The sequence below is a fragment of the Puccinia triticina genome, chromosome 12A (assembly GCF_026914185.1).
Source record: "Puccinia triticina chromosome 12A, complete sequence".
NCBI classification, from domain to species: Eukaryota; Fungi; Basidiomycota; class Pucciniomycetes; order Pucciniales; family Pucciniaceae; genus Puccinia; species Puccinia triticina.
Window position 1 is genome coordinate 5,060,084 of NC_070569.1, and position 141,565 is coordinate 5,201,648.

At 47.7% G+C, this 141,565-nt stretch overlaps 14 protein-coding genes across 14 annotated transcripts; 5 read left to right on the forward strand and 9 right to left on the reverse strand.

Moving 5' to 3' along the window:
* Nucleotides 1-9,378: 9,378 nt before the first annotated feature.
* PtA15_12A492 (uncharacterized protein) lies at nucleotides 9,379-11,236 on the forward strand (the record flags this gene model as incomplete). Its single annotated transcript, XM_053162106.1, has 4 exons — nucleotides 9,379-10,266; nucleotides 10,389-10,529; nucleotides 10,633-11,048; nucleotides 11,158-11,236. The coding sequence occupies 4 exons, from the start codon at nucleotides 9,379-9,381 to the stop codon at nucleotides 11,234-11,236; spliced, it is 1,524 nt and encodes a 507-aa protein (XP_053026057.1).
* Nucleotides 11,237-15,730: 4,494 nt separating this feature from the next.
* PtA15_12A493 (uncharacterized protein) lies at nucleotides 15,731-18,635 on the reverse strand (the record flags this gene model as incomplete). The annotated part of the gene is made up of 9 exons (XM_053162107.1): nucleotides 15,731-15,752; nucleotides 15,891-16,095; nucleotides 16,150-16,258; nucleotides 16,352-16,461; nucleotides 16,549-16,602; nucleotides 16,672-16,795; nucleotides 17,012-17,447; nucleotides 17,568-18,502; nucleotides 18,582-18,635. The coding sequence occupies 9 exons, from the start codon at nucleotides 18,633-18,635 to the stop codon at nucleotides 15,731-15,733; spliced, it is 2,049 nt and encodes a 682-aa protein (XP_053026058.1).
* Nucleotides 18,636-26,317: 7,682 nt separating this feature from the next.
* On the reverse strand, nucleotides 26,318-29,588 carry PtA15_12A494 (uncharacterized protein; the record flags this gene model as incomplete). Its single annotated transcript, XM_053162108.1, has 7 exons — nucleotides 26,318-27,280; nucleotides 27,355-27,799; nucleotides 27,913-28,210; nucleotides 28,284-28,449; nucleotides 28,573-28,603; nucleotides 28,815-28,896; nucleotides 28,997-29,588. 7 exons carry the CDS (start codon nucleotides 29,586-29,588, stop codon nucleotides 26,318-26,320), a joined length of 2,577 nt encoding a protein of 858 aa, XP_053026059.1.
* A 14,675-nt stretch (nucleotides 29,589-44,263) lies between these two features.
* PtA15_12A495 (uncharacterized protein) lies at nucleotides 44,264-47,824 on the forward strand (the record flags this gene model as incomplete). The annotated part of the gene is made up of 18 exons (XM_053162109.1): nucleotides 44,264-44,443; nucleotides 44,530-44,834; nucleotides 44,952-44,975; nucleotides 45,095-45,256; nucleotides 45,366-45,398; nucleotides 45,491-45,595; nucleotides 45,690-45,730; nucleotides 45,864-45,986; nucleotides 46,079-46,105; nucleotides 46,184-46,293; nucleotides 46,406-46,411; nucleotides 46,504-46,671; nucleotides 46,783-46,816; nucleotides 46,881-46,956; nucleotides 47,041-47,197; nucleotides 47,297-47,333; nucleotides 47,463-47,642; nucleotides 47,703-47,824. 18 exons carry the CDS (start codon nucleotides 44,264-44,266, stop codon nucleotides 47,822-47,824), a joined length of 1,890 nt encoding a protein of 629 aa, XP_053026060.1.
* Nucleotides 47,825-48,841: 1,017 nt separating this feature from the next.
* PtA15_12A496 (uncharacterized protein) lies at nucleotides 48,842-49,846 on the forward strand (the record flags this gene model as incomplete). The annotated part of the gene is made up of 2 exons (XM_053162110.1): nucleotides 48,842-49,708; nucleotides 49,784-49,846. 2 exons carry the CDS (start codon nucleotides 48,842-48,844, stop codon nucleotides 49,844-49,846), a joined length of 930 nt encoding a protein of 309 aa, XP_053026061.1.
* A 29,406-nt stretch (nucleotides 49,847-79,252) lies between these two features.
* Nucleotides 79,253-80,440, forward strand: PtA15_12A497 (uncharacterized protein; the record flags this gene model as incomplete). The annotated part of the gene is made up of 8 exons (XM_053162111.1): nucleotides 79,253-79,269; nucleotides 79,361-79,409; nucleotides 79,531-79,614; nucleotides 79,711-79,759; nucleotides 79,894-79,917; nucleotides 80,034-80,143; nucleotides 80,214-80,314; nucleotides 80,401-80,440. 8 exons carry the CDS (start codon nucleotides 79,253-79,255, stop codon nucleotides 80,438-80,440), a joined length of 474 nt encoding a protein of 157 aa, XP_053026062.1.
* Nucleotides 80,441-80,939: 499 nt separating this feature from the next.
* Nucleotides 80,940-81,571, reverse strand: PtA15_12A498 (uncharacterized protein; the record flags this gene model as incomplete). Its single annotated transcript, XM_053162112.1, has 3 exons — nucleotides 80,940-81,045; nucleotides 81,138-81,450; nucleotides 81,553-81,571. 3 exons carry the CDS (start codon nucleotides 81,569-81,571, stop codon nucleotides 80,940-80,942), a joined length of 438 nt encoding a protein of 145 aa, XP_053026063.1.
* A 2,059-nt stretch (nucleotides 81,572-83,630) lies between these two features.
* PtA15_12A499 (uncharacterized protein) lies at nucleotides 83,631-84,755 on the forward strand (the record flags this gene model as incomplete). Its single annotated transcript, XM_053162113.1, has 5 exons — nucleotides 83,631-83,783; nucleotides 83,864-84,013; nucleotides 84,085-84,380; nucleotides 84,475-84,574; nucleotides 84,678-84,755. 5 exons carry the CDS (start codon nucleotides 83,631-83,633, stop codon nucleotides 84,753-84,755), a joined length of 777 nt encoding a protein of 258 aa, XP_053026064.1.
* Nucleotides 84,756-86,114: 1,359 nt separating this feature from the next.
* PtA15_12A500 (uncharacterized protein) lies at nucleotides 86,115-88,431 on the reverse strand (the record flags this gene model as incomplete). Its single annotated transcript, XM_053162116.1, has 6 exons — nucleotides 86,115-86,423; nucleotides 86,504-86,635; nucleotides 86,733-87,039; nucleotides 87,123-87,652; nucleotides 87,742-87,903; nucleotides 87,988-88,431. The coding sequence occupies 6 exons, from the start codon at nucleotides 88,429-88,431 to the stop codon at nucleotides 86,115-86,117; spliced, it is 1,884 nt and encodes a 627-aa protein (XP_053026065.1).
* A 1,165-nt stretch (nucleotides 88,432-89,596) lies between these two features.
* Nucleotides 89,597-92,531, reverse strand: PtA15_12A501 (uncharacterized protein; the record flags this gene model as incomplete). Its single annotated transcript, XM_053162117.1, has 14 exons — nucleotides 89,597-89,779; nucleotides 89,895-90,054; nucleotides 90,162-90,237; nucleotides 90,323-90,365; nucleotides 90,463-90,639; nucleotides 90,736-90,813; nucleotides 90,896-90,925; nucleotides 91,026-91,035; nucleotides 91,122-91,257; nucleotides 91,338-91,483; nucleotides 91,553-91,585; nucleotides 91,658-91,843; nucleotides 91,925-92,241; nucleotides 92,313-92,531. 14 exons carry the CDS (start codon nucleotides 92,529-92,531, stop codon nucleotides 89,597-89,599), a joined length of 1,794 nt encoding a protein of 597 aa, XP_053026066.1.
* Nucleotides 92,532-93,658: 1,127 nt separating this feature from the next.
* PtA15_12A502 (uncharacterized protein) lies at nucleotides 93,659-94,672 on the reverse strand (the record flags this gene model as incomplete). The annotated part of the gene is made up of 6 exons (XM_053162118.1): nucleotides 93,659-93,820; nucleotides 93,901-93,925; nucleotides 94,191-94,234; nucleotides 94,324-94,366; nucleotides 94,447-94,452; nucleotides 94,527-94,672. 6 exons carry the CDS (start codon nucleotides 94,670-94,672, stop codon nucleotides 93,659-93,661), a joined length of 426 nt encoding a protein of 141 aa, XP_053026067.1.
* A 6,444-nt stretch (nucleotides 94,673-101,116) lies between these two features.
* Nucleotides 101,117-104,255, reverse strand: PtA15_12A503 (uncharacterized protein; the record flags this gene model as incomplete). The annotated part of the gene is made up of 7 exons (XM_053162119.1): nucleotides 101,117-101,188; nucleotides 101,291-101,997; nucleotides 102,076-102,459; nucleotides 102,550-102,928; nucleotides 102,989-103,193; nucleotides 103,275-103,413; nucleotides 103,472-104,255. The coding sequence occupies 7 exons, from the start codon at nucleotides 104,253-104,255 to the stop codon at nucleotides 101,117-101,119; spliced, it is 2,670 nt and encodes an 889-aa protein (XP_053026068.1).
* Nucleotides 104,256-104,757: 502 nt separating this feature from the next.
* Nucleotides 104,758-107,757, reverse strand: PtA15_12A504 (uncharacterized protein; the record flags this gene model as incomplete). Its single annotated transcript, XM_053162120.1, has 19 exons — nucleotides 104,758-104,900; nucleotides 104,972-105,010; nucleotides 105,087-105,144; nucleotides 105,206-105,224; nucleotides 105,325-105,510; nucleotides 105,577-105,635; nucleotides 105,724-105,813; nucleotides 105,889-105,977; nucleotides 106,044-106,181; nucleotides 106,242-106,309; nucleotides 106,371-106,380; nucleotides 106,462-106,548; nucleotides 106,615-106,711; nucleotides 106,792-106,962; nucleotides 107,043-107,090; nucleotides 107,162-107,227; nucleotides 107,307-107,358; nucleotides 107,444-107,486; nucleotides 107,559-107,757. The coding sequence occupies 19 exons, from the start codon at nucleotides 107,755-107,757 to the stop codon at nucleotides 104,758-104,760; spliced, it is 1,662 nt and encodes a 553-aa protein (XP_053026069.1).
* Nucleotides 107,758-111,026: 3,269 nt separating this feature from the next.
* Nucleotides 111,027-111,960, reverse strand: PtA15_12A505 (uncharacterized protein; the record flags this gene model as incomplete). Its single annotated transcript, XM_053162121.1, has 2 exons — nucleotides 111,027-111,502; nucleotides 111,591-111,960. The coding sequence occupies 2 exons, from the start codon at nucleotides 111,958-111,960 to the stop codon at nucleotides 111,027-111,029; spliced, it is 846 nt and encodes a 281-aa protein (XP_053026070.1).
* Nucleotides 111,961-141,565: the final 29,605 nt, after the last annotated feature.

The following is a 141,565-nucleotide window of genomic DNA, read 5'->3' on the forward strand; positions in this document are numbered from 1 at the left end:
ACGATGTTCCTCTGGTCAATGCCGCCAATGATGACTTTAGGCAGTTGAGGTTGGATGTCAGCCTCCGGCGAGGACGGTGGCGCGTCTGCGCGCTCAGGGGAATGTGTTGCCCGCAGTTTTTTGGACTATCTCGCTCATTTGTTGCTCTTCCAGGGTGTCATTGGCTTGAGGTTTGCTTGCAGGAGGTTCTGGCTCAATGTCTTCTTCCTCAAATGGCAAAACTGCTTCAGCGGTGAAGTTAGGCAGTTTTTCCGCGCTGCTTAGAAGGTTGCCTCCTCAAACAGAGCCGCACGCTGGGAATGTAGCTTCATCGAAATGCGCCTGCTTGACGGTAAAGACCTGTTTGTCTTCTATTCTACATATTTTGTAGGAGGAGTAATCATTCTCATAGCCGACCAAGACCCCTTCCCATGAGATTGAGCTAAATTTTTCCGTTCGTTGTTGTTTAGGTTTCACCACCCACACCCTGCATCCAAAGGGCCTGAAAAAATTCATGTTAGGAGTCGTTCTGAAGAGAAGCTCGACCGGGCTTTTCTTGCTCTTTGACAGGGAGGATAAGCAGTTCGTTGTTGCTGTCGCCGTGCGCACGGCCTCTCCCCACCATTGTGGCGCCAAGTTTGCCTGCATAAGCAAGCATTGGGTCATCTCAATCACTGTACGATTCGCTCTCTCCGCCAGGCCGTTGTTTTGCGGAGTGTAGGGCGGCGCCACGTTATGCTGGATGCCGTTGTCTTTGAGGAGTTCGCCTAAAGTTCTGTTGCAGAACTCTCCGCCGCCGTCGGTGACCAGCTTTTTCATTAGATGGCCGGTCTGTTTCTCAAAGAGTCGCCGGAAGTTGTCAATGGCTTCCACGGCTTGATTCTTTTCCTTGAGTATCGCGGTATGTTTGTAACCGGTGTGTTGATCCACTAGGGTCAGAAAATACCTAGCGTTTCCGTTGGTGGGGGGTGAGATTGGTCCGACAAGGTCGCCGTGGATAATTTCCAGCGGGGCACTTGAGGGCTTGAAGTGGCTGGTGCACGGGATTCGGACCGCCTTGCCTTGCATGCAAGCGTTGCAAGCATGGGTTTTCTCCAGGTTGAGCTGCAAGGGAACTGCTGCTGCGATCCTTGCTGAACTGGCGTGTCCAAGTCGGTTGTGCCACCTCACAAAGTCGGACAGTGGTGTGGCCGCCTCGGTCAAGAGTCCGACTACCAAGTTTTCAGGGTCGAGAACACCCTTTATCTCAAGCAAGTCGTTGCTAATGTCGACACCAAATGGCTCGCCGTTGTTGATCTTGACTGCGAAGCCGTCCGCACCTTGCTGAATGATGGCTTTGGTTTTCATCAGCTGGACGAATGACACTAGGTTACGTGTTAACTTTGGGACATAAAGAGCGTCTTTCAGCGTGAGGGTTCCACTGTTGGCTAGCGGAAGAGTTGCATCGCCACAAGCCGTTGCTACAAGGTCACCAGGACCGCTTCCTGTTGCAATGTCAATGTTAACTGAGCTCGTCTGTTTGAAGTAACCGAGCGCAGTTAGCATATGATTGCTAGCGCCGGAATCAAGAATCGTCGTGAGGTGTTGTTTAGGAATTGAGTTTGACAGGTAGCTGAACGAGGGTCTTATGTTGGATTCCGGCGGTGATTCTTGGTGAGAGGCAGTAGTGTGGTAGGTTGATCCCTTTTCCTTCTCTTTCTGATCCTTTTTCTTCTCCATCGCTTCCTGGAACTTCGAGGGGTGGAGTGTCCAGCAGTCTTTCTCTGAATGCTTTGCCGCAGGATTGTGCTTATGGTCGTGGCATCTGATTGGATTGTAAGCTTTCTTCCGTTTGTTGGACGCGTCCGTGGCCAGTGCTGTTGTGGTGCCACTCCCTGAGTTGGTTTCCTGAGCTTTTCGTTTGTTTGACTTTTCGAAACGACCCACCTCGCGCAGACGGTTAATGACGAACTTAGGCTTGCCCAACAAGTTTAAATCACCAAACAGACTCTGCATCAGAAAAGGCCGTTTCTTGGTTATTCTGCTTCTTATGCTACAGCAGATGACAAAATCCGGGACGACCATGGATAAAGATTTGAACTTTGCTAGGCATTCTTCTATGCCAATGATGTAGGCCGCCATATCGTCGTTAAACTGGGTATCTTCCCACTTCGCCCAGACTTTGTAACTCGCTAGGATCGAGTCAGAGGCATACACTGACTTGAACATCTGCCACAACTCGTAGGGGTTCTTCGAGTTGTTTTTCTTGACTATAGTATTGAAAACTCCGTCGGTGAGGTTGGAGCATAGCAGATTGGCGGCCTTTTGCGCCTTGGTCTTGTTCCTTTGAGTCATGTCGGGTAATGGTGGCTCATCAATGAAGTGCTCCAGATTCAATTCTGCAAGAACCATGCGGATCTTCTTTTCCCAGATCTCGAAGTTCTCGCCGGTGAACTTTGGAACCTTCATGGTGGGTTTGCCCCGATGCTGGATTCGCTAGATTCATTATTGGAATCGGCCATTTTGTTGACCTGCTCCTAGTCGATCGAAATAGAGGTGCTGTTCGAGCTTCAAGACTGTAAATCTGAAGTAATTCAGACAACTAAGAGAATTTTATTCCTTAGTAACAGTTTCTAATTACAACTTGATCATAATTAGGTAGAATAAATGAGGGTGAAGATTTACCTAAGAGCAGGCAATTAGGCCGCTCTCTTAGCGTGAAGCTGATAAGGATGGGATGAGTAGATGGACGGCTGTTCTAATGTTTAACCTGCGTCGGTCTAGGCAGCGAGTACCGTTAGTTCATCTATTCTTCTCTCATCATTCCTCAAGACTTAATTGTCCTTACCCAATTCGGGTTTCTGGCCCTTAGGGTCCACTTGGTTGTTCTAGGCGAAACGGCGGAGTAGCGATGCTGTCTTGTCTGAGCGGAGCATTACTCATTAGCTTCTTTGTTTCTTTTTGCCAGCTTGGGACACGACCACTCACCGTTTCTCTCTACTTCTCTTTGGTAGTAGGCGGTGCGGTCGGTCTTGTCCTCCTCGACAATGTCTAGGGGATTTGAGATTTTCATGGAAGAGGCATTAGCTTACCATGTCGCTTTCAGAGTTTCGAGATGTCAGTCGCTCACTTTTGGTGTCGACTGATATTCTAGCTCTTAGTTGCTGAGAGCCGGGATTAACCACGAGCCTGATTTTGTTGCTCGCTGGTGTCGGACCTGCATACATCAAATTTGATGTGTCAGTTTTACGACGCCTCGCGGCTGTTTTGGACTGCGGAAGATGGTTCGCTTTGCTTACCAAGTTCCGCAGCTGATTCAGCTTCGGGCCGCTCTCTCAATTTATGAGCGCTAAGCCTTTTGCCTTGGTGAGAAATCTCACACATTTCACTGAAAATTAAGAGTTTGGGTGTGTAAATTGAGATCTGGGAGGCTCCAAGACTTGAAGGGAAGTCATCCAATTAAGGTTTTCACTTACAAGCCTCAGTCTGTCAGCCAATTTTGCTGGAGAGTTAAGTAATTTCCAAAACCAGCAAGCAGTTCAGTGCAAGCAACCAGCAGCTCTCACCCTCAAATGTGAACCATCCCAGCATAAGAGGTATATTATCATACTATTGAGACTTAGTAAGACAAATGTAGATGTCTGAATTACTGAATCCTGATTGCATGCATTGCAGCTACTTTAGGTACGCAGACCCAAAAGCAATAGATATGGCAACAATCCGCTGCGCCACTTGCCAAAAGTAAGAGAATCAAATTGCCGCTATGTCCCACGGGCAATTAGCGGTAGCGCGGCGACAATAATGCCCACCTTTGCTCAAAACATGTTCAGCGATGGCGAACATCCGCTGCATAAGTGGTGGATAGCAGACGTGTAGCGGGTGTGTGCGACGGCTGCACTTTGCATGGCAGTGGTTGGTGAGCAGAGTTGGTTCTCAGACCTCCTTTCATCTCAGTTAGAATCTTCCGGTGATGGCCCGCAACAGTAGCGAAGAGTTGATGCATTACCGCTATGTCATGTGCGCCATCACCTGAACCCGCGGATAGCGGACATTTATTCCTCTTTCCCTTCTCCTTCCCATCTGCATCTTTTATTATCCTGCTTGATTTCTATCATAGACTCCTCCTCTTCTGTTTCTTTTTTTCCCCCGTGGAATGTGGAAAAGCGGTTTTGGACCGCCGAGCTACCAGCCGATTAGGCTAAATTCCCCTGCGCTACCGCTGAAAAGCACCGATTCACGAATGCTACGCGCTTGCTGATTTTTCAGGGAACCCAAAAACCGAGTAGCCCTGCGAACTGGAGGATACATCATCCAGTACAGCGGTCGTAAGATTCAAAAATCTCTGCGCTGCGCTAAAGGCAGCTTAGCGGCTTATACATTGTTGCTCTAATAATCTCACTCAAGGCGCTTGTCTCATAATTAGTGCCAAATTTATTTCTGTTCTTTGTCGTCATAATGTCAGTTCCCAAAAATCTGATACCCCTTAACCGGTTCATGGCCAGAGCCACGTGTTAAAGACCAACACATGGAGATCTAGGTCTGGCAGCTTCTTGACCAAAATGATATATTTATTTATGTGCAAGCGACATTGTATCTAATCTAATCAAGTCAGCATTTCCCATCTTGCCGGTGGATTGAGTTGCCTTGAATTAATGCTGTGATTAGTTTCAGGGTTTATAATCATCACTGCCGCCGGATTGTTTAATTTTTGAATTGGATGCCATCTACACCTAACCGGAATTGATGTTAATCCTTTTCTTTGTTTGTGAATAATCACAAGGGCAAGCTCTTGAGGGTGAGCCCTTTGGCATCTTCCGAGGCCCATGACTACCCATCGGGTCCCTCGCTCCCCGTTTCCTCTGCTCGGCGCTCATCGCTCGTACGCGATCTTCCTACCGACCTGTGAGTTTCTGTGAGCAATGTTTCTGAAGCACCGCGTCAAAGACCCATTTTCAAAAGCGGATACCATGTCACATGTCATATGGAGGCAGTTGTTTTGTTAAGAATCGTGCTGTGTTTTGAAGCTTTTATAGGAGGTGCAAGTCGTGAGGGGCCAGGGGCACCATAGTTTCCTCTCCACCTCTACAGCTTTTGTTGGTTTGAATGAGAAAATCGGTAAAATGAAAGTGGTGTTAGACTCACTAACTCCAAACCTCTTCTCAGTCTCTCGTGCCATTGCCATCGACCAAATCACTGTGACAGGTGGTTCTGACAACTTGATCTGTACAAGTCGTTTATGGCAGGTTTACGGTACAAAGTAAAGTGCTGGCCTCGGTAAGAGTCTCTCAGGTATCAGACTTTGTTCAATTCAGAGCGCAGTGGATATCTCTATGTCCATCATCTATCATTTGATTGGATGACATTTCCAGGTCATCAGGGCTGCCCAGGGCAGGGAGTCTTGAGTTACATTATGGACGGATACGTGTTTTAAATCCCTCGAATAGCATCGCACCCTATGCTTATCTTGACACAGGGCAACCAGCCCGGTTCGGGGGGCTGACTGCGACTTGTCTCTTCAATCCCGCATGTATGCCAGGTCTCAACGAGTCCCGACAACATAACCAGGCGTAAGGAGACCTACATAAATATAAAATCGAGCTCCGGCTCCTCAAACCGGTATGTGTTTGTATATTTACCTAAATCGATATCTCAACGCCCTGGCTCTTGCTGAAGTGGTTTCAAACGCAGTCAGACCCCCAGATACAATACATACTGTGGTGGAGAGTCCGAAAGATAATGATTTAAGAACGTGCTTCAAACTTCTTTGTATTTTTGTTCAATGACGTTCAAGAGGAAACGCAAGGCTAGAGATATGTCACATGAGAAGTTCATCGACATCAATCCCAGGCGCAGGCGCATTGCTCCTGCAACTTTTATCAGGGAGTGGAACACTCGGCAGTACAAGGCCAGCTAAAAGGTGACAATACATGCTGGAGATAAAGCGATTGTATGGGCCGATCGGCCAATAAAATTGCTATTCTCTTCCGAAACTGGTGTATTTGATTCCTGTTGCATCTTGCCAAGCGGATGGATAATTCTTTTGGCCTGGATGGCTCTGGATCACGTTCATAACCTCATCGAGGGGTTGATTAGCAGGGGAGGCTTGGCTGTGCTGCTTACAATTTACATAAACATGACAAATTTGCGTGTGTGGGACAAGTGTGACATCGATCTACAATCCTGGGGCTTGTTGTAACACGACGTATCCAAGGAGAAATGGAAAGGGCCATATGCCTGTGAGAAGACCCTAAGGCAAGCACTGCTAGGACGCTTATAGACAGAGGGGAAAGAAGGTGGACTGAAATTCAAATGAGAAACACGATTCCAAAGCAAAACAATCAAAACAAGCAACAGTCCATCCCTTAGCTTGTATCGATTCCCATCAGCGCTCACCAGCAGCAGCAGTACTACGTCACTCCTTCGCAGTTGCTCTTATTCATTTTTATATCCGGCTTGCCGCTTCTCTTCCTCTGCATAGGCAATCGACCTACACCTTACATATCTAGATACCAACATCACTGCTGGTCTATAAATCCTTCTCATTGCAGTAGAGCATGCTCAACTCCACCGTGATCAATCCTTTCTGATCAAATTGTTCACATCAATTCCTTTGGAACTCGTCACATCCTTTGCGGTCGACTTCACGTGGTCAAGGGTAAGTTTATGGCCGTGCTCGGTTTTCCTATTCATTTAATACCACTGCTCTCCCAGCTCTTCATCCTTTCCAATATTTCCGGTTCAAGCATCCCAGTTGATGATACTCACAATCGGAAAAAGGCAGAGAAAGTCTCTGCTGGACGAGCTCGTGTTGAAAACTCCCCCTGCCTTGCGGTCGACGAGTTAAATGAACCTCGCTACTTGATGACCTCCTTTCCTCCAGTTCTCTCTTGTGGTGTACGTGGATTGATACCCAACCGAGGAGAGGGCGTGCCCGTCGACGTGTTTTGATTCTCATTCACACCATTTGGAAAAATGATAATGAACTGTCTCCGGCGGTTCAACAAGCCGAGCCAAATTCACTTGACCTTTTCAGTTCTAAGATCTATTTATCTCTCATTGTGCACTGCCCCAGTCGGAGTAGATGGACACTTCTCACTGCCAGTTTGACCTCGGAAGGATAATATGAAGCTTTATTTAAATATTATCTGCTCAAACGATTGTCAAGCTCCGAGCTGAGGCGTCCGTTTAATATTTACCTCCCACACTCCACCAATTCACACTGGATAGAAACATGAGGAGAAGGGGAGAGAGAATACAAGTCAGGTCAGATCTCGTATCCTCTCTCCCCCTCCTCTTCCTTTGGGTCTGGAGTCGAAAGATACGTGTATAAATAAACTGCCCTTCAACCTGAAACATCTCTCAGCTTCAGAAACGGCGCACTAGTGATCATTACTTCTCCTGCTACTTGAAGGTTAACTCAGACCATTCGTATTAAAATGAGTCGCCATCTTGCCTGTTCCTCGAAATCGATCTAATCCACCCTTCCTTCTGGTTACGTCACACAACCGGCTATAGTGTCTCATTTATCCCTCTTCTCAGAATTTGTCTCTCCTCCGCCAAGCCAGTCCTCCGTTACCTGCAGCGCTCCACATACTGTGCTTGAAATGTCTGTAAAACAACCCCAAACTCCGCCCATGGCATTTCCATTCCAGACACGCTATTTATTTGATACTGACTTCTTCATTGCGACTTGCTCCTGCTTCTTTTTATCTGGATCCTAGTTGTATTGGACCCAGCCCAACGGGACGTGTCCTTGCCGAACCACCTATTATTTGTTCTTTCTTCTGGTTGAGAGTTCAATACGTCAGCTCTGGTAAGCTGGTAAGTGTGGGATGATCTTTGCATTTTTCTACTCCTTCGTCTCTTCTTTGAATTCTCCAACCTCTTGTCCATCCTTCAGCTTCCACAGTTTTTTTTAACTCCTCTTGAGCTGTTTTATGTATTCAATGGGCTACGAACTCACGCTGAGTTCGAACCGGCTTACATGCGAGTTGAGCCACACTTGATACAATTACCATCTGCACTCACATCGCGTTGTTTTACCAAGTCATATACTCTGGTGACGAACAAACCCATGATGAGCCGGGCAAAGCAGATCGATTCCGCCCAGCACCCCGCAAACAAGATATATGCATACCCCGACTCCGATAGCAGTGATCACGCATCTTGTACTTGATTGCTGTTCAAATTCTGCACTTCAACTTTTGACTGACAGATCGATCCTGCCAGATCCTGCTCGTTGTCTTGACCTCTCTGCCGGTTTCCTCAAAAGCACTGATTGCTCTCCATGCCCATCCATTCTTGGCATCCCTCAGCATACCCACATTTTGAGCCTCTGCTTTCGCGCCTTGTCTCTCGACTCGGCTCTTCTCATCCCATACCTGGAGAATATCTGCTCAGGAGTCAGGAGTCATACTTTTCATTTCATTCCGGCCAGTGATATTTTAGAGTGTAGGTGCACCAGCTTCTCATCAGTCGTCTGCTTGTGATCACATCGGCACCCATATTACTCTCTGTTTTCACGTGGTCTATCCATATTATGTAATCCGCCAACACCACATAAATTTGCCTTGATGGTGCATTCTGGTGCATTTTGTTATCAGCGACTTGGATTGACAGTTGAACTTTCTTCTCGGTCAAACCACCGTCCAGGTGACGTCCGCATCATCTACCGTACCCATCACCCCAACCAAAACGAACCCGCACAGTTCGCAACGCCCGTTGACGCTTATGCCACGTTCAACCCTCCCCCCAGCTCACGCGGTGGCAAAGCCCCATCTGTTTTGTGTCTCATTCCCCAGTCTCAACTGTCCATGATGCGGATTTGTTGCTTCTATGGGTTTTAAACCCCGCTTTACTCACCCAAACACGAAAGTCAGCATATTGACGGTGCCTACAGCAACTGGTCAGATCTGGCCGCAAGAGTACTTTTATATATCAAGATCCTCTTGCGTTTGGGATTTCGCGGTGCTGACAACGGAGCAGTTCAGCCCCAATTCATTCACCGCGTTGACATCACATCCGATTTCTTTACCCAAGTAATCCTCCTTGGGATTTCACCATCCCGCTCTTCGTCATTCCATCTTGTTGAGGCCGTCCTTACCTGTGATATTAAAACGCAACCGAAACGCCGATTAATTGGAGTCCGTCATTGCGTTGTTCAGCAATCAAATCAATCTCGGCGCCATCTATTTATGTATATTCACTCCGGCTAGCAAGATGTATACTACGCATCTCTTTCTGTATCATCTCACAAGAGTTTTCTTTTTTTTTTTCGCCTCATCGAAGACTTCATCCTTTTCCCTTTTCTTTATGGCGAAATCCAGTGCACCGACATCCAGCTGACTCCGTCCTTTGCTTCCCTTTTATTGCATTTTCCGACGTGATTGACTGATGTCCGATAGCACTTGACATTCCGAGATGGTTGCTGAAGTTTCGACTGCTAGCATTCAACCGCATCAATACCATCATCTCAATCCTTCGCTTCTCTCGACGAATAGATTATTGCCACAAATTTTAACCAACACTGAACGTTCCTCTTGTGCTTCGTCATCGTCATCCTCCTCGTGTGGATCTAGCCCAGCCACGACTCATACCAGTGCCGATTCATGGAATTTGAAACCTCAAACTATAACTTGCAAGCCCAATCCACCCCCGGCGCGAAGAAAAAAAGCAAGCCGAGCATGTGGGCATTGCCAGAAGGCACATTTGACGTGTGATGATGGCCGGCCATGTCTGAGGTGCACAAAGCGTGGACTATCGAAAACCTGTGCGGATGGGGTTCGAAAGAAAGCCAAGTATCTCAGTGACTATGATGACGCATTGCTAGTTCGACCGCACCCGCCCATCAAACGAACTTCTGAGGAGCCCTTGGAAGTCGAAGGTTGCAAAAAGGTTAAGGTCGCAACAGATGATCATGACTGCCGCCTGAGTATCTCCTGGGCCGACCTAGACTTGCTCGAAAATGTCGGCATTTCCCAATATCCTAGTGCCGAAACCCCGGTCTTAGCTGGGTGCGAGGCAATTGGTTCAGTCAGTACTTCCGCACAAACTTGGGCGCTTGGCGGCCTTGAAGAATGGCTGGCTCGATTCGAAAGTGGGGTCAGCTCAAGCAGTTCTACCGCTCTTGATAGCTTAATTAACCTCCAAGAAAATGTCACACAAATCGACCAACCGAGTGCAAGTAGACAAAGGATGCAGGAATGGGTTACTCGAATCAATCGACTTGTGGAAATCCGGAAGCTCACCATGAACATCACTGCTGACGATGAATGGATGCTCAAGAGAAATCTCGACCGATCATTGATGGTATGTTTGCTTTGCTCTGACGGAAGCAAATAACACAAATTAGAAGCCTAGAGCTGACCTGCTTTGTTTGTGCGTCCTACCTACGATTCATCTTTTGGCCATCCATCGGCTGCCTGGATCAGGAGTTAGAGCGAGTGATATCTCTCAGCGGGACTCCAACTATGATTTGGAGTACTTCTGGTGAAATTTTAAAAGTTGGGGATGAATTTTGCATGTTGACCGAATGGAGCCGAGAGGATTTGGTTGGAAAACACATCGAAACTGTAAGCAATTCCTGTTTCCATCCGGGAGTTATTCCACGATGACTGCGCATCCCTCTCGAGCTGAAGTTGTGGAAAAAAACCTGCTTTTGCGTACTTTTGACAGGTGTTTGAACCAGAAAGCCTGGAGGAATACCTAGAATTGGTCGAGTCCAGCATATTTCCTGATCAGGAATCACATCGTCATCCACTGCGCCCTCGGTCTCAAGGCTCAAAGACTTCATCCCGAAATTTGCCCCAACGATCTGCCTCGTCAGCCTCTTCCTCCTCAATGTCATCATCCCCGTCTCTATCTGCGATTCCCCTCATCTCGTTATCACAAGCCTCCGATCAACATTCGAACCGAGGCTCTTTTCCCAATGATCGCCCGGACTTGACTGCGTCGTTTTCCCAAAGCAAGACTAGTGATCAAAGTCAAACTGAAAGCGAATGTAAGGAAACTATCAAGTGGTTTGGAATCCGCAAAGCGTGTGGTCAAGAATCCATTGGTTGTAGTTTTTGTTTCAAAGTGCGAAAAGATCTGTGAGTAATTCATGTCTTCACCACAAGAGAGCCAATGCGTTTAACTTCAAGACTTGATCATTAATTCAAACCTGTCATTGTTTTCTGCTTGCAAACACCGGTTTTCAAGATTTGATTGCCCTTCAACGATTATAGGAAACTTTTTGCCAATCCTAACCCGAGCGTCTTATTCCGACAATTCTTTGTGATCATTTTGTTATGGCATTCGAACTAAATCCACATGATCAACTCGTTATCTGCATTTTTCTCGTTTCCTGTCATTCGCAGTATTATGATCATTATTATTGTTCGCCGTCGATGTATGACGCTTAGAGAAATAGTGCTTTGGGCACACGGTAAAAACAACCATAGCTTAAAGCTTACTCGTAGTTATTTCTTGGCCGTTTTGTTTTCCAAACTTACCCAAAGGTCGATTCCTATGTTCTTCCATCATTTGTCTTTTCTTATATTAGTTTCCCATTGAATATTTCTTAGCTTTTTGCCCACAAAACTGCAAAACAAAAAACACTCATTTTTCTTCTTTTTGGGTTTGATGAGTTCATGGCACATGGCTATATCTTCATTCATATTGATCAACGTTTATTTCGAGATTACTCAATCTTTTGTTCTACTTATTACTACCTAGAAGATGTGTAATTGTCTATGCACACCATTACAGTTTATAACCAAGTATTCTCCACATTGTAGGAAATGTGTGGTGTGGGTGATCCAACATTCATTTGTCATTGTGCAAATTTGTTTATTTCTGCTGTTTCCTTGTTCAGCTTGGGGAACCACTTGCTTTGTCCATACCTCTTTTCTCTTTCAACATCCATGTAAATATGTATCTTTTTGGAACCAATTTTACCCTTGGGAAAATTTTTGCAGGATTCATTGAGGGTTACAAGTCATGATCTTGCATTTGCATAGCCTATTGATTGACCAAAACAAGAGCAGAACTTTAAATGCCTCTCTGTTATGTTTGATGGCTCTACTTTGCTGTAGCACTGCTAAAGGAGTGGGCCATGAAAGTCTGGCCCACAGGACCTGGAATCTGGCTATGCCACAACCAATGCTGGAACCATTAAAATATTATATTTAATGTAAAGGCTGTTACACTGATTGGACACCACTACATGCTTTTCCAAAAAGTGTGTAGCACATTGTTGTGCCAATGCACTACCAATTCAAAGTATTGGTGTTGCAGTTACATCATTTCCAGGATCACAGTGGACATCAGAAGTTGATACACCACTGCTACAGGTTATTTTGTATTGAGCCTTGGTGCATCAGCCACAAGAAATACACTGCAACATAGCAGCCGGCTGATGCACTAACACTGCAATGTAACACCACTTTTTGAAGATATGCTACTGGCAGTAGCTGCTACAAATATGTTTAGCATAATGTTTTCATTGTGGCCACAAGTTCAACTGAATGCCAGCCAGTGTTGGATGTTACAAACTTGTTGATTGTGGACACGTTTGAATGGCCAGGAAACAAAACTTAACAAATTCACTTAATTCTGTGGAGCATGTGATGTTGCAAAGCAAGCCTTCACTAGTGGTGATTGGCTTTCAGCAGAGTTTGGAAGTTTGGAGTTCAAAATTTGAATTTCCAGAGGCAAACATGTCACAGACATGTTAATCATCTCTAACTACAAGAAAACTCTACATCAAGAATCTTGAGGGTTTGTGTCAAATTTTGCTTGGTTGATGCAGGCACTTCAGAAAAAAGAATGGAGGACAAATGAATTTCAAAAGTAAGAATTAACAGGACAAGCTGGGCTGCAACTATCTTCCTCTTTGAAGAAGGAAGCATTTTTCAAGTGGGAATCAATGTATGTAAGAACCCTAGAAAGGGTTTTCAAATTGCAATGATAAGGCTCAAGAAGCTGGCAAATTCCAAGGTACTGAAAGCTAAAATATGTTTTCTTCATGAGGAAGATTGGAAATAAAGGAACATATGTAAGTGCAACAGTAGTTGTTGGAATTCTGTGATCATGCCCAAATGGGATGTTGTGAGATTACATGCCTAGGTGACCAGCATACTTCTCATGAATTGAGAAGGATGCTGCAAACTAAACAAGCTGTGGTGAATGGCAAGCAGAAGCAAATGATTTCTGCAGGACAAGTGCAGCGCAGTGTGAGTTGTAAAACTGATCACGCCTGGATGGTGCATGCAGGCCCAACAAACGCAAGAAGAGGAATTAGGTTCAAGGATAATCCCAGCCAAAGATCACTTTCCAAGTGGATCACTGCAAGCACCAAAGGTAAGTGATATGGAACTCCTGATGATTATATAGGTACCAACTCCCTACACCACTTCTTTAGAGGAAATTGCTGAAGAACAGACCAGTCACACAGATTCTACTCAAATGGTTAGAGCTAATTGGTACATGAGTGCCTGAATTACAAGCAAGGCTAAAATATAAGACAAGAGGCTGATGAAGTTTCTTCTTTTCCATTTTTGCCAACACAGAATGAAAAGATAGATAATTATACTGAAAAGCCAAGGCCCTGTTTGTGTGAGGACCAAAAGAGTCTCAGATCATAAAAGTGCTGTATGACTCATTATACACTTTTCAACTCAGATCAGATCCCATCAATCGTAGAACACTAATGGTTCTTTTCTTATCTTGTCTTCAGTTTATCTAGTACTGCTCTTAGTTAAACGATAAATTTGGAAGGACCAGCATGTTTTAAAAATGGTGGGTTTTTTCAAACCAGTCAATTACATAATGGTGGATTTGGTCATGTTGGATACCCCCTATTGTAACTCCTGTGGAGCTTTAGTCTCATACAAGGAATAAGTATTAGTCCTTTGAATAATTTCAGATTTCAAACTCTTGTTCCCTTTTTCTTCATTCACCCTCACAGAGATTCCATTCCGTTATCTTGGCCCTGTTGTACACAGTCTATTCAAGATCATCAGCTATGTTGAACACAAACTATTGGTTGTGATCCTCTGTCCCTTCTGCGGGCCTTTTTGCGCGCTCAAATGTCAGGCCAGGGGCTGCACAATTGGCCCCTGTTCTTTGAGCCCGGGAGCAACACAAGTGTGTGGGGAGGAAAACCGCTCCAAGCCATGCAAGGATGGACTACAGGAAAGCAGCCTTGCACCAAGCCTCACAATCCAGCAGGGGTCCAGCAGGGGAGAAAAGCTCCAACTGATGGGGCTGTGCTGTGCAGATCCACCCTTCTTACAGCATCTGAAGATCCCCTGAGCTTAACTAAGCTTCTCCAAGGAGGCACAAAGCGTCTTTGAAGGAGAGACTTGCCTCCAATGTCACACCATTGGCCCTTATACATGTTGAAATTCCAGTGTCCCAGTCTCTCTTCCCTCATCTGTCCCTTCCCTGTCACTCATTTCCGCTCCCTGTCACTCTCTCATTCCCTCCAGATGCATATCCATTGTTCCCCGTCTGTCCCACAAATCAGTCCCTTGTTGTGATAGCTTTAAGTCCCTCAGCTGATTTAGATAGAAACCAACACATCTGCTTCTGCGCGCATTTCCCTGAGGTCTCTACAGGATACAACCTCTTGTAGCGTGTGCCCTTTTCCGCCACGCAAGCTAGCAGCTTTTTGCCCTCCTAGAGGGCTCCCTTGGCCCCTTTTTTTTGTCTCACTCAGAGTCAGAGTTTCTCTGAGCTTGTTGTTCCTCGGGCCCTTCCTCCCTTCGTCTCAGCCTCGACCTCCAGTCATAGCCTCAACAATACAGACTCAGGATTTTCTTGTAAAAAAACCCCCCCAGTTTTCTTTTCAAAATGTTTCTACATCTGTACTATTTCCTTAAAAAAACCACTTGTAGCCTGCAATCGCCGCTTCCATGTCATGGTGTTTCCCCTTCCTGGCGCTTCCGATTGCGGGTGTGATCCATCTACTGTGGAGCGGTTCTGGTGCTGAGGCGTCTTCACTGAGCTGGAAACAAGAAATGTTCAGGGCTTGGACGGCCTCGCAAAGGGGGCGGATTGGCTGCAGAGCTCCAGTGCAGGATGGTTCCTGCCAGGGGGGGGAGGGACGTGGAGGGCGTCGACGTGGGGGAAACCATCAAGCTGAGAAGTAGCTTGAGATTGCAATGGTGTCCAAGGCCCAGCACAAACCAGAAGGCTGCCATTTTGCGCGGTCTCCCCGGAGGACTTGCTCGAAGCTGTGTGATGGATGTGTGTGGATGCAACCAACAAAACAATGTCTGTACTCGAAAACTAAACAAAAGAGACAGAAACAGGAACGGGAAAAGGGAACAGGGAGCTATATACGTCTCTAGCGTACATCATCAAACAGACCATGGCAGAAAGAAGGAAGCCTGGGGCCGGACGGCGGCGGCCAGACGAAGGCCCCGAAAGGCACACGCCAACGCGCCCCTGGTTGTGCGCGGCCATCCGCCAAGCGTTCTGTTCGGGGTTTTTTTCTTGGGTTGGGTGGGTGGGGGGAGGGGACGAATACATGGACAGAAGAACAGACGGATACGCAGGAGGCCTCGAGATATCTTCGGAGTTTTTTTTTGGGGGATATGTATAGGAGTGTGTGAGAGTGAGGGATGACGGAGAAGGGCGAGAGTGGATATAGCACAGAGCGTGATAGCCAGACACATAACTATATATACGGAAGCGGAAAAAGCAAAAAAAAAAAAAAGAAAGCATATGTACATGTGTATGTGAGCAGGGTAGACCATGTGTATGTATGCGTGTGTGAAAGAGAGATCTATTGGCCGGACGCCAAGCAACTGAAGAAGTCGGCCCCAGAGTCGAGTTCCGAAAGATTGGGATCCCGTTGGTCGCCGAGTGGATTTTGATGGTGATTTGGTTGATGATTTTGTTGATGATGATGTTGGAGATGATGGTGGTCGAGGTGTTGGCCGAGCTGGATGTGCTGTTGCTGGTGTTGGTGATCCCGCGAATGGTCCCGCTGGGGATCGAGCGCGTGTTGTTGGTGAGCAAGATGTTGTTGCTGTTGCTGATGGAAGCCGAAGGGGTCGCCAAACGATGCGCTTCCAGGAGTCTCGTCGAGGTCTCCGGGAGGGCCATGAGCGCCGTCGAACGCGCCGGTGTTCTCGAACTCCGAGGCCTCTTCGCCCCCCGTCGTCGTCGATGTGGTGTCGGCGCCGGTGTTGGTGGACGAGCTTTCCAGCCCACAAATCCCTGCTATCGTTGTTCCCGAGGAAGAAGCGAGCTGCTGAAGTTCCTGGAAACAAGCCTGACCGGCATCCGACTTGTGATGTCTTTGTAACGCCTACACACATCCCAAAAAAACCACAGTAGTTTTTGTGTCAGCCTGTGTCTGTCTCTGGGGCGGTCAAGCACATATATAACAAGAAACGCATACGTCGAGTCGGATGAACGTCTTTTGACACACCGGACAGCTGTAATCTTTGACGCCCAGATGGAGCTTGTAATGGCGTTTCTGGTCGTGTGCCCTTGCAAATCGAGAGGTACCTGTTGTTTAATAATAAATAAATAAAAACACCTACGGTCTCAGGGGCTCAATCAGAAGCATATAATTGAGAACAGGAAGGTGCTGACATCCTGGGTATCCACATGCGAATGGTTTCTCGCCCTTATGCGCCCGTTGATGACCTAAAAAAAGAAAAAGAAACAAATGAGTCTATATGTGAAGTAAGGGAATGGTGTAATATAGACAGGTACCTCTAAGGTTGTAGCGCCTAGTGAACGATTCGCCGCACATCTCGCAGATGTACCTAGCGGCGACGCCGACCTTCCGTCGCCGGATAGCGGCGGCCTTGGTGGCGGCGGTAGTTTTGGAGCGGAACTCGAAGGGGAGGAAGGATTGGTTAGGGACTGAGCCCGCGGTATCTTCGGACTCGAAGGAGGATGAGTGGGAGTAGGAGCGGGGGCGGGAGGAGGAGTACTGGGAGAAGCAGGCTTCGGAGGCGGCGGGCGAGGCGGCGCCGGGGTGGGAGGAGGACGAGGGGCCGGGGGGGAAGGGGGACGGGTAAGGGCTGGGTCTCTCCAGCGGGAAGCCGGCCGACCAGCCCGAGTCGGGTAAGAGTAGCCCCTGTTGGGCGGCGAGCGAGGGGGCGGTGTGGTGTGGGCTGAGTGCGTTGGCGGCGTAGGCTTGTTGGGAGGAGGATGCGGGGGAGAAGAGCTGGGGGATGAAGGCGTCGAAGGGGGTGGCCATCGGGCCGGCGTCCGAGCGGCCCCGGCGATGGCCGGCCGGATGACTGACCGAGTGTGAGCGGCGATGGTGGAGCGGGTTGGCTGGGCGGAGCATGGACTGGAAGCTGGGGCCGGCGAGGTCGGCCGGCTGCTTCTTGGCGGTGAACTCCTCGAGCAGCTCTTGGAGGTAGGAGGAGTCGGTGAGCTGCTGGATGATCTGGCCCTGGCTCTCGAGTGCACGCGAGGGTGGGGTATCGGAGGGGCTGGAGGCTTGGAGGAGCTGGGCGCCCAGGGTGGTCTGGCGACTGGTCTGGAGGGCCGTCCAGAGCTCGGAGGATGCGGCTGAGGAGGAGGAGGACGTTGTTGTTGTTGTTGTTGGCTGTTGGTGTTGGAGGGGGTTGGAGGGGGGAGTGATGGGGAAGAACTGGGTGATCGGTGGGGGTGGGTTGGCAGAGGAGAAGAATGACTTGAGAGGGTCGGTTCCGATCGGCATGGATTGTTGGTTGCCCATGGATTCGGACTTGGACCGTTGACGGGCTCGGACGGGACGAGGGCTGAGGAATGGGTTATGTTGATGCTGGCTGTTCTGGGAGGTAGTTCTGGGATGGGAGACGAGTGATTGAAAGAGATCGTTGTTATTACTGTTGTTGTTGTTGATCAGTGATTGGAGGAGGGTGTCGGTGGTATTCGACTGAGAGGAGGAGCCAGCCAGAGCATGGTCGTTGAACAGGTTGGGGATCTGTTGGCTTGGCTTGGCAGTCAGTGGGGTGGCCGAGGTGAGGGAGATGCTGGGTCCGGTGGGCATCGCAGGGTGGTTCATGTTGAGACGCAGCAGGGGCGAGGTGGGGTTGGAGGGTATGGTGTGGGTGGTGATGGTGGGGATCTGAGGGGTGTTGTTCTCGTCGAGGGCCGCTTGCTGCTGTGGGTTGAGGTAGGCTGAGGCCGGTCGATCAGGGGAGCTGTTGGTGTTCTGCTGGTATGAGTGCAAGGCCTGCTGGTCGTGCGGGTTGAGAGGGTCGAGGATGGAGGCGAGGCTGTTCTGTTTGGGGTAGATGCCTGCGGTTGCGAGGATGGTGTCCTGTGGGTCTGGGAAGGGCGGGTGTTCCTTTGCCCAGGTGAGGGTATCGTACCGGAAGGGGTGGTTCTCGGCGGGGGGTGCGGGCAGATAGCTGCTGAGCTGGCTGGGGGAGGAGTGGAGGTCCATGGTTGCGAAGTGGCCCTCCATGGGCAGGGGCTCGTCGACGAAGCTGGCTGGCCGGGTGCAGCTCTCCTGCTGGCCGTTTTCTAGGGGGAGCGAGTTGGCGGAGGACTCTGAGGCATTCGAGGGGTGTCTGTGGTGGCGGAAGGGGGTGCTGCTGGGCTGCTGGTGGTGGTGGTGGTGGTGGTGGTGGTCAGTTCCGTGCTGGTGGGTTTGGGTTGTCTGGTGGTGTTCTGCTTACCTCGTCGGTCGGCCGGAGTGCCATCGTGGGTGGACAGTGGCTGGGGTGGGTCATGTGGGGGGAAGAGGGAAGAGGGAAGAAGCCCCGGCCGCCCGCCAAGCCCCAGCCCCTCCCCAGCCCCTCCCCAGCCCGGCCAAACCTCAAATCCGGAGTGATCTGATCCCTCCGTTGCCCTGCCAACAAACCTTAGATCTCCACACTACATACATACATACATACATACAAGCACACACTGCTCATCAGCTGCGGAGGAAATAAAACCAGCAGCCCATGAAAAAAAACCCAGCTTGTTCAGGATCTGCACCCCAGCCAGCAGCTGCACATCCAGTCCAGAGCCAAACAAACTCACCGCGGATCGGATATGGTGGGTACTTAACAAAATTCAAACAAATGGTACTGACCCCCTTGCAGAGATCTGAGCACCTCCCTGAACTGATCTGGAGCCCCTATTTCCCCTGGAAAAATACAGTCTTTCTGGGAATACATATATTAAGGGTCCCAGATGTGATCACAGGAAGTCATCCAGTGTTCACTTTAGTCCAGCTCAGGGTTAAACTTAGCACAGCTCAGTTTCAAATCCGGCCTGCAACTCAGCCAAGAATTTTCAGCAGAAGGAAGGGGGGGGGGAACAGTCTCCACTCAGCTACATACCTAGCAAAGCTGAGCAGCTGGGCTACACTGATTGGTGCACAAGGCAGAATGGGCTGTGATCATCAGGTTCAGCTACTGCGTCCAGTAGAAAAGACTAAACAATTGTGCTATACATCAACTAAAGTTGACTGAAGTATGCAGGTTCATGGGGGACATCTTTATGCAGTGCACAAAGAGTTTTTGCACTGTGCAAGGAAGTCCGAATATTCTTTACATTATTTTCATATTCAAGCTAAGGTAATACAATCATTTAAATACTAATAAAGTGTACAAAAACATAACAGTCTTTTTTGATTTCTAATATACACTGACGTATCTTGTTCAATGTCTACACACAAAAACAATTCAAGAAATGGATCAGGATCTGAGGTCAAGGTTTCAAAACTACAAGCACTTCAGCTCTCATCACAGATGAAAAAAGGATTGGAAAAATGAGCACAGAAGGCTTTTTTTTTGTTGGTCTTCAGGCTCATCGGGTTTTGATTTCAGTCAAAAGAGACCCATATGTGCCTTTGTTCAACTCCTTTATCTGTTGTGGGAATGATGTTAGTTCGGTATTCACTGAAACGCTTTGGAGTCAGATACACACCTTGTCGGTAGTCAACATCACATCACGTGCGCCACAAGTCATGGTTGTGGTCAAGGCTTGAACGTACGCCCCTGTAGACTTCCCGACGCAACTGAAAAGTCCCGGACTATTGGGAAAGTTTATGGCTTGAACTACTGCGATTTTTCAGAACCAACACTGTACATCAGTTATCGGTTACCGATGGGCAAGCAATTCACTCCTTGATGACCAGTCTCATAAAAAATATCAAAATTCACATAATACTTACCAAAGAACTTCGTAGTACGAAGCCTATCCCTTTCCAATCCGTCATTGGCATTGAGATCGTTGTCAGTGACTGGTCTGCTGCAATAACCCACGACTCTTGCTTGTATTAAGGGATCCGGATTAGCGACGTCGCTAGGCAGGGGACAATTAAACGTTTTGGGCATTTTGGTTGTGCGGCAATCGACATGACTAACAATCGAGAATACTGTGAGTAATGTTATCAAAGTTAAGAGCTGCATGGTGTGATTTAAAATCTTGCAAAGTTTATGAATATCTAATATAGCGCGAAAGGGAAAGGGAAAGGGGCGTCTAATGGCCAGAGTTCTCTGGCCTTTTATGCGTGCAGAATTCATTTCCCTTAGCGACCTCACCCGGCCGGTTAACTTCTAGGACCGGTATCTAGCAATCGAGTCGAATCTTGGTCTGTCTTCCAGTGGATCGAGCAACTGGAATCCGTTCCTCGAATAATGCATCACCGAGGGCTGGCTGTCATTCGAACAACACGCCTATAGGTGCTGACTCCGGTTGCAACATCGAGTTGACGCGCGGAGTCGCGCAAGAGACAAACCTCACTGGAAAGAGAACATGACCGAGCGGGTTGCATGGAGTCTCGATCACGACGTGCTCGAGGCAAGAGCATCGCCGACAGCCTGCAGGGGCGATGCAACATGTGGTTTAATTTCGCCAGTGGTTGAGCAACACAAAAAGTTATAGCCAAAACTGACATGTTTACCCGCACTGCAGAATTCTAAGGGCCTGTACCATGGGCCTCAATTTTGAAAAATTTCAACTTTTTTTGCCCTGTACACCAAAATTGAAAACTAGTGGAGGGTTCAAATGTTGAAATTCTTCACATTTGGGCTCCAGCCTACATTTTGGCCAGGCTCAGTTTTTGTCCCAAGAAATTTTGAGGCAAATAAATTTGGAAAATTTCAATTTTTGTGCCCTATGGTACAGGCCCTAAAACTGCTCGGACAGCCTGATCTGAGAAGTGGAGGACTTCCCGTCAAGTCTGGGAGCCTCCCAGATCTCAATTTACACACCCAAATTCTTAATTTTTGACCAAAAGGGAAATGTTTTCCTAGCCCTACAGTTCATTACTTTCATCTGCACTGGTTGAGTTTTTGATAGGTGTCTTAATTTAGGATTTAGAGAGGCATCTAGAGCTCTCTAAATGATGACGGGAAGTCATCCAGTTGTAATTGGGCAGACTTTGTCCAACAAGTTCTAATCTATATTAATGTGGAGACACCGGACCCAAATTACTTAACTTCATTAATAGATTCCATGAGGCATGTGGCAGCGGGTCCCCATGGGAGGCACCCAAGAACCAGTGGATACTGCAGCTACCTGTAGCAGTAGCCGTGGGCAGCAAATGCGACTATCAGTATATTAGCGGTTTAACATTAAGCGGACCAACAGGCCCACTGGAAAAAAAAAACTGCCAGCATTTCCCCAGCTGTACAATTATTTCACAGGTGCAAAAAACCCTGGAACGCTTGATTCTTTGAGCAATTGGCGCCAAGCAAGAGCCAAGCGGTGACCTCCCATACTCCACACACCCTCCCTTTTTATACCTTTCCCCCATCCTCAACTGACCACAATATCTCCCTACCCTTTTTCTTTTTCCAATCCCACCACACTTCTCAACCACTTCCCCCTCCATTGTCTGTGTGTGCACGATCATCAAACTTCCATTTTCATATTGTAGCTGAGGTCATTCTCCTAATGCAGGAAGCTGAGACTATTTCCCGGCAAACTGTTGAAGTGTCAATCTAGCACTGCTTAATTACACATTGTTGCTTATACATCCAATCACCATTGGAGGCAACTCCAAACGGTGGGCCAGCTACGCTAACTGTAGCGTTAGCGTGGCGTAGCGTAGCAGAATTCCGCTAAATTTTAGCGTAGCATTAGCGGATTGCGCCTTCTCTGCGCTAACGCTACGCGCAAAGGGTGCGCAGCTAATTTAGCTGTTAGCGTAGCGTTAGCGCAGATGCGCGCAATTGCGCTAACGCTACACACGCAGGGCGCAAAAGAGCGCGCGCTACGGTGCACCACAGTGCTTTTAGCTGAAAAAAGGCCCTTTTTCCCGCTAAAAGCGCTGTAGCGCAGCGTAGCGTAGCGTAGTGACTGTAGCGGAGCGCTAACACTAACAAAGAATTGGCGCCCTGTTAGCGCCGCTGAAACGTAGCGCAGCGTAGCAGCGCTAACACTACTCAAAATGGGCGGGCGCTTTTTGCCACTACGCTAACGCTAAGTGGCACTGTAGCGTAGTGTAGCGTAGTGTAGCGTAGCGGCCCACCGTTGCAACTCCACACATCATCATAAGCATACATCTACTGTATTCAACTGCAACATAGTAATGTGTACTTAGCTCAATGGTTAGAGCATCACTCATGAATGCTGAGTATGTGAGTTCAACCCTCACAGTACATGAGGTTGTGGGTTCAACACCCACTTCACTTGGACCTTTCTTTTCACTTGTTCAATACAAATGACTGAGTCCCAAGATATCATGTCTCTGCAGCCCATGCCACCATCCAGAAAAAATGATTTTTGCCAATGCCAGGAAGCTGAGACCGGGTGCCAGAAATGGAGTCCCAAATATTTACAAAGAGTCTGTTTGTCATTTCTGGGACATTGGACCATTTCCAGGGATACAATGTTTGCCTTGGCCTCACCAATTCCTTGGAAGAGGATGTTCACCAATTCCCCAGGATATCATGTTTCTGCGGCCCATGCCACCATCCCGGAAGAGGATATTTGCCAATTTGGGGAAGCTGAGACCAGGTCCCAGAAACGGAGTCCCAATTATTTACAAAGAGTCTGTTTGTCATTTCCGGGACACTGGACTGTGTCCAGGGATACAATGTTTGCCTGGGCCTTGCCAATTCCTTGGAAGAGGATGTTCACCAATTCTGGCAATCTCAGACCGCGTACCGCAATAGGCCTATAAATCTTTCCTCCCATCTATCCAATCCACTCTATAAAATTTGCCTGCACTGGTCCAATGAGGATCCTATTTTTGGGAACTCATGGCTCTCATTCAATGGCATTCTGAATCTTGATTCTGTCTCTGAATTAGGGCCGCGTGTTGATCCCTCCATTACACATGAACTCCTTATCAAAAATGTTGTCCTCTTTTCCTGATACATTGCTGGACAAATTGAGCGCACCATCCATGTTGTTGTGAGATATTTTCATACCATAAATCTGTGACCGCGCATTGAGCCCGCCATTACACATGAAGTCCTTATCAACAATGTTGTCCTGTTTTCCGGATACATTGCTGGAGAAATTGGGCACACCATCCATGTTGTTGTGAGATATTTCCATACCATAAATCTGTGAAACACAAGGTTGAGATGCCAAGCAAAACATTGTCACGTTTCTCTGAGGATGCATTTGTGTTATACAAGGTTATTTGCCGTGTCTCAGCATGATGCCGATCTCTTTGGTTGTCTTGCCATAAAATAAAGAAAAAGTGACATTTTTTGGTTAAGGCCCCGTTTGGAGCCAATGTAATTTGGGCGGTATATGAGTTTTTTTGTGTGACATCCTATGTGACATCTGATCAGGTCTGCCAAAACTTGATCAGATGTCACAAAATTCCAGATTATATCACACAATTATATCGGCTCCAAACGGGGCCTAATTTTATAATTACATGATATAGCAAGAATGGTCACAGGGTGGCAGAGCCACCCTTAAATCCTAGTGTATTTTGTGCCCGCTGTGAGTGCTGATGCCAACTGTGTGCACCACAAACCCTGGCTGCTACGCTCACTGACAATCTTCTTTTAAATTTACCATTTTAAACAAGGGTCAACGGAACCTTTATGCACACCAAAGAAATACCACACACCATTTTTGGTGGGCACACCCATGCACTCCAACAAATTGGAGTGCCCACCCATGCACACCAAAATATTGGAGTGCACACCAAAAAAAATTGGAGTGCACACTCATGCACTCCAAAAGGTTGAAGGGCACACTCACACTCAATCAAAAACCTTAATTTTGATTCCATGTGTTTGCAATCCGAAAACCATGGTCTGTGCACCCACACACTGGATGACTTCCCGTCGTCATTTAGAGAGCTCTAGATGCCCCTCTAAATCCTGAATTAAGACACCTATCAAAAACTCAATCAGTGCACATGAAATTAATGAACTGTAGGGTTAGGAAAACATTCCCTTTTTTGTCAAAAATTAAGAATTTGGGTGTGTAAATTGAGATCTGGGAGGCTCCCAGGACCCAGACTCGATGGGAAGTCCTCCACTATCTGATTGGTTATTGCATTTCTTGTTATTCATTTCCCATCACTGCAATTTTCTAGCAGAATTGGAGTGCACATTCTTTGACTCCAACCTTTTAGGAGTGCACCATATATAAAAGCAAGCAGAACCAAATTGCATACATATCAAGAAAAATAGAAAGTGTTTTGATTGCTTATAAAGGAAAAGAAAACAAAAACAGCATTATTTCACATCCAAATATGATTGTTTGTTGACTATGTTATTGTGTAAAGACAAATGAATACGCTACCTGATCTAGAGATGGCCATTGGCACCCGCTGGCGGGTACCTGCCACTCTTTAGCAGGTAGCTATCTGCCCCTACAGGCAACCATTGCAGGTGCAAAGCTATATTCTTGACTTTTTACCAAAATTGAACACCCCAAGCCTGCTGGCTGGCACTTCCCAAGGCATGAAGTACCTGCTGAAGAGTTGCAGGTACCCGCCCGCGGGTGCCAATGGCCACCTCTAACCTGATCAGGTAGTGCATCAGTGTGCACACCATGGTTTTTGGAATACATGAACACTAATGCACACCAAAAAGTATTTCTTTGGTGTGCATACAGGTTGACCCTTAAACAATGTTTTGAGAATCCAGCAAGCTGTCCCAAATTGTGTGCTTCTGAGCAAGCAAAACAACTCCCTCATACCTTAAAATGGCCTCTCAAGTTTTGTGGATTTCTGTTTTGAACCCTACTTTTGGAAATTTGCCAATGTTTATGGTGTTTGAAATTGCATAAGATTTTTTTACATAAAATCATAAACTGAAATTTTGGCTGGAAGATGTCACTTTAAGTTTTGTGCACACTGACATCTCCCAGCCAAAATTGGCTTTATGATTTTATGTAAACTGTGACATATGCAATTTTGAACACCATAGTTAAAGGGTTGGGCTTTAGGCACACCAAAAAAGGTGTGAACTGCGGACCACTCCAAGATTGCTGGTTTTGGCGTGGCAGGGTGTTCACTCCATACCAGCCTGGAGTGCCGCATTGGGCACTCCAAATGGGGGCTGGTTTTGGAGTGAACAATCCTCCACTCCAAAAATCTTGGGGTGGTCCGCAGTTCACACCTTTTTTGGTGTGCATCCGGCATTTTTTTGGCGTGCCTAAAGCCCAACCCTAGTTAAACCTGTTTTTTTTTTTCTAGTTATCAATGCCTACAGTTATGGTGTTCAAAGTGGAAATTATAAAATTTTCAATACATAAAATCATTAAGGCCCCGTTTGGCTGCCGCGTTATACGTCATAAATGGTTGAATTTATGACACGCAACCCCCGGGGGCTTCAAAGTTTTGGTGGCAATGGGGGGCAAACTTTGGGTCGCGGCATCATAAATTCAACAATTGATGACATATAACGCGGCAGCCAAACGGGGCCTAAACTTTCAAGTGATGATTTCATATGTACCATTCTAGAAATATTGCTCTAATTTGAGTGCTTGGGTGGAACATATTTTTTTCAGCTTAGAATTTTATGATTTTATGGTGTTATGATTTTATGCAAGACAACTTTGAACACCCTAAGTGTAGACCTCAACTGTGAAGGGCTTGAGGAATCAACAAGCTTGGATTACTAAAACACACAAACTTAGATCAACCACAGATACAAATGGACAGGCAGATATGAATACAATACATACACACGTCAACATTATATGAAGAGGGATAAAGAAAGAAATAATTTGGGAAGGGAAGAGAAAGTGATGCCTATCTGCATAATGTATCAGGTTGAAAACGGCCGACCAACCATGCCAATACTGTAAATCTACATATAAACTGAAGAGGGCCTTGACACCCAAAAAAGAAAGCCCACATTTGTTTCTCTATAATTATTCAGATGAATATAAAAGCACACGAGATAGATGGGATTTTGATTCCTGAATGGTTGTTATAAAAATTCAGTATTTATCGGAGCAAGCAGGTGCCGAGGTTTTTTTTTATTGGAGCTGATCAACAATTCTTGAAGAACGGTTGGGCGATCACGAATTCAAGTTTCTCGACGATGCCGATGGTGACAAGCCGGTCGTCGTCGGCATCATCATCAGCGTCGGTGTCCTCGGGATCCTCGTCCTCCTCGTCGCCGTCGGGCTCGGGATCGCTGAACACTTCTTCTTCGACCGAAACGCTCGGCCCAGCTTTTGCTTTATTGTTCATATCCGCGCCCAATCGGGTTGCACGTGGATTGGTTCGGATGGAGATCAGGCCCAGTTTGCTGCGCTCGATTTGGCTTGGGATCTTTGCACGATGAGCCTGAAAGGGAGGGCGAGACTCATTGATAGCCATGGTGTTGTTGATGCTCTTGGACTTCTGTGAGACTAGCAAACCATCTGGTGCGCTTGTCTCTTCATCTCCACTGAGTTCCCGACCCTCCAGTTCCGGCTCCTGGGGGTCTTGGCGATAAGAGCGTTGGTTTCTGGGCTGATGAAAAGAGTGTGCTTTGAGCTTCGAGCGACGATGAGAAGGTTGATGACTTCGGAAACGGAGGACCTCAGTTTCAGATTCGGTATGCCAGGCTTCCAAGGCGTCCATTTGTTTCATGACATCCAATCCTCTTGCGCCGTCGAGTGCCAGATGCTGAGAAGCCGACCCGACTGGCCGGGGAGGAATCTTATGACTCGCCGACGTGTGTGACGACCATCCACGCCGGATGGCCGGTCGCTTACTGGGTGAGACGATTTTCATGGGGGGTGCTGGGAAGTATGACTGGAGGGCAGGTGCGCTGGTAGATTGGAGCTCTCCGGATCCTTCGGGTTGCTCGATCTCTCCTAGATTGTCGTAATCGATTTGTTCCAACTCATCCCAGAGCACCTGTACAGGTTCATCCCACACAAGTGCTTTTTGCCTTCGACATAATTCTAATGGCCCCTCCTCCTCATGCTTGAGACATTCAACAATGTTCCAAGCCTGTCCTTTCTGTTTGTTCGGATTTATATCATAATGAGTGCTTTTCTTTTTGTGATAGGATTCAGACTTCAAGTATGACGTACCATCACAGCCATCTGCCTTTCAAACATCCGTATGTTGAAATCGGGATCAATTGCAAACAATTTCCGCAACTCATGTACAGTTTCTGCCCACCACTGTTGAGACGTTAGTAGTGGAAGGAAGTAATCCCGCGTAGTACGTGAGAATGGCTGCCCTATTAAAGAGGCTGGTAAAAATAGCCATCCATATGCGTATTCCCGCCAACCATTGGGGTGATGGTGAGGAAAGGCCAGAGAGTTGTCGATCGCCGCAACATGACAATGAGGACGGTGTCGATAGTCATCACTTGTTTGCTCTTGGTTCGTATCAGCATCTTGCGGTATCGTGCTGGTCGAGGGCGACGTGTTAGATGTTTTCCTATGTCGACGATTTGTGCAACTTGGCGCATTACACACTTTAATCATGAAATTATCTAGACCTCTGTCGGTGTTTCGCATCAGATAATCCCTAAAAGTTGTGATTTGACATACGAGTTTTAATTTTTCAGGCATTAATTTGCAAGTCATAATGTTGGTGTGGTAATAATTGTGAAATGGTACGAAAATGAAAAAAGTACAGACAGGATAACTAGTTTTTCCATTTCGATCCGAAAGTCTTCCATTAATTCGAGCGTCCAAACCCAGTCTTTATGTTGATCTCGACAGTTACCTATAGGGGAGCCCACCCTGGGAGGAGTATCAGGACAATCCTCAACGGATTCCGAGTCTTCATCGTCTGAATCTATATCTCGATTTCTTCTATGGCCACAGAGCATCCGGAAGAAACTGAATCTCCTAGGCTTTTTTCTGATGTTGTCGGACTGATCCTGAGTGACGGGAAGCCCTGGCCAAGGATGATTTTTCAAAAAGATTGAGGCATCTAGAAAAAAAGGTGCATCAGATGACATGATTTTCGGTCAAGAAAGAAAGACAACAAGAGTAGAAAATCACACCTTGAAAGCCCTGACAGAACAACTGGAAGCTCCCTGGTTTTGCAGGTAGTTCTGGTTTACGTAGGTCCAACCATGAGTAAAAAAATGTAGGTGAACTGATTGAGATGACTTCAGTTCTCGGTACTACGAAAGTCTTCAATCTTCTATCTAACAATGATGCTGCTGCCTAGAAAGCCAGAAAAAAGGTATCATCAATTATCAACTTCAACCACTCGTATTTTCTGGATGGAATACATCTAAGGAACACGTGCTGTTATTATTTGATCTTCAAAAAGTGATTTCTCGTTACCTCGCTCAGATACGAAAGATTTGGTATTAAACTTTAGACGAAAAGGGGGCAAAGGAAAAAAAAAAAACAAGATGAGATAATATTCGGCAAATTGAGAATGAATTCAACCAATCAGCATGGTTCACAGTGGGCTATATTTTGGCACCGGTGTTTGAGCATTTGCTAAGAGTCCGCTGACTCACGAACACCCCATGAGAGCCACTTATTTTGATGAATTTCTTTTATGACAACATTCCACTCACCAACCTCGACCAAAGCCGCCGATGAGTGGGGCCAAGAAGACGCGGTGGGCCCACTTGGTCCATTTGGGGTTCATCGCTCCATCTAAAATGGAAGATAATCAGAAAGACGCACAGGTAATCAATAAGCAGCAATGTACCACGTTGTTTTTTTAGAATTTGATACGGGGGTGATTTGACTCAACAAGGTTCTTCATCCTTTGGTTTGAATATTCCCACGATCTCTGTCTTCTCGGAACTGTTGTCTGGAGGGGTTTGTTTGGGGTAACCAGAGGAGGATTGATTGGTATAATCTCGGCAGAAGTAGCTCCCCGAGCTACCAGAGTGGTTCAATTTTGGAAGAAGAGGTTTTTCTGGATTGCTGATCGAGCGCTTAAGGCTATTGACGATCGATAAGAATTCCTGATGGGTGGTAGGGGCTAGATGGTCGAGCGTTCGTGACTGGGATGGGTTGACTTTGGCTTGGTGGCTGGTGTTGGTTGGTTGAGCTTCATGAGGGACGAAGACTGTTTCGATGACTGGGATGGGTCTTTGGACGATTTCTGCTCGTATCCTTTTTTTGAGCTTTCTGTTCGAGAGTCGGGCCGATGGTTTGATCGAGCTGATAGTATGAGTATTAGGAGATTTGTGGGCTGGAGTGTGCCGGTCGGTGTTGCTGGTTGGTAATGATGACTTGATCTTAGTCAAGAGCGATCTAGATGAGTCGATGGTCAGTTTGTGTCGGCTGAGATTGCTCTCCTTCGCATCATTCTTCTTCAGTAGTCCTTCGCGTTCCATCGCCTCTTCTTAATTGCTAGCAGCGTCTCTGTGGTTCTTGGTCATCTTACTTCCTTCCATCCACGCCCTCGTGGGCCTATACCTGTCAGAGGCCTGTCACTGAAAGCCGAGGCACCTGTCACGAACATGAATAACATACTTCACCCAACCTTAAAGCTATGGTACAGGCCAGTTGGTTTTCACGCCATCTTGCCCAGCAAAAGCGCATCTCAGACTCCAACGGTCCGGGGGTGGATTCACCGCCCAACTTAACTAAGTCCCTCCCGCCTCTGCCACCTTCGGACTTCGTTAAGTCTGGTCAGCCACCAACCGAGCGGAGGTACATATGTATTATGTATGTCAGAGCCAGAGCAAGAGTTTCAGAAACTGCTGACCCTTCGGCCAGGCCGCCAGTGCCTCCGGTGGACCCTTGGATGAGGAATACACCTTGATGGGTGTGACAAAGGGAGTAGATCATTATATGTATAGAAAGCTCAGAGGAATCTGTACAGTGACAGCCTTTGAGTAAGCTAACCACGCGCGTAACCGTCTCCAATCTCGATATATTGCATGATAGAACTAACCTGTACAGTGACAGCCTTTGAGTAAGCTAACCACGCGCGTAACCGTCTCCAATCTCGATGAGGAGAGAGAAGGGAGCCGGGGCGCGTGGCTATCTATACCGGTACACAATAGATAGGGTTATGTGTACCGGTATCACAAGGTTAGGTCTAGTGCAGCTATATACATGATGAGTAGTATGTATATAGATATGAAACGCATAATCTTGTCTAACACTCTAACACTAACACCCCCTCCCAAGATTATGCCGATCAGCCGGTTGGATTGAGTTTGCGTTATGGACTCCTGTCGGGTCTGAGCCGTGGCAGTCGGTTGAGGGGATGGTGCTGAGTGCTGCCCTCGTCGGTGGTCCTGCGAAAATATCGGGAATAGTCGAACAGAAGTGATAGCGGTTGGGGGGGGGGATTTGTTTGAGAGGGAACGAGGGGATGGAATACCCTCGGCGGTTTGGTTGGATGGAAAAACTCAGAAAAGAAACTCAGAGGGAAGCCGGCGCGGTCGTCGGAAACTCGGATAGTGCTCAAAAGAAATAAACTCAGGAAGCTCAGGTACTCAAAACTCAAAAAAAAAAAAAAGATACGGAGATGGATCGACACGATCCGGGATCAATAAACTCTTAAAACTGTGATGATATCTTTCTGGGGGGAAGAGAGTACCATGCCGACCCCTCCTCTAAGTTCGGCTGAACTTAGATTCAGAGTCGGTGACAGTCCATGCGACAGGCTGCGCGACAGGCCCTCGTGCCCGCCGCGCGCGCGCTACAACCCGGGAAGAGAGAAACAGAGGCCGCAACACAGAAGGAAACACCACCACACAACAAAACAAAGAAGACAGACACAACAAACAAACAAAAACTAAAAACCAAAACCAACCCGACTCCTGCACTCCCATCCAACGCGCGCAAAAGAGAAACAGCAAAGAAAAGAAAAAGAACAAGAAAGAAACCGGAACAGAAAACATTTCAAACATTGTAAATAGTGAGAGGAAAAAAAAAAGAAAGGGGAGGGGCGAGGCTTGATGAAACCGGATATCTGAATTATTTCTTGTCTGATGCGGGCCTCCACCGAGTTGTCCACCACATCCACCCACCATTTGCAGACTGTCCCTAGTCTGCTCCTGGCGCCGCGTCCACCTAAGAAAGGAAAAACCAGAAGGGCAGGAACAAAAAGAGGGTCCTTGGGGCTCACATGTGTGGCAAATTGTGATGTTTTTTGACAAAAGGCGGTAGAAGTACCCGAGGTGCACACTTATGGTAGGACTTACTTCTGCTCTCTCAAGCCTCCACGGGACCGATATTCCTTGACTTGATCCGCTGCGAAGCGCCGCTTGAGCTCGGTGCCGTCCAATTCAGCCAGAACATAGGATCCACCGTCGACTTGCTTCACCACACGATAGGGCCCGTTCCACCTATTAGCGAACAACTGGCCCCATTGAGTCTCCAGTGAGCGGTTATAGGCCATTACCATCTCGCCCGGCACGAGCGCGTCGCGAAGCCGGTCAGAGCGCTTATCCGTCCAGTATCTGACCGAGTCATTTCGCGCCTCCATCATCCTACGATAGGCGATGCCGCGAGTCTCTTCACTACGCTCGAGCTGACGTGATCTAGCCGCCAGGAGGTCCGCCGTCGTGCGCACCGATTCCCAATCGACGCCGAGGTACGACTCCATTTCCAAGTCGATTGGCAAGACTGCCCGCTGCCCAAAGACTAACTCGTACGGAGAATACCCAGTCGTCCGCTTGGTTGAAATCCTATCCGCAAAAAGAACCAGTGGGCGAAACTTGCGGCAATTCTTGCCACTTTCGCCTGCTAATTTCACCAGCGCCGCCTTCAACGAGGCGTGTCCACGCTCCACCATGCCCTGACCCTCAGGGTAATAAGGGGTTGACACACGATGCTGCCCGGGTAACGTGCGCAGCATCTCCGCTAGCGCACCTCAAAACTCTGAGCCACCGTCCGTTGAATAAGCGTGGGCGGGTCCATATCGCATAGTCCAATGCTCCTGCAGAAAGGAAGCCACCGCCTCGGATGTGAGATTGTTGATGATCTTGGCCTCGACCCAGCCAGAGAAATCGTCTCTAGCCACTATGAGATATTTCGCTCCACCCGCTTTCAGGTGGACCGCGTCCATAGAGACGCGGCCAAAAACTGTGGACTCCCCGGTTGGGTACCGCAACTCCTGGGGCCGACGCAAATCGCGCCGCTGACACGCGTCGCAACTCTGACACCAACGCGTGACTGCCTGCTTCAAAGATGGCCACCAGAACCGCTCCGACACCCGCCTATACGTCTCCGCCACGCCACGATGCCCAAGGTCCTCGTGAAGCTGTTGGAGAATCGAGTCCTGCTTGCCTGGGATGGTGACAACAATACGAGATAAAGGGGTTCCGCGCTTCATGAGCCTACCCTCGTGCAGGAAGAACTCAACCGATTTCCGCCTTAAAGCGCGAAAGTCCTTCGCGTCCAAATCTTTCGGCCTCTCCAGCGTCGCCAAATACCTCTCTAATTCGCGCCAGTAGCCTTCTTGGTAGCCTGTGTACTCCTCTGAATGAGCCGAAAAGGTGCACACAGGTTGAATATGAGAAGCCTCTTCATCAAAATCGGAGGGCGGGTCGGATTCGTCGTCGCCTTGAGGGCGCCGCGACAAACCATCGGGCATGGTGAACGTCTTGCCGGCGCGATGCACAATGTCAAAAGAAAACAACTGGATGAACGCCACCCAGCGCGTCATGGGCGCGTTGGGCAAACTCGGGGCATTGATCATTTGAATCAAAGACTGCGCATCCACCTGCAGCTCGAAATGCTGTCCCCACAGGACTGTCTGGAGTTTCTTCAGAATCCGCGCAACCCCACATAACTCGAGTTTCGCCTGAGAGTATCGAGTTTCGACTTCAGAGAAAAGGAGAGATTCATAGAGAGCAGGCCGGTCGAGCCCATTGGCATCCGTCTGAGTAAGAACCGCCCCCGCCGCGTGAAAACTAGAATCAACAGCAAGCTTGATTTTACCCGCCTCTGGCCCGTAGTCCACCTTCACCAGGACAATATCCTGCCCTACGATGCGCTTGAGCTCCTGGAACGCCTCTTCGCAAGCATTGGTCCATTCCCACTCGGCATCCTTCCGCGTCAGTCGCCGGAGGGGCAAGCAGATCCGAGACAAGTCCGGGATAAAGATCCGAACGTAGACCACGACGCCCAAGAAACCTTGCACCGCTGTCGCATTGATGGGAGTCGGCCAACACGTGATCTTATTGACTTTGGTAGCCGCCATCTTCCGGCCCTCCTTGCAGACTACATGGCCGACAATCTCGAGCGCAGGAACGCAGGCCGCGAGCTTGGAAGCAGAAACTGTCAAACCCGACTCTTTGATCCTGAACAGAATACGCTCCAAAGTTTCGGCGTATTCCCATATGAACCTACGGATACCGGGGTGCCAGGATACGCGCTCGTTGTTGTAATCAGACGTCGGGCCCTTGATTCCCCCGTCGTCAATGAAAATACCGGCGTGATCTGGAATCTCGGCCTGAAGGATCCACAGCATCTGTGCCTGGTAAACGGCAACAGAGTTTGTGGCTCCTTGCGGCAACCGCGTGAGCTGGAATCGTCCCAAAGGCGTGTCAAAAGTGGTGAGGGGGCGTGAAATGGGGTCCAGAGCGCGCTCATCGTAGCCGCCCATGATATCGCCGAGCCCGTAACACGCGCGCCCCGAAAAAGACTCCACGAACTCTTCCGTAGCCGGCGGGACTCCCGCATTGCGTACAGTGACCTTGTTGAGAGGTTGTAAGTCATGAACCACCCAAAGCTTGCCGTTGCCTTTGAGGACACAGAAGACGGGGCTTGAATACGATGACGTCGACTGCTCATACAATCCGGTCCTTATACGTTCCCGAATGAGCCGAGTGTATTCCTCAAGCTTGGCCGCAGGTATTGGGATCTTCTTCTTCTGCCATGGTTCGTGCTCGACCACTGGGATGATATATGGGAGCCCATAGGACTCCTTCAGTAGGCCTCGCTCTTCCTCATTGAAAGCAATCGACAGGTTCCGTTCGGCCAGGACGTTTTTGATCAAGTTCAGCTCGTCCGGGTAGAGCCAACCCTCTGGTCCGAAATTCACTACCGCCAATTGCTCTGCTGTGACTCGTCCTTTGGGTATGAAGGGTCCCGCCAAGGCGCGAGAGAGGCCACGGTATGGATCTCGAGAGAGAGGGGGTCGTCTAAGCGGTGGGTTCAGCCCTTGCGGCATTGCTTGATTGACCGGCTTGACCTTCTTGGCGACCGGCTTGTATTTTGCCGCAAACGCCAAGAACCCACCGGCCTTCCACGCATCCAGAAGTTTCAACTGTGCCCGAAATCCGAGTCCACTCTCCAACAACAGGCTCGTCCGATGCTCCGCGCGGTCCTCGAATACCGCCTTGTCTGTCAAGGAGAAGCCAAATGGTGGTTCTTCGCTCACGTATGTGGCACACGGCAGGGTTTTCGACAAGATGGGAGCATCACGCCTCGGAGGTGCATATTGGTGGGAACTTACTTTTACCCCAAATGCCCTCCACGATGGCCCAAAGAATACCATTCCCCCTTCGCCGCGTACTTGATGGGAACATAGTTTAAGCTCGTTGCGGAGCACCACACCAAACGCCATGTCCTCCACAATAGGTAGTTTAACCTCTTCCCGGAGGCCTTTCGATTCGGACTCCCTACAGGGTAATGGAAGTTTATACTCATTGCGGAGCGACACTAGTTTAGGCTCATTGCGGAGTGGCACGAGTTTACCCTCATCGTGGAGCTCGGGAAGTTTATTCTCGATACGGAGACGAGGATTTGTCGCTGGAAGTTGCTGAGATCTGACGATAGAGACAGGCGAAGGTCGAAGGCTCACGAGAGTGGCGCGCGGTAGGGTTTTTACAACGGTAGTAGATACCCTGGAGGTGCATAAACTGGGAAGACTTACTTTTAGTCCCAGTTGCCTCCACGGAATTTCAGTTTCCTCCTCCACTGCGCCTCTTCTGTTGTACACTTGAGATCGATAGCCGAATTGAAATTGAATTGAAATCTTGTTTTTTGCGGTTTTGATTATCTTGAAATGTTTTTTGGGTTTTGCATTTGAATAGTTTGACGAAGGGAAACGAAGAAACACGGGCCGGTGATACTCGGAGAGATAAGTTGATCCAGCGACAAGAGTTCGAGCATCTATATTAAAACTGCCGCTTGCCGGACCAACTCGATTCATAAAAAAGGACGATCTTCAGTAGGATCCTCTTGGAGCCGTGCCGCATGAGTCAACACGGCCTTGCGGCCGTGGCCTGGAAAGTCCCGCTCCCAACGTCCGGAGCCGGTCGAGCACAGAGCCACTTCGATATTCCGACCGTTCGCATCAGGGATAACGATTTTCTCTCCTGACTGTGGATTGAAAGAAAGAGTAGCGGCAACGTCCATCAGGAACGGGCGTCCGAGAATCAAAGGGCCGTCGTTCCGCGTAATCCAGAAATGGCATGTCCGGTCGAAAGTCTTGCCCACTCGAATAGGTACGTCCTCAGCCACTCCGATCAACTCGCACGCCTGGTTATTGATTCCATAAACGGCAGATTGAAAGTTTACCCTTGGGCTCAGATTGAACTTATTAGCCATCGTGTCGGAAATGAGATTAAGTTGAGATCCAGAGTCGATGAGCGGGGCCGCTGGCGTCTCATCGTCGCCAACAAGACAAGACAGATAACCCAACGGGCAAGAATACAGGTTAGGATCTCCTGCCAACTCTCGCACCTCGTCGCCTTCCGCCAACGTCCCAGAATTGACCTTGAGTTCTTCGGATCCGACCTCCACACGTCTGCGGGACACCCATTTCTTCACGCCTTCCGCCACCGCCGGCGAGATCGCCAACAGTTCCGAGACGGTAAGCTGGGGAACAGGCAACTCGAAAATCTTCTTGAGAGCCCCGTCCACCGCGTTCGGGTGCTCTCGGGCTACATCCCTTTCAAAACGAACTCTCAGCCCGGCAGGCTTCGCAGGCCCAGACGGACTATCTGGACGCGGGCCAGATGCCTCCTGAGGTACGCCTGTGCCAGGTCCTCTCTCGAAGAGCTCCGGCTCCTCCTCCATGGGCTGAGTCTCTTGATTATCCTTCGGGACGGAGGCGCGCCGAATCGGTCTCTTCGCGGCACTGCTGGGGACAGAAGGAGCCTTGTAGAGCTTCGGGTCCTCGTGACGTTTCCTTCCGGCCGGATCCGCTTCGTACACTCCAGAGAAAGACGACGAAGAAACAGCGGGCGGATACCAGGGCTGTAGAGAACCGCACCCCACCTTAAAGTCAGGCTGAGGCTCCGCTGTTGCTTGATTAGTCCTTGCCGGTTGGAAGGAAGCCACTACATGGCGAATCGGTCGAGTCGAGTCCCAGGGAATTAACGCTCCATTCGGAAGGAAGAAGTTTGTGCCCTTCTGTTCGACCAGGTGGTCGTCCTTATCCTTCTGCAGCTCAAAACATCTAGCGGTCCCGTGGCCTTCACGGTGACAGTAGAAACAGACCATCGGCGGGCGACCTCCCTGATTCTGAGACGACTTTCCGGGGGCCGCGGCGAGTTTCTGGTCTATCTTCTGCTCAAAAGCCTCAAACAGTCTGGACAACTCGTCCATGCTGGGAACTGCGGTCGAAGAAGGAACTGCATCTTTGGGGCGACGATCAACACCCATTTTCTGCATAATCGCGTTGCCGTCTTGAAAAGGGGAAGCCGGCACTGGTTGCGCAGATTTGGATTCTTCGAAGGTGAGCGCCGTTTGCTCTCTCATGACCTCATCGGCCGTGTCCTTGAGCACCTTGAAAGCGGGAAGTTTGAAACGGTTATCGAGTGTAGTAACCATGGTCTTCTCCCTAATCAGCTTCTTCCTAATTTCATCCTGGACCATCGAAGAGAATGATTGATAATAGGAGTTGCGGATCTCCTCAATCGAGTCGATATGCGCCTTTGACAACAGATACGATTGAATGGGCTCCCAAGATTGACGGAACACCTGGTAGTCCGCTGCCAAGGCTACACCGCCTTTCGCTGACCATTTCTGCACCAAAGCACTGAGATCCCGCGTCGTGAACCGGGCAGTATCCACTTGGCCCCAGTAAGCTATCATGGCCGCCTTCAGCTTCGGCCAGTCGGGGGGGTGAATCCTTCCAAAGTCTCGAGAACATCCAAAAGGTCATCGTTGGCTAGAAACAGGCGAATTTGCTTTGCCATGTCGAGTTCCGTTGCCTCATCCAAGCTGGCTACCATCTCATACGTCTCAATGAACCTTTCGACTTTGGTTCCATCGAAGCATAGCCTTTTGTTGGGCGCTTTGATCTTGACCATTTTGACGACTCCTAAGATGAAAAAAAACGCAAACAGACGGCAGAGGGCGGCTCACAGCGTGGCGGGTGATGTTTTCAACGTGTATAGAAGGCCCTGGAGGTGCACAATGGAGGGGACTTACTTATAGCTCTCCTGTGCCCCGCGGCTGAAAACCTAAAGATGAACAATAGATAAGAGAAAAGAAAAAAAAAAAAAAAAGAAAACCGAGAATCCAGTCAAAGACCACTAGTCCGTCTCGAAATCCTGAGACGAGACTGTAAATCTTGAGGTCGCTGGTTCGATCCCGGCTCGGGGGACCAAATATGGACTCCTGTCGGGTCTGAGCTGTGGCAGTCGGTTGAGGGGATGGTGCTGAGTGCTGCCCTTGTCGGTGGTCCTGCGAAAATATCGGGAATAGTCAAACAGAAGTGATAGCGGTTGGGGGGGGGGGATTTGTTTGAGAGGGAACAAGGGGATGGAATACCCTCGGCGGTTTGGTTGGATGGAAAAACTCAGAAAAGAAACTCAGAGGGAAGCCGGCGCGGTCGTCGGAAACTCGGATAGTGCTCAAAAGAAATAAACTCAGGAAGCTCGGGTACTCAAAACTCAAAAAAAAAAAAAAAAAAAAAGATACGGAGATGGATCGACACGATCCGGGATCAATAAACTCTTAAAACTGTGATGATATCTTTCTGGGGGGAAGAGAGTACCATGCCGACCCCTCCTCTAAGTTCGGCTGAACTTAGATTCAGAGTCGGTGACAGTCCATGCGACAGGCCCTCGTGCCCGCCGCGCGCGCGCTACAACCCGGGAAGAGAGAAACAGAGGCCGCAACACAGAAGGAAACACCACCACACAACAAAACAAAGAAGACAGACACAACAAACAAACAAAAACTAAAAACCAAAACCAACCCGACTCCTGCACTCCCATCCAACGCGCGCAAAAGAGAAACAGCAAAGAAAAGAAAAAGAACAAGAAAGAAACCGGAACAGAAAACATTTCAAACATTGTAAATAGTGAGAGGAAAAAAAAAAGAAAGGGGAGGGGCGAGGCTTGATGAAACCGGATATCTGAATTATTTCTTGTCTGATGCGGGCCTCCACCGAGTTGTCCACCACAGCGTGAAGCTTCAAGAAGTTTCGTCGATCCCAGCCTTTTCGTGAATATGTCCGCGAGTTGATTATGTGTACTGGTCCATTGCAATTGAATGTTTTCTTCCCTGATGAGGTCATTCACGAAATAAAACGCCCGCTTGAGGTACTTTGTCTTTTTCTTTGAGGCGTTGTCAGAAGCAATGAGTATGGCAGCCTCATTATCAACGTGGATGGATTTATCAGGGTAATAATCTAGATCTTCAAGAATGTTGATTATATGTGATAAAATCTGGGAACCCTCCGATAGTGCAACATACTCTGCAGCACATGTTGACAGAGCCACAACCGTTTGGCGCCGGGATCCCCAAGCTACCGCATCCCCACAGTGAGTCAGCACATAACCAGTCGTCGACCTCTCATGCTCCCCTCCCCAATTCACATTGGTCCAAAGTCGTATTCCTTCACCTTCAGCCTTATATTTCAATCCACGACCAATTGTCTTCTTCACATAACCAATCAAGGTATCCAAAGCTTTCCAATTCCTGTCCGAGGGACACGAACTAAACCGTGCTAACAAATTCACAGGAAATGACAGATCCGGCCGCGTACCGCTTGACAAATACATCAAAGAACCAATGATTGAACAAAACTGCGTGGCGTCTACCGGATCACCCAACAATATTTCAAGGTCATCATCCGTCAGAGGGGAATCCTTCACGTAAGCCTGTCAATGGTATTTCTTAACGACTTGATCTGCTAGTAACGTTTGACTCAATTCAACTGAGCCCTTTCCCACTTTGATGTCTATTCCCACTAGGCGTTCAATTGAGGACGACCATTTGATTTCTAAGTCCCGAGTCATACCAATCCTCAACTCTTCGAGCAGCGATCCATCCGATGCCAGAGCGAACCCATCATCCACATGTAGCCAGATGATCACAAACCCCGATTCCTTTTTGAACATGTACAAGGACGGCTCAATTTCACTAGCGACAAAACCGAGGCTTTCAACAGTCTTCTTGAAGAACTTCCACCAGCACCTCGCCGCCTGTTTAGTCCCATACATCGCCTTTTTCAGTAACATAACTTTCCCCTTCAATTCAGGACAAATTTCGACTGGCGGCTGGACGTAAACTTCCTCCTCAATAGGGCTATACAGATAGGCCGAGCTAACATCAAAAGTCGCGGTAGGGAAGTGATGACGCAGGGCAATTGAGATGAGCAATCGGAGCGTATTCAACAAGGCAGTCGGTGCGTATGTCTCGTTGCAGTCTTCCCCCATACGTTGGTTGAATCCCTTTGCAACATACCTAGCACAGTCCTTATCGATTGATCCGTCTGTTTTCCTCTTGATGGAGAATACCCAGCGCGCACCGAGCACTTTCATACCTCTGTGTGGTTCAACAGGTACCCAAACTCCAAGCTCTCCGAATTTACCCATTTCATAAGTCGCCGCCAACCTCCAATCATCTGCCTCAGAACCGGCCAACGCTGCCTTAATTGTCTTCGGCAACTCATGTTCAGGTCCGATGTTTAAATTGGCAAGGTGTCGTTCTTCTTCCGCCGCAATTTCCGCCGTTCGTTCTTCACCAAGTTGTAGGAGTATCTGATTCAAGATGAAATCCAAGTCTGATTTCTTAGTTTCTTTCTTCTTTACTGGCAATTCTTGAAAATCGGGAAACTTGACGGAAGACGAGTGGACCATTCTCTTCTCACGGGGCAACCAAAACAGCCAACCGACACCAGCATCAGGATAACCCAGTAAGTGACCCTCTTGAGCTCTCTCATCAAGCTTCTTCCTCTTTTCCTTTGGTATATGCACCAACGCCTTTGCCCCAAAAGGATAGAGTGAATTCGGATCCGGATCAACCCCATAGAACAGCTGTACCGGACACTTCAATCCAGTCCTTGAATTTGGGATTTGATTATGCATGTACGCAGCCGTCGAATAGGCGTAACTCCAGAATTTTCGAGGGAGATCACTCTCATGGAGCATGGTTCTTGCCATATCGCCAAGAGTGCAATTCACTCTTTCAGCCTCGCCGTTCTGTTGGGGACTGTAGGGTGTGACGGGCGCTAAGACAACTCCAACAGCATCAAGCAAGGGTTGAAGTGAGTCAACGTATTCAGGGGCATTGTCGCAGCGGAGGTAGGCAGGGTATCTTCCAAATTTATTCTTGATCCGGTGCATCCACGACATTATTTTTGCTGGAACATCAGACTTTGCTATCATCGAGGTGCAAAAGGTATAGGTACTTGCATGGTCGCGCAATGTCACTATGTAACGTCTCCCACTGATGTCAAGCTCAAACGGACCAGCAACATCAGATACCATGAAGTCGAGGGGTTTATCACGAGGTATCTGAGTGCCTAATACCATTGCTTTCCGATCAATGCTCTTTGACTTTGCACAGCACTCACAGAAAAAAGACTTCCATTGAAGGTCGAGATCAGGGAAGTTAGCCTTGAGGTAAGACTTCACAATCTCTTCAGATGCGTGACCAAGACGGACATGCCACACGTAAGGTTCAAAAGATGGTACTTGTGTTACTTTCAATAGCTTGCCAACTTCTTCACTTGTCTTTAAATTCCAACAATAGTTATGAAAAACAGTCGAATAGGAATTATTTTTAGGATCAGACAAAGTTGCTTCAAGGCCGTTATAAGTAAGTCTCCAGCCATCTGATAAAAGCCCCCCGGTAGAAAGTATAACCCCATCGACACCTGGCACATGATAAACCTTAGGAATCGTGATCACTCCCGTCGGTGTCGGAATTCGGACGGTGCCTATCCTGTTGACGGTGACGTTGCAATCCGAAACAGCCAGATAGAATGTGCGGGGTTTGATTAGCTTGCGCCCGGGAATGAAGAGTGGTGAGTTGCCACTCACATGGGCCGACGCGCCTGAGTCGAGTAATACACCATCCGAAGCTTCAGGAAAATCAACCTTGCGGACGTGATGTTCAGACTTTCTCGGTGGAATGTAGCTCGATGATTTCAACCGGTAATCTTGCGGTGGTGCTTCAATTTCTTGCATCGCTACAGCTCGCCAGAATTCAAGACAATCAGGATACCAATGCCCGTTTTTGGAGCAGTACGCGCAAGTCGTCCCATGTTTGGCAGTTTGCTCTGGTGTTTGACCCTTCCCGCGGAAGTGATGAGCGCGGTCGACTGAAAACCTTGCGTGGTTCGTCTTGGGAAGATTGGGCGTAGTCGAGCGGCGTTGCGGAGAGATATACTTTTGAGGGCCGCGACCTTGGAAAGCACTGATTCGATCAAGGTCCATGGCGTGTGGGTCTGCGCCAGCTTTGGGCCGATGCTTGCTGGTCGCATACTGGATAACCGTAACAACTTCTTTCAGCAACGGGGATTTCTTGGCATCCAGAGTTTGAGAGACGCTGAAGTCAAAGGTGAGGCTGTCGGTCCCAGCGGGAGGCTTGAAAGTGTTCTGAAGGAATATACCGAGAAGTTCATCTGCTGACATCTTCAGTTGTTTGACATCTGCACCGATCTGTGACCATTTAGCTAATGTCGCTTCGCTCGAGGGGTTGGGGTCAGTCATCAAGTCATAGACCTGATCAATCAGCCCGATTTTGTGTCTTCGATCCGAGTGTTGACACTGGGACGTGATGAACTCGTACAAGGCTTTCACAGTCTTGTGAGTTGTAGCACTGACAAGCGACAGGAGATCCGACTCGAGTGTGTTCCGGATCAAGCTATCCACGGTGGTGGACTCTTTGATTTCAAGACTATCGAACAGATTGGGGTCGTCGAGAAACGATGCGACTCGACTGAAGGCATGCATCAGAGTGCGGTCGAGGGCCTTTTTCCAGGGCTGGAAACGAACACCGTCACAGTCAAGGCTCGGATAGGACGGGTTGAGCTCCTTGTGCATGGCTATCGGAGTCTTCAGGAACTTGGCATAGATGATGTCCTGGCGGGTTTGCCGGATGGTACCACGGGCAGTCAACATTCCAGCGATTTGAGCGTTGAGATTGTTGATTTGTCCTTGAAGGACAGCTAACGCATCCGCCCCAGGGTCGTTGGCGCGAGGGTTGGCTTGGTTGTTTGGTTGTGCCATGATCGAGAGGGTGACGACCGGACAGCAGAAGTATGATTTTTAAGCTTAATTTATCTTTTTATTTCGTTAATCAGATTGATTTTTTTTTCTTTGTGCTGTCGCGGATATCACCAGCGAACGTAGTGCGTTCGGGGAGAACTTATTTGGAAAACACGCGGGTAGCGGACGAGCCGGCTTTTAACCTATAGAAAGCTCAGAGGAATCTGTACAGTGACAGCTTTTGAGTAAGCTAACCACGCGCGTAACCGTCTCCAATCTCGATATATTGCATGATAGAACTAACCTGTACAGTGACAGCCTTTGAGTAAGCTAACCACGCGCGTAACCTTCTCCAATCTCGATGAGGAGAGAGAAGGGAGCCGGGGCGCGTGGCTATCTATACCGGTACACAATAGATAGGGTTATGTGTACCGGTATCACAAGGTTAGGTCTAGTGCAGCTATATACATGATGAGTAGTATGTATATAGATATGAAACGCATAATCTTGTCTAACACTCTAACACTAACATATGTTTGATCGCCAGTGGCCCCCAGGGCTAGCTTAACTAAGCCTCTCGAACGGAGGGTCCGGGGGACCCCGCCCGGAGGGCTCTCCGTAGGAGAGGCTTATGAATAATGTCTGCAGGCTGGCAGACAAAGGAAGGATTTTCAATCCTAAAAACACAAAAACAAAATTTAAAATTCACCAAAATATGTACAAGAAAAACTGAATAGACAGTTTTCTTGGCAGTGCTGATGGGCACCCTCCCCCAAGTTTTTGAGGCATAAACTCCAAAACTGATTGAAGGAATCTGTTTTGGAGGTCAAAGGAATCCTGGAGGATATTCCATTGCACTGAAGATCCAATTTTGGATTTTCTGATAATATGCACAATTGAATATCCTATCTGCAACAATTGGGTGGCTACAGGTGTAGGATCTGCAGATATCTGCAGGCTTGTGAATCCAATATCCACAAGGCATGATGGTTGTAATTCCTTGGTTTACATTTCTTTGTGTTTTTTTTATTTTTAAAACATTAGTACAGAAAAAATGATAAGGATTGAGGAGATGAGACCAGCGCCATTTGAAAGCTGAGATTGAGAAGTGTAATTTGGCTCTGGGGCAGGTCCACAGGAGCTGAGGGGGAGGCTGGGTGATGCTAAGTATTTTTCCTCCAGCCATTCATGATTTCTTTCTCAGCCAAAATTTTGACTTTGTGCACAAGTCCCTCCCTGCGGGAGGGGCCGCTTCGCGGCCAGCCACAGCGAGCCTCCCACCAGGGGGGACTTGTGTCAAGTTAGCCCCCAGGGTATCCTGAAACCCCGTAGAAACATCTGACACAAACGCCTAACAACCAGAGGCAAGACAGCTGGCATCGTCAGAGCTCAAAGAATTTCTCCTAATTACCGAAACGCCCGCAAACAGGGCCGTCAATGTCCTGAGAAGCTCCACAGTACCACATTCTTTTGACCATACACAGCTGAACGAAGCACGAACCTAGCAAGATTCAAGGACTTTAGAAGAGAAGAAGGAGCATTACTGAACATTTACTCAGGAACAATATCACACCCACTAGGAAAGAGAGGCTTCAGTGCCAGAGACGATCTCGAATCTTATTGGGGGCTCACCAATTCCACCAGCCGGGATGCTAAGCACCTTGCTGATTCTGTTGATTAGCTCGTGGACGCCACCAGGTTCCGGGGCCAAGAACTCTGCCCACAGGCGACGGGATTTGGCCATTGATTCAAGTCCCTCTGGAGGCTACGAGCCCATCGTGGTGCCGTGTCCGGCCAATCTCACCGTTCGAGTAGCTGGAACCGATTCCGTACGTGTGGTTCTTAAGAGCTCGCACATCAAAGCCTTTGGTATATTTTAATCCAGCCATTCTCTGCCGTTTGACGCAATTTGAAGGACTTCTTGAGTCAAAAGGAGGCCAACTACATCTCGCAGAAGGCCGCCAAGTCGACCAGCCTATGGGTGGCATATCTTACTCGGGCGGCCTTGGCAGATTTCGACGTTGCAAACTTCACCACTCGGAACCTTGTCGCGGGAGAGACCGTCCCGAACGTCGGCATAGCTATGAGTGGCGGCGGGAACCGGGCGCTCATCGGCGGCGCTGGAATGTTAGATGCATTCGACAACCGGAATCCAGATGCAGTAGATGCCGGAACTGGGGGCATTCTCCAGCTGGCCAACTACATCACTGGATTGTCTGGGTTAGTGAACTTCAAGCGCCGAGCTCAAAAAATAGACCAAACAAAAAATAAATCAAGAGATTAGAAAGCGCAAGCATTCATACTGATCCCTTACTGATCCCCATTTTGTTGGCTCAGTGGTTCATGGTTAATAGGTTCCTGGTCAGTCGGCTTGACTTCAGGATGAACGGCCAACTCTGCTGCTCAAGGACATCGTCCAAAGCATTCGACGGCCCTTCACATAAACACTGATACCTTACACGTGTTTGTGCTACTTCTAGGGCGACGAGCAACTTCCCGACATTCACCTCACTTAATCAAACGGTTTGGAGGTTGACAGAGGCAACTACTTATACCGATTGGAACTCATTTAAAAGATACCCCAAAGCTATCTTACAAGCCAAGAAGAAATCAAAGTCTGGCTTCCCGACGAGCCTGGTAGAGTTGAGTTCGATCCCATGTTTTCTTACCTTTTTTCCCTTGATAATCAATCGCCTTCTGACAGCACTCTTTCATGAACCAAATTTGTTTATTGTGGACTTATTTCCTCAGTATACAATCCTATTTCTTGTCACGTGGTTTGATGTACGTATTTCCAGTTGTAGGCTCTACCACACCTACAATAGGCTTGTTTGATAATAATACAGAATCGACCTTCTTGCTTTCCCACCACCAAGAAATGGCACTCACGAGGGCTCAAAAGTTCTTTTCTCCTCTATACGAAATACGACTGAATACATCAACCACGAAGCTCCTTTTCCCATCTTACTCTGTACCTCGCGGTAGGTTCACAATTTCCGAAGGCTTATCTAGGTTATCATCAAAACATTGGTCAGTGTTCCTGAATGACAGATTAAACTCATCCATTCAAAACAGGGTCAACGGCGTGTCTTTAATTACATCTGATACACCAATCTGTAAGTTGACCATAGTTTATCTTCAGCGGCATGCATCCTCCAGATGAAATTTGTGAAGAAGAAGAAAACCTTCTCAGGTTTCAATGCAGTAATGATGACCTGATGCTCACTTGGTTTACCTAACTTTGCTTAGACGAGTTCAACCCAGAAGAGTTTGGAGTATGTCATCCAACTCTGAAGGCTTTCATTTCACTCGATGATCTGGGCTCGCGGATGGATGCCGGGAAACCAGCTAAGCAGGATTCTTGTGCCAAAGGTATTTATAAATTAGCTCGAAACTGAAGCAGGAAATCAAGGCGGCGAGGTTGACAAGCTTTCCTCTTTTCCGCCTTGTGCTCGTTTATTCAGGGTTCGACAATGCTGGATTTGTTATCGGTAAGTTGACGTCGCTTTTGCCTAACATTCTTTGATCACGTTCTTATTTTTATCATTCTTCCTTTTCGGAATGCGCAGGCGCTAGTAGCAATGTTCTGAGTCGGCCTGGGTTCCATAAATTCTCGTGGAAAAATATTTTGCCCGAGGCTTATGACAAAATGACGAAACACGTCTATGATGAAGCAATTGTACGTCCTGATCCACTGTCTCGACGACAATCACATTCTCAGCAGCACGATCTCTGTGCCATCTGCGATCTCACGGTCTTACCCTACGATACTCCTCCTTTTCCATGCCCAGGTCCCTGTGAGCAGATTTATCAAATCATCATTTTCCGATTCCTCATCGAAGATCAACCTCACTCAGACAAAAATAAAACTTAATGAAAATGAAAATAGAATCCATTCTATCACATGGGATTGAGCTCTAAAAACGGCAGCGGTTATCCAGAACGAGAAAGTAAGAATCTGTACCTTGCTGACGGCGGGTGGGGTGGTGAAATTTTACCATTCTGGCCTCTTCTTCAACCGGATAGAAAACTGGACGTGATCTTTGCCTTAGATTTCGTAAGCATTTCGATAGGTTTCGCTCTATCCCCACGCATCAACCTTTTCCTTTCCTTAAAACGACTTCGAGTTGCATTTCGCTGACTTGATTTCAAGTAAATTAAACAACAGACCGCTGATGGCCCAAGCATGTTCCACGGTTCATGTGAGATACACATTCACGAGCTCTTTGAGGCAAAATCGACGAGCTGACGGAGATCCAAATTTAGATCCCAATGGGACTAGTATTTATACCACCTACCAGAAGACCCAGGAAGAGGCGTACAAAAACATACATTTCCCAAAGTGAGTTCGCAAGGATCTCAAGCGGAACTCGCCGGACTGTCTGCTCTTATGACTTGGCTGAGCTTTTCGTGTTTGGTAATCTAGAATTCCTGAGATCGAGGGCCCGTTTACGGAGAAAGGCTTGGCTAAAAAACCATCCTTCTTCGGATGCAATGATACATTGGCCCCCCTGATCGTTTACCTTCCTAATTATTTCGTCCTCACAGATACAAATCAAGCCACAATGAAAGCCGCTTATACTGTACGCACTAAGATTTTCCTTCCTATCATCCAAGAACCTCTGTGTAAATGTTTTGAAAGAAACTGATTTCATCTTAACATTGCTGACTGGAAATCAAAGGAAGGAGAAATTGATGCGTTTTTCAAAAACTCATTTGGTAAGTTTTCACTTGAGGATTTACTTGCATGTTCATAAATAAACGACTGTGAAGATACATTTTCGCCAAGATACATAAAATGAAGAAGATAAAGAAGAGTTGACGACATTCCATTTTAACTTAAACCAGCCATCGCGACGCAAACGGGTCCGGGAAAAGATTCGAACAATCTGCAATACGGGATTGAATCAATGCAGACACTTTTTGGAAGAGCAGGGCCAATGACGCAGACCCGTTGGAAGCAGTGTCTGGCTTGTGCTTTGATCGACCGACAAGTTACCCGCAACAGAATGGAACGAACTCCCCAATGTCAGCTTTGCTTTGACAAATATTGCGCCTGAGAAGAAACTTGCTTTCCCTCCGGTATAGTCCTCAAGGCCAATACCGGTTCATCATCCTTATGTCTAGGCCTGCAAAACCCGGCGACCATTAACACAAGAAAACTGAATTTAATGCCGCTATCTTCCCGTCTTAACATGGAGTCTTTGTAATTCTAGTAATTTTGTCGATAGATGTACCCCTCCAACCAACCATAGAGCCTCGCCTGAATAACCAGCGCCAATAAAAAACAGAAACTCCCCCCACCCTGAATGAAAAGCTTAAGTAAAAGGATTTGTTCTTTTGTATCTAGCCTCTCTTTGATCACCTTCGCTTTGTAAATTTCTCTAACTTCATATGACGAGAAGGACATAGGAATAATAAGCATTTAACCGGCGCGTACTTAATTCACACACCCCATTACCAAATATGAATTGCAGAAGTAGCGCTATACCATCTGAAATATGACCCGCCGTGGTTCCTGAGAGCATGGTCATAATGGTGAATAATATGGCGCAAGTTTCTTATGACGCAGGCTCACTTGGCGAGCTCAACTTGCAGTTCGCAGTCAGCCGGGGAAGAGAGACTTTCCACAACTCCCTTCCTCACAGCAGGTCGCGCTTCCTGCCAGCGGGAGACGCGACTTGTGAGTTATGTTGAGTTCGATTTAATCCGTGATCCCATGATACGACAATTCTCAGTCCACCGCGTTTCATTGCCTCTTGATGAAAAGCAACAAGTCTGCTGAGCAATGTTCCTCAGTTGCTTATAATTATCCCCAAATGCACCCCGGGCATTTGGTCACTGGCAGGACTTTCTGAACGGGGAGGAAAGTGAAAATGCTTTTCTTTCAAGAACGCTGGACAAAAGGAGATGATTTTGCTCCACTAGCTTCCCACTTAGAAATGCTTGATGTATTGGAGCTCGCAGGAAGCGACATTTTGTTATGCGGGAACTTTACCAAGACGAAATGCTTCCGCGAAAATGCCACTGCTACCTGCCTCCCTGCTGATGGGGGAGCTCAGCCTGGCCGAAGGAGGGGAGACATATAAGAAGCCGATTCACTTCGGTGTGGCTAGAACCTCATCATTACGGCAGGCACCGATACGACCAACATCCTCCTCTTCCCTCACTCTTCAAGCCTTCGAATAGCTCACAGTCAAACAAACCAAAAACTTATTTGTCCGAAAATGAACAATCAACCAAGCCCTAGTGACGTGACTGAGAGCATTTCAGGAGAAGTCCCTGGTGGCCCCTCCGCTGTTCGAGGATCTCCCATATCACTTACTCAAGAGAGCCCTGCCCACAATGTCGACCGGGCTGAGGCAGCTGCCGCGCCGGGGCCTTCTCGCGCCCGTGCTGACCCACACCTCACGGCGATACCTGTTGACATTGAGGCGGCCTTTCGCAATGTTATCCGGGAACCTGATGAACCGACCGTCGGACGAATTGTATATACAATAGACGAGAACATGAACGCCACAGCTCACATTGAAACAGAGGAAGACGTTGCTCTTTACAGACAGAATTTGGAACGGCAGGCACGAGCCCAGGCAGCAGCACAGCCCGCCCCAATCGTGCTGCCGGACTTTGGAAACTTGGACCCGATCCAGGAAGTTCTCGAGAACATGACCCCTGAGCAGCAAGTCATCATCAGAGGCTTCTTCACTAACATGAACAATGCCTTCCGCGAGCTTGCCGTCAGCCCTCACCGACCACCCTTGACCGCTGAAGAGATCAATCAGAATTTCGGTGATGTTCAAGCGTTTGATGATACCATGGAGGCCCTCGACCAATTTGACCGCGCCCGCGTTGAAGAATTTCTCTCTGACTTACAGCAAGCGCTCATAGAACTGAATTACCACCCCGAACGCACCGCTGAGAGGATTCGGCATGTCGAGGACCTATTAAACCGCATTCAAGCTGCTTTGCCACCTGCAAACCCTGGTGATGATTCCTCCGAATGCCCAATCTGCTTTACTTCCTATCACCCTGGTGATCGCAACGTTATCCTTCCATGCCATCCGTCGCACCACTTCCATCGTAGATGCATTCAAGTGAGTCTTTTTCTCTCTACCTCTGGTCCCCAAAAGCAAATGACTTATGCGTATCTCATTCTTTCAACTTTGTAGAACTGGTTGCTTGAGAACAACAATTGTCCTCTCTGCCGCACGGAGGTTACATTTCCCCGCTGATACAGCTCGAGGAATCAAGCCTCCCGTTCCCATAATGATCTTACTTAATCTAGCCGTAAGTTGGAAGCTTTCTCCTACTCTGTCATTCTAATTTTCAGTCATCACCCTAGCAATTTGGCGGTTACTGCAATGAATTTATATTGTGAGAGTTGAATTCTTTATGAAAAATTGCCAAAGAGGAAACCCCCACGGTCTTCATAATAATCTACTATGTATAATCCCCAACAAGTGAGTATAATCAAGCCTCGAGGAAGAACTGAGTCAAAGACTAGATCTGATACCAGCGGCAGCTAAACCCATAGAAATTTACATGCATAAGAGGACCATATCAATCTTATTTGAAGCCACTACAGTTGCGGTGCCCATAGAGCTGCAGGAAACATGAGGCTACGCAGCCTGGGATTTTTCCAAAAGAAATTCCGGGGCCCAGGGTTTTTCTGATATTTCCTTAATTTCCCAAGTGTAGATACTCTGCAGAGGATCTAGTGGGCAAAAGGAGAGCTATTCATACATGTATACAAGCCCCTACCATCAGAAGCTGGCTTAACTACACCGGAGTTCTAAGCTTGTTGATCAGTTAGTTCTTGTCATGAGGAAACCTTACAAATTAGAACTGGAATATACACACAACTCTTGACTGCTATTTTCCACGTGGCAGAATAACTACTCTCCAGTCAACCAGCCCAGGATAGCGAAGAGGAACAACTGATAATATAGTTTGAGTTGAATGATAAAAATGGATATGAGTTTGTGTCTAGATTTGAGGAGGAACAAATCTCAAAGGAACTATCAGATCCCAAAAATCTCATTACTATGTGGCCAATGTTCACTGGTGCGGCACCCTCAGATAAATTGTCATACAATTCAGAAAACCCCACCGTGACCTTCATATTTAGCTGCATGAGTATTTCTACACTAGGTATTTCTGCCTCACTCAAGAACAATTTGCAGAAGCTGCATCAAATCATATCAAACCTCAAGGTATTGCTGGCCATTGATGCAATGTGGACGCTTGTGGAGCTAGAAACAAACAGTCTCCCAAGGTTCTCATACTTTTGCATTCTTCATCAAGCTTTAACCAAGATACCAACCTCATGTATTCTTTGTGTAAGCGTCCGGTGGACCCTCACTTGTGATGATGTGGAAATGGCTCAGGCTCAGCCTCAGGGGCAAGGCAGAAATTCCTGAAAGACTTTATAGTTCCAAACTTGGGAGGCTGTATTTTGTGTGTGATATAGCTGGGAGAGAGGAAAACTATCTCTTGGTAAGGACAGTTAGATAGACTAAGAATGAAAAATAAGAAAGAGGCTCGCCTAGCTGGGAGAGAGGAAACCTCGCTTACGGAGTAGGGAAGCAGAGGGTGAAGTATATGTACTCGCCCGCGCGGGGGGTCACTTAATCCCAGCATGACTCTTTGTGCGCCTGAGTCACGAGTGGTTCACATATTTCCTCCTTGAAGGAAGTCTCCCACACGCGCGGGGGACATCCTTCAAGGATTTGTTACAGCCCAAACTTAACACAGCTGCTCCTGTGGAGGAACTTGATATTTTAAGAAAATTCCCCTTTTTTCAGTAATCTCTCATTTTCTCCTTCATCTTACCAGCTTTTTCCTCATTTTTTCCATAATGAAAGGTCTCCATGTTGCGGAGGGAACCACAGCTTCAAAAGATTCATCATCTGGTTTCCTGATGCTGTAATCCAAGCAAAAATACATTCAACTTCCTCCAAAAAACTGTTTTTGCCTATATATCATATTGGCACCTTCCACTCAGAGTCAAAGGTTCCCCCAGAACAGCCCAAGACATGGGAGTAATTGCTATCACTGTGATGGCTTCCCTCTTTTCCAAATTTATGTTGAGGAAGCAGAATCCAAAGGATATTCAACACATACAATTCCTAATGCCGCAGAGATCACCATTAAAAGTTACTATGCCCTCCATGTATCCCCCTATTCCCCAAACAACCATTGTTTTCTTTGATGAGTTTTACCGATGTTGAAACTGATACAATACATTTATTGTATCTGTCTTGGCAATAAACAGTTTTCCAAAACTGTGTATTGTATTTGAAGCGAGATATTACAGAATACAATACAATACAGACACATGCATTTTCTCCAATACACAATGAAATAGACTGTATTGGGCAGCTCAATAATCTTTTAAATAATAATTGCTATTGTATTGGATAACAGATACACAAAAAATACATGCATTTTGATACAATACCACATGATACATGATACATGTAAAGTATTAGTTTCACCATTGGTTTTACCATTCAGCCACAGATCTTTGCATCTGAAAGGTTTAACTCCAATTTATCTCAAGTCATCTTTCTCAGTTCTTGTAAATTTCACCATTTTTCAAAAGAATAATCAGAAAATATCCATCTCAGTTTTCTCTCTCCACGGTTGCTAACTACTTCCTTGTAAAGGTTGAAGATGGATTGATTTAATGCATCAACATCCTCACTGTCACCCTGCAACAATGATTCATATGCTTGGGGAATGCTGGGAATCTGACTAGTCAAATTATCTTGTTGCAGGCAATTATGGTGTTCAAAGTTGGTTTGCATAGTTTTATGCATGCATAAATCATAAAATCATGAAATCTTTTTTGCAGGGGATATAACTATCTGATTATGTAATACAAAATTTCCTCACCACATATTTTTATGATTTTATGATTTATGCATGCATAAAATTATGCAAACCAACTTTGAACACCATAAATGCCCAAAGCCATGTTGACTTCCCAGACCAACATTCCATATGGGTGCTCAGTTATTACATAGATTGGATTTCTTATGTGCCTTAACTGAAAATGAGGAAAAAAAACCAGGACCTTGGTAAAATAGAACCTCAGCACAAAGAAAAGCTCTTGACTAAAGGACAAATATTTTGGGACTACTTTGTACAGATTACATAGAGCAACTCCACCACCAGAGCTTTCAGTGGTGCTAAAAAATTGCCATGCTTAGATCCTGAGAAGATGCAGCCTGCTGCAGCATCCACCACACAATAGGTATCCTGAGAGCTAAACTTGGCTTTCACCAAGCACCAAGCGCCCCTACTTGAGGCAACAATGAAAAGGATACACTACATAGAGTGTAGATGGTAAACAATCTAAAGCTCAAAAGTTTTCCTGAGAACCTTTTGCTGAGTGCAGAAGGGATGTATGAGGGAACCTCTGCCTTTCCTGGGTCACTAGACACTGAAAAAGCCAACCAATCTCAGATTGGCAGGTTTAATGTAGTGATGGTGAAGTGTTAACAAAAGATACCTGTTGCTATGAAGTGGGTGCGCTGAATTTGCTAAAAATTTCTTATGAGTGAGGAGTCTGGACTTCAAACAGGGGATATTTGGCCAAAGAGGACCCCTTAGAGAGTTGTGTTATGTAAATGGAAGTGTTGTGTACAGTATACTTGTTATTTTGTGTGTGATTGTTGTGATGTATGTAAAACCAAAATATGGAGTGGCTGATATATTGTGGAGCAAGAAGTTGTGTACTAGCTATAGGGGAAACTGAGGGCAGGTAGTCTGCTTGGGGAAAAGTTACAACAGGGGAGGAGAGCCTCCTTTTATAGATAACAGTGAGGGATTTTAGCTCCAGAGGAGTACTATATGAGGGATTTTAGCTAAATACATGAGGGGTTTTGGCTAGTACATATACTTCATGGGTGAATGTGATTGGTCAGGACTATACATGCATTTATGGGATGTGATCTGCAGGCTGAGTCAGAGATTGTGATTTTTCAGGACTGTATGTAAGTGTAGTCATGCTGTAACCGGTGTGGTGATTTATATAGGCAAGCGTTTTAGAATATTGGCTCACCGCAGCATGCACAGGAATGCAGTGGGGCGGCTGAGCAAATGCTCAGCCTACATATCCAAACAAGACAATAAGCAGGTGTGCTTATGCGTCCTGTATGTAGGCTGAGGGAAAACCTTGAATGTACTGCTAACAAAAGCACATGGAAAGTCGGCAAGCAGGCAAGCGGCGGGACCAGGGAAGCAGAACGGATGCAAGGGAACCGGGGTTTGAGCCACGCTCCAGGCGCGCGGACTTAGCGGAACGGTTGTAGTAGGAATTTGGCGGGACTTTTGGATGGACTGGCACCATGTGAACTGGCGCAGCAGAAGCAGATGAGATTGGTGCGGACGCGCCAGGTAGACTGGGATCGGAGGCTAGTCAGAGGGTGCGGGAGAACAAGGGTTGGAGAGGTACTAGACTGGGAAGCAATGCATGCGGAGTTTTGGCAAGTGCAGGAAAGGAAGGACACGGGCGGCGTCAGCTGGGTGCGGAGTTATGCAGGTAGAGGGAGTGGAGGAATAGGGACTTTTTGGGGGCTTTTCTCTCACTTCTTCTTCTATACTCACTGAAAAATTTACTGTAGTTACTCCTATTTGTACAGGACTTTTTGCATATTACTATACTCGGAGCGCCACTTCTTATCAGGTGTCACACTTTGATTTTGACACTGGGTCACCTGCTTTTGCTATGCAGCAAAAATCCACTAGCACATGCAGCCGCACATGCAGAAGTGCCTGCATGTATACACTGTATGTAAGTAAGTAATGATGTAGCTGTATGTGGTGTGTTGTGTATGTAACTATGTATGTAACAATGTGTGTAAACTAAGGTTGTAAATTTGGTTTTTGTAACTGATTTAGGTTGTAAGGGGTGTTGTAAGCAAAAGTGTATCAGCTGCACTGCACACTTTTTGATTTTCCTGAGAAAAAAAAATCAAAAAATAGCACGCTGAAGAAGCAATCACGTAGCGGTCAGTGCTGCTTTTCTCTATGCCATGTGGGATCCAAAAAAAAAGGGGGGGGGGTTAAAACACATAAAAACACGTTCAGAACATAAAACTGTTCCGCTATCCTCTAATTTAGCGGGTAGCATAGCATATTTTTGCTTTTGCTGTGCTTTTGCTAATGGCCCTGGGAGGGTAGCGGAAAATTTCTACGAGTAGCAAATAGCACAGTGGTGTTCTTGCTGCGCTATTCTTTTTGGTCTGGCCACGTAGCGGTCAAGCGCTGCGCTACTCTAAAAGGCCTCTTTTTTTTAGTGTAGCACAGCGGATACACCGTTGTTTCTGGCCACACCATTTTGCATGGTGTGATTAATTGTTTTACAGAACAAAATCTGCAAAATATTGCAGAACTTCTTTCTACGTACATATTTTCCAAATTCTTTGGTGCGCTGAGTGTCCCTTGAATTCCTTTCTTGTGACTGACATGTTCCTTGCTTCACTGTGTATTCCACATCTTGCACTGTACAGAATCTGAAATAAGTGATGTTACAACTCTGATTGCAATTCAGGCAGAAGGGTTGAGGATGTGTAAAATATGTAGAAAGATGGTGACAGCTTTGGCAGTCCCAGTAATGAAAACTAGAGCAAAAATGTTTTTGACAATCAGCTGCAAGATTGATTTTAAAAAAGTCCATACTAAAACTAGGGCTAATTCTCTACTTGGCTCCTGCTGGGTCAACATAGCACGTCATTCCCTCCTTCTGAGATTGCTTTGCTCCCCCAAGGAGGGAATAAGCTAACTACTCTTGAAGTACTCACAAGGTTTGGCAGCTCTGTTTATAAAGCTTAGGGCTAAAAACCCGTCAAAATAAGGGTTTTGGGCCCTAGCACTATAACTGTGCTGATGTAAACACTGGTAATTTAAATTACCAAGCTTGTTACGTGGCAAATATGGCCACTACAAGGGTTTAAACACTCTGTAACAGAGGAAGGATTAATTATTTAATTAATAATATGTAATTATTAATTACAGGGAATTAATTTGGTGTAAAAGTAGGGGGTAAGCGCTTAAACTGATTGGCTGCTTGACAGAGGCGGAGGTCTTACAGCAACTACTTATAAGGATATATCTTTAAATATGCTAATAAGGTATTTTTGATGATTTAAAGGGTTTAATCCAGGGGATTTTGCGTGCTTGGGATGGTTTAAAAGGAAAAGAGGCTACAATAGTAGCAGGGGAGAATATTCACGGCAAACTTACGGTTTATGGGTGGTGAATGGTCTGGGGGATCTTTTCCTGAGGGCCAAATAGGCCTCTATTTATAGAGGGGACTTCAGTGGGCGCAACCACTAAGTCCTTTTCTCCCTATGGGAGTATCCTGAGATGTAGCCGTGAACAAGGCTTGGCTGTGGGAAATTTATTTGTATTATAATAGGGGGTTTCAAAGTAGACCTGCGCGTGCATGCAGGTCACTTTGCATGACCCAGTTTTGCGGGGAGACTGAAAGTCGACGTTCAACATTTGAGTTGAACGCCGGCTTGCCTTGCCTTGCAAGTGGCATGCGTGGGTCTACTTTGAATCCCGCTAATAGACTAATTTCCCTGACTCTGTCACATGACATATTTATAACCAATTTTCATGTGAAAGAGCTTCAGTAGAAGTCTACATAATGCTTTCACGGGTTATTTTTACACAAGTAATATTACTCTTTAATGTACAACAGTTTATTTTTATGTACTTTGTTTATTTTACTAATTTTTTGTATGTAATACCATTTTTGGGCGCTTTCTGGGGCCAATTCTTATTTATAAAATTAGTACATGAAGGAATAGGAATAAGGGGTTACTTTGATTGGGTGACCCCCCTTAATTTATGATGAGAAATCTGATTCTGCAATAATAATTCACTAATTATTATTATTTACTAAGTTATTGCAGTCTTTTGGATACTTGATGTATCTCTAAGGCTGACAAGGTTGCTTGGTTGGGACATGTGGCTGACATGTTGTTGTCACCTATCTTGGTTTCATATTGTGCCCTTGGGATTTTGTTGTTTTTTTCTCCTGATGTGATGAGACCAGCAAATGTGGCTCTATGTTTGGAGGGATGAAACAGTGACTTACCTTGCATTGCATCAAAGCCCGTTTCTCCCCTGTGAAGCTTTGCAGTGTGCACTTTGCTCATCATGCACTGTAATCTAACACTTCTGATGGTTGATGGCCTGGCCAAACTGCTTGACAGGCGGGCAAGATGTGTTGTGTGTTTTTCAGGAAGCTCCCCAGAATTTTCTTCTCCCCTCTTTTTTACAAAGCCTTCCAAGATATGAAAAGACAACAGATCTCAACCACACAGATGGTCTTCCAAGAAAAATTGCCCACAGCTACAGACATTGTTGGCGGCTGAGTTTTCCTCATAATTGTACTTACAACTAATAGCCCGGTTCACGTTGGGCTTCGAACAGCAAGATTTTAATTAGAATCATGCGTGTATAATGTCAGCTCTTGCTGAAAGTTGGACTCACACAGCCATTCTTAAGCTTTTTAAGCTTACTTTATCTAGGGTGCTCAAAGTTGACTTGCATAAAATCATAACACCCTAAAATCATAAAATTCTGAGCTGAAAAAAATATGTACCGCCCAAACACTCAAATTACAGAAACATTTATAGAATGGTACATATGAAATCATCACTTGAAAGTTTTATGATTTTATGATTTTATGTATTGAAAATTTTATGATTTCAACTTTGAACACCTTAATTATCAATCAGCAACACCAATTTTAGTCGGGGGCATAAAATGCCCCAACGTGAACCGGGCTAATGGAAAATAAAATTATTAGAAGAGTTTTTATTTTATTCCTTGATTCTTACTATGGTTCTAATTTGGAGCCTGGGGTCCAGGTACCACCCTCTCAAGATGAGTACCCTGCGTATCTGGCTCCAACGCCGAGCACCCGCCAGGTATGGCCAAAAATTGAGCTACTAAGGCTCTGACGTGTGATTTTGGGAATTTGTGCTTTCTGATCACTGCCATAATCCAGAAATAGTCCCTAAATGTGCTTCAGAAGACATTGATTCAGACTCCAAAAACGAAAAGTCAACAAGTGAGTATGGTGCTGAAACCAAAATTTCTGGCAAGAAAAGTTGGGTTTGGCAGTATTTCAAGACATCAAAAATTGATGATGAGTCTTTCAACATTTTCCAGGTCAACACAACACGTGCAAAAATGGCTCAAACTTTTGCAGTACCGGTATCCAGTGCTCCAACAGAAAGGGCATTTTTAGGCTGGTCAATACATTCAAGACTATACACAAAATTGAATGAAATTTAAAACCCACAAGTAGCTCATATCCCTCAAAGACTGGCTTGCTGCAGCCATCATTGATGTTGATAACACACCTGTGGCACTATAATTCTTTGGCTCTTAGCCAAAGAAAAATGTGCATTTTTATTTGGCTGAAAGCCTAAGGAGTGCTGGAGCTGGCCAGGCTGGCAGAGCTGAGTTCATAGGAACCAAGCAACAAAACCTGGGCAGCACAACCAATGGTTGTTAGCCTGCTGCAAACCCCCTTACAGCAAGGTTGCTGGTTCAATTCCCACTGCCCCCATTCCCCATTTGGGGGTTAGGGGGTGGGTTTTAGGGGTTAGGGCTGTTTTATAAAAACACTTGGCAAGGTGTATAGTAAACTGTATCTGATATGTATCAGATATGTATTGGTATGTATTGGATATGTATCCAATTCAAATATACCTTGTATTGCTATGTATTGGTACGTATTGGATACATTGGTGTGTATTGGTAAATGTTTGAGACATAAATACAATGTATTGCTATTTTTTTGGATACAATGATACATTGTATTGCTTTGGATTGGATACAGCAATACATTGTATTGGTATGTATTGGATACACCAATACAATGTATGCCAGCTCATCCAGCGTCAGCCAGCGTGCTAGCTCCAGTGGAGATGGCCCGGTCATCTCCGCTGTCCTTTTTAGCCAAAGAAAAAGGAATTATTTTCTTTGGCTAATAGCCAAAGGAAAAAAGGGACAAAACTCTGATATCATCAAATTACCAATATCTTAGTTTTTTCTGTATTTCTTGTTGTTCCAATCCCCCCTCCTTACACGCAATATAAAACAAGTCCTCCTTGAGTATTTCCCTGTCACATATCAGGGCAGGGAAAAGCTACTCTGAGCAGAGGATTGAAGAAATTTAATGCCTGTCCTCTGCTCCTCTCCTTTATAGATACCCAACCAGATACCTGGTTTCTTGGGTGTGACCCAACTTGACCCGGTATCTTGGGTGTGACCCAACTTGACCCGGTATCCAGCTGGGTAGCACTGCCAGAATAATTGGCTGGGTTGAGTTTATCCCAGTCAAACTGGGATGAACTCAACCAATTTCAATTTGGTTCATCTCAACTGATGAAATATAAATCCAAGGTACCCCCCTTTGTTTTATATTTCATTGGATGAGATCAACCCATTTTTAATTGGTTGAGTGCATCCCAGTTAAACTGGGATGAATTCATCCCAGCCAAATATGCTGGCAGTGTAGCACTGGATTGGAACCCCAATTTTTACTTTCTCTTGCATACTTGTGCTTACAGAGTTCAGATCTTTATCACCTGCAGATTATTATGCTAAATATAAGGTTCATTGTGCAGTGCTGAAGATTAGTGGAAAGTAGTGGTACAGAGTGGTGTGGTGGTTGAGTTTGGCGCTGTGAGAACTCCTTTGGGACGGGTGGCAGTTCTGCGAGGGGGAAATACCAGTTATAATATTTCAAAGATGTAAGAATCTATTGCAACTGTTACGGGTGGTTTGAAAGACCTGCCCCTCTATGATACTACACAAGAGCTATCACAACAAATTTATTTATTGTTGTGGCAAACTAATGATAGAGAAAACTATGTGCAGCAGTCTCTTATCAGACCTAGATCAAACTTGAATTCAGCAGAAAGTGGATTTTGTATGGGAAATGGAGTTAGAGTGGTTTACAGCAGCCTTGAGTCAGATAATGGAAATGAGCCTAAACGTAAGATATGTTTTATATGGTTTGATATGTTTGTGATATGAAAGTGGAGATAAACTGATACAAGACTTCTGAGAGAACTGATGTTATATGTGAACTATTCAAAGTGTCTTTGCCCTCTTCCTTAACCTTCAGTTAAGAGCACAATGGGTTAAGATCACTTTGACTTGTTAAGAGCACAAGTGGGTGATGCTAGCTACTTGACTACTTAGAACTACTCTGAGGCATGAAAGATGTTGATGGGCAACTTGATTGAGATCACACTGCTGGATTTATATTGTGGATGAGGCTTGTAACTCTGAGTGAGATGTGTGTTCTGGTTAGGATTGCCTGAGTGGCATGCTGAAAACTGAGGAGGGAAAATCTCCTCCTTTTATAGTAAAATGTGAGGGATTTTTGCTGGTGGGGATCCTTGTGAGGGATTTTTGCTGGTGTGACCATCACACAGGTGTCCATGTGGTGATGGTATCCACGTGGTTGTGGTGGTGGTGTCCATGTGGTGTCCACGTGGTGGTGTCCATGGCGCCTACACAATTATGGAGGTGTCCACAGGTGGAGCCATGCTGTGGTACGTGGGTGGAGCCAAACAACTGAAGTGACTCAGGTGACAATGATGATAATAATCGCACTCACAGCCCGGACAGAGTCCGGGATGTGGAAGATACCGCGACTGCGGCGAGGCTCAGAGTGCGTAGCCCAATGGGGCTTCAACACCCCCCCTCTTGCCGCAGGCCCGGTACTACCTACAAGTAAAATCAAAGAAAGAAGAAATAAAACAAGGAAACAATTGAAGAAGAAAAAAATAAAGACCAGAGAGGAACACTGACTCAGGGCGCAAAGAGGAACTAGCTAGACATGATTCTATTTCTCAATGTGACAAAATTATCGGGGGTCATGCACTTGGTAAAGATATCAGCTAGCTGGTCCTTCGTACCTACCCATTGAAGCGACGTCTTTTTTTGAAAAAGTGACTCATTCGTGATGTAGAAGTCACGGTCAGTATGGCGTGTTCTCTTGTTGGACGCGTCATCCGTCGACACCTTAATCGCCAATTGGTTATCACAAAATAGATGACCCACATAATCCCTCTTCAGAACATCCCTCAGCAAATGTCTCACCCAGAGTGTCTGGCGCGTGGCTACTCCCAGTGCCATGTATTCCGCGTGACAAGTGGACGACGCCACTGATTGTTGTCGCCGTGAGACCCAAAGAACAGGGCAATTTAAAAAGGTGATTAGTACACCATAAGAGGAACGGGAGAACTCTCCTCCCCATGACGCATCTGCAAAAGACTTAAGTTCAAGCTGATCAGCAGACGGGAACAAGTTCAAGCGCAGGTCTTTAGTTGTGGCCAGATAATTGATGAGGTGTGTTACCCCTTTCCAGTGCAAGACTCCCGGTTTTGCCGCAAAACGCGCCAGATAATTGACTGCAAAGCAAATATCTGGCCGCGTCCCCACCGCGAGATAGCTCAGGGAGCCTATCACTGAGAGATACCGGCCTGAGTCTTCTTGCACACCATCCACATCTGTCGTCGCGTTGTATCCCACAGGCAGAGGGGTCGACGCTTTCGAATAACCGTCCCAGTGGCCGTCCAAAACCGCTGACACCAGTCCCTCTTGAAAAAGCGCGAAACCCCTAGGCGATCGGACAACATTTAGACCAACGATTGTGTCGAGGGAGTGAGACCACTTGATCTTGAGGATGTCTTTCAGGTCGTCCTCCAGGCGTTTCAGCAGCGTCGGGTTCGACGCCGTAACTACTCCGTCGTCCACGTGCAACCACACTACTCCCTTCTCATCAGGGTGACAAAGGATGTAAAGGCTGTTATTGTACTGAGAGGGCGAGTATCCAAACTTGTCCAGCACGTTTTTAAGGTGTAGCCACCAGCACCGAGCTGCTTGCTTCGTGCCATAAAGCGCCTTTTGAAGCAGGAGGGCATGTCCTGGGGCCGTCTCCATTCCTTCTGGCGGTTTAACCCAGACTTCTTCGTCGATCGGCGAGTTTAGGTAGGCAGCTACAAAATCGAAGCTGTGCACCGGCCAGTTATACGCCGCCGCCACCACCAACAGAAGTCGAAGTGATACAAAAGTAGCCGTTGGCGCAAACGTTGCGTTGAAGTCTTCTCCTTCAATTTGAGTAAAACCTTTTGCCACATAACGTGCTTTGAATCGCACTCCCGACCCATTGGTGTCCGGCTTCGTCGCAAACACCCAGCGTCCCCCAAGCGCTTTCTTATCCTCTGGTTTCAATTTCAGCACCCAGACCCGCATGCTCTCCAGGTTTGACAGCTCCACCGCAATAGCCTTTGACCACGCTTCCTTTTCCGGTGAGTTCATCGCCTGCTTGAAAGTCTTTGGTACGGAGATTGCATAGAATTGACAGAGACTAATGATCTTGTCAACAATAAGCTCCTGATTGGTAAACTTGATTTCCTGGGAGAAATCGCCGAGTTGGAGAAGGTTCATGATGTAGTCAACAGATAGCTTTGGTCCTGGATCTGATTCGACCGTGCTTTCATCTCCTTTCTTCACCGGTCCACTCGTTGATTTCATCTCCGACAGGCTCGTTGGGAACCTGACCATTGCCAAGGTCACAAACTTCTTCTGAGACGGAATCCAAAAAAGCCACCCTTTGCTCTGTTCGAGGTGTGCTATCACATGACCTTCCAGAGCCCGCTCATCTAGTTTCTTCCGTTTTTCGTGTGGAATATGGATTTATCCCATGCTCCCAAATACCCGGAAACTGTCGTACTGAGGTTTCCTCCCAAACATAGCCTCGTATGGTGTCTTGTCCCCGCTTGCTTTGTTTGGCACTTGATTCAGAACATAGGTCGCCCATACAAAAGCGTAGCTCCAGAACTCATTCAACAACGGGCTGTCAATCAGAACCGTCCTCCCCATGTCGGCCACTGTTCTATTGAAACGCTTGATCACCCCGTTTTGATAGTGATGGTATGGCAAGGCCTTCTCCGCCAGGAAATTGCTCAACTTTTGGTTGACAAATTCGCCTCCGTTGTCGCTCCTGAGCGTCCCCAGTCTCTTTCCTGTCGCCTGTTCCAGGCGTACAATGGTGTCCATGATGTGCGCATTTGCCTCGGACTTCTGCTTCAAGACTTTGACGAAAGCGTAGCCCGTCGCTACATCACGCATGGTTAGTAGATACTTTCCGCCATCGATTGAATCGACTTGAAAGGGGCCCATGAGGTCCGCCGCCATGACATCCAGGCGCTCAACTTTCCTAAGGGTAGAACTCAGGGGGTTAACTTGGGTACTTTTGCTAATTGCACACACAGGACAATGAATCTTCCCAGGGGGTAGGTTTTCCGGCAGGCCGTGGCCAAGATCAAGTTTTATCAGTCTCCTTATATGTCTAAGGCTTGCATGACCAAAAGCCCTATGATAATACAGCAGGGTCTGTTCATCTTTGCTAAGCGCCTCACTTTTCCACTGAAAGTTGGTTGATTTTCCCAACGGTTCCTTAAAGACTTCATCAGGCTTTGCCACTTTCACTTTAGAGGCAAGAATTAGGATGTCATTGCTGCCTGGGAGTTGAGCGGGAGGCTGCACATAGGATGGAACAGTCGGATAAACACTGGGAAAAGGAGAGCCTTTGACACGGTCGGAGGGAAAATCAGGAGGGGAAATGGGAGGGACAGAAGACAATGGTGAAGAAAAAAGAACATGACAATTGAGCGGTAGTCGAGAAATCGCAGAGTCTGCCCTGATCATAGGGTATGGCATACACCATTGGTTTTTCGTTGGTTCAAACACGCAATCAAACAGACGCTCGCCAGTTGCTCGAGAGATTTGAAAAGCATCTGCTGCGTTGTCATAGGCAACAAGAGCGTTAGCTTTACGGAGAGCTGCCATCGATATCAGAGTGGTCTTTGCTTGCTCACAATAAAGAACTTGTCGCAAGACGATGACGCTGCCGTCGGGAACCTGAAACTTCAGGTTCCCCATCCCAGTGATTGATGATCCGGGTCCATTGGTAGCTACAGAGACACCAATGGGTTTAGGGAGGGAACGGAAATCATGGAGAAGATACTTAGAACCGGTAAAACCATGAGAGGCTCCCGTATCAAAAATCGCGACTTCACTCACAAGGTCTTCTCCAAGGGCCATCGAATGAAAGTCGAGGTCATCCAGGTCATCGGGAAGACCGTTGACTTCCACAACTTGCGCCGTCACCCCCCCTCTTGCCGAAGATGTCGATGTTGGGTTGGATTGCTGAGTCGCCTGGCTATTGGCACGGCTTGCCGCCTGGTATTGTGGGCGGTAGTGATCGGCAAGCTGTCTGGCATGTTGCTGATTTCTGGAGGGGGGGTTCATTGCTTGCCTAAAGTCGGCCCGCGGGAAGCGCGTGGAGTCGACCGCCATTCCACTGGGGAGGTGTCCGTAAATCGTTCCAACAATTGTGCCAATTGCCTGACCCGTCCTTCTGTTTGCCGTCCCTGCCTTCTTGCCTTCCGGGCAGTTTCGAGTGTAATGGTTCTCGCCTCCGCACTGGAAACACTTGTGGGCCGTTAGCGCATAAAAGTCGAGCGCATCAACCCAGTCCTCCTCGTCTACGTCTGTGAGGAAAGACGATACATCAAACACTTCAGACTCTTGGGTAGATACCACCAGACTCGACGGCGGATTTGATGTCGCAAAAGCCGGACCGCTGCCCAACACTGATTCGACTAGGTGCTTGTGTTGGTCTTTGCATATGTCGAGTTGCTTCATGATGTTTTCAAAGGTCGGACACTTCCCCGCAGGATCGTTTTGCACTATTTGTTCGACGCGGAGCTCAAAAGCCGTCTTGTATGGCGCCGACGAGTCCATAACCGCTGCTTGCAGAATGAAACCGAGAAACGAATCGATACCGAACTTCAATCCAATCGCCAGCCATTCTGCATACATATCTTTCAGAGTAGACGCAATACCAGCATTGGGACTGTCCGGGTCGACCGAAAAGGTCCGAAACTTGTAAAAGATGTTCATTTGGGCGGCCCTGGATGAAGTTTTGAATTTGCCAAGCAGCGAGTTGTGCATAGCATGGCACGTATGAAGAGACTGCATCTCAGCAACTAGAGAGTGATCAACGCTTGCTATGATGACAGCCCGTCCGATTCGTTCATACATCGTGTTGTCGCACTCCTCAAAAAAAAACTGTGACGTCTTCAAGTTTGCTCGCGCAACCTCCGCCAAATTTCGGTACCAGTCGCCGAAGTTTGAGCCATCCGCTTTGAGAATGTTGACGGATCTGAACTGAGCTGTTGCCGTCTGGATAGCGCCACCGACAAGCTTTCCTTGTTTCAGATAGAACTCAGCTTCCTCGAAATCTCGCATCTCCTTCGCCAGCTGCGCATCGAGGGCCATTTGCCAGGCTGGCGGCTCTGCGATGGGTACCATTTCCTCTGCACGCTTGGCTTGCAGTTGAGGGGCCTTGGGCAACCGAGGATCCATATGTGGAGGGACTGCTCGATTGTCCATCGGTTGACGAGGAGTTTGTTGATTCGCCGGACCTTTTCCTTTCTTTTGAGCAGCTCCTGCGGTCGTCTCCGGGCTCGGAGGCATCCGTTTGAAATTTGCTTGGAGCAGCTCCAAGTCCTCTGCCAGGCGATTTTGATGGGACAGATCGTCGATGTGCCAGTTCGAGGCTCCTGCCGAGGTTGAGTTCAAGGGTTGATTGCTTGCCTGGTTCATGATCGGTGTCTAGATGAGGAAGAAAAAAGCTGTTTTTTAGAGAAGTTGATATAAGGGTGTTGGAAGGATTTGTGGGGTAGAGGATTTGGATTTGATAGGAAAAGGTGAAGGGGAAAACAAGAAATACGGGGAAAGTAAGAAATATGAGGTTTGGAAAAAGTTAAGGAGGATATTGAGATGGGATTGTTTGGTCGGATATTTTTAGGGTTGTGAATATGATGGAAAAAGGAAAAAAGAAAAAAAATTGGACGCCAAAGGTCGAGTATAATGTGATGAAGTAGAAAAGATCCACGACCGGTGTCGAGCGATAGTTAGATCCTCTCCCTCTAAAATCTGACAGCGGATCGAGACTGGGCCACAGTCTCGGACTTCAGAGAGATGGCTAATCTCCCTACCCTAGCTATCAAAAATTTTCAAGATTAGACTTTCACCACGCGTAGAAGAGATGGTCGGTATGGAGCTCCGTCCGGTGCTAGGCCGGCGGCAGCGCTGGGAGGGGATAGATGCTGGGGAGCTGCCCTCTAGAGTGGTCCGGAGAGGAGTCGGAAAAAAAAAGGGATCGAAATGGATAGCGTTTGGGTTTGAGAGAGTGGTTTTGATACGACGAGAGTATGATTCTCGTCGGCGGTGTTGTTTGGTGAACTCAGAAAGATATTGGGAATCAAGATCAGAGGCTTGGTGCGCAGAATCAGGGTTCGATCGGCAAGAATCAATAATCAGATCAATAAGATTTGATAGCCTCCGACTTGGATCAGTACAGAATGCTATGGCCTCCTATCCTCCAAGTCCGCGCTGGACTTGGAATCCTGGAGGCCTGTCACAAACATGTCATCATCTCCCTACATACAAACATGACACAGAAGAATCAAATGAAACCAGGAAGAGAAATAAATCAACCACCACCAAACAAAGAAAGAACAATGAGCCGGACAATGATGAGAGCCAGATGAGAAGACAAAATATCTGAAACCAAATGAGGCTGAAGGAGATAAATCAAGCAGGTGAAAAAGAAACAAGATCAAATAAACCCACAGTTATACTGTGTTAGGACCAAGAAAAAAGAAAAACGGGAAAGTGAGAATGAATAGGGGAAGGGAAAGAAAATAGAGAAGTGGAGAAGATGAGATTGATGGATTGAAGAGAAGGGAAGGGGGAAAGGAAGAGGGAATCCTGAAGTTGAGGGTGTGTGAGGTCTTGAGCTTGAGAGTCTTGCTACGGCCGCCAATCTTGATCCTGAAACGTGTACCGGGGCGGCCACCACATCTACCACCCACTTGCAGTCTGTCCCTAGACTGCCCTTCATCCGTCTTGATCTTGAGGTGCCGCGAAAGCCCTGAGGAGAGAAACAGGGTCCCGAAGATGGCTCACGAGTGTGGCATGAAGTAGGGCTTACGACAAACGGTAGAGGCTACCCGGTAGGTGCATACATTGGGAGGACTTACTTTTGGTCAGAAGTGCCTCCGCGCGGATAGTACCGCTTGACCTGATCCGCTGCAAACCGGCGCTTGAGCTCAGTCCCGTCTAGTTCCGCTAGCACGTACGAACCGCCTTGGACTTGCTTGATGACTCGGTATGGGCCATTCCACTTGTGAGCGAAAAGTTGGCCCCATTGAACCTCCAAAGATCGGTTGTACGCAAGAACGAGGTCGCCAGGTGAAAGCGGGTCTCTGAGTCGGTTAGCCTGCTTGACTTCCCAGTAGCGGATTGACTCCGCCCGAGATCTCATCATCCGTTCATGAGCCACCCGTCGAGTATCTTCGCTCCGCTCGAGCTGCCTAGACCGGGCTACCAATAGATCAGAGGTATCTCGAACCTCCTCCCAATCAATCCCTAGATAGGATTCAATGTCAAGATCAATAGGGAGCGCCGCGCGTTGTCCGAAGATCAGCTCGTAAGGGGAATAGCCGGTAGTCCTCTTGGTAGAGATTCGGTCCGAGAAAAGCACCAGTGGCAGGTATTTACAGCAATTTTTACCGCTCTCGCCCGCTAGCTTCACCAGTGCCGACTTGAGAGGCCCATGACCGCGCTCCACCATTCCTTGCCCTTCCGGATAATAGGGTGTAGAGACCCGGTGCTGACCTGGCAGTGATCGCAGCATCTCTGCTAAGGCACCTCCAAATTCTGAACCGCCATCCGTGGAGTAAGAACCCGCAAGGCCGTAGCGCATCGTCCAGTTCTCTTGCAGGAATGTCGCCACCGCCTCCGACGTCAGGTTATTGAGGATCTTGGCTTCGACCCAGCCAGAGAAGTCATCGCGTGCCACGATCAGGTATTTTGCTCCGCTGGCTTTCAGGTGCACGGCGTCCATAGCCACCCGGCCGAAGACTGTGGCCTCCCCGGTGGGATAGCGCGGCTCGTGGGGGCGCCTCGAATCCTTCTTCTGGCAGGCATCACAGCTTTGACACCATCGCGCAACGCTTTGCTTGAGAGACGGCCACCAGAAACGCTCGGAGACACGGCGATAGGTCTCGGCCGTGCCGCGATGACCAAGTTCTTCGTGGAGCTTCTCGAGGATTGAGTCTTGCTGATCCGGAATGGTGACTACGATGCGAGCAAGTGGGCTTGCCCGCTTCATCAGGCGCCCTGCTTGTAAGAAGAAGTCAGCTGATCGACGCTTCATCGCTCGGAACTCCTGATCGCTTAACCCGTGTGGTCTGACCAAAGTAGCCAGGAAGATCTCCATCTGACGCCAGAAGCCCTCCTGGTACCCAGAGTAGCCCACATCTATGTCGACAGAGAAAACGTGCAGAGGACGAATAGCCGGGGCATCCTCGTCGAAATCGGAAGAGGGGGGATCAGAGTCCTCATCACCCTGAGGCCGTCGAGAGAGACCGTCGGGCATAGTGAAGACCTTGCCAGGGCGATGGACGATGTCGAAAGAGAAGAGTTGGATGAAAGCTACCCAACGAGTCATGGGGGCATTGGGAAGGCTAGGCGCGTTGATCATCTGGATCAATGACTGCGCGTCCACTCGCAGCTCGAAATGCTGACCCCATAAAAGGGTCTGGAGTTTCTTGAGGATCCGAGCGACACCACATAGCTCGAGCTTCGCCTGAGAGTACCGCGATTCAACCTCGGAGAACAGCAAAGACTCGTAGAGCGCAGGCCGATCCAACCCATTGGAGTCTTCTTGAGTGAGGACCGCCCCCACGGCGTGGAAGCTGGAGTCGACCGCCAGGCTGATTTTACCGGCATTGGACCCGTAATCGATCTTGACGAGGACGATGTCCTGCCCAACAAGCTGCTTCAAAGTATTGAACGCCTCCTCGCAGTCCGCGGTCCAAACAAAATCCGCATCCTTACGTGTCAGACGTCGGAGAGGGAGACAGATCTGAGACAGGCAAGGAATGAAGATCCGGACATACACTACCACTCCCAAAAACCCGCGCACCTCCGTCGCGTTGACCGGGGTGGGCCATGAAAGGATCTTGTTGACCTTGGTTTGCGCCATACGCCGACCCTCCTTGCAAACAACGTGCCCCACTATTTCCAAGGCAGGCACGCATGCCGCGAGTTTAGACGCCGATACCGTGAGACCTGATTCTTCGATCCGAAACAAGATCCGCTCCAGAGTCTCCGCGTATTCCCAAATGAAACGCCGAATTCCTGGATGCCAATCTAGGCACGCGTCGCCGTAGTCAGAGGCCGGGCCCTTAATACCTCCATCGTCAATGAAAATGCCAGCATGGTCGGGAATTTCGTCTTGGAGGATCCAAACCATCTGCGCTTGGTACACAGCAACCGAGTTGGTTGCTCCTTGAGGGAGCCGCGTCAGCTGAAACCTTCCGAGGGGAGTGTCAAAAGTTGTCAGAGGCCGAGAGATGGGGTGCAAGGCGCGCTCGTCATAGCCGCCCATGATGTCTCCAAGACCGTAGCAGGCTCGTCCAGAAAACGACTCCACAAACTCTTCAGTGGCGGGCGGAACGCCTGCGTCCCGAACCGTGACCTTATTGAGGGGCTGGAGGTCATGCACAATCCGCAGCTTCCCATTACTCTTGACTACACAGAAGACTGGGCTACTGTAGCTCGACGTGGACTGCTCGTACAGCCCGGTGCTGATACGTTCCCTGATGAGTCGGATATATTCGTCCATTTTAGCTGCAGGTATTGGGATCTTCCGCTTTTGCCATGGCTCGTGCTCCACGACCGGAATGATGTAGGGCAGCCCGTAAGATTCCTTGAGCAACCCGCGCTCCGATTCCTGGAAAGCAATTGAACGGTTGCGGAGGGACAGAACATTCTTGATGAGGTCGAGCTCGCTAGGGTACAACCAGCCCGCCGGCCCGAAATTTACCACCGCTAGCCTCTCTTCGGTGACGCGCCCTTGAGGAACAAAGGGGCCCGCGAGCGACCGCGGCAGACCGCAGTAGGGGTCCCGGGACAGAGGTGGCCGCTGGAGCGGGGGATTGAGATCCTGAGGCATTGGCTGATTGACCGGCTTAACCTTGCGGGCCACCGGTTTGTATTTGGCCGCAAAAGAGAGCGCTCCGCCTTCCCGCCAGGAGTCCACTAGGGCAAGCTGAGCCGTATGACTGAGGCCGCAGTCCAAAAGACGAAGGGTCCGATGCTCCGCACCGTCTTCGAACGCCGCCTTTTCTGAGAAGGAAGAACAGAAGGCACGTTCGGGGCTCACGAGTGTGGCGCGTGGTAGGGTTTTCGGACTTTTTGAAGCATCACGCCTCGGAGGTGCACATTGGGAGGAACTTACTTCTACCCCAAATTGCCTCCACGGCGGACTATACTCCACCTCGCCCTCCTCGCACACCAATTTCCAAGAGAATAGTTTATGCTCGTTGCGGAGCAACCCGTCCAGACTCGCCGTGTTGCCTAAGGATGCCAAGAGACCAGAACCTTTGGGGCGGCTCACAGCAGTGGCATGTAATGCTAACGACGAGGATGGAGCATCAAGCTCGGAGGTGCATAACTGGAGAGAACTTACTTCTACTTCTCCACACCTCCGCATCGTCCCAAGATTTCCCACACGTCCCTCTGCCCCCTGCGGGCAGGAAGCTAGTTTATTCTCGTTTCGGAGGCGGATATAATCGGATGTAGATAGTTTAACCTCGTCCCGGAGGCTTGGTAGTTGTTTGCCCTCATTCCGGAGGTACGTTAGTTTAACCTCGTCCCGGAGGGTGTCCTGAGACAAAACTAGATTATTCTCATCGCAGAGACGGAGATCGGGGCATAGATTATTCTCATCGCAGAGACGGAGATCGGGGCATAGATTATTCTCATCGCAGAGACGGAGATCGGGGCATAGATTATTCTCATCGCAGAGACGGAGATCGGATGGCTGCGCCTCCGAAAGCCTGGGCACAGAACCAAGAGATTGCGGACGGCTCACGAGTGTGGCGCAAGGTAGAGTTTTTGATGATGCGGTAGTATCTACCCGGAGATGCATACTATGGAGGGGACTTACTTTTGGTTTTAGTGCCCCCGCGGAAAGCCCATGCTGCATGTCCTCCCTCGCGCTAGACTGGGGAGCCGAAGGGGTTGATCTTGAGAGATGAGAAGAGAAGAACTGAGAAAACTGAGGAATCGGAGACTTGAAAGAAATTGGGGCGATGTTTTTGAGGTTTTTCTGATTTTCTTGATGTTTTTGACTTTGATGTTTTTTGAGAGACTGAACTGAGAGGAAAGAGACGGAAGACGGAGGCGCAGAAAATTTGAGAAGAGAAGAGGAGCGGGCCCAGGGGTGAGAAGTCGATCCCTTGGACAGAGCTTGGGGCCCTTGATTAACTCTGCCAATTGCTGGACCGACGGTCTTCATAAAAAAGCCGAGTCCTCCGAGGAGCCCTCGAGGATGCGACCGCAATGGGCCAGCACCCCCTTCCGGCCGTAGGCTGGAAATTCACGCTCCCACCGTCCTTTGTCGACTGGGCACAGTGTCACCTCGATGTTACGCCCACTGGGGTCCGGAAGGATGATCCTCTCCCCAGCCGTTGGGGAGAACATCAAGGTAGCTTTGAAGTCCATCAAAAAGGGCCTTCCAAGAATGAAAGGCCCGTCCGCTCGAGTGATCCAGAAGTGGCAGGATCCAACGATAGATCGACCGATCCGGATAGGAACATCCTCCGCGACTCCAATCAGCTCGCAGGCTTGATTGTTGATCCCATAAACGGCGGAACTGAAGTTTACCCGAGGTGTGAGATTCAGCTTGACCGCGAGTGTGTCTGAGATGAGGTTGAGCTGAGATCCTGAGTCTACCAGAGGAGAAGAAATCGCTTCTCCTTCACCTACACTACAGTTAAGGTACCCAAGTGGGCAGGAGTAGAGATTGGGGTCGAATTCACCGTCTGGGTCAATTCCCTCCGCTAGAGTACCGGAGTTAACCTTCAGCTCCTCAGATCCCACCTCCACGCGTCGACGGGACACCCACTTCTTCACGCCTTCGGCAACGGCCGGCGAGGCGGCGCACAATTGGGACACAGTCACGCGTGGCACTTCAAGATCACCGATCGTCCGCAGCAGCTCAGTAACTACCTCGGGCTGCTCTCTGAGAACATCCCGCTCGAACCGCACCTTAGGCTGGGATCCTGAAGCTTTGGGCGGGGTAGCGGGTCGGCTAGGAGCGCCCTTGGCGGCGGGAGCATCGGGGTCGGGTCCATTCATGATCCGATCAAACAGCTCAGGCTCATCCGCCGGGCCACTCTTGCTGGGCTCCACCTCCTCTCGAGATGGCTTTCGGATCGGTCGTCTCGCCTGCGAGGCCGGGGCTAATGGCGCCTTAAAGGGTCTAGGCTCCTCATGGCGTTTCCTGCCCGCCGGATCAGCTTCATAAGTACCAGCGAACGACTGAGATGAGACCGCTGGTGGGTACCACATCGGTTCTAGAGATCCACAGCCCGCCTTGTACTCCGAGGAAGCCGCGTTGACTGATTGACGAGTGGGCGTCGACGGTCGAGATGGATTGGAGGCAGAAAACGTGGCCACCACGTGCCTGATCGGTCGACTGCGATCGAACGGAATGAGGGCGCCGTTAGGGAGGAAAAAGTTGGTCCCCCTCTGCTCGACCAGGCCCTGCTCCTTGTCAGCCTGAAGTTCGCGACAGTGGAGGGTGCCGTGCCTCTCCCGATGACAGTAGAAGCAAATCATAGCTGGTCGGTCCGTCGCGGTTGAGGCCGGCTCCTTCTTCAGATACTGTTCCAATGACTGGAACATCTTCGTCAGCTCATCGATCGAGGTTGACGGCACGGGAGTCGAGGCGGTCTGAGCAGGCCTGCGCTCCTCCCCCATCCGCTTCATGATGTCGTTTGAGGCCTGAAACGGGGAAGCTACCGGGGCGGTAGACCGGGAATCTTCAAAAGTAAGAGCCACCTGCCCCTCCATCACCTCGTCAACCGCCGCCTTAAGGATTTTAAACTCGGGAAGACGTCGACGGTTGTCGAGGGTGACTACCAACGACTTGTCCTTGATTAGTTGATCGCGGATGCGCTCCTGGAGCCCGGGGGAAAAAGCTTGGTAGAAGTCCTTCCTGATTTCCTCAACCGAGTCGATGTGCTTCTTCGAGACTAGATAAGACTGCAGGGGACCCCATGTCTTCTGGAACTCCTGATAGTCCGCGACCGACGCCACGCCGCCCTTTCCTTGCCACGTCGAAACAAGCGCTACCAAATCTCGCTCCGTGTAGAGCGCCTTATCGAGCCTTCCCCAATAAGAAAGCATGGAGGCCTTCAGCTTCGCCCAGTCCGGCGGCTTGTAGCCATCGAGAGTGACAATGATTTTGAAAATCTCCGGCGTGACAAAACAGCCGGCCTGACGAGCGCGATCGTGGTCAGAAGCCTCATCGATATCAGCCGCCAGCTCATAGAATTCGATGAACTCTTCCACGTCCTTTCCGTCGAAGATCCAAGTCCTGTTCTGGGGCTTGATCTTCTTCATCTTGCTGCCAGCTGTTGAGGATTCGGCCATAGCAAGGAAACCTGCGAGGGGGGGGAGAAAGTGGAAATCGAGAGCGGCTCACGGAGTGGCGGGATGTTTTTCGACACGATGTAGAGTTCGGAGGTGCTACTAACTGGAGGGGACTTACTTTAATACCCCTGTGCCCCGCTGGTAACACAAATCAAACCTAGAAAAGAAGGTCGAGATCGAGAGGAAATCGATGAAGGAGAGGTTCCGATCCGCTGAAACGAGGTCCGGACCGTTCCTGAAACAAGGTTCGTGGGGGGTGGACCTTCTGGGGCGATCGACCGAGAGTCTTGTGGAAGATTGACGAGGGGAAAGAGGACTCGGAAATCGAAGGGAGGATGATCCGGGATGGAAAGCCAACAAACAAAATAAAGAGAGCCGCCAAGCACCGCAAAACCACAGTCCGAGACTGTAAATCTTGAGGTCGCTGGTTCGATCCCGGCTCGGGGGACCAAATATGGAGCTCCGTCCGGTGCTAGGCCGGCGGCAGCGCTGGGAGGGGATAGATGCTGGGGAGCTGCCCTCTAGAGTGGTCCGGAGAGGAGTCGGAAAAAAAAAGGGATCGAAATGGATAGCGTTTGGGTTTGAGAGAGTGGTTTTGATACGACGAGAGTATGATTCTCGTCGGCGGTGTTGTTTGGTGAACTCAGAAAGATATTGGGAATCAAGATCAGAGGCTTGGTGCGCAGAATCAGGGTTCGATCGGCAAGAATCAATAATCAGATCAATAAGATTTGATAGCCTCCGACTTGGATCAGTACAGAATGCTATGGCCTCCTATCCTCCAAGTCCGCGCTGGACTTGGAATCCTGGAGGCCTGTCACAAACATGTCATCATCTCCCTACATACAAACATGACACAGAAGAATCAAATGAAACCAGGAAGAGAAATAAATCAACCACCACCAAACAAAGAAAGAACAATGAGCCGGACAATGATGAGAGCCAGATGAGAAGACAAAATATCTGAAACCAAATGAGGCTGAAGGAGATAAATCAAGCAGGTGAAAAAGAAACAAGATCAAATAAACCCACAGTTATACTGTGTTAGGACCAAGAAAAAAGAAAAACGGGAAAGTGAGAATGAATAGGGGAAGGGAAAGAAAATAGAGAAGTGGAGAAGATGAGATTGATGGATTGAAGAGAAGGGAAGGGGGAAAGGAAGAGGGAATCCTGAAGTTGAGGGTGTGTGAGGTCTTGAGCTTGAGAGTCTTGCTACGGCCGCCAATCTTGATCCTGAAACGTGTACCGGGGCGGCCACCACATCGGTGATTCTGAAGATGCGGCGATCGTTTGACAAGGTTTTATCGAATCGAATAAGCAAGCCGATTAAGGTTGGCAATCGCTGATGAAGATCAAGAAAGAAGATTTCCAAGGTGAACGTTATGATTAAGAATGATATCCGGATGGTTAGACCGGCGACTAATGAACTATGGTTAGTAGAACACTGCGGATAGTGATAATCAAGAGATATAAGCGTCAAGGGCTCATAACCTGAAGTGACTCAGGTGACAATGATGATAATAATCGCACTCACAGCCCGGACAGAGTCCGGGATGTGGAAGATACCGCGACTGCGGCGAGGCTCAGAGTGCGTAGCCCAATGGGGCTACAACAACAACAACCCTGGAGGTGTCCACAGGTGGAACCATGCCGTGGTGCGTGGGTGGAGCCAAACAACAATCATGGAGTTGTCCACAGGTGAAACCATGCCATGGGCAGAGCCAAACCACGCCACTACATACACTATAAATATGTCCTTCAGCCTAATTCTATACTATGTACTATCAAGATATCTCTACAGTATGTAATTATGCTTATGAACACAGTATAATACTAGTAACTTTTGACTGAGTGCAGCTAGCCTAGTGGTTCCAGTGAGTGACTAGGGGTTAAATGACCTGTAGAATCCAATTATGCAATAATACATCTAGAAATATGTCTCCTTCTCAATATTAAACTGTGACTTTATGTGATTTGATACTTGAAACACATTTGGCACACCACAGCGCGGGGCGCCAAACTGACAAACAAGGTTTGGGCGCGCAGGTGCTGCGGGGCACAAGGGCTCCGCAGTCAGCTGGGGTGGCGCAGGATCTTCAAACGGCGGAGGCGGAGCAGCAGAGCGCATAAGCTAGGTGCGGAGCATGCGGTTGTAGGCGGCGGAGCGGAGCGCACTTGCTGAGTCCAGGCAGTCCAGCGCGGACTGTCTAGAGCGGCGTGGTGATTGGGGGAAGCCATGGCAGCTGAAGCAGGCTGCATCAGCGGATGTAACTGGGGCAGAGGGGGTAAGTGGGATCTCAACACCGGAGGCTAGACAGGGGTGTGGATGATGGATGATCAGGAGTTTGGTGGCTGTCTACGGCGAGAGGTGGAGGCGCAGATGACAATGCAGTTGGTGTGCGTGGGATGGGAGGAGGATTTCTATTTTTTCTATTGGGTTATGACATGCGGTGGAGCCTTCTATTGGTTCATTATCTACAGAAGAGCAGTGAATATTTTTCTATATAGAGGGGGGGGGATATCTTGTCATTCTATCTTTTATGAACTTTTGACTATTATTACAGATTCTTACTCTTTTTTCTGCGGATTGTGATTGCGGAGAGATTTATTATGGTTTTCTTATGGCTACTTCTTGTGGTGTTTTCCGGGGTTATTATGCGCTTATGCTATGCCGAGTTCAGAGTTTCCCTTGACTACTCGGGATTAGCTTGCATAGAAGAAGGTCCTCTCCGTTCATATCATACTGGAGGTCACCTCTCTTCTACCACAGCAGACATCACTGATAATCACTCAAGCCTGGAACACTATTCTTTCAGAAGGGTTAAATTGGTAATTTCTTACCAGGACCACCATTTAATATCTACACTGGCTCAATGCCAAGCTCTGTTTGTGTTGCAGGCTACTATTTTAACTATGTATCTTGGAGGTGGCTGAGTTAGTGGAGACAAAGTGGTAAAAGGCAGCCAATGGGACCTTGACAAGGGGCCAGAGCACATGTCTGAGCTTCTAAATCACCTGCCAGCCATTGCAAATGTTGACCAGCCGGTTGCAGTAGTCTTGGATTTTGCCAAGGGGCAGCCAAGATGTATGGTGCAGGTCTTGTGAAAGGTGAGCTGGTCTGCCAGGCTGAGGGTATAGGGGGATTCAAATTTGGCTGTGCATGTGCAAGCACTTTTGCAAGTTGGTGTTCAAGGCTTTTCTTGAACACCAAAAATTCAAGCAGGTTTGAGGGGTGTAGTACAATTTGAATTTCATGCACTTTTTCAAATCAGTGTTCAAGAATTAAATTAAACACTGACTTGCAAAAGTGCATAATTACAAGTTGCACCTGGCCAGATTTGAAACCCTCAATTGTTTCTGGTGGCTCTTGTTATGGTGAGGAGAGGGGGAAAGTCATTTTCATGACTTGTGCCAAAGAGGTGTCAGTCAACAAAGGTGAAAGCGCTGCGCTTCAAAAAGCGCAGCGCAGAGGTTTTGGTGGCCGCTGTACTGCGCTGAAAGTAGAAGCCCCGCCCGCTGCAATACCGCTTTTTGGATCTGGCAAGAAGCGGGGACCTGCTACTTTCAGCGGAACCATTGCTGCGCCACCGCTTTTTGAGCTGGCCGCGTAGCGCTCCCCCACTGCCAGCCAAAAAAGCGCAGCGCAGCTTTTTTGGTGGCCGCTGCGCGGCACTGAAAGGAGTGGCCCTGCGCTACCTCTTTTTGGGTTGGGGAAAAAGCGGGGCCCCGCTATTTTCAGTGGTGGCACTGCACTACCGCTTTTTGGGCTGACCGCGCAGCGGTTCCCCGCTGCGCTGCGCTAAAAGAACGCTTTTTTGTAGCGCAGCACAGCGTTTCAGCCTTGCAGTCAAGCAGAATTTGAGCAAAAATCTGATGTGGAGGAATAGCTCACCATACTTCAGAAGGGGGACCAAAGGCTGGACTTTAGCCGGTAGATGTTTCATTTGGGGGTTGATTGTGGACACAGGGGTGGATTTGAAGACACTGGTGAGGCCCTTCCCATCTCACACAAGAGATGCAACCTGGTTCAGGGCAAGTGATGATGGTTGGTCACAACACCAGTGAAACAATCCAATACATGTATTGGTATCTGACAATTTCAGTAATGTTTTTGGGCTCAATACATTGTATCAGTGCTGGGATGGGAAATTGGATTGAGCCCCAATTGCCCAAAAAGATTTATTTTTTTAGATTCAATACCACCGTATTGTATCTGTTTTTTGATACAATACATGGTATCAAATTCTTATGCATTGAAAAAAATATGAAACATAGTTTTGGCCAATGCTGGTCTTGCATTGTTGTGCCGTTGGTCACAACGGCAGGCATTGTTTGGTCAGGATTCAACAAGTTTGGTAAATATCTTACCCAACAATTGCCCAAAATTTTGCCATAATATCAACAGTGTGGAACTCCTACGGTGCCAGGCTGTAGGCAGTGCTTGGAAGGGATAGTGGTTATGAGCCTGCCTTCCGGTGAGGTCCTAGGATGGATGAGATCTAAGAAAAACAGAGAAAGGGGGTTGAACAACGATGTCAGTGAGACTTGTTGGCAGGGATTGAGGATCTGGAGAGGGATGCTGATGAGGATCTTGATGGTTGATAAGGAGCTGATGAGTTGATGAGGATAAGGATTTGAGAATCTTGATGGTTTATTTTGTGGATCAGAAGACTGCCATGCCTCCCTATTATCTGAGTTCAAAGTTTGAACTCAGACTCCAGGAAGTGAACATGTCCCAGACATGTTCATCACATCTCCAACTACAAACAAGCTCTGCACAAGACAAACAAAACAAAACACACACAAAGAAAGATCAACCACATACATAGAAAAATGAGGAGAGTGACATAAGAGAATGGGTGCAATGGAAAGAGGAGTTGTAACTGAACTGAAGCTGCATAAAAAAAACAGAGAGAAAAATCAACAACAATAACCAATATCAATCATAACATCTTGAATCTTGAGCTTGAGATTTGAGACAGATAATCTTGAGGGCTTGATCTTGATAACTGGTCACTTGAATCTTGAATCTTCATCTGGATCTTTAACCGTAGACTGTCTGTACCGTTTTGCTCACCACAATGGTGAGCCTTTACTTTACTTTACTATAACCAGGCCCTTCCAGAGTATAGATGTTTTTATCATCTCTAGTACTTTACTGGTTATAGTAAAGAAATTTTTTCCAATGGGCTGATATATATAGTAGAGGGCCCTATCAAACATGTTTCAGCCCTAGTTATTTCAATACCCAGGGGTAAAACCCCTGCTTATTGAAATAAAAAGGGGCAAAACTAGGTGCAAATGCCTTGTGGTGGTTATAAGGAGCCTTTTGCAAGCTCCCATCAACAAAACAAAACAAATTACTTTAACTGATACTGTAATCAAAAAATCAAATATGTGTTATAGCAAAGAAAAATTCTTTATTGATTGGAGTGCTATCTGTTATAGTATTGAACCAAAAACATCTACTATATCTTTACTTTACCAATAACTGTAAAGTAAAGGCCCATTAAGGGTGTTCAGAGTTGAAATCATAAAATTTTCAATGCATAAAATCATAAAATCATAAAACTTTCAAGTGATGATTTCATATGTACCATTCTAGAAATGTTGCTCTAATTTGAGTGCTTGGGTGCAACATATTTTTTCAGCTTAGAATTTTATGATTTTATGGTGTTATGATTTTATGCAAGTCAACTTTGAACACCCTAATTGTTGATAATATTTCAAAAAGCAGGAAATATTTTTTGACTCCATCCTGGTGTGGGATCCAGAAATCTCCGCATATATCAGGATATCCGCCCATGTCCGTAGGCTTGAGACCGACACAGCGCGAATATCCAGCGTGATCCGCGGACCTTCACCGGATATCCCGGATTACTCGCCGGATAATCCGCACGGGGTATCGTAACAAGGGTTGAAGTGTTCCATTCCCAAACACCACCAGACACCTCGGCCTGCCTGTTCGCCTATCTCGCGCGTAACAATTGCCTTCCGGAGCAGATATGTCGGCCATTTGCAAGTTCGTCAAGCCTCTCGTACCCGTCTGATATGAGCTATTCGAACGTCGATCTTGATGCTGCTTCCCTTCGGTTTTTATTTTGTTCTTGCAGGGCTAGATTAGTAGAAGAGCGAAAACAATGGAGGAGGGACCATCCCTACGTGCGTCCTGCTATGTTTCTTTCCTCCAACAGTGATCTCTCCGGAGAGGCCGATAGAAAGCCGGTATTCCGAAGAATGGCGGATCAGCTGAAGAAAACGCCCGATTGCTCTTCTTTGACAGGGTTTCTACGCTAGACCTACGAAGAACGCCGATGGTAGTTTGGACATGATGGTTTGGGACGTCGGAATTCCGGGGAAAGAGAATGTCAGTATCTGCGGGTGCGAGACCAGTTCATCCAGCGAAAGATATTGAGCCATAGCTTCACACAAAAAATTCAACCATCATACGTCCACTCTTCAGACCCATTGGGCAGGTGGTCTATACAAATTACAAATTCATTTTCCTGAGGGTCAGCAGTATCTCTTTTTTTTCTATCAGATCCCAGTTCATTCAACCAGATAGAAACTTGAACGCTTACCTATGTTTTTCTCAAAACACTTCCAAACCCCTCGCACAACAATCAAACATACTACTCAATATCAGATTACCCTTCGAAGCCGCCCAAATGTCAGAACCCATTCTCCAATTGCTTTTCTATGAATGATGCCCTTCGATAAACAGCGAAAGACAACCGGCGCGAAATTGGCAAACTGACGCCTGTTGATAATTGTCCGCAATTGAAGGTAAATTTACCCCGCCGATCTTTCATCCGAATGTGTTCCCTTCAGGCACGGTTTGTCTATCGATTTTGGCTGAAGACAAGTCATGGAAGCCAGCAATCACCTTGAAGCAAGTAAGTCGTGCCTCTCAATCAGTCCAAATCAGCCCACAAACTGAGCGTGGTAATCCCTTTTCGGTTCCAGATTGTCCTGGGCATTCAAGATTTGATGAACGAGCCCAATAACGCCGACCCGGCTCAACTGGATGCGTTCTCGCTTTACAAGAGTAACCGCGCCGCTTATGAGTACGCTTCACTTCTCCTTACCTCACCTCTCTCACCCTTGTTCTCTTGAGTCCCAACTGAAACCCTTAAACTCCTCCATCATCCAGTGCAAAAATCAGAGAGCAAGCAAAAGCTATGGCTGCTTGAAGAATTACCCCCCCCCCCCCTCCAAAAAAAAAAAAAAGTTCTTTTCTATATGTTTTTCTTCTTTAATTGTAGGAAAAGTGAGGCATATGCATCTTCACGTATCATCTTCACGTATCATCTTGGATCTCCTTTAACTTCTCCATTTTTGTGAAGCTGTGAGCATTGCCAGACCAACTTGATGCACTTAAGCAAGACTGAAAGTAGTGCCAAACTTACATGTTTTGTGCTCATGCTCTGTTCATCATCCTACCCAACTGGTGTTTTCTGGGTACCAGTCTCTGGCCTACATCATCAGTGGGTTTTTTTTGTGTGCAGAATTTTTCTACTACTATGAAAATGAGCCGAGAGCTGTAGGGCTGACACTAATTGAAACGGGAAGCAAAAACGTTGGGGAAGATAGGAATAATACAACGTGTAAACGAAGAAAAAAAAATCAATCGGAAGGAAAGAGGTAGTCATTTTGTGTAAAAAAAGGTAATTAGATGTAGGAATAGTATTTTTAGACGAAGACCATCTCATCGCACTCGGGACGGGAGCATGAGAAGTTGGTGCCCACGTGCGGATTATAGCCCATGACGGGTTGATGGGAAGCTCCTTCATTGCGACTACGAAGTAAAATAAGGCATATAGGGACTATCAGATGGGTGGGCTAGTTCAACTGGCGAGGACGCACAAGTTAGAGAAAGCGATGACGAACCTATGTTCAACGAAGTGTTGATCGATGGAGGCCAGAGTGGCGCCGTCGATGGCCCAACTGCAATGACCACATTTGACACCGTGTGGGGCAGGCTCGGAGGCTTGGATGTTGGCGACGGGGCAGGCAGGACAGACTGCTGGCGGGGCGAGGATGATCGCGAGTAGACCGTCGGGGTTCTCGGCTGGACGAATGGTAGAGCAGGTGCTGACCATAGACGTGTCTGCACCTTCGCTATCCATCGCGTCCGACGGCAGCTCCTCATCAGCATACATCTGCGAGAAGTCAGGCGGCTCCTCCTCCATCATATCGCTCTCTGTGTACTCATCGACAAGTATCGTCAGTTTGGACTCGAGGGCTATATGAGCTTTCTCAGTCTTTTAGCTCCGACAGACAAAACCGGGGAGGGCACACAAACCTTCGGCCTCTTCAATCATTTCGTCGGTCGCATAGGCTTGGCTGCTCAGGAGCTCCTCCCACTCTCGATTGAGCTTCTTGATATGACGCCTCCCGAGCTCTGCGGTCATCATCTCCTCCTTGCCGGAGATGATCTCATCGATCCCACGGCGAGAGCCGGCCGAGAAGGCATCGAGCAGGGGTCGATGAGCGTTCGATCGATTCCTGCGTTCGATGGCCCGGAGCCTGCTGGCAGCCTGGAGGCGGAGTTGAGAGGGAGACCGGTCGGCCTCGCCAGCCTTGGAGGCATATGCCCGGGAGAGTGGGGTGGGCGAGCTAAGCGGGGTCCCGCTGGCCGAAGAGCGTGGGCTTTGTCGGGAGGACTTGGGCTGCTTCCAAGCGCGCGAACGGGGATGGCTTCGCTGGGAGGCGGAGAAGAGTCGGTCGTGTCGGTCGGTGTCTAGGGCAGGAAGCCAGCTGGGCCCTGGGCTGCTGGAGGCGGCCGCGTCGAACTGTCCGACTCGAGGCGACGAGCCCATCGGGAAAGCGTCCGACTCGTCGTCCATCTTCATCATCTCTTCATCACACGACCGGATATCTGGCTCGGATTCGGCAAGGTCGGTATACGGAAGCAGCGAGGGGCGGGTCGGGCTGGATGGGACCAATTGAAACATGTCTACACAGGAGCTACTCGAGAGAGGCGATGACGCGCCGGCGTGGGAGGAACTACTGGCAAGCGGCGAGCTGATCCTTGGTGAGAACGCTCCTGAGGAAATCGAGCTGTGGCGATGGTGGTGTTCAGGATTAGATGATGCTCGTCGTATCGCTGGACCATCCATCATTGGCGTCGTCGAGTGCTCCGATCTTGTTCTGACTGAGTGTTGTCTGAGGCTCACTGGGGGAACCACATAAATGTATGCGGATGCTCCCAGTGGGCGGGCCGCAGTCCACGCAAGCCCGGCCCAGCGAGCCAACATACATACTGCAAGCTTTGTCTTTTTTACGTCAATCACCAGGCCCTACCAGGCCCTGGCCCTTTGACTGGAAGTTTTAACCCACACACAACACTGACAGAACTTATAACCAACAATGTTTTCTAATGTACCAGGAACCATGAGAAAATTGGGTGGTGTGATCTTACATGCTAGGCCATGAAACTGTCTATTAGTGTGTTTTTTGGGTTGGTCATGAAAGGCCTTTCTGTTGATTGGGTTAAAAAAAGTCAAGATTTATTACTTCTCTAAATAAAATAAATAAAATGACCAGATGTTGTTGATAGTAGGGGGGTTCACAATTGAATTTTATAAAACTTTGGAGGTCAATTTAAGGCCTCTATGAAGATAATTTTGAAATTATGGCAAGATGTCAAGAAAAAGGTGTGACTGATCAATCAGTGCAATTTATCAACTTTTTAAAAATATGTTCATTAACAGGTTAAAATGGGTCCTAAAGTTTTACAAATTTCAATTGCCAACCAAAACCTTAATTCATGCAACTGCCGTGTAGTATGTCGTCGACTCAATCTCTCTAGCAAATATGATCCGAATCTGACATCGATTAAATCTATGGCCTCGGTTTGGGCAGACTTCAAGGAAAATCACGAGTATGTAACCCAGCCGATATTGAAAGCGTTACGATCGGCTGTTGATTATCCATTTGTGCATCATGAAGCTCAATTGTTGCCGACTGTCTATTCCTTTCCGCGGGTTTAGATGTTTCCGTCTTGCGCTTTCGAGCAGCAGAAATATGTTACCCTGAGATAAGCTCGGTGACTGAGATGATAATGACAACCTGAGCTGTTTAGACACCTTCATCGAAACACAACAAAGGCAGAGAAGCTATCGAGGAGCACTCAGCTCCAGACATGTGGCAGAGGTGCTAAGAATGCTCAGTGCAGGTGTGAGAGCACTGGTGGCACACTAGCTTCCATTTGCTTGTAAGTAATCAAAGGGGAACTCGTTTGAATGGAAATCACGATGGAAGGGGAAAATGTGATCGACTGTGCTGGTGCGCCGCGGCTTGGTGGTGCTCCCCGGGACTTGATTGAGTTCGGAGACTCGCCGGATTCGGCCCGAGCTCAGCTCGGACGCCACTCTTGCCATGACTTGCCATCCGAACATCAGCCCCTTCTCCGGTGAACCATCCATCCTTGCCGACAGGGCACTCAAGCTTCCTCTCTACACGAAACTCGCCGGCAAACGTATCGTCCTTGCATCTTCCTCGCCCAGGCGCCTCAAGATTCTGCGTGACATCGTCGGTGTTGAATCCTTTGACTGGCGCTTGATATGTATGTATGTATTTCATGTTGACTTTTTTGGATCGTCCCAAAACAGGGAATCAATCCGGAGGTCATCCCTTCAAGATTTGAAGAAAACCTCGACCATTCATCCTTTGAGGATCCCGAATCGCCCGAAGCAAAAAGCCTTCGCTATGCGGCTGCTACCGCTTCGGAGAAGGCTATCGATGTCTACACCCGGCTCGTGGTCAGTGTTCAAGCTACGGTCTCCAGGACGTCGAAAACTCAATGTTGCCTATCTGATCCCAAACATGTCAGGTAACATCACCAGACCAACCCCCAGACCTGGTTATCGGGGCGGACACCGTCATTCAAACGTTTTTTCCCGGCCCAGGCGAGCTTCCCAAGATCCTGGAAAAACCAGATTCACCGGCCGATCAACTTTCTATGCTCGAGGAGCTCATGAACGCCCCTCCAGAGACTCGGGTCACGGCCGTCACGGGGGTCGCTATAGTATATCCAACTCTGGCAAGTCCAGGCTATACAGTCAAGACTCTAGGGGAAACGAGTCGATTATGGTTTGGGGACGTCGGCAGGGAAAGCCTGGTAGCCTAGTACATATAGTACTTTTGACTCTTATAATCTTGCTGAAAAACACTTTGGCTTTTCTGATCTATATGTATTTATTTCATGTGGACGAATTATTAGTGTATCTCAGGGGGAAGGAATTGATCGAGCCGGCGGGATATCTGTTGAGGGTGTTGGTTCACAGCTGATTCGAAGAATAGATGGTGATTGGAACAATGTCGTGAGTTGATCAAGCTCATGAGCGCTATCCTCCTTTAGGTTTTGATGCCCAGCTATTGATTTTACTGATTTGTAATTTTACATCTCATCCATACATTTTATAGGTTGGATTTCCAGCACATGCGTTTGTTCAATTTCTGAAGAAGGTGATGGCGGAAGATAGTGATTTCTTAGATGATTGAATTCTTACTGATCACCTCACTGGCTCATGCTACCTTATCAGGGAAAGTGTTGGCTTGTTATATCTAACGCACCTCTAATGATGTTGTTAACAATAGTTTAAAATAAATCTTCAAGCAAGAGTCAAGTAAGGATTATCGGAGAATGATTTGAAAGGCCCATTCCTGGTTTCGAACTGACTGAGTAAGAATCTAATGTGACCAATCATTAGTCAAAACCCATGTTTCAGATTCACCATAGTATTAAGAACAAATGTGTCTACATAAGGGCCTGTATCATGGGTTTGATTATCAAAAATGGCTACTATTTTGTGTCCTCTACACAAAATATGAAAGCTAGGGAAGGGTACAACTGTTAAGATTCATTTGGGCTCAAGACTGGATAGTTTTTGATTAGATACCCCCTATTAGGTATTTTTAGGTGAATTCCTGGTATTCAAAATTGCATATGTCACTATTTACATAAAATCATAAACCCAATTTTGGCTGGGAGATGTCAGCGTGCATACAACTTAAAGTGACATCTCCCAGCCAAAATTGCAGTTTATGATTTTATGTAAAAAAATCTTATGCAATTTTGAATACCATAATTGCATACAAGCATAACACCAGAAAATAATCCTTCACACTGAAAAAAATATGCACCACCCAAGTGACTGAAAAGTCACAGCCACCAAGTCTTGTGACAGGGACTGGACACAAAGATGAAGTGTGGTTTATATTTAGTAAGGAAGTCTGGCTGGATCAGTGGAGGACTTCCTGTTGGCTAAAACACTTGATCTGGATGGAAAGGCTAAACTTTACTGGGTGAAAGGTGATTGAGATTGAGTTTTCACCAGCAAACAAGGTTTAGCGCCCCCTGCTAAATCTAGCCATTTGGGCAACAGGAAGTCCACCTGTACCATCATAGACTAAAACACTTGATCTGGATGGAAAGGCTAAACTTTACTGGGTGGAAGGTGATTGAGATTGAGTTTTCACCAGCAAACAAGGTTTAGCGCCCCCTGCTAAATCTAGCCATTTGGGCAACAGGAAGTCCTCCAGTACCATCATAGACTAAATACAAAGTGTGTTTGATAGAAGCATACTAAGAACTATGGGCATCTTAACACCAAACACAAAGTAGAGCAATCAATCTACATAAAAAATCATCACTCAGAAGTTTCATGATTTGACAATTTTATGTGTTCAAAATTTTATGATTTCAACTTTGCACACTCCTATTCCAGTTAAAAACTATTTACAAATTTATGAGTATGCATTCATGATTCAATTTTGAGGACCACTATACATGGCTAAAGCATCATACCTTAAAATATGCAATGCTTCTGGAGGAAACATGGTGGATGTATTTACATCAGATCAATAATAATTCTCCCAAAGCTCATTTGGAAGAATCTTCCTCATGATTTCCCAATGAAACAGTCCGTTCTGAACTTGAGCACGATCGAGCTGTGCCATATTCAGGTCTGTTAAGATAAACGATTCACTCGGTTTTTTCCCTTGATCTTGATTTTCTTGTCGATGTTGATGAGGGGGAAGTTTTCCGAGATCGATTTCGTGCTTTTCAAATGAATTGAGAACTTGAGATTGATATGCACTCGGCTCAAAGCCTTCTGTATCCATTGGTTTCTTGAAGCTGGGTTTGCTGGTGGGTGAACAGAATATTACCTGTGATGGTGATCAAAAGGAAGCACACGTTCAAACACGAACTCTGAAACTCTCAAAGTCTGTACTGAAGATCACCGCACCATGTTTTGGTAATCGGAGTCGGATATCGGGACGCCAGAATCTTCAGAAAAAGCGCGACAAAATGGGAATATTTCGAATAAGGTCGTGAGGACGAATGAAGCAGCCTCGGACAAGGGTCGGCCGACGAAGTTCTATCAGGTAATCAGCGAAATTCGTAGTAAAATCAGCGTCGAAGCTTGTTAGATTATCATCTGAAGAACAAAAAAACCTTCCGCGTGTTGAGCTCACCACCGCCAGCACTCCGTCAACCTTTAACTTTGCTCGAATCGCCCGCCAACATTCTAACGTGAATAGAGATGATGGAACCGATCCACCCGTAAAGACATCATGTATGATATAGTCGAAATCTCCATCGCCCCCGGCGTCTTGTCGATCAAGATAAACCCTAGCGTCCTCAAGAAAGATCCCGCCATCTGGCGTGGGGAATCCAAAATACTTCTGGGCGTATTCGTACACCATAGGATCGATTTCCACAACTGTTACAACCACTTCATCTTTCATTAGAACTCGAGCTGAAACACCAACCCCCACTCCCCTGAGAGGAACGTCAATTAGTAGCTCAATAGTCCGAATTTGAAGGATTCGTATGTAAAAAGAGAAAACTTTGGAAATGCTTACAGCAAAAGTGCTTTCAGTTTTTTACCTTGGCTTGTAGTAAGATTTTGATCCGATCTTTCAACCAGTCTGACCGCGCTTTGAAGGATAAATGTAGGGTAGATTGATTCTGCTTCCTGGATCGCTTGGATCTCGAGTTGATCTGCAGTCAGCGTGTGCGTAGCAGCTGAGCGTTTTAATATATTCTGTCTAGCCAATCCGATCCAAATTCCGCCCAGTAACGAATGATCACACCTCATGAACCTGAATTGTGAACCGTTCTCTTGAGTCAACTCTCCTACAAGGACCATGCCTGTTGCAGATAGCCTTCTGGCCAAGGGCAGGTAGTCGGCGTGGCTCGTCGATATTGTCTTTCGTTCGTCAGACTCTCGACATAGCTGTTTTGGCAATGGAAGTAAGAGCGAACTGAAAAGGCACATCAAAATGATGCTCGCGTCGACTTTCTTGAGGGTGATTGATCGTTGCGGTCTGGATAATTCAAGGAGCGCGCCTACGACCACGATGGCCAGTAACAATGCGGGAGCCAGGTTGAACTGAATACGTTCAAAACATCGTCGAGATTCGCAGTATTGCCGGTCAAGCTTCAACCGCCCATAGACTTTGAAGGCTTAATTATGCTTACAATTCGGCAGGGTGGAAAATGGTTCAGTGCCTGATTGGCCCATGGAATCATCGCCCCAGTGAGTCCATGGAGAGCCCAAGGGAGTGAGACATGGCAAATGATCTCGATCACTCCATTGCGTTGTGTGCCCAGTTGCGATGTGTATTGTTTTGTAAGGTTTATCTGGGAGAGTACCGTTTGAATGTGGTTTCAGAATAAAATCATCGAAGCGACGCGGATTTCGTGTGCAATGAAAATGAAACCCACAGCAGCCGCATGTCCAGCAGCCATCCCAGTCAGCCTGATCGGCCAATAAGCTAGAAGCTGAAAGATATGTGGACCCCGGACAACACCGAGTTTTCCTGAATGCTTTGAAAGCAACCGTCCGAAGGTGTGCGGGGCTTTCCAGACCAAGAAGGCTGCTAGGAAGCTGGCTGTTGTCGTATTCGGGACCAGGACGGGGAGCAAGAAATTGGCAAGGGGGGCGAGCAAGAAATCGATGATTTGGACCGATCGTTCGAAATTATGATTTGATCCAATCGATCCAAACAGCGGATGAAGAGCAGACTGGCAAGCCACTCTGGCAAGATCCAAGCCAAAGAGGGCGATGATGATACTAGCAAGCGACATAAACGATCCTGTCCAGGTGAGAGCCATCGAGGTAGACGTCGTTCCTTGACGAGGAGTCTTCTTGCTTGGTCGTTTCGCCATCGCTCCAGCTTTTCTACCTTCAGGGAAGAACGAGTACATCACCATCTGATGGCGGGATGCATAAATACGGTGTTCCAGTGCCACTTACTCTTGTACTACCTATATGTATCGTTCCAAAAGTGATCTTCGGCCTGTCGATGGCGAAATGCAAGCTCTTCGTTGAACTTCCCGCCAGTATACAGTCCCTGTAAGTAATTGCCTGTATACGCGCAGTGAGCACAATTCTCGTCGCCCAAGCGAGTCCCCCTGGCTGAACCTGGTTGAACTTTATTTTTAATCGCTAGGATGAAAATCATCCCCAAACTTGCCTAATGTGGGTCCTCCACCGGAATCGCCGACCCTCAAAAACCCGTGAACGACCTCCAAGTGCGATTCTCCTGGTCTCAACATATCTCATAGTTGAATCCCTCTCTCTTTCCCTTCTACTCGCATATGTATCAGATACTATAAGGCCCGTTTGGACGCATCATAACTGTAGGTGTTATATTGCACAAATCATTAAATAAAAACAAACCACTCATAATGTGGTACCTAAAGGTTTTTGCAGTCAATGTGAACAACTCATCTCCTCAATATTTCCATCAGATTCAAGAATTTCGCCCATCTTCAGTGACATAATAGCAATATTACACTTTATATTGTTCAAGAGTATATTGCTATTATGGCACTAAGATAGGCTAAATTCTTGAATCTGATGGAAATATTGAGATCAGTTGTTCACATTGTCTGAGAATGTGCAAGTGATTTGGGGTGTATTATAAGCTGAGGTTTTGGCAGTTTTGTTGCGCACAACAGATCCGAATCACTGCAGTGCTCATTGGCCTTTTGTCCTTCATCTTTGAAACTGATTATTTCTCTTTCCAACTAGGTGCAAGATTGTTTGTATAAGTGTTGCTCATGATGGTTAGAAGTGTGATTTGTGGTGTACAAAAAATATTGCGGAGGTGGGATGATGGGTGTAGTGTGGTCTGGCCAACAACAAGCTGGTCTAGCCTTTTGTTGGGTCACTAATTCTGGCAAGTCCGCTGTGGAAGAGGCCTGCAATGCCCTGTGAAATGTGGTTCAGGGCCCCAAGCCAGGTTCGGCGCCATCCAGGGAGCGTTGGAGATGCTCTAAGAAATTAAAGTTCAACTTGTGCACATGGGTCAAAAAGTGTCTTTATCAATTAACCACAGTACTTCTTAAAGCATTGGGTACATTGTGGTGTTCTTGGTTTATTTGATCTTTGTTGTTGTTTGTCTATGAGGGCACAACCCAAGCATTCAGGCCACTCGGGATCGTTGAGAGTTGAGTTCTTCTGGGTTGCGATGAGGAAACTATTCTTGAAAAACCCATCAATCTCCTCGCCCTAAAATTATATTAGGGAAGGTTAAAGGAAACAAACATGGCCATAGGTGCACGTCTTACTTCAGTTAAGATCCCACAGTATGTCATAAAATTGAAGATTCTGGTCATTAACTGACAGTGAAATGGGTTTGCATCGTTTTCATGTCGGTCCTATGAGACGCAAAATAATTGGGTAGATAAACGATCAATGGCCCGGCTTCCATTTCGCAACCAAAGAAAGTAGGCCTCTTATTATATCCACCCGTGACGAATTCAGTATGAAGACTGTTTGGTATTCTTGGGTTTCACAACCATTCAAAATTACAGAATAGAAACAAAAATCAGTTAATCTTCACGAATTTGGCCTGGTAACAGAAGAAAAAAAAAATAGATTGAAACTTTACCTTGGGAACGGATAATTTTTGAAATCTGGACTCTGGAACTTCAAATATGTTTGGTATAACGCGGTTCCATTAGGATCTGTAGGATTTATCACGATTGTTTGTCGAGGGCTTCAGTTGTTGGTCGCATGGACGTTTTAAGACTTGATAGTGGTTTTTCTTACATCCATCTACGTTGGGTGCGTCAAAGGCGTGGCCATTCACAGTCTAAACACGATCAAGAAAACGTTAGGAACCCGATTGCGTGCTTCACCTGTTTCAGTGATCAAATTACAACAAAACAGATCTCCGAATGAAACTCAACTGCGTCCAATGCAATAATCACGTCTACCTTTCTAGAGGGTTGAAGCAATGGAAACAAGGGTAGATTTTCTTGTGCCATCGCTCCGTCGGCTAAAAGCAAGGTCTCGGCGTTGGAATCGACAAATCCGCCGCTGCCAGACGGAAGTCCGGAATTTTGTCCATAAAAAGGATTAGGAATCTAATCGAAAAAGAGGGGGCATGAGCAAATCCCTTAGAAATAACGGAAACGCAAGTGTCTTTTCCATCCTTCATAACATGTTAGATTGATACCAACCAAAGCTTCGTAAAATGTCCCCTTGATTAATGCATTGGCGATTTTTTCGCCAAGGTTTGGCGTTGTATTTGATCCATCCTGTGTAGTTGGAAACAACGTTTTAGTCGATTTTTTTATTCCATGACAGGAAGAATAATGATTCGGTGATTGGAAAACTCACTTGGAAGCTAAAAACATTGCTGGAAACTCCCTATGAGTGGTAAAAAAGCAGTATTGTTAACCAAAGCCTCAGGCTAAATGGGGAGCCGTTCACGATTGAACTTATACCGTTTGGCCGGAGATTGATTTACCATTAGGAACCTTTATTTCACCGGAGGGAAGACAAAAAATGGTTAGAGATGCTTATTTTCCTGGATTAATTTTCCCTTGAGGATAGAAATATTAACCCTGCATTGTCAAAACCTTTCACACACGACACCGCTCGACCCTCGCCAAAAGACATCGTACTTCCCAAATATTCCATTGGGATGGATGCATTTAGACCGGGGTGCCATACTGAGAAATCTTCTGGGGTCATTTCGTCTATTTTTTCGTGGGAAATAAGAATAAAAGAACACGTCAGATAAAAAATAATAGAGAAAGGAAAGTCTGGAATGACGAACAAATGGGACTTTGTAAGGAAACCGGTTCACCCGGAGCTCTCCTCGAAAGACTCACCAAAATCGGGAGTGGGAACTCGCGCGCTTTGTAAGCAGGCGTCTCCTTGATGGAAGAAAATAGTATGCCTTTCCCGTCTTCCGGGTCATCACTGCAATCATGGAAATCGGAACACCAGTAAAAAGGTTGTTTCCAGTTTGGAGAAGATCTAAGTACTCACAGGTGTTGGGTAGAAAGCATTCTTCCCCAGATGCTAGTCAAAGATAATTTGTATTAGGACAACCTTGGCAAGTCTAATGAATCCTTGACGTTCCACGAAACTCACTCAACAAAACTAATATCAAAACCAGCCTTCCATTTCCTGTAGACTTGTGAGAGGTGCTTTGGTATGGCTTTATTTAGGCTCCAAGAAATATAGCCTTTTTTATCCCTGAGTCCCCATACGGTTACGTTTAGTTCACGCATACGCTGGAAGTCAGCTGTGGCCCAACTCGTCAACAGCCACGCGCCTCTAAGAAATCCCACAAATTTTGAAATAATGTATTAGTCCTTTGATATCGGATCCTGGACTCTTGCTCCGCGGTTTACTGACGCAGAAAGTCCAGTGGCATAGTTTGCCAATTGTAATACCCCACCAGTTTTAGCTTCGACGGCTTCTTTATTTCTCGAGTCGAAAGCGTCTAGCATTGAGGCACTGAATAGTAAAGCCCGGTCACCGCCGCCGGATGTCGCGAATGCAATGTTCGGTAGGGTTTCACCAGCAGCCCCCCCTGTGCTAACAGCAGACTCCAAGAATTGAGTGACATTGAAGTCTTGCAGGCGAAGTCGATTCAGGTAACTTTGCCAGAGCGGAATTGATATCTTTGCTTTTCCTGAGGTGTAATCATGCTCCCCAGGACTGATGGGCCACTTGGGGCAAAATGAAATTCAGCCAATCAATCTAAAATATAACCAGTTGAAGGGAAGCTGAAGACACTTACGGGATATTGATCAGCCTGACGAACACGCAACCCTGGTGGACACTGGACCCGGGAAGGTTCGTAGTTTCCCGACGGAGAATGAGGCAAATTGAAGTGTTTTTCTGGAGAGGAAGTTTCTCCTGAGCATCCAGCCTGGGTGAGAATGTTTGCTCCGATCCACAATGGTAGTAAAAACGAAAGGTACTTGAGGTGCGGGATTTTCCGCCGCAGATTGAGCATACTAACAGTGAACGACTTGATGAACGACTGAGCTTGGAGTAAAAGAGTGTGAAGATGCAAATTGCGTCGAGATATTTTCGCCTTGAGGAGGGGATTCACCTATAGTTGGGTTCCGATATTCAAAGCACCCTATGATCAACGCTGATTGGTTCAGAGGTATATTAAGCGCCAAATAGGAAACCCCGTTTTGTGGCTTCGAAGACGATCAGTAGTGGCTACTGGAGTCATCACACGAATGGATCCCATGCTAAGGCGTATCTTACTTTGTCACTCATTCTAGCATAGCCCGCTGGAAATTCTTGGCCGGAAGATGAGAGAATGTGAAGTCTAAGGGGGGGGGGGGGCGGGGGGATGTTTCAGCCAACTTTGGTAGTTCCAAACAGGCCAGCTTGTGTTTTGTGCCATGTACAATCGAAACATCAATCACATACATATTCGGATGTGGCCAACTCTGGCCAACTTCCACTGGAGTGAAGCCTTGCCGCGTTTCATCGGCAGGAAACTCGAGCTTAACTAAGCCTCTCCTTCGGAGACGGGAGGGACTTGTGTTAAGTTCGCAGGAAACTACAGCCATGCCAGGAGCATGTCACCGGGATCTTTAGCCAGTCCCCCACGCGTCACCGAGTCGCTAAGGCGACCAGGCTATGAGGTACGTAATTTGGTCGTCCAAATGATTTCAAACTCTTCAAGCAAGCGCCTCATCTCCTACTGATGCTTAGGCAAAACAAGAAAATCCAACGAGTGGTCAAAATGGAAGTCGACAATGACTTCGCCTCTAGTGTCTCATGATGCAGGTAAATGTTGTAATACAGGGTCAGATGAAATATTTTAGAAAGGATGAAACTGTGCAAGGAGAAGTTAGCTGATTTTCCATCTCTTGAAAGCTTTTTTTTTTGGTCAATTGATTTCCGAGAAGAACAAGATCAAGGTATGAATTCGGACATTCTTTCGCAAACTGTAGCAGAAAAGTGAGCAGTACAACTTGCGAATTGAATGCGAATGATGATACAGAAATGCTGAATGTGATACAAAGAAGGTAGTAAGAGGAGATGAGCAAGATCGATGAAAAGCATAGTGTGAGAGTCCGGTTGGTAAATTGGCTCTGGGGAATTACCTTAGCTGGACTTCTATTTCACCAAGGCACGAACACCCGCACCCTCGTCTCGAAGACTGTGGCCTTGTAATTTGCGCACTTCTCGGAGATACGCATTGTCTTCTTCTTCGGTTTTAGTCTTCTTGGATGATGATGCTGAATCATTAGGATCGGCAGTCCTTTTGCCACGATTTTTCTGCTCGTTGGTATCAGTCGGTCAAGTGAAAGTTAGCGTAAATAGTCAACGTGAGAGAGAAAAACAGACTTATGACTTACGATGCGCTGTTCGGAAGCCTGCTTCCTGTATAAATGGTAATCTCAATAGGGTCAACAAACACAAGCATTCAGAAATCGGACATGGGTGCTGCTCTTTAGGCAGGCTCAATTTGATGTGAAGCGTCATTAGATCGATTTATTCAGCTGTTTTGATGTTAGCGGGCACGTTCTCGTCATTATCCAAATGAGCAAGTCGACGACCAGCTGACAACTCACTCACATGCAACGAAAGGAACGGGCGGGAAAATCAAAAGAACAAAATAACATAAATGGAATCTTCTGAGGCTTACCGTGCTAGGGCATCCTCCTGTTTCTTTTTTTCCACTTCCTCCTCCTGTTGATGAGCGACAGAATACGTAATTATACATTAGGACACGCCGGATCGGTATAAGCTGGATCTCGGTTGAGCAAAAGTCGACGAACCTTCATCTTCTTGAATCTTTCCAAAAACGAGCCATCGCTAGTGCTGATTTAGCATTTGAAGATTCTGTAAGCTAACAAGGAGATGGGATGCTGGGATATCGGGATCAGGGGGAATTGACTCACAAAACACTGTTTGAATGATCATCAAAAACAAACATTGATAAGACACGGGATGTTCAGCATGCCATAAAGAAAACACTTACTTCATCGCCTTGGCTTTGGCAGCTTGGACTGCTGTGATTTCTTTCTTCTTAGTCGCTGGGTTGATGGCAGCCGCTGGACTAGCCGTCGGGGCTTGCGAGCCGGGGGTGCTTGGTGCTGGAGAGGGACGACTGGCTGGGGATGCCATGATGTTCTTGGATATAATCGAGCAGAATCGGGCGTTTCTCGAGGTCTTTGGTTCGGCCGTTGTTTTTATGTTGGGTTTCTTCGTGGGAAACTGTGTTCGCTTGGCAAACAGGCCCTAGCTACGGCCTGTTCATGACATGTCTCGATCTCGCTATCTGTCACAGGTCACCCCTAAGCCACTGGCACCTTCAGCACAAACTTGACCAGGAAACCTCATGTCTTGCAGTAAGGATTTTCACTTGTGACAAAGATTACATTAGGGGGTTTCAAACCACCTCCAGGAAGTTGTCCAGGTTGCACTTTCCAGGAAAAAAACACCTCCTGGAACGTCTCCTGCGGACCTGGATTCCTGACCGGCAAGACCCTCCAGGAGGTCCAGGAAATCAGGAAAAAAGAGTCCGAAACAAAGAAACAATACCATCTTACCTTAGCCCCGAACAGTGTCAGAACTGAACCCCCGGGACTTTTTTTCCTGCCATCTTCCCACCACACAGTCATTGGGAGGACTGAAACCCTCTCGATGACCGGTCTTACCGGTCATCTCAAGGACTCAAGGTGCTCGATGACCAGTGTTTGTACTGGTCATCGAGATGAATCAAGATTCTTGATGACTGGCCTGACCGGTCATTGAGAGAACTCAAGCTCCTCAGAGCATCTCCACCACGGGTGCTAAACTGTGTTGCCAAATCTTTGAGTTCGGCGACTGGGGCGCAGTTTTAGCAACCTGCAGCAAGGCAGCTTTGCACCGCAAGTTGCCATGATTGGCAGCTTGCAGTTGTGAAATGTGTGGTTTTGTGTTGCTGTCAGGGGAGAAGGTGAGAGTATCACATGAGAGATGTGTGATACTTGCAAGGGTGGCACGAGGTTGGGGTGCTATCCTGTTTCCAAATTTGCAAACAGGATAGCTCCCAAGAGGCAATTTGGCAGATTTGATGTGTGTTTGGAACCCACGGTGGTGTTGCTAAAGCAGGTTTGGGGTGCTATATCTGGTTTAGCAACCCGGTTTAGCACCTGCGGTGGAGATGCTCTCAATGACCAGTCTGGATGGTTGTTCTTGATGACCAGTACAAACTGGTTATCAAGGATGAGGACTCAAACCCTCTTGATGTGACCCGTCATCTCGAGGACTCAAGTCGCTTGATGTCCTTTGATGACCAGTACAAGCTGGCCATTGAGATGACACAAGCTTCTTGATGACCGCAATAACTCAAGATCCCCTCCCAATGCCCTGTACAAACCGGTCAGCGAGAGGACTTAAGCTGCTCAATGACCAGTACAAACTGGTTGTTGAGATGACTCACAGCTTTTCAATGGCTGGTTTGTACTGGCCACCAAGTGTACAAACTAGTAGTGAGTGTTATCAGCACAGTCTTAGGTGCAAACTCCCGGTCTCAATGGCAAGTGCGGCAAGCTTCCACAAGGTGGTGCAATTGTGGGCCTTGATGGCACTTTGGGAACCCGGCCGCAATGGAATTTTATGAGATAAAGCCACTCCCATTTCCTGGGAGTGATTCCTGGTTCCAATTTTCTGTTCTTGAGCATTTGGGGGGACTCAAACTCCAGGTCCCAGGAAATTTTTTTTGGTGGGGGAAATTTTTCCTGGAAAGTCCGAACTGAAAGACTTCCTGGAGGTGGTTTGAAACCCCCTATTATTCAACAAGAGGGGCCTTCATCTATGCTCACCAAAAAGGGATGATGGGGTCCTGTCCCTCCTGCTACTAGAGGAGACTTGCTTTGTGAAATTGCAAACGGCACACCCCACAGCAGAAAGGGAATTCCATAACAGCAAAATAAAAATGAAAGTCTCACTCTGCTACCTATGGAGCATTAAAATTTCAGAAATCCACTGATGAGCCAAACAAAGTTTGAAGCTGACAGCACTTTGAATTTTGGTGGTGTTTGTTTAATATTGGTCTCACTCCTGAAATACTGGATGTATGGGGTGCTGGTGGGGCCAAAATTCATGAAGTATATCTTGCCTATCTCCCTAGGTGAGATCCATTGCTCCTCACATGTTAATCAAATCTATATAATATCTTAGGTATCTTTGGGCACAAACTTAGTAAACATTGCTTGCCCACTGGGTGGGGGGAAGTAGCACAAAGCACCTTGTACATTCTTTGACCTCCAATCAGGAAGGAACTTGTTGAATCCCTAATTATGTACTGGGGATCCGGGTGAGAGGCTCACATGTTTTTTCTATTTCTTGCAGTTTGCCAGATTTGGGCCCACAGGGCCCAAATCCCCCAATTTACAAAACACATGATCCACAACTTTGTGAAAATTGTAAGGCCTAATTCTTTTATGAGTGATCTGGGGAAAGGAGGGTTGGGGTCCTTGGGTCTGAGTTCTCTGAGTTCTATTTCTTTTAAATAGATTGCAACAGGGAGTTTATGGATGTATCTTAAAGAATGATGATATTGATTGATCCTTGATTGAAGTTGAAGGCCCTTGAAACAGAAGAATGGGAGCAAAAAGGTACTTAGAGTTGTACTCAGAGATAAACCGGGTTCAGTGAAAAAAGTTACTAACTATTGATATCCTTGGCACCTGTTAGCAGCCTCTGGTTGGTGATCCTGGGTGATCTGAGTGTATGGTTCTGTCTGCCTGAAGTCGGTGCATCCCACAGCTGCATGGGGGATCCTGACTCTGAAAATTTTCCCAATTTTCTTCCATAATTGCATATCACTGACACTGCAAGCAAAATTCAAGCAACTGCAAGCAGTGGACATGCAAGAACTTCAAGCAAGCTTGTGGTATTACACAATTCTTTGTCAAATCTTACTGTTGACCAAGATTCAATGCACAGTCACTGTGCAGGAAAAGCTTATGTATTTTTGGGTGGAGCTAGAACAGCAGTTCCACAGCAGTAACCCACATGTAAACTGCTAGCAGTTGAGAGAGTTTTTCTTGTAGTTATGGTTGTCAAAGTTGAATTTCATGCTAAGGGTGTTCAAAGTTGAAATCATAAAATTTTCAATGCATAAACTCATAAAATCATAAAACTTTCAAGTGATGATTTCATATGTACCATTCTAGAAATGTTGCTCTAATTTGAGTGCTTGGGTGCAACATATTTTTTTCAGCTTAGAATTTTATGATTTTATGATTTTATGATTTTATGCAAGTCAACTTTGAACACCCTAGCTGTATAAATGCATAAATCATAAATTCATAAAACTTTGTTTGCAGGGGATCTCACCAATCTGCTTAAGTAATCTTTGGCTTTCCCAGCCAAAGAATTTTTATGAATTTATGATTTACGCATTTATGCATGCATGAATTCCAACTTTGACAACCATAAGTATATGTACATGTGTTTGGTGCACTCTGTTTCACCTACATGTGGGGGGCTGTGTGTGTGCTTCAAGAAACACCAAACTCTATGAAGAAGTTGAGCTATTGAAAAGTGACCAGTGACAACAATGGGCCTATACTATACTCTACTATAACTGGGCCTTTCTGCTATTGTATAGGTCTGGTTGTACCAACCTATACTAATAACTGTACCAGTATTGGCCCTTGCTGCAAGTGGCCCGTATAGTATTCTGTGGTTTTTCTCTGAAACAAAAAATACAGGTATAGTAACTTTTTTTGCCCCTGGTTACCGTGATAACACACTTAATCAGGTGTAAACATATAGCAATGATATTCGGGCTCCTGATTATTGTACAGGCAAACCATGACACCTACCTGGTCCTTGCAGTAATAGAAAGGGCTTATTTAGGTCTTGTTCTGTTGAGAGATTGCTCTCTGTGGCTCCAGACGTGGTTGTCTGTTGACTTCAACTACTTCAAAATCCATGTGGCTTTGTGATGATTTTCCCCTCTCAGGGATTTTGCAAGCCCAAGAAATAGATAGATTTTCATCCCTACTGAGTAGTGGTACTGGCCACATCTGGGCAGTATGCCCGTATAGTGTTGAGATTTTTTTGTTTTCTTCCTTCATTTGGATATAGTATTTTCAAAAAAATAATAATCCTCATGTAATTGGATATAGTATTAAAAATTCATTACGGAAAAAGGAAATAATAGTACTGTTATTGGACCAAAAAAAATATGATAACTATACTATACCAATATCTGTATAGTCAAGGCCCATTGTTGCCAGTGAGGACTAGGCAAGAAAAACCATATCTGAGACTGAGCTTCTGAAGGCAAAAAAAGTTTAGACCTTAAGGTTAAAATGATGTAATAAAAATGAGGTAGAAATAATGAAAAAAGGAAGAATTTCAGCCAGCTGCGCTGGCTCTATGGCGGACAGTACTAGAACCCCATGGCTTTCTGTTTTTTTTTTTTTTTTTGCCACTTGAACAGCCTTGAATAGCAACTTGCAAACATGAATCAAATCTACACCTGGCCTACTTTACAATCAGCCAATCAAAAAAATCAGGAGAATTACTAGGTGCAGAGGAACAGAAAAATGGCTTCAGGCTTAATCTATCCTTTGTAGGCTCCCTGCAAAAAATTGGTCCCCCTCCTCCAAAAATAGAGCAAATTCTATAGTTGGGGATAAAGCGTGCTTGATAGAGCCAAATTCTCAAGACATTTGCAAATGCCAAGTATGCAGGCGGCTCACCACAATCAATAGCTTGGTTAATACTTGAAATTTGAATCATGTACTCCTGATGCCATGCTGTTAGGTATGAGTGTTCCATTCTGGGGCAGAATAAATCCAATCAGGACCCCAGAAAGCCCCTAGTTACTTTTGTTGTAGATATCCAACAGATCTTTGCAGCTACCCACTGTTATTGTTATCAGTAGTGTGTAAATCTATGCTTCACATGTACCATTGCAGGCCTGTCTTTGTGAGACCAATACCATAAAGGGGCCAAATAAGACTTCAAGTGGCCTTTTATTGCATGATATTCTACTCAGTATATGTTTCTCCACGTGCAGATATCACCAAGGCTGCCACGGAAAATCTCTCCTTGTGTGGCAAAATTGCCCCACTCAAGGGTGAAAGCGCTGCGCTTCAAAAAGGCAGCGGTTTTGGTGGCCGCTGCGCTGCGCTGAGAGTAGCGGCCCCGCCCGCTGCGCTACCGCTTTTTGGGTCTGGCAAGAAGCGAGGACCCGCTACTGGAGGACTTCCCGTTGCAATCTGGGAGCAATCTGAGAGCCTCCCAGAGTCTCAAAGCCTAAATTTCCCTGCAAAATTGGGCTCAGATTGGGGTCTGGAAGGGGTTCCCAGATTGACGGGAAGTCCCCCACTTCCAGCGGTAGCGCAGCGGAACCATCGCTGCGCTACCCCCCACTGCCAGCCAAAAAAGCGCAGCGCAGCGCAAAGCACAGCTTTTTGGACTGACCGCGCAGCGGCTCCCCGCTGCGCTGCGCCAAAAGACCGCTTTTTTTGTAGCGCAGCGCAGCGTTTCAGCCTGGCCCACTGTTACTGGTAAAAATCACAATAATGGCCAAATTTGGTGGTGATATTGTTGTGCTACATGGTACTGTAGCAACAACTATGTACCCACCATTGCCCATCCCAAACCGGCCCATGTGTCCTGCATCTCTAAACCGTTTTTTTCCCAAAACGTTTGGCAGCAATTCTGTTTTTATTTCTCTTTTTTTTTCTTTTTTTCTCAACTGGAAGAATCAGTAGCCAAAGTGGTGTGTACAAGGGAGCAAAAAAAGAAAAAAGAAAAAAGGATTATTGTGGGCCAAAAAAGGATGGGACAAGGGGAATGGCCCAAAACCAATCAGCAATAACCAATGACTCCCGCTAGAGATCTGCGGGCCTGTAGTCTCAGGAGTGATCTAGAGCCCCCAAGAGTTAGATTTCCCTGCAAAAATCCAGCCGTCCAGGGCCTGAATCAGCATCAAGAGATTCTTTTGGGAACATATGTACTCCCATATAAATGGCATCTCAACTGGGATTTTACACAGAAAAAACAGCAAAAGTTTGTTCTGACAATGTCCATATCTACATGAGCCAGCAGTGCACCCCAAGCTTACCAGGGACCAGCGTGGCCAACCACCCCCCGAAAACCCCCTCAAATCTATAATATTACTATCGTCATCACAAAAAAGGCATGTATATTGTGTCCCAAAACAGAAGAGAGAGAGAACCAGAGATATATAGAAAAGCAGTCCATTTCGACACCATGAGAGCCGATGAGCATTGTGGGGTAGATATACAAGCCAAAAGGGCGCGCGCGCGAGGGCGAGAGGCGAGGCGGGCGGGCGGCAGAACACAGAAAGACAGAACGCGGGCGAGGTAGAGAGGAAGACTATTGATGAGGAGCGGGGCTTTAATAAATAAATAAATATTCGGCAGCTAGCGGGCGTTTTGTAAGGGCGTGTTGCAAGGATTAAACGAGGATAGTAGGCGCGTAAAAATATATCGAAGAGACAGAGACAGAGAGAGAGAGAGAAAGAGGGTGTAAGTGAGCACAGCGATCTAAGTCGCAAAAAAAAAAGACAGCAGATTAGGGGTGGGGGCGAGGGCGTTATTTGGGGCGCCGGTCGGAGCCTTCCAACAGTTGCTCGAACAGCCCGGCGGCCGAGGTGTCGTTCTTCATCTACCCGAAACGAAGCACACAGATCAGCCCACCGCGCCATCCACAAAAAACAGACCCCTCTCGCGCACACAAAAAAAGAGAGAGAGAACAAAGGACGCGTACTTGGAGCATGTACACGATGCCCGTGCGGACGCCGCGATCGGAGATATCGACGGCGACGCCGGTCCTGCCGACCCGTTCGACGCCGTCGGAGAGGACGATAGTGGAGATGAGGGTCTTGTTGCCTTTGTCAGCGGCGACGACGAGCTGCTTGATGTTGTTCGGTTTCTGGACGAAGACGCGGAGCTTAGCGGGGCCGAGGGCCTTCCACTGGGAATGGGCCTGCTTGAGGAACACTTTGGTCTTCATCTCTGCCGCGAGCACCGCCGGCCCGGCCTGCTGTTGTGTGTCCTCCGGACTCGCCGCCGACTCCGAGTCCGAGTCGTCCGAGCGAGCCCCGCCGTGCACCAATGGCCGCGACGCCCGCGAGACCGACGTCGCGCCCGACGCCGGCCGCTCGTGCACCCGCTGGATCGCCGCCGATGGCGGCCGGTATTGCCGGTCCCGGTACGGCTCCGTGGACGTCGAGCGGCGGATGGGCGCGGGGACGCCCGCGGGATGCCTCATGTCCTCCGACGGCTGGGTCGGCATCGGCATCGGCATCGGCGGAAGATTCGCCGCACGCGGATCGAAGCGCGCCCCCAGGGCATGTGCAGACGGCGCTTTGCGGAGCGTGCGCATCGCCATGGGGTGCCCGGGATGGCCAGCTTCGCCGACCGAATGCGAGGGCGGGGGGGCTGGTTGGGAGCGGTAGCCTTCGGAATACGTGCCTGCGGTCGTCCATGTTAGCCGCTATCCTCTCATGAGTTACATATATATATGGTCAGAAAGAATGGTGATGGACTCACTCGGACTCCTCAACGGTTGTCCCGCAACACCGTTCTGAGCGTGGGGCGGTGGGCCTAAGGAATGCATTGCCATCTGGTTGGCAAGCGATCCGCCAGCGTCTGAAGGGCTTCTGCTGTATTGGCCAGGAAAGGGCGGCGAGGCCAGTTGAGAGGCCTGGTGCTCGAGATGGGAGGAGAACGAGGACGGGGGACGCTCGCTCCTGTGCGAAAAGCTGGGACTGATCGGCTGCGATTGGGTGCCGAGCCTCGGTGGGATTCCGTTGATGGACAGGTTGGTGAGCGCAGATAGCTTTGGGTTTTTTAGCGAGTTGCTGCTCTCTTCATGCGGGGCTTGGTTGCGATTTTCAGCTGGAGCTACAGGGCTCATTTGTTTTTGGAGGGCAACTGGGCATAGAGCTTGTTTGTCAGTAGAATTCTTGGAGGACGAGCACATTCTCTCTCTCTCTCTCTCTCTCTCTCTCTCTCTGGTCGCACCTTGTCTTCCAAACTCGATGGCTTCTTGTAGATGCTGGACCCAAGCATCTCTCTCAGCCTGCGTATTGACAGACACTCTGACCGCTTCTTTGCCCATAGCAATCACTTCAAAGTCGGTCTCACTACCGACGGGGTTGACTTGCAGATGTTTTCCAGCCAAGGGGGGATACATCAGCCACATGTTGGGATGGTTGGGGGAGCACTGTTCCTTGTATTCGCAAAACATCAAGAGATCGGTGATCAGAATCAGTCGGCCGGAGGGGGTTTCGACTTCGCGGTTTGGATCAGACTGGGGGCGCAGTTTGAACCTGGCATCGCCGCTGTATCGTAAGGATCTTGAGTAGGCCAGGGTGGGAGGAGCCAGGAGAAGACGGCATTGCTGCGATGGAAGAGTGGATCAGCTTGAGTGATGGGCATATGAAACATTGGGCTGGCCAACCTTGGGGGCCATGGAGAAGATGTCCAAGCATCGGCTGGTGTCCAGCTGGGTTTGGAGGTTGATGATCGCCTGCTGAACAAACACGCCGCGGTTGACTTGGACCATATCCGGCTGAGGTTTGAGTGCGTTTGCCTGTTGCTGGGCCTCAAAGGTGTGACTGGAGGATGATAGGGGGGTGCTGGGGTTGGTTCTATCGAATACTTCACTGTCAATCAGGACGAGAGGGAAAGATACAAATCAATCTTCCAGTGGGTGTCACTCAGGGTAAACAGGAAATGGGTCCTACTCGGTGGTGCTCCCAATGCTGCTCTCAGCCAGACCGCTCAAGGCAGTCTCGGTCGAGGACCTGAGGGCAGGCGGGACAGGGGCTGAGTGGGTCTGGGGAAGGGGAGCTGTTGGTGGGACAGGGGAGAGCTGTCTAGGGGCTACAGAACATGATCTCAGTTTTTGGAGTGAGGGAGGAGGAGGAGGAGAGAGACGCACGGCTGAGCTGAGCAGCAACAGCAGCAGCAGGGCGTTGTTGGCTGGCGATCGGATCGGCCGGCGGATGGAGGGGGGAGATGCTCCATTGGGCTCGGCCGCGATCGATGAGCAGGCTGATCTGCTGTGCCGAGTCGTAGGCCGACTTGTGCTCGGGTCTGCCGTGCTGGAGGGAGTGGAGGAAGAAGTGGGCGAGTTTGCGGTAGTAGAAGAGGCGGGCGAAGGGCAGGGCGAAGAAGACGGTGAGGGAGGCGTGTGGGGTGGAGTGGGCGTCGAGCAGGAGGAGGTCGTCGGCGGGGTAGGGTGCCTCGGGGAAGATCGGCGGCGAGGGGGGGATGCTGGCCGGCCAGTCGAGGGAGAGCAGGGTGTGGATGAGCAGCTGGTTGGAGGCGACGTGGGGGTCGCGGGACCAGCCGCCGGCGCCGGCCCAGCCGGTGGGGTGGCAGTAGCGGTGGTAGACGGGCAGGAGGTGGCGGAGGAGCTGGGTGAAGAGGGCGAGGAAGGTGAGCAGAGGGTAGGTGGGGTGGGGCGGGTCGATGGGCTGGATGGACTGGGTGAGGAAGGCCTTGTGTGCGCGGAAGATGGCCTCGATGAGTCTGAAGTGGCGGTCGAGGTGTGCGGGGGGGAAGTTGGAGGGCGAGTAGGCTGCGGCTATCCGGCTGATGACCGTGTAGAGGTCGTTTGTGAAGGTCTTCTCGGAGCGGATGAGCTCGCGGAGCAGGTCGATGTGGTGTGCTGGCGGGGGTGGGGGTGGATGGCGGAGTGCTGGAGGGGGTGGATGGTTCATTCTGGGGTGCTGGGGTGTGCGAGGAGTGGTGCTGGGGGGTGCTTGAAGTGGTGCTGGGCTGGGCTGGGTGGGCGGGGGATGTGGTTTTCCAGGGGGCTGTGCCCCGGAAACAAGGAAGCGAACAGCCCTGAAGCTCATCATCCCAGCCGTCACATTCTTCCTCGAACATCCCAGCAGAGAAACTACATGCAACTCAGAATTCCTCAGCTTGATCTCTCCTCAAAAAAAACTGATGATCCAATGCTTTGCGATCCACAACTGCTATTCATCAGAAGAGCCCATGTACATACTTGCATATATACATTCAGTGTAAACTATCCAATCGCGAGGGGAAAAAAAACAATACAGAAGAGATAGATATGCAGATAGACCAAACTAGAACGAAATCACAATCCTCTTCCAACCTAACACAGTAAGCAGGGGTCCAGACGCAACGATGAATCCAATGCCAAACAGATTTCCCGATGAAAAGATATATGCAAAGCCCGCCCAGATCAGGCGATCACAGCACTCCGACGAAGGTCGACAGCAGACAGATCAGAAGGAGGCCGGCCGAGAACCGACCGCCGGCGTCTGCAGGCGCAGATCCGCGCTTCGAGCCGGTCTTCGCCATCGGGGTCGAGGGACCGGTCGAGTTGCTGGCATCTTCATCGAATTTAGTTGAGACTCGGCGGGATCACTAGCATTTCAGGAACAAAATCAAAATCAGGGCTCACCTTGTGTGCGTTGGTAGCGGAACGGGTGCGCCTCAGTGTCTGGGGGTAAGATATCATCATCATCATCATATATCAGCACCAGCCTCGTCTTTCCGCATGTACCGAAATACTCAACTGAAAACGTATTGGTCTAGGGACAGAAGCTCGGGGTCCGAAAAGGTCAAGTAGATGTACTACGACCGGAAATCCAAGATCAGCTTAGTTGCGAATCATCTGATGTTCAACAAGACCAACCTTGAACGTTTCAGCATACCTATATCAATCATCAAACACCACTCAGCTTTTCTTATCGCGGAATCCGCACCCAGTCGAGCCCTTCAACAACCAAACCAAAAAAAAAAAAAAACACTCACAAGAAGCTCTCCGAAGCATCAGACGGTTTAGGGTTCGAGGCAGAGTTGACGTTCTCGATATCCGAGAAGCTAGCAGGGGCCTTGCAGTACTTCTGCAAGGACTTGAAAGCCTGCCAGACGAATTCCTGGTACTGCCTGTCCCCCGTCAACCGCCACCCATAGAATGCAGACTCGATCACCTCGGGGCTGCCGGGCGTGCGGGAAATCCATCGTCAGGACAAGTTCAGAAGGTAGGACAGGTCTAAAGCTCACCGGAGATGGTAGGCGGAGTTCGTTATGTAGAACCCATTCGTCCGAAAGAACTCCATGTCCTGTGGGTTGGAGAAAAAAAAAAAAAGAACAGTTGAGTTGCAGAGCTTATGGGTCGAGAAGGAGCAGAGAGGTTATAAACCACGCAACTTGCGCGCTTGGCTTCTCATCATTGGTTTCGCCGTTTCGTCCCAGAAAACGGAAGATTTCTGGGCCGAGTCCAGTGGCAGTCCGCTTATACTGTACGCGGTCAAAATGCTACTCAGTTACTTCTTTGTCCTCCCTGACATAAGGAGTGAAATTTCAAAACTCAACGCTCTCCATACAGGTTGCTACCAGTTTCAGGCCATAATCAAACAGCTGATTGTCTTGGAAGACTTTCCCACCCAACAGCCAGTTTCCGCCTATCGTAAAGAGTCATCAGTCTGGCTTGTTTTTTTGGATCATGTGTGTCTGCGTGAATCACTCACCGGTAAAGCAAGCCAGATGCGAAAACTCGTAGTCGCTAGTCTTGCTCGAGCTGGAATAACCACCCAGGTAGGTCAAGTTGCCAACGGGCGAGACTTGGATCAGCTTCTGGATGGACGATTGAACCGCCTGTTGCCACGCTGTACGAAGAAGAACATCAGCCCGGGTTTCACAAGACAATTTGAATGGCGAAGCCGCACTTTGGTAGTAGGAGGGGTCTTTGTTGTCGATAAGCATGCCGTACTTCAAGAGGTATTCCATGTAAGAGCTGTGTGGCAATGAACAAATTGAGCTATCGAATATCTGCTGAAGGATCTAGGGATACGTACTCTGTGCCAGCTAAACCACTCATTTGGAAAACATAAATGATGTTTCAGTGGACTATTGACTTTGCATTACGAAAACGCGATAATTACTCACATCCCCAAGTAGAAAAATCACTCAAAATGGTTTGATTCTTGACCCCAAAGACCAATCCAGGAAGTCCGGGAAGTGATGAAGGAGTTCCTGCAAAGAAAACCCCCTTTATTAGAATTTTTAATTGATTGATCGGGAGGCGGGGAAAATACCTACTGATGATCGTTTGCACTGCCTTGGTAGCATATTGCAGGTATTTAGGTTGGCGGGTGTAAAAGCTCAGACGATCAAATTCCATGATAAGAGATCCTGCCTGAGTGTCTCAATTGGATTAACTACTGCATAGCAGAAAAAAATGCTATCAATTATGTGAATTGAGCAGAGGGTGCTCACGGATGCAGCACTGATGAAGTCTCGCACGACGGGCTTATTGGTGGCGAAATCAAGAAAGGGGAAGGGCAAGTTCTGTTGATCGTCTTGCCAGCAGACAAGAAGTCTGTCGCCTAGCCTGCGGGCTTGGTCGAGAAGCGCAGCGTTGGTAGCCCCCGATAGCTCGTAGGCTGACTAGATATGACGAGAACGTGCATTTGCTTCAGAACGACGTTATTTACAGGGATATAGTGGCTCCGGGAGTAGTTACGCACGAGGATTCCGGCTATGTATCGGATCGTCGACTCGAAGATTGAGACACCCTGTGATTACAAAGGTCACGCTATGAGTTACGACAATAGCACCACAGATTTGATCGAAAAAGAGTACCCACATCTTCCGTATTACTCTTCGAGAAATCGATCTTCAAAGTGTCTGCCACGCCCTGCGTGAATCGATCCTAAATCCGAACATGGGTGAATCAGTTAAGACCATATCTCTGCGTACAAGCCTGCGCCACCAAATAGTCTAACACTCACCTGAAGATTCATGACAAGAAGGGTGTCGAGAGAGTCAACCAAGGTAGCTGACCTGGACCACCAATTAAAATGATGAACGGATGAGATCAGCAGGAAAGCCGGCATGAGTAACCAGATGTTTCGTTGCGGAGGCGTACCAGCCATTACGAGTATTGCGAGCGGTTTTGGTGAGGGGTCGAACTGCAGGCAGTTGTGATCAGAGTCAGTGGGATGGCTTAATGAAGTTTAGTTGCGCCGTGATCCAAAACAGACCTTCGTCGCCGGGAAAGCCGAACTTCATGTAATCATCGAAGGCGCCGGCAAATGCGGTCTTGACCTCTTCGGCCCTTTGCTTGTCTTGATCCGACTGTTTGAGGCCTGATTTTTGGAGCTTCGGTGGGGCCTGACAGACAACGCTCGAGATCTGGAGCATGCATCCGAATAAGACCAGCTTCGCAGGGTTCGACAGCATCCTGGCCGATTAGGTAGTGGCTGGAATCGCTCGATGACACAGGATCCGAAAGGCTAGCGTCCTTGTGCGTGTATGGTGTGATCCGGAAACGAGCGACCGGTTGCTGATTATCTCTGCGAATCTTGGAGGGATACCTTGGTACAGCCTGTTGAGTAGAACGAGTGGAGTCGGCTGCCGAGGAGTGGTGGGAAATGGGGGCTTGCGTTGAGTTGGCGGATGGGAGCGAACTATTTGATGATCTCGACACCGCAATACATAAATACATACATATGTACATTGGCCCTGCCACAGTTGGAAGGCATCGCCGAGGCAAATAACGACCGGAGTTAGCAACCAGATTTTCGTGAGGGGTGAGGTTCCGACAGGCTGCCAAGACGAAGTCTGCGCCAAACGTATTGCCCATCCCCCGCAAAATGGGTCGGGCTGTACGATTTAGGGCCACTGGCTGCCTGATGGCAAACTCCGCAGTTCAGCATTGTCCTTCGCTTATCTCGGAAAGTATTCAGACCTGGTGGGCTGCAGCTATGGAGGCGCTGGACCGACAAAAATGGCCAATTTCGTGTTTTTTTTGTGAAATGCCGGTAAATCCACGACAAAATGGACAGATGAACCAACAAAGCGGTCATTGTTATGCTTTCAGAGCAACAATCCAGCCATCTTGGTGTTGGTCTGATGGTGCCTCTAGCCCGACAAAACAGCCACCATGGCTCTGAGCCGTCATTCCTAGCCAAACATGGTGCCTGAGCCGACATTCCTAGACAAAAATGGCTCTGAACCAGAAATTCTTGTCAGTCATGTTTCATGTTTTGACTCTAGCCATCTTTCCTTGCTTCCGCTTCCAGCATCCGCCAAACATGTGGGATCAGTATCTGTCTGTATCAGTGTATGTATTTATATAATGCATGTGTAGCAGTACTCAAACAGGTGTCAGTGTCAGGATTTGTTATAAATCCTGTAATTATGGTATTCAAAATTGCATAAGATTTTTTTACATAAAATCATAAACTGTGATTTTGGCTGGGAGATGTCACTTTAAGTTTTATGCACGTTGACATCTCCCAGCCAAAATGGGCTTTATGATTTTATGTAAACAGTGGCATATGTGTAATGACTAGAGTTATACAAAAATAAATCGGACAGGCCAAAGAGAGGGGTTCTCACGAATGTCGACAGACGAGCTAATGACAACAACAGGCACTTATACCAAATTCAGATTTTTAAAGAGAGTTCTGATAATTTCTGATGATTGTAAGACGGACTATGATTTGGGTTTGTACTCCTAGGATAATGCTTAGAAAAGAACAAAAATATTACGATGAGGAAAGGAGAAATACAACTGGAGAAACTATTTATGTTACAAAATGCTCTTGCGCTATTCTTTGGCTTTTCCGCTAATCAATGTATAAATCGCGGAGATACAAGCTTTGTATTTCCTCTTCTTGATCCTTAAGTCCTGTCGGAACTCCGAGTTGTTGCACGTCCGCTATCTGTAAATTAAAATGCCTTGATGAGTAAGGTTACGTGTTCCCTTACGCTTATTTACGCGTATCTAAGTTGGACAAGCTTAGTAAAACCTATTGCGTGATGAAACGTAATTATAATTTTCACAATATGCAATTTTGAATACCATAAGTAGTAAAATGAGCAGCCTGGTTCCTATATATACCTCTTCTGTTTTAACCCGCTCCAACTCCCCCCTCATTCTCGGCAACTCCTTTATCACTCAACAGGGGGTTGGTTAGGTGCCCTGAAGAGTTGGTCAAGCTGTTTACATGCTGACTTTTGACATTGTGCTCTCTATATCATGCTGCTCTCTGACTTGGGGGTTGGTTAGGTGCCCAGGAGACTCAGAACGGCATTTCAGAGCATATGATTTGAGGAATTGAGACCAGTCCAATGGCTTCAACTTCTCCAAGTCAACTGGACTCTGCAAGGGAGACCTGTTCTCACCAACAAAGCTCACTGAGGAGCATGCTGCTGCACGTACATACCTTACCAGCCAGTGGCAAAATTTCATTGTTGCCCACTGGCCTGCCAAGGCTCCTGGAAAGTTGTTTATAAAGTACCTTGGCTTCCCAAGGGCTACCAATGAGCTGATTCAAAATCCTGGACGCACTGGGGACGGGGTGATTGGTCTCTTTTGCTTGAGCCGTGGGTAACACATCCTTCTGCTCACAGTTTTGGCGCCGTGCCGCGGCGCCTGGGGAGTCCCAAAAGCCGGTTTAGGCTTCCCAAGACTCTGTCTGGGTTGGAGGGAGGTTTGATCCCGGGTCCGCTGAGAATGTTCCTCCCAAGGGCCTCACTTCGGCTAGAGCTTGCTCAAGAGGGATCTCCTGGCCGAGCAACATTGGTAAGGGAGGAGGGGTTAGCAAAGCGGGTCCTCCGGGAGCAGGCACAACCCAAAAGGAAGCGATGACTAAGGCGCTAGTGGAAAGTTTAACGGTTCTTTCTTGGGGGCAAAAGGGCAGGCAAGGACCGAGGGGACTATGTACACACCTCCCTGTACTTCCGCTGGCACGTGACTACACTGGAATCTACAGCGCCCCTTGTCACGGAAGTGGTTATAGGATCCTACAGTTGTACAGGGACCAAGCTAGGCGATCATGGGCTACTTCGCTCCCGCTTTGCTCCCAGTAACAAATATTCTTTCTTGTTTTTTAAAAATAAAAATAAAAAAAGTGAAACTAAAAAGATGTCCAACATGTCGGTCCAGCGCCTCCATATGCAGCTCCCCTTTGGAAGCAAAGCACCCTTCATGAGATGGATTACCATATTGTGATTTGTGTTGGATGTAACGGTTGCAGTGGAGCTTGACAAAGGCCCCATCTGACTCAAATATGAACCCAATTTGAGTCACCCTGACTCTGAGTCACCCCTGGCTGAGTCTTAAATAGCACTGTTCACGTAAGAAATCTATGACCATGGTGAGAGATATATATCAGCATACTTTCCCAGCCAAATTGGCTGGCACAATGGGATAAACTTTATTTCAATCTTGCTGATGTTGTGAACAGTGCTAATGTAAGTTTCTCGAAGAGTCAAACGGACGAGAGTGATCAATCAGAATCCAGAGCAATCAGGAGCTTTGTGTGGCTTCAACTATATGCTCTGATTACCGAGGAAGTGCCTGGAGTTCAAAACAAAGTGAAAGCAGAAGTACATGCATTTTAACCTCCTTCCCAACTAGTAGGTCAGATTAGCCACAGCACAGAACAGCTTTATGGTCTCCAAATTACATTTCTCCGCAAGAGATATCTCCACAGAAAGCGTCATTCAGGTCTGCAGGAGTTCGAGTGACTTGTCACTTTATGAGAGGTGGCAGGGCCAAGGCAGGTTTTGGTAGCCTTCAAGGCCTCTTCAAAGGTCGAGCCGCAGCGCAAGAAGTCTTGGATCATCTTAGCCTTTGCGAGCCCATTGGCGGTAGCATTCTTTTGATTCAGCTCTGCGCGTGCCTTGCTGAGCTCGAGTTCGCGGAACTCAAGCTTGAGCCGTCTCTCGTGCCGCTCCAGACGGGCATCCTCCGAGTCAAACAAGTTCTCTCTCTTCTTCTGCAGGATTGAGGCCATATCCGCAGTCGCACCGGCCTTGGGGAAACGGCGCTCGGACTTGATAGGTGTCTCGTCCCCAGTGCAATCGCGCTCATCATCTGAGCGCTTCTCGACGGCACAGAGTTTTTGTTTGCATGGACATTGCGGTCCCCGATTTGAATCGGGCGGTTTTTTGGCTGTAGACGCTCTCGAGCCAGCTAGGTGGTTGGGTAGGGTATTCAACTAGCTTGGTCCTCCCATTGGAGGAGTTCGATCCATGGCCGGTTGTGATTTGATCAGATTTACCGGTAAGCTCGGCCCATGATTTTTCCAAGCAAATTATTTCTTCTAAATCGGCTCCATTTTCTGGACCATTTCGATGCTTGTGACTCACTCCTCGATCACCCACGATTGGTCCCTTATCCGCAAGGTTTGGGTGGCGGTGGGACGACTTCCTGAGCGTAGCTTTTGATCCGATCTGGTTCTTTTTCTTCAACGGCACTTCCTCCCTGGCCTCAACCGTCAAGTCGTAAAAACCATTCAACCCATTACCCCACTCCCCGTTCTCACCCCGGTCCCTGCGACACGTAGCGCAAGGACAGATATTGCGGCATTTCATACAGAGGATCCTGCCGCCGGGTACAAATTCGAAATTTGGTGCCCGAAGTTTAGGCATGTCGTCGTAAGCCTTTTGAGTCATTTATTGAGACACACGTGCGCGGGCCCAAGGACACCAAGCTGCGGATAAACCTAGTTGATAATAGATCTTAACCTAACTGCGATGTACATAGTTCAATTCCATTTCACTCTAGTTGTTTCTTATTCATCTCAGTTTGTTCTTCAATCATCAACTCATCCACATCTTCACTCGGTCCTTTTCCGCAGGTATGCCTCCTTCTGATTCTCTCATAGCGTTGTATGCCTCTCATTCTCACTCGAGTTGTTTTCATCAGGTGTGCTTCCACCTTGCTCAGGTCTCGTAGTTCGCGTAGCTCACAGCGCCTTCGCTGTTTCATCAGGTTAGTATAGTTGTTGTTGTGTACTCGTTTCTCATCATTGATCTCAGTTTGTTCTTCAATCATCAACTCATCCACATCTTCACTCGGTCCTTTTCCGCAGGTGTGCTTCCAATTTGCTCAGGTCTCGTAGTTCGCGTAGCTCACAGCGCCTTCGCTGTTTCATCAGGTGTGCTTCCACCTTGCTCAGGTGTCGTAGTTCGCGTAGCTCACAGCGCCTTCGCTGTTTCATCAGTGCCCCACAGCTCGTCGTCCATTAGGTTATAAGCCCAGTGGCGTAACCGGACACACTACAAACTACGACCGAAGAATCTATCAGCATGTCCGATCACAAGGGTGTTCTTCAGTCCCTCGATGTTGTCCCCTTTCCCACCTGGAAGGGACAGATGAAAGGTTATCTTCAGATACAAGGACTGAAGATGTACATCGACTCCACCGTGGTTGCTCCCGAAGATCCTACCGCAGCTTTAGCCCACAATCGCGACATGGGTAAAACCGCTGGTTACTTGTCTCTCTACCTAGGGCAAAAATATCGCACACAGTTTGTTAAACCTGAGAACGAAAACAATCCTCGAGCTATCTGGCTACTTATAGAGGAGCACTTCGAGGCTAAGACAGGCAACAATCAAGCCAAAGTCGTCCAAGAGTTTTTCTTGATCACTTTCAAAAGGGACGATGTCAAGGGTTTTCTCACTGACCTTAACGACCGCATTCGCAACATCGAGGCGGTTGGCGTCAAGATCATCAAGGCACCTGAAGAGTTCACCCTTCACGAGACTTGGATGTCAGAATTTCTACTTTCCAGACTTCCGAATTCCCTCAATCTTCGCGACATTCTTCTCACCAAACGTCCACTCACCATTGAAATCCTCAAAACTCTTCTTGAAGGTAAACGCAGGGATCAAGCACCTACCTCCTCATCGTCTCAGACCCCAGTCATCAAACAAGAATCGGCTCTTGCTGCAACAGAATCAAGCGGATATCCAGTCTGTTCGGATGGGGTCCACAATCCTGCGACTGGACACCCTGCTTCTAAATGTTGTCAACTTAGGAACAAATCAAAGAAGAAGCAAACAGCCAAAGCCGCTAACTTGACGCCACTCAGTGATGACGATCACGACTCGTCCTCGATCAGTACTACGAGCAGTGGACTCCTTTGTATCCATCAAGCTCTCGCAGCATCCAAAATCAATGATGTATGCTTCCTCGACAGTGGAGAAAGTCACCACATGTTCAGCGACAAGTCTAGATTCACAGGTTATCGACCTCGGTCGACTCTCATCTCACTGGCCGATGGCAACACCCTCAAATCCTTGGGTGAAGGCTTCGTCACAATCATCGCAAATGACGGAACTCACTTAAAACTGAAAGCTCTTCACGTTCCCGATCTAGCCGGAACACTCATCAGTTTTGGCCGTCTCTTTGAGCGTGGATGCGATGTCGCCAGAACCAGTCCATCAACATTCAACTTGGTCAGAAACAAATCCGTCATTCTGTCAGCTGCTGTCATTGGAGGTGTTTGCAAAATCAAGCTAGCGTCGGGGTCTCAAGGTCAGTCTTCAATATCCGTCGCAAAGCAGGCAGTCTTGTCTGACATCAACACCCTTCACAGATCCGCAGGCCACCCAAACATCAAGGCTCTGAAGAAAATGTTTCCGGGTATCCGCGCATCCAAGATCCACTGCGAAGCGTGTTCCCTATCGAAATCACATAGGCTTCCATTTCCCGGTTCACTTCCAGTTGCCTCTAGACCGCTAGAGTACGTCTTCATGGACCTCAGCGGTTGAATCAACCCTAGATCATTTGGAGGAAAAGAATACTATTTCAAGATCACCGACTACTACACCAGATATTGTCACGTGTAATTACTGTCTAAAAAGTCCGAAACCTTCTCCTTCTTTCTGCAATATTACAATGAAGTAACCAATCACCACTCTGCAAATATCAAAACCGTTACCTTCGACGGTGGCGGCGAATTCAATTCAACCGAATTCCTTGATTTTCTCAAATCCAAAGGGGTCACAGTCCAAGTCACTGCGCCTTATACTCCTCAACAGAACTTGGTTGTGGAGAGAGGGAATCGGTCAACTTCCGAGAAGGCTCGCTGTATGCTCAAGCAGGCAAAGCTCCCATCTGAATACTGGGCGGAAGCGGTTTCAACTGCCGTTCTGTTGGAGAACATCACTCCTATGCGTAAGCTAAAATGGGACACACCCCATAACCAATGGTTCGGCTCCCCTTTCAATGTGTCTCGACTGAAGCCGTTTGGCTGCCAGGCCTACGTGAACATACCGAAGCAACTGCGTGATGGCAAGTTTGGCGACACAGCCAAGAAAGGCCTTCTGGTAGGGTATCAGCTGGGGACGCATAACTGGCGCGTCCTCCTTCCAGGGGGGAAAGTAGAGCGCTGCCATGACGTTACCTTCAATGTCGCAGACTTCCCAGGAGTCTCTACCTTCTCCCCAGCTGACCCATCCTTTCAATCGGATCCGCTCACCCCGCTTGAATTCAATGAAGTCTTTGAATCCTCTTCAAACCCTGAACCCTCCTCGCCGGACTCCATGCAAGATGTTCTGGACTGGAGGTCAGCCGAGGATGAGCTCAATCTGGACACTCACCTTATCGACGCCAGCTCATTCTTCGACAACCCAGCAGATCAAGAACAGCAAACCCTCCCGATCCACCGGCTTCCTTGTCTCACGATCCTCCGCCTCGACCTTGTCCCGGCTACGACATCCAGCTTACTTCTGACAAAGCTCCCAGGGACATCAGTTCAGCTATTGATGCCTCCCACATCCTCCACACGAAGAGGAGAGCTAACCTCGCGATGGCACTAGCGGCTTCTGATATCCCTCAAACATACAGAGAGGCAATGCTGTCAGCAGACTCATCATCGTGGACGCAGGCTGTTGAATCTGAGCTAGCGGCGATGGAACAACTTAAAGTCTGGTCCATTGAAATCATGCCTGGCAATGAATCACTCCTTGGCACTGTCTGGGTATTTCGCAAGAAAAAGGATTCCAAGGGTGTCGTCGTCAAATTCAAAGCTCGTCTGTGCGCTCAAGGTTCTAAGCAAACAGACAATTTTGGATTTACTTACGCTCCGACGGGTCGCTCAACTAGTCTTCGGGCCGCTCTAATTGTGGGAATATCTTGAGGGTATGCCATCCACCAGATGGACGCGAAAAATGCCTTCCTTAATGGCAATCTCAAAGAATCAGTGTATCTCCGTCCTCCCCCAGGCCTGGATGTTCCGAAGGGTTACTGTCTCAAGCTTCAAAAGGCGATCTACGGCTTGAAACAGGCTCCCAGGGTATGGTACGCCGAGTTGAAAGCTTTCTTCGAATCAATTCACTTTCGCCCAAGCCCAGCAGATCCTTGTCTTTTCACGTCGCAGGTTGAAGGCTGGGAATGTTTCGTACATGTCTACGTCGACGACATGATAATCATCAGTCATGACATCGATTGGTTCAAGCAGCTCATTTCCGCGAAATTTCGCATGGAGGACTTGGGAGAAGCCAAGCACATACTTGGCATTAAAATCACTCGTCCCTCTAAGAACAGCATCCTATTGAGCCAGGAGGCGTACACCCAATCTATCCTGGACAACTACGGCCTCAACAACTGCCGTTCTACCTCTACTCCTATGGTTCAAAATACTCGTCTGGTCAAATGCTCTGACGCCGACCATCAATCCTTCCTACAACTTAAAGTCAATTATCGGGAAGCGCTTGGACTCCTCAACTATCTCTCTGTATCCACTTGACCAGACATCTCGTTCACCGTCTCTCAATTGTCTCAACACCTCGAAAAACCGGGGATCTTGCACTGGAAGGCAGTCCAGCATCTTCTGCGCTATCTGGCCAGTACTAAGTCGCACGGGATTCTACTTCAAGGATCAGCAAATCTTGACGACATCTCGATCTACACCGACGCCGACTTCGCCAACTGCACGGAAGACCACCGTTCATACTCCGGTTACATCACTCTACTCGGCGGCAATCTTTTATCCTGGCGGTCAAAGAAGCAGCAGACTGTCTCAACCTCAACCACCAAAGCCGAGTACCGAGCACTCTTCGAGGGTGTTCAAGAATTGGTGTGGCTTAAATACCTCTTTTCCAGCCTATCTATTCCCATCAAGAACAAGTTTGAAACATTTGTCAACAATCAAAGCGCAATCACTCTAGCAACAAACCCAATCTTTCAACAATGGTCAAAACACATCGACATACTCTACCACTGGCTACGTGAAATTCACGACACCGGCTTGATTCACATTAACTACATCTCCACACACAAAATGAAAGCCGACATGTGCACCAAAGCTCTAGGAAAACAAAAACACAACAGTATCATCGCCGATATCAAGGTTCAACGGCAATGAGAGAGGGGGGGTATTGAGACACACGTGCGCGGGCCCAAGGACACCAAGCTGCGGATAAACCTAGTTGATGATAGATCTTAACCTAACTGCAATGTACATAGTTCAATTCCATTTCACTCTAGTTGTTTCTTATTCATCTCAGTTTGTTCTTCAATCATCAACTCATCCACATCTTCACTCGGTCCTTTTCCGCAGGTATGCCTCCTTCTGATTCTCTCATAGCGTTTTATGCCTCTCATTCTCACTCAAGTTGTTTTCATCAGGTGTGCTTCCACCTTGCTCAGGTCTTGTAGTTCGCGTAGCTCACAGCGCCTTCGCTGTTTCATCAGGTTAGTATAGTTGTTGTTGTGTACTCGTTTCTCATCATTGATCTCAGTTTGTTCTTCAATCATCAACTCATCCACATCTTCACTCGGTCCTTTTCCGCAGGTGTGCTTCCACCTTGCTCAGGTCTCGTAGTTCGCGTAGCTCACAGCGCCTTCGCTGTTTCATCAGGTGTGCTTCCACCTTGCTCAGGTGTCGTAGTTCGCGTAGCTCACAGCGCCTTCGCTGTTTCATCAGTGCCCCACAGCTCGTCGTCCATTATCATTAAGCAGGGGCGGCATATTCGAACGGTGCAGTCTGGATTCAAGGACTGATCGCATCTTCGGCCGAGTGGTCTTGTTGCGACATTGATGACAGGTTGAGGCCGGCTCATGTCCTGCCCTTGCACCAGGGTCGGTGGCCGGCAAGGGTGCGCGTTGCCTGGGCTGATGTTTATGGCTCCCATGAGGTGAAGGAGTCGCGCTGTTTGGTATAGCTGCGAATGTGGGCGGTTGAGGGTACTTTGGAAGGGATGAGTTGGCGCCTTTCGTAGTTTCAAATCAAATGCCAGCCGGTTTCTTGTAAGATGGCAGACCCTCTCGGCCATGGGCACAGCCTACTGAGCGGTTAGGTCCACTTGAACCGGTTGGCGCTGTGATGCCGGAGGAGGGTCGGGCGGGTGGCACGTGTTCGGATGATTGTCCACCACCAGGCCTTGGTTTACTCACACGACTCTTGTCCAGAATAGCTCTCTTCGCCTGTCAAGCCAAGAGGAGGAAGAAGATGTTGAGAAAAGACGGCTCTGACGTTCATGCCAAGCCGTAAGAGTAAATGCGACCATCTCACCACGGCGTTGTTTCTGGTGGCTGTTTGCTTGGCTCCGTTGGTCAAGCGCTTTGACTGAGGCTGTGTATGCAGGCGCAATGAATGTGTTCTCAATGGCCAACTCCCCAGTTCATACTTGACATAGAGAAAGACTTGCCGCTCCTTCCAACTCGATGATTTCATCGTCTCCAAAGACTGCCATCTCGATGATTTCGCTGGGCTCTCTGCCCGGATCCAAAACAAGCCGAGCTTAACAAAGCCTCCCAGTGAGGCAGCCCCGCAGGGTCTCTGTCTGGCTCTCTACCCGAATCCAAAACAAGCCGAGCTTAACAAAGCCTCCCAGTGAGGCAGCCCCGCAGGGTCTCTGTCTCTCGCACGAAGTGCGACCTCCCTGACGGGAGGTCGCACTTCGTGCAAGGCGCTTCGCGCCGCGCCCCCCGCCAGGCGAGGGACTTGTGCTAAGTTCGAAAACAAGCTACCTGAGGACATCTCTTCCGTTGATACTAGACCGGGGTAACACGGATCACATACCGATAGCCAGATTACAAACACCAAGACCCGTTGTCCGTCCCGAGAGTCCGATCGACTCCGGATCACTTGGCGGAGGATACCGAATGCCTCGACTAGCCAAGGATACTGGGCCTCTGGGCACACAAGAATGCCCAAACAATGACAGATGGACTTTTGAGCACCTCGTGCACCACGAAATGGCACAGATCAGCGAGCCTACCCGCGTGGCGGCTCAGACATATGCTGACATATCAGCCATGTTTGTTTCCTAGCCTCATCGTTCAGTGATGAACCAAACCTGCGCATAGCTGAGTCCTGTCTCTTTGGAAGCTCCCTCCGTTTGCTGCATATCGCTTATCCAGCATACATACACAAATACAATCAGGGCAGTTCACTCTCCAGCCAAACGCTGGCTGTTACGTTACAGGCCGTTAAATATCCCCGCTATCTCTTACACATACAACACGAGAGCGATTTCGGCTCCCTCGGACCAACCGAACTTAACACAAGTCCCTCCCTGTGCTCGCGGGGCGCGAGCACCCTCCCGCTTGCGGGAGGGACTTGTGCCTAATGTCCAACATTTGGCTTGAGGCTGCCCAGCCAAATGTTGAAAAAATCCTTCTAACCCCCATATCACCGCATACCCCTCTGATTTTTCACAGCCTCCGGTACCGTTAGAATCAGCTTTTGTTTCTACATAATCTCATGTGTCCAAAATAACACTTACCACCATCCACTGAAAAAAAAATGATGTAGAAATTGCCTATCCGGCCTGATCTAAACCGGATAGCCAGTCCGGCCTAAACACATGAAATTAAGGTTTGTCATCATATGTCAAACCCTGTGGGACTCCTCGCTTATGCACTTGAGAGACCTGCCCATATTAATCCAATACTGGAAAAAACCGTGAGAGCGTGTAGGAGCGTGTCCTACCTCAACCTTTGGATAATCCAATGGCTTCTTTGCATTGCTCAGGAATAGCCCTCACCAGAATGGCCACTGAGCGGCCAGTTTTTCATGGTTCTACTTGAAAAAACATGTACAGGACAGCTCAGATTGAGAGCTATAACCTGGCATATGGGGCTTTGAATTTCAAGTTGAGAGGGAGAGGGAATAGAGATGTAAATACAAAATATGTGATTTTCTGCGCAAAACCCTGTCAGCCTCAGGCAAAGAATGTGACTTTAGTCCTAAGCCTCTCCTTTGGAGACGCTTCGCGCCTCCTCGGAGAGGCTTAGTTAAGCTCGGGACCAACAACCCAACGACAAAGGGACACACGTCTGGCTACCGTTTGAATGCACGGCAGCACGGCGTTGGGGTGTCCCTCCTGTCAGGCTGCCGTGTGAATGCAGGGCAGCACGTCGTCGGCGTCTGCAACGGTCAGGCTGCCGTCCCTCTTGACGACAGGCGACCACCTTGGTCATTCCACCGCAAGCCTGCTGGTCAGTTGCCTGGCGGCGACCCGGTGGCTTGACCCAACTCGCGCTGCCTGTCAGCCGCCCGGCAGCCGTCCTTGTCCACCTATGATAGCGGAGAGCTGACATCTTAAGGGCGAGTTGCCAGATGTAATTTGGGAAGGCACCTTTTAAATGCCCTTCTCCAACTTGGCAGGCGGCTTAGAGCCGCTTGAGCTGCACAGAGTGCGCCTGCCAAATCCCAGATGCCCCCCTCGACTCCATTTCTGTGTCCCCAGCCTCACCTCCACCGCCTGGCACTCCAAACCTGTGGTAGCCTATGTAAATATGTACTTACATATGTCTCTTCTATATACATATGTCCAATTCCTTGTAACATAAAAATTTCACTCAGTACCTCTTCTACTTGTGCTTAATCAACCTTGCCTTGGCCATGGTATCCGACAGACACAAATTCCACCAATCTTCCCGACTTCTGGCGCGCAAAACTTGACTACAAAAGCAATACCGACGCGCAAAGAAAAAGGAAGCTGAAGATGAGATGGCAGCATACCACGCGGACAATGCTCAACGGGCTGCCGAGCAAGCCGTACGAACCCAAGATCCAAATCCGCCCCATTTTGCTGAAGACTATTCCGCTCACCCGGACGCATATGACGGGCCATCGTACTGGGAGGATTTAGAAGAAAATGCTGGTCAACATTGGGAGACACGCGCCGAAATAGGTTCATATTATCAGGGTTTGATTCAACAACAGAGATGGCAAAACTGGGCCGACATTTTTGATTCACTTTTTCCTGCATACACCCTGTTGAAGCAAGTCACAAACAACTGGACCTCACCTACTTCTTTTGACAATAACTCGAAAGAGCTCTGTAACTGTGAATCTCACCAGAAAAAAACTTGACCGGTCAACTTGGTTGACTTATTAGGCGTGTAGTTGTCTGATGAATTCAATTTCTCACTAGTTGTTACTGACCTCTGAATATAATTATTCTATGTGCAGGCCAGTAGCGCAAAATGCTACCATTTTGTTCTTGCACACCCGACTTGGTACAGATAATGGCACACGGTTACCTGGCCAGCACTCCGATATTTCCCCAAACTGCCTTTTCACTGCGACTCCTAAATTTTTATGATTTACTCTGGAACTTGTGTAATGCAGCCGCCACACCTTTTGCTGAAGTTCTGCGTCGTTGGAACAAGTCGATTTCAATGCGGCTTTACAATAAGAAAGAGACTAAGGTAGAAAGTGTTTACTGTTTAATGGGGGCTCCATATCTGACTCCTTGCTTTCAACTCCTTATGTAGCCCCCGACCTCCGCCGCAATTTGACATCTACAATTGATGTATATTGCTTGCTTTTAGCAAAGCATTGGACTGTGGTGGAAATGTTCACGTCAGATCGTCCTCAAGACATACTAGCTCAACAATTGTGCCCAGCGTGTTTTGAATCAGCCCTCCCTGTCACCAATCCCTCTCAACCAGCAGATACCAGAGAGATTTTTGTTTGCCTGGATGGCAACTTTCAGCACAGAAATCACAAACAAGCCTCAAAGAACCACCTGCCTTTACAAACTCCAGACATGTTTCTGAAACACAAGGAAATTGATGAAGTCAAAACAAACATTATTGCTCACAAACAAGCTCAAAAGAAGACTCAGCTTGCAGTAAGGGTTATATTTGGTACATTTTGGTTGAACATTGGCTGATGGGTGTCACTCAATTGAACACAGAAAGACCAATGTTCCAATCAGCACAAAGCTGCAGACAACAAGCGGAACGCAAGCACTTGGAAGGGCTGTGATGACACAGGCCTCATGGGTTGCTGTTGTTGTCACGACTCACTAGTCTATTTTTGTAATATTAACCGGGCGGGAGAGGGAAGATGCTTACCAAAGGCTATCCTTGAACGGCTTTTCAAAGAGATACAGCCTCATATGAAGCTAAGAGTTCTTTACAATATTGTCTTCTCCCTGGATAAATTCATCAAGATAGTAAGCTTCTTAGTTGCGTCCCGGGGTTGCATTCAGGGTGAAACAAATTGTCTCGTGTTTTTGTTCAAACCACAGCGTAAACTTCTTCCATCCAAAAAACCCCGGATGAAGTTTGCAACATCGATATTTCATTCATATGTGCATGAATGGGAATGTCAAATGAAGTAAAATCGCAGGTACAATGTTGGGTGGGGTCTTTCGGATGGTGAAGGCTTGGAGCGGCTCTGGTCTTACCTCTCCCCCCTTGTCAGCCTTCTCTGAAATGTAGCAAGAAATCATCGGCTCAATTCGCTAAACCACCGTAGCCTGTTCCACAATCAACTGGTGGTAGAAAAACTTGGTTGGTCTGTCTCAGTTCCTGATCCTGGTACTGCTATCTTAATAATCTTGTTTGATTAGTCAATACTCTGCAGCAAAAGTTTATGCTAGTGTTTGCCCATCAAAAACACTCACAAGATATACTTATCAAGCTGCAGGCTGAGCCAAATAAGCACACACCAGATCTTTCAAGATTCACTGCAGGATTCTTTTGAGAACAGTGGGAAAAGCAGCTATCTTTTGAAGGTGATAGTCACAGCAAAACCGAGGTGATGGAAAAACTGGCAGTATTCTTTGAACAAGAGGAGTTCTTGAAGTTTTCCGCGTGAGCATATGTGTAATGCTTTTGTTTCAAGTGCATCACCTTTTCACAAGTTTTAATTCCTTCCCAAACATCAGCAATCTTTTTGTTTCCACCCTGGAATCATCAAATTCAAACTCCAATCGTGCTCATGCAATGAAAATTCTCCAAGACATCCAAACACTTCAACGTGCTCAAGAGAATGAAGTATCTTCCATTGGCGCAGATTTTTCAGATCTAAGTCCAGAAGACAGTAAGTTTATTGTTTCAATGCACCAAAAAATGACATCCAGCTTATAGCTTATACGGATCTCCTCCTCCATGTCCCACCGGTGCCATATCCAGAAGAACAGCAATGACAGAAGATATTGCTCTGGAGTGCGAAGTCTGCTTTATTTAAAGTAGCAATTGAATTGCAGGCAGAAACGCAGCCGTTGCGAGCGTCGAAGGACAGCGGCGAACGACTTGGTACTCGACTCAAAGAAAAAATTTACGCGGCTCTTAAGAGACGAAAAATGGGGTCGTCAAAGCTATCCAGACGTTCTGCGATTGCCAGACATCTTACCTCACCAATTATGCGCCTGAAGACTTACACCTACCCGAGAACAAAGTGTTTGATTACAAGGAGTTCATGAAGATGAGTCTCAATCACCCCTTCTGGAACGACTGTTACATGTGTCTCTCAAAGGATCCATGGGCGATTGATCCGGTTTTACGCACGGGAATTCATGCTACGCTTGGTTTGGATCGCGCTAATGAGGAGATCATTCAGCTCAAAGTCGAGCTGAGACGTTCCCTGTCTTGGGGGATATCTCATTGGAATCAACTCAAGCAAAGTATCAATCAATCAGTTGAGGGTATGTGTAACTCGATCATTTGTGCATCTTTGCTGCCTATCAGCTAACCAATGGTTACAACAGGTAACACCCAACTCAATAGCCGCTTGAAACATGCTTTTGGTGAATTTCAACTTGCTGGAGTCAGCAATCGTCCAGGCGGGATATATCAGCTGCTAGGTGGTGAGCTATGCTTCGCTCGGGTGCACCACAAAAACCTTATGATCGTCTGGAACGATACAATCTCAAATATGCTGGATGCTAAACTGATATCATCTGAAATCATACCCAACAAATGGTTCCGCATGATTGACTCATTGATTGATACCGTTCACAATGCATCAAGCAGTGTGGATGTTCAATTGGAACAGGCAGTTCTTGAACAACAAGACTCAGATGGCAAAGACAGCAACGGGGGGGCGAATGAAGAGGATAACCTACTTGAAGATGAGGACTAAGACTTTGTAAAATTTGTAATACATTTGAAAATCCATCTTGTCATTTGCTGGAAATTAGAATCTTGTGAAGATATACGAATCATGTCATTAACACAAGTTCTTAGACCCACACAAAAATAAACCCTAGAAAAGTGCACATGAGCCTAGAAAAGTGCACGTGAAGTGAGAGTGTTGTGGAAAGACACAGGCCATCTGTGCCTGCTGGAACACTGACCCCCCACCGGCTTCTTGGCTGCAGATGGGTCATCCTCTGGACCCGCTTCATTGACAGCACCTAGTTGTGACCACATATTTTTGATAAAATATGTCTGTTTCTGGGCAGGCACAGATGGGACCCAAGAAATCAACATGTCATGCATAAAGAAGTGCATAAGCAGACTTTGCGGTATTCACTGAAAAGCAGGTAGAAATAATAATTAAGGTGGCAGTAAAAAATAATTAAGGTGGCAGTAAATAATAATTAAGGTGGCAGTAAATTATCATTAAGGTGGCAGTAAATAATAATCAAGGTGGCAGTAAAATTAGATGCAAAAATATCAACTATCACAGGATCCCCAGCTATCATTTTGAAACACTTGGTCTACCTCATGAACGCACTGGTTACCGGGAACAAGGCTGACAAATCAGTTTTAGGTTTTGCAATTGTGATATTAACACACTGGTTACCAACACCCAGGCCAACAAATTAGTTTTAGATTGGGAAATTGTGGCATTGAGCCAGTTGGCCAATCTTTTAGCACAAGTGCAGTTTTTTATGTGGGGATTTCTGTGCAGGTCCAGGAAATCACACAAGACTTCAATTGAAAAATAATAAGCAAAATAATAAATGTTTGTTTCTGTAGATTCATTGATTACTAGAGACCAAGGCGGCTGCGCCGCTGCAGTGCCTTGATGCCACTGGGCGCCCTCAGTTGAGAATCCCCTGCTTGAGGATCAATTGGGCTACATCTAACTTGAAGTAGTATATTGGCATTCTTAATCAGACAAGCTCTCTCTTGTCCTTAAGCTGCAATTAAATCATTTTTATCACTATTTGAATTAAGACATTTCACCATGCCCCAGTTCTTCTAGAATCATGTTTCCCTCTGATATTTGACTTAATTTGCAATCAAACTTCATGAAATGATTAGTTTTAATTTATCACACCTAGCCATAACTTGGTTTTAGAACCCATGGGCTACTTAAAAGTTAAAACATTTGAGAAACACTTTGACAGTAAATGAGCTTATGCAGAAAAGAGCTTTGACAAACACTTGCAACCAAACACTCAACATTAACCAGAGCAAATCTACATTTCTAAAGTCCACTTGCATTGATAGACTCAATTGATAAAGGCTTCTTTCCTCAGAGAGTGCTTGAGATAAGTAATTATTGTCCCAGTACTCACAGCCATCACTGCATGCTTGCACTGTCTCTTGCAGCTTAAAGGAGAAGATTCCTTCATTTGTAAACTATTTGTGTTGCCTGTTACCTAGGTACTCAGTACTTGGATTTGATTACAGGTCTTTTTTTTACAGACTCCCAACGTTGAAACTAAGCCTGCTCCACAATCACGCACTGTGGCTTGATGCCGTCCCAAACACACCAAGTAGCAACATTTAACCACTTTTACCTTGGGTCCTCAACAAGTGAAATATTTCCACAACTATGCCCTAACTTGATGGGTTCTCAGATTGAACCACAATGGCAAGTCATATTACACAAAAAACCATCCTAACATCAATGCTACCCAACTTCAATTTCTCACTCCAAAGGCAGTCAGAAATATCAAGATTGTGACCATGCTCATCTCATTCATTGCTGAAAGTTTACAGTTCAGGAGGGCAATGCCATCCAGCCAACCTCAGTTGTTGATCTCAGCACCCAATGGCCTTAAAGCAAGACGTCCAGCAAGTTAGCTGTGTAATTAAACATTTATTATCTCATCTTACTTGTTTGACAAGGCGCTGAGTTTAATCAACGGTGGGTCGCTACTTTACTCTACAATAACCGGGGCTGTAGAGTAAAGTAGCAAGCTGCGCCTAACATTTTTACAGTTATTGTTAACGCTAGCGCGCGGATTGCCGCGTCACGGTTATTGTAACTGGCCTTTTTTTTGTACAGCCGTTACTAGTAAAGTAACATGTTATTGAGAAAATTAACATTTTATTAAGCAATTAAGGGTCAAATTGGCCCTTATCAAGCAGAGCAACACTTTATTGAGCAGTGAAAGGCCAAATCAGCCCTGAAATGGCCTTTTCTTGCTCAATATGTTGATAAATACCTGCTGCTCTGCCCATAGATATTGTAGCGGCCTTGAAAAAAAAACACCCGCCCGGTGCGATATTGATATCACACCGCATTTCCCCATTGCTACCGCTCCGGTTAGCGTAAAGGGACCAAAAATCGCTATGATAACGTTACAATATTGATAACCGTAAAGTAGCGACCCACCGTTGGTTTAATGAGGTCAAAAAACACATTTGGGTTTCAAACTTGATTTTGATTATTCAACAAGACGTGATCATGCTACTTGAACAGTGGCATCACCACGTAGCAGCACTAGCAAGGCAATGCTGAGTAGCCTAGAAGAAGGTTGAATTAAGTATGTTATAGCTCACGTTCAACATTCATTGATTATTATGTTTTTGTCCCAATCACATGGGTCCTGAACATCAAAAAAAAACTATCCACACAAAAAAGAAAGGAGGAGGAAGGTATATTTACCTTAGTTTGGCAATTAAGACACTGCATAGCATTGCCCACTTGTACGCCGCCACCACCACCACCAACGCCGGCGCCTCCGGCGGCAGCAGCGGCACTGTTGCTGTTGCTGTTGTTGTTGAGGCCGCCAGGGTTTTCTGAGTCAGTGGGAGCCAAGTAGGGCATCTGTTTGGAGCGTTTGCGGGCCTCGGCAATCGAGCTAGGCAGGCAGGACGGGCCGCCGCTGAATGAGATCTTGGAATGGATATCCTTGCACTCCTTTTTCTCCCCCAACGTCGCACCAGCAGCAGCAGCAGAGGTAGTGTGGTCTCGGGTAGCAGGGGCGGCGGCGGGGGTGACACGGGTCGACGAGGCCTTGCTGGAGCTGCTCGTGTTGCTGGGACTCGACACCGCCACGCTTGTCGAGGGCTTAGTCTCCAAGACGTCCGGCTGGACGGCGGCGGGGGCAACACCGTCCTGGAGCCACTGGTCGCGGGCAGAGTGGGCCATGGGGGTGCCATCGAAGTGGTCGAGCTGGATCATCTATCGGCATGAGGACGGGTTAAAAACCAGTTCTTAAAGTAGACAATCGTACAAAAAGAAGACTTACGCGACGAACGAGCTCATCCAAGTACTGCCGGTGGGATGCCGACATAGGAATAAACGCGAGCGCATCTAGGGCTTCATCTGCTGTCGAGAGCGTCTTTGGGAGAGTCCTGGGTGGAGATGGCAATGGGGTGACAGGTGCGGCGGCAACGGGGGTGGATGCCCGGGCATGTACTGCATCTCGATTGATGGGAGAATATCCATCAGCGACCGAAGAGGCCTTGTGCTCTGGGTTCACTGTTGCTTTTTGGATACTCGTGAAAACGTCGTTGAATGAAGGAGCTTCTTTCCCTTTGAGGCTTTGTTCCACGGAGGATGCAAACGTTTCAGCGTCGACACCAATGGGCGCAACGAAGGAGGTCTGGAGCAACAATCCCACCAGCTCGTCGACGGTGACTTTAAGCTGCTTGAGCTCGACTGAGACCCGGATTGATTTGGCGAAGGTGGCCTCCGAGCCTGGGCCCTTGCTCCCAACGAGGGCAATCATTTGCTTGGCCAGGGATAACTTGCGTCGACGGACGGATGGGCTGTATTTCTGTTTGAGCAGCGCGAAAATTGAGTAGGGGTCCTCTGCATCGGTGCTGTCGATGACGGCAAGGATATCCAAATGGACGGTGGACCGAGGGAGCCGGGAAATCGAGTTCTGCTCGTCGACGAGGCGGCTGGTGAAGTTGGTTTCTGCCAATGTGAACTTATCGATATGGAAGACGTTTCGCAGCGTCCGATTGATCCCCTTCTCCCAGATCTCAAAGTTTGAACCATTGCGCTGAGGATGTCGGGGGGCGTGATGCGGTCGACGAGCGAGGGAAACTCCGGGGCAAAGAAGGTGTGCTGCTGCTGCTGCAGGGGCGAGCTCGTCGGAGGAGCTCGAAGTCAAGGTGAACCAAGAGGCCTGGAACCCGTACTTGAACTTGCCTTCCTGGTTCGGATCGCTCGGAGACAACGTCGAGCTGAATCGATCAAACTTGTCTGGCTGGCTCGCGGTCGACCCCTGGGCCTGCTGCTGGAGAAGGAGAAATGCAGATTGTCAGACCGTCTTGCTGCTGTGCACAAACGGGAGAGAGAGAGGGAGAGAGACAGCGGACCTTTTCATAGCCAGAAAGATCGAGGCCCATGCGGTACTGACCCTCGCAAGGGTCGATGGCGGTATTCGGCCGAACGACGGACTCAAGGGTGGAGGAGGGTGGAGCAACTCAGGGTATCGAGGCCAGCAGGGGAGCGATCAGCAGAGTCGGGGGCCTGTTTATCATCGCGCTGCTGGGCCAGAGCCGGGTGTCTAGAAGAGGCAGGTCAGAAGGTGTTGGTGGTCCTCTTGAGGCAAAGGCGTTGAGGTGGCGTGGCGAAGGCGGCGGCGCTGCTTGTGGGTAGTAACCACAATAATGGTTGTGTCTTTGCCTGGGTGGGCTGGTTTGTTGTCAGGGCCGGGGTGGGGGGGGTAGGTGTGCTTAGTCGTGTGTTTGTTGGGTGAGCAGGGGAGGTCTATAAAAAGCGGCCAGTGTTGGATGTTGAATCCCCAGGCAACTCACGGGCTGTAATTCCAGTCCGGGGGTCGTCTCACCCTTGTCCGCTGTTGCATTTGCGCAGTCTGGCAAGGGATATTTGGGGACCCCCCTGTGCTTTAGGGCTGGGGGTCTTCTTCCCAACGCTTTTTAACCCTGCTAGACAGGGATGGGTGTTGGGCCACGGTGTGTCAGCTTGCTGCGCTGGGTGGCTGGGTGCGGGACAATTTTTTTTGGTCATTTTTGTTGTATGGCCTGCTTTTTTTTTGTGTATTGCAGGAATTGTAGGATGAATGTGGCCCTGTGATTGCTTTTTTTGTAAATGGGGGAACCTTTGCTTTTTTTTTTTTGTGATTTGCTTAATTGTAGGGGAAACCCTTGAATTTTTTTCTACAAACCTGAAGCTTTAATATACTTGGATGGGAGAATAGAGAATATTGACAAATATTTTGGCCACAAGCTAATTAAACATGGCCTGATTAGAGGAATTGACTCAGCATCTTTGAGTGCTTTCAAAGCATGGGTCAATATTTAAACACATGAATGAATGATTCTCAAATGCTTTGGAAGCTTTATTGCTACCTCCACAAGTGTACACTGTATCAGTTGTAAATTGTCACTGAATTACATTTGTCTTCCTTTTATTGATGCTGTGTTAACCACCACATCAATGAATATCCAGCACTGTAATGGCAAAAAAGCCAGTATTTACTTGATACAAAATCATGCTTGTTCCTGCCATCAAATTTTACTGAACACCTGTTAGGAATTCATCATCTGCTACCCTTTCCCTTAAAAAATAAATATTCATATTTTTGCTGTGTAGAATCATAGAATCTGTTATGAAGTAGTCCCAGGGTTGGATTTGGATTTGATTTTTCACACACATGTCAGATTCTGCCACCATAGAGCACATGTGGATGAAGAACTATGTTTGATCACCACCAAGAAATATACTTCATCAAGACTCAGAGTCAGACCCCCAGAGCCCACCCCTAGATCCAGTCCGCAAACATTCATAAGAAAATCCTAGATGCAGATGAAATTTGAATCTATTAGCCCTCCATAGCTGAAAAGCTGGACTTCTTTTAATACCTTTTTCTCTTTTTTTTGGCTCCCAAATCACATAGAGAAAAGCGGTGCTGACCGCTATGTGATCTCTTCTTTAGCGCGCTATTTATTTGTTTTTTTGGAAAATCAAAAAGCGCATGGTGCAGCAATCTGTTCTTTAGCGCACTATTTATTTATTTTTTTGGAAAATCAAAAAGCGCATGGTGCAGCAATCTGCCCGCTGCGCGTAGCCCGTAGCGCAGTGACCCAAAAAAATTCTGTGCTAACCGCTTTGCTCTGTTAAGCCCAGTGCAGCTGACACACCGTTGCAAATAATTGTTTGTGGAGTAGATTGGCAGCATGTAGTAGATTGGCAGCAAAGCAAAATTCCAAGGAATTTGCTATCAGTGTCTCAAATATGATCATTTTATCCAAGTAAACACTCTCATCACATCAACAAAATCTGGGCCTATATTTTCCATGAGTTTAAAAATAAAATTTTGACTGATGACAGATGCAGAATTTGTTCATTATGGCTCATACTGAACCAACACATAACTATTCTCCTAGTTTTTTGTCTTGTTGATTTTAAGCGGGAAATGGCAACAATTGGGAGAAAAAAAGCAACCCTCAACATACAAAAAGAAACTACAAGATTGCAAGCATACTCTCTCTTGTTATCAGTTTTATCATCACTCAGCTTGGTTTTTGTTTGCGTCAGCTGTTTCAGTTTGTTCAATAGGTACCAATTTTATCCATCCTTTTTCTAGCCTGCGTAAGATCTTCCAGGTTGACTCTATCTTCATGCTTTTAATGGCTTGTTCCGCAGGCATCCTTCAACACCAAGTTTGTTTGGTGCAACCACAAGTTTGAGCTTGAAGGCTGCAAGTCCTGCATCTGTGTTGGTACCAGGCCATCCCCAAGAGTCACCCCCACTCGCAACTCAAGGCTGAATTAGCTATGAATTCCTGCGCTAGAACGGGTATGAAGGTGCTGAAGATACTCACAAAACATCTTCCCTAGCACTTTGGTTATGTGTTTTTTATTTTTGAAAAGGCTTCCTGTCAAAGTGATTGGGGTGTAAGTCAAATTGCAAACAAGAATGCAACCCAAGATCACAAGCCAAAATTCATACCTCTGCATACATCTGAATACTCTTTTAAACCAGCAGGTTTCCTTTGGGCACGGGTAGTACGGGCCGCGTTTTGAACGTCCATGCTGAGAAGAACCCCAGGATTGACAACCTTGCTGGCCAAACCGACCTCCAATCTAGAACCAACCTCCGATCTAGAAACATCCTCCGATCTAGAACCGACCTCGGTGGGACCAGACTCGATGCTAGCAGCAACTACCGCACTTGGACCATCCACCTTCCTCGTACCAACAATTGTACTTGTGCCAACAATTGTACTCGTTCCAACAATCGTACTGGAACCAACACTTGCACCGGTACCACCCTCAACGCTTGGGACAACCTTGCAGCTAGACACAACTTGGGTGGTTGAGCCAATTTGATTTGTTGGGGGTCCCCTCCCTTGTGTTCCCGCCGCATACAAGTGGAACCCACCAACCGGATCACCCTTGTCCATGAGATTTCGCAAGAACTGATTTGCAATGAAACTTCCTCCTTGAGAAAAGAAATTCACTGGGTGATCAAGGAACCCTTTGATATAACCTTTGTCACTGAGTTCTTTCAACTTCAGCAAGTCAAGATCAGCAAGCAAACTGATAAGACTTTGGATTGCACATTTTAAAGTCTCACCTGGCGCTCTACAGTGTCACACCATTTTCTGACATTTACCATCACATTCTGACTCAATTTCACTTTCTTCTTTGGATCAAAACTATCTTCCTCAAAGCTCCTCTTCGGCATGACCAGGAGGCTTTGGAAGAGCTGCTTTGTAAGTCACAGCTGTTGAGCTATGTTATCTTTGTTTTCTGTTTTCCTGTGTTTTCTCTCTTCTGTTTTCCTGCCTCAAACCTTTCCCTCACCTTTCACTCATGTGACATCTTGTAGGTAGTTACCTGTGGCAGCAGAGACGTGGAAGGCCTTTCCCTCATCCTTCCACGAACTCATTCCATCACTGTGTTCTGCTGTCACAGGTTAGTGTTTCTCTCTTTTCTTCTTCTCTTTTGTTCTTTCTTTCTTTCTCACTGATGCAATGAATATCCTTCCACGAACTCATTCCATCACTGTGTTCTGCTGTCACAGATGATTCATCTCATCAACAGCAACATCCTTGTTTTGCTGAGATAATTCCACACCAGTTGAGAGATGGATTTTTTTGAATTAGCAATGATGTGTGGTCATTTACAATTGAATCCAAACATTGAAATGCCTTACAGTCATTAAATGTTTATTTGGCTGTAGGATCCTCCGCCTTAAATTTATTCCACTGATTTGTTTTGTGCGAGCAATTTTGCCCAAGATATCTGGCTATGGAAGTTGCCGGTCTCCAAAACTTTAAGCTGAGGAGTTGGATTTTTTTCTGATATTCAAAATAAAGTGTCTCGGCCTCGGATTTGATTCTGAGGTTGAGGCAATGGAGCTTGATGTGAGTGGATTGAAGCTTGCGGAGCTTGTACAATGGAAGCTTTCCAAACTTAGCCATTGTTTCCGGAGGGGTGCAGAAAATTTCAGAAAGATTGCCAATGGTGTCCGGCGGTGGGAGTGGAATATTGTAAGAGGCAACTGGTGGTTCGCCATTTTCAGCATTATCATTTCTATGATTATTGGAGGAGGTAGGCAGTGCACTACTATCAAAGACATCTTCCTCACTATTTCCTACATCAGTGGATTTGGTTTGACAAAGACTTTGATTGCTAGAAGTTGTGACCAATCCTTGTAGTTGGTGAGCCAGAGCAGGGTTTGTTTTTTTGCGCTCATTTTTGCCGGTTTATTGGGCCGCATTGGAAGCCGGATTAGGTCTGGGAATGGCTGAGTGATTGGAAGGTGCAGAGTTTGAAACCGCAAGCTGCTGAGCTGGAGCTGAAAATGAAAGGGAATTCCAAAGCAAGTCTGGGTACTGATGAGGATTCACACCAGATAATGAGTTTGATGGATTTTCCCAAAATGATATGTTGAAATTACTAGAGTAGCAGTTGTTATCAGAATAAGGAAGATGGGAGATATTTTGGGTATTGTCAAAGTCACTGAGAGGAGGGTACAATGGCTGAGAAGAAGAGACAGGCGAATTATAAAGCTGCTGGGACCTATAGCCTTGATGGTATTGGTATTGGTCATGTTGAACGTGAGTGTATTGACGGTATCCACTTTTGGGGCCAGCTCGATGAGGAACACAAAATTGGCCATCATGATGATTGTAACTAGATGCGCTGGACTCCATTGTTTTGTTCAGCATAATATCCGGGGTTTGCGGGATTCCCAATTTGTGGTTGCTGAGGTGTGTTGACATCTTGTTGCTGGGGGAGTTGATATGAGCTGGGCTGAAGGAATAATGGATCAGGTGCAAAGACGTGTGGTGTCACCGGTGGCGGGTGTAGTGATTTGTGCGAAAAATTGAAGGAGATTCATCTTTACATAAGCTACCACAGGTTTGGAGTGCCAGGCGGTGGATGTGAGGCTGGGGACGCAGAAATGGAGTCGAGGGGGGTATCTGGGATTTGGCAGGCGCACTCTGTGCAGCTCAAGCGGCTCTAAGCCGCCTGCCAAGTCGGAGAAGGGCATCTAAAAGGTGCCTTCCCAAACATCTGGCAACTCGCCCTTAAGATGTCAGCTCTCTGCTATCATAGGTTTCCTCGTCCTGGGCTTCCTCGGAGCAACAACTCGACGACATAGGAAACACTGTTGGGCTGCCGTGCAAATGCAGGGCAGCACGTCGTTGGTGTCTTGCGTAGGTCTGTCTTTTTTCTGACACATCTGATACTGCAGACTTGAGCTCACAGGGCTGTCAAACCAACCCAGAAGCTGTCTCACCAAGGCTCACCCGGGTCAGGATAACCACATTTTGCCGCCATTGTGGTACACAAAAATGTGAAAAATCAAAAGTTTTTCTTGTGTACATACAGAAGGCCTCAAGATACCATCCATTCAACACCATAAATGGACTCCACGGCTAAATTAACCCCTATTCCCCACTGGAAGCATCACTGGAGCCCCACTACACTGGAAGTTAGACCCTCTGGACAACCTGTAGCACCCAGTCAACCACCTGTCAGGCGCCTCAAGTCACATTCCCCGCACCATTCTATCCCCACTACATATATTAGTTTGCTTTTGTTTGTTATGTACATGACATCATGCAGCACTGCCCCTGCAGGCTGTGCCCCTTCAACTGAATGGTTCCCCGCATTCTAGTTCCTTCTAACTCCACTTTGTTTGGTCTTATTACATCACCTGATCATTCCCTGCACAGCTTATGCACCCCTTGCATAAATTATGACATCATCTGGCACAGCCCCTCCTCATGTATGCACCCCTTGCATAAATTGTATGTTGTACAGCCCAGGCCAGCTAAAATACCTCACTCAGGGGCTTCCCTGGAGCCAAAATCCCTCACATTTGTCTATATAAGGAGCTCTCTCCCCCCCCATTTGTAGTTCCTCAGTTTATTACTCATCAAGTTTTATACTCACCCATCACCCAAAACACTTACGTACCCACTCAACCCTCTTACTTAAATATAACAACCCTTACATACTGAATAACAACCTTTTTATACTGTGTCACGAGAAACTTATCTTGAGCTAACCACTCCTATCACTTTATATTAAAACTTGCCAAGCTTACCTTGGTGGGTCTTGTAGCTGGTAGTATAGAAGGGCAGAGCTTGCACCTCCTTCATCCCCTTCTCCATTCAGCAAAAGGGTTTCACAACCACTTTTGAGTCTTACACCATCTTGCCATCAAGGCCTCCCTCAGCGTAGCATTTCCTGCTCATCTCAGAGGTTATTCTTTCATGCAAGAGCTTGAGAAAAAAAAATTGAAGAATGTTTTTTTTTTTTTGACAAAAAATGACTTTGCAAAAATTTGGATCAGCCCATCTTGAGGATGCTAGGCTGTATTCTCAAATTTCACCTATCAACCAATCACCATTGGCCTTTGGCCGCACCGCCAGCAAACGGCTGAATTAATCCGGATTTTGTCGTGCTGACGAAATCCAAACTCAATTGGAAAACCTTGCCCCCGGGTGTGTTGTCACCTGCCATTCTCAGTGGCAGGTGCAAGAGGAAAGCACAACTCCTTCAATGGCCGGTGCTAACCGGTCATTGAGGGGACACATACACCTCCCTTGATGGCCCGTCTGTACCGGCCATCAAGAGGAACACCCTACATTATCTCGTTGGCCGGTCAGTACCGGCCAGCAAGATTAAGGCACTGTTTGCACTCTTGATGGCTGCTACTGACCGGCCATCCAAAGGTCAAAAATATACCCCTCGGTGGCCTGTCAGTACACCGGCCATCGAGACAAAAACACTAAACTCTTGATGGCCCGTACTGGCCGGCCATCTAGAGCAAAACTCTTTTCTCGATGTGTATACACATCACCCTTGATGGCCCGTCAGTACCGGCCATCAAAAGGAACATAATCCACTCTCAATGGCCTGGACTGATTGGCCATCGAGAGGACATACACACCCCACTTGATGGCCCGTCAGTACCGGCCATCAAGAAGAATATACTACACTCTTGATGGCCTGCGCTGACTGGCCATCAAGAGTGCAGCGCTTTGCTCTTGATGACCAGTTGGGTCAATGTGCAAGGTGTGTATGTCCTCTTGATGGCTAATCATTTCAGGCCATCAAGAGTGTATTATGTTCCTCTCAATGGCCGGTACTGACGGGCCATCAAGGGTGATGTGTATACACATTGAGAAAAGAGTTTTGCTCTTGATGGCCGGCCAGTACGGGCCATCAAGAGTTTAGTGTTTTTGTCTTGATGGCCAGTGTACTGACAGGCCACCAAGGGGTATATGTGTCACCTTTCGATGGCCGGTCAGTCGCGGCCATCAAGAGTGCAAACAGTGCCTTACTCTTGCTGGCCGGTACTGACCGGCCAACAAGATAATGTAGGGTGTTCCTGATCTTGATGGCCGGTACAGAGGGGCCATCAAGGGAGGTGTGTGTCCCCTCGATGACCGGTTGGCACCGGTCATTGAGGGAGTCGTGCTTTCCTCTTGCACCTGCCACTGAGAATGGCAGGTGACGAAATCCACAACAGGTGACGACACACCCGGGGCGCGGGTTTAAATTGGAATCTGGATTACATCAGCGCGACGAAATCTGGATTACGTCACCTGTTTGCTGGCAGTGCCAAGTTGGAAGATGCGGTGCCTCTGAGCATGGGCTTCTGATGGAACATGGGTTCAAGCCTTGCTACGAGGATTTTTTTGCGGCGCGCCGAGCGTCTCATGCCTGGACTCTCACGGCCTCTCACGGCAGAGGTGCGAGTACATGATCCCACGCACCCATCACATGGCAGGTAGCTCAACGGCTGATTGCCAATGGGGCTGCCCAAAAACATAATCTCACAACATGGAGAGTCGCTGAGAGATTTGTTTGAACAAGGGCAGCCTGTTGACGACCCGCCCCTGCTGCCGTCAGATATGTGGCAGCGCTTGTGGTCGGCCCAACGCTGTGGCTGCAAACTGCGAAACCACAACGGCGGCCAGCAGGAAGGTTTGGCTGGGTCGGGGAGGTCCATGTTGCCGGCAAAAATGATCAGCAAACCAACGTCGGCGCACTCCCGTGGTGTAGGGTTGAGAATTGGGCGTTGGTGACCATCAACGGATCATCCACCATTACACCGCGGTATTCCACCGACGTCGGGTTACCAATTGTTTTTGCAGGCAGTCTGACCCTCCCCGACCCCGCCAAACCTTGTTGGTTGCCGCCGTTGTACTGCCAAGGTTTGCAGCCACCCTGTCGGCCAGCCGACAAAGGCTGTCACATGTCCGACCGCCAGCAGGGCCGGCCGTTGTCGTCCCGACCCTTGTGAGATACTTCCTACCAATCCCTGAGACATTGCGAGGCAGCGTCCCGCGGTGGGCCTGCCCCGTCCTCGGCGTCACCCCGCCCCATGGGATGGGCAGGCAGCCGTCAGGTCACCATCCCGAGGGGCCTGTTCACACGGCCGTGAGATCAAGACCTGCGGTCAGGGCGCCCAGGGCTTGACGTCAAGACAACCTGCCAGCTTGACCGGATGGGGGAGCTGCTCGACCAATCCGCTGTCCGAGGATTATAGGACAGAGGGGGGAACTACTTGACTGATCCGGTGTCCAAGGATTAGAGGACCGTTCACTCATGTCCGACGGACTACCGGAGCATGCCATACTTCTCAACAGTCCGGATTGCTTGCTGCTGAATGTTCAGTCGGACATACAATCATTTCATAGGCTAGTGACCATGTCTATATACAAGAGAGCAACCCCCGTCAAATAAAGGGCAAGACAAGAGAGATAAAGAAACAACCCCGGATGGGGACCTGAGTCGTGTGATATAGAGGCATAACAACAAGAAGAAGAGAGAGAGATAGAACACCCCAACATTTGGTTGGGGTAACAGACGGGTCCACTTTGGACAACTTGAGCAATATGTTGGCGAGGGAGTTAAGCGGCGGGTGTGCGGTTTGACTTCAGTCACAACCTCATCAGGGGTTGGGAGCTCAAATCCTTAGGATTCACAACATCACAAATTGTACCTTGACTGTGTGGCGGTTGATCCATGGCTGCTCTTTTGTTGCTGGTGCGGCCTTGTGGGCACGGGTGAGCACTCTCTCGGAGATGAGTGGAGCCTCAGGAGGTGAAGATGAGGGAAGATGAAGGGGAGGAGACAAGGGTGGGAGCAAACCAGGGGGACATAAATAAAGTCCCGATCAAAGGGGGAAAAAAGTGGGTGCTGCGGACTGCTTTGATTCAGTTTCCCAGCAGCTGACCATGCAAGGCTTCATGGTCAGCTGGTCAATGACCAAGCGGCTGTCCTTAGGGACTCTTACGGTTGGGCTGTCAGCTTGAATGTTGGGCAGCTGACCGACAGCCTGTGAGATTGTCGGGCTACCAACAATCTTGGGCGTTGGTTACCCGGGGGGTGACCGTCAAAGGCCTGGGAAACACCTGGCGGCAGTCTGCCGGGTGCGGACCAGGTCCGCCAGCACTACAAACATGGATGAATTTGGGAAGGCATGTATTGATCAATATGGCATGTATTGATCAAATTATATTGATCATTTTTGTTTTTTTGAAATTTCTCTTTAATTTGTTTCCTTCCTGCAACATCATAACCCTTCTATCATCTCTCTTTCTCTTGATTTCCTCTTTTCTTAGTTTTCAACCATAGTAAAAGCTTCATTTTGTTGCCAGATCAAATAGGTCATTTTTACATACTCATATGAATTATTCCTGAGAAAAAATAGTCTGTTAAGTCAGGCAGGGAGGGGGAGGGGGAAAGAGGAATGGGGAGGCATGAATTATTGTCACTTGAACCTTGCATAAGTGTTGAAATCTACTTTCCAAAAAAAAAAAAAAAAACCAAAAAAAAAAAAAGTCTAAATATATCATGCTACATCAATTTTGTTCAAATTTAATGGCTTGTATATATTACTCATCATATCCAATATTGTAAATTTCTACTAGGCCTGAGATTGATTTAACGTTTGTACCAGATTTGATCAAGGTGTCTTTTGCTTCTGTTGTTCTATCCAAGTTTATTAAATTCACAAAAACACAGCAAAAAAGATCTAAGTTTTGGCGTGCAGCCAACTGATGGCTACTGTAGGCTACTGTTGAATAGATTATCCCCAAACACAGTATGTGCCATGGATAGACTCTCCAGCTTGTGACAGTGCAACAAGCAAAAGTGAGCCAGCATTTTTTATTCTCAAGCAGGGGCCTATCCAAGCGAAGTAGGGGGCCTGCAGGGAGGAGCCAGGACGAAACCAGAACCCCTGGGGAACTCAGCTGAAGGCCGTTCAACCGCTCTATTTATGTTTAATGCAGTGTGGTTCCCGGATGCACAAGTTTCACTCTCCTCAACGTTGTTGACCCAACGGTTCCCTCAGCCCAGCCAAAACAAACGCTGTGGTGACCCATTTCGTGGTCAGCTAGTCAGGAGCATCACCGCCATCACCGCCCCCAGCTACATCAAGATCAAGACTCCATTCTCCCCTCACGGCTCAAGACTCATCAAGATCCTCAAGGCCTTCAAGAATTCACCCTTCTCCCATCATCTTCCCACTTTCCACCTTCCCACTTTCAACTGGCTCCCTTCTCAAGATCTTCCCCTTTTCCCTTCCTTTTCCCACTTCTTTCTTCGATACTCCTTTCCCCCTTTCCTTTCCATCCTTCCATCTCACCTTTTTCTTCTCTCTTTCCCACTCCCCTTCAGTTTCTTGGTCGTAACACAGCACCTGCTGTGGGTTTACTCACTTGTTTGTTTCTGGTTTTTCTCCTTTTCTGTTTGTTTTGCCTATCCCTTCTTTTCTTTCTTCCTTTCCTCTCTGTGGCTCTTTTCTTTCTGTCTCCTCATGCTGTGTTTTCTTTTAGTTTCCTCTGTGTTGTTTCTTTTCTCTGCTTCTTTGTTTGTTTCTTTCTGCTGTTTTTTGTGTGTGCTTGTGTAGCGCGCGGAGGATGTGATGAAATGTATGTGACATGTCACCCTGAGTCCAAGTTCAGCTCGAACTTGGATGATGGGTGGCCATGGAATTCTGATCCCCAGAATACGGTCCATCCTGAGTTTATAGATCAATTTTCAGAGCTCAAACCTTCGAGCTCAGCTCGCCGATCTTTCCTCATCAGAGTTTTCCAGATTTCCTTCCTTCCTCATCCGTTAAGATCACACCCCACCATCCTCAAAACAAAACAACCGCCGCCGAGGATCCAAACCCCCGGCGAACATCTCAAAACCACTCCCACCAACCACACAGCTATCACTGATCCCTTTTTCTTTGCGCTCATCTCAACGGACCACCACCACGAGGGCAGCCTAAACAGCACCCATTCCCCTCACACGACTGCCGCCGCTTAGCACGGACAGGAGTCCCTCAACGCCTCACCCTAACCCTCAAGTCGTGCCCTGCAGATCCTGTGCATATACTGTTTACGCAAGCCACCCAACCAGAATACAAGGGAGCCACCGCCTGCCAGTTACCGTTCACACCACCACCTGAGGCCCAACGGTTACCACCTTGGCTGCTACCACAGTAACATCCCTTATGATTGGTGAGGCTTGGTGGTTCCGCTATCTCTCCCCGCAGTCAATAAGCTCTGATTGGCTTGGCGCTCACGTTTATCCCACGCACCTTCCCAACTCAGGAACCGCTCTCATTGGTTTCCCGTCAACACCGACGGATCAAAGGTCAGCAAGCGGTCCGGTGCCTTCAAGGTAGAAGAATACATCGTGAGTGGCGATCTGTTGATATTCAAATCATCAGTAAACCTTTCCTGAATAGCATTTTTTTCCTGCATCACAGTCGAAGGGCTACAAACGAGGCTGTACTCGAACTTCGTCGCTCTCATGGGAATGAATCTTTCCCGACATGGCACAGACAAAAGCAGGGCTGAGGACAAGATGGCAGATGTGATTACGATAGGGCAGATGATCTCTACAGTAAGTCATCAACCGATACTCCCCCGACAGCTCGTCCTGATGTTGTGTAGATTTGTGCGTGGGATGTGATTTGACGGCATAGTTTTAATTGATTTTATTGACAAACCTCAAATGTCCCAGCCAAAGCTTTTTCATCTCAACCAACAACACATCGCCCAGAGCCTCCTCTTGACTGAACCCAACCAAGTTCAGCCATAAATCACACGCGCCCTCCCAATCCTGCTCAGCGGACCAGGAAAGTCAATCTATGCGCGCTCAATGACCCGCAGGAATTGGCCTCGTCGGCCTCGGCGACCGTCCCACCACTTGTAAGAGCCGAAGCTCTTCACTGGGCTAGAGGGTTGGCACAGGGGAGACGAGGGTCTCAGGAGTTCTGATACCAACGTGGGGCTTGTATTGCACGTCTAGCTCAGGAGAGATGAGTAGTCAGTTGGGATCTCTCCTCTATATACAACTAAGTGGAAGGGAAATGGAAGAATGAAAAGGGGAGGCTCACCTAGCTCAGGAGAGATGAGTAGTCAGTCGGGATCTCTGCTGAGCTAGGATGAGACCGGGGAACAGGCTATATCGGATCGAAGTGGAGTCTTGTGAAAGGCTTGTGAAATCCGCGGCGCCTCCGGCGCGGGGGTTTTACACCACTGCCCCCGGGGGCAGACCGCTCGCCCAGCTCCCCTGCCGCGTCGAGCGCATCGTCCAGTGCAAGAAGTTCACCTCTGGCTTGCAGATCGCCATCGGCGCTGAGAGCTGAAAGTACCTCTTGCTCAACAGACTTGTGCCTGCGACCTGCTTCAACCGCTTGGCTGACCACTGCTTTGCTGGTTGTAACTAGGCTTTATGTTGAAGCTTGTTTTCCATTGTTGTCTTCCGCGAATCCAAATAAGTACCTGCGGACAGCGCTATTAGACGAAAAGTCTTTGATGGGTGGTATGCACGTTAGACACAAGCAGGGCGCGGTGACATCGGGCAGAGACAGACAGGCAAACCTTTGATGGGTGGTATGCACGTTAGACACAAGCAGGGCGCGGTGACAACGGGCAGAGACAGACAGGCAAACCTAAGACGGTGAGTCGAGGATGCAGTGAGTTTGAAGCGAACAATGTTGAGTGTTGAGATTACTTCAGGCATACCTTTGATGGGTGGTATGCACGTTAGACACAAGCAGGGCGCGGTGACAACGGGCAGAGACAGACAGGCAAACCTAAAGACAAGACTGAAGTGAGACAAGACACGAGGAAGAGAAAAGATAGAGAAACGGACCTAAGACGGTGAGTTGAGGATGCAGTGAGTTTGAAGCGAACAATGTTGAGTGTTAGGAAGCGAAGTGAGAAACACAAGCGGAACTTTAACAAGACAACTAGGTTAAGCGGAACAAACGACTGCGGATAACATGTGCGACTATCACTAAGTACATGTAACGAAGGCACAAGAAAAACCACCGTCTAATACCCCCTGACACGTTCTAGCTTTGAACGCCTATAACTTCATCTTGAGGTGATTGAGCATTACGAGGTGCTTGAC